The 144,179-nt window shown below is 40.9% G+C and overlaps 3 protein-coding genes across 4 annotated transcripts; 2 read left to right on the forward strand and 1 right to left on the reverse strand.

Moving 5' to 3' along the window:
* Nucleotides 1-32,974: 32,974 nt before the first annotated feature.
* LOC120565762 lies at nt 32,975-42,305 on the forward strand. Its single transcript, XM_039811775.1, has 3 exons — nt 32,975-33,928; nt 36,950-37,003; nt 41,310-42,305. Exons 1-3 carry the CDS (start codon nt 33,529-33,531, stop codon nt 41,540-41,542), a joined length of 687 nt encoding a protein of 228 aa, XP_039667709.1. The 5' UTR covers nt 32,975-33,528; the 3' UTR covers nt 41,543-42,305.
* A 9,810-nt stretch (nt 42,306-52,115) lies between these two features.
* On the forward strand, nt 52,116-78,822 carry rhpn1 (rhophilin, Rho GTPase binding protein 1). The gene is given in 16 exon segments (XM_039812355.1): nt 52,116-52,315; nt 52,508-52,601; nt 56,004-56,119; nt 63,839-63,967; nt 64,887-64,962; nt 65,424-65,523; nt 65,753-65,858; nt 70,921-71,087; nt 71,521-71,708; nt 71,789-71,945; nt 72,924-73,049; nt 74,901-75,095; nt 75,180-75,256; nt 75,368-75,514; nt 76,600-76,752; nt 77,964-78,822. Coding segments are annotated over 16 exon segments (2,061 nt in total). The 5' UTR covers nt 52,116-52,295; the 3' UTR covers nt 78,174-78,822.
* Nucleotides 78,823-83,612: 4,790 nt separating this feature from the next.
* atpaf1 (ATP synthase mitochondrial F1 complex assembly factor 1) lies at nt 83,613-96,257 on the reverse strand. 2 transcript variants are annotated; one of them, XM_039812260.1, is made up of 10 exons: nt 96,016-96,257; nt 93,289-93,397; nt 91,961-92,023; nt 91,097-91,174; nt 90,925-90,987; nt 90,753-90,803; nt 88,112-88,159; nt 87,302-87,397; nt 85,548-85,655; nt 83,613-84,185 (listed from the first exon to the last, which is right to left on the reverse strand). In XM_039812260.1, exons 1-10 carry the CDS (start codon nt 96,228-96,230, stop codon nt 84,003-84,005), a joined length of 1,014 nt encoding a protein of 337 aa, XP_039668194.1. In that variant the 5' UTR covers nt 96,231-96,257; the 3' UTR covers nt 83,613-84,002. The 2 variants fall into 2 exon arrangements, with proteins under 2 accessions (XP_039668194.1, XP_039668195.1); XM_039812261.1 differs by lacking the exon at nt 91,097-91,174.
* Nucleotides 96,258-144,179: the final 47,922 nt, after the last annotated feature.

Here is a 144,179-nt window from a genome sequence, read left to right on the forward strand (position 1 = left end):
TTCTGAGAGCCACTGACCAAGGGGCGGTATTGGGAGAGAAAATTTGGATCATGCAACAAGGCAGACTTGCTTGGTTCTTTCATGGAATGGTTGTAAATATGTACAAAGAATATGTTTACGGCATTTCCTCTCTAACTGGGACGTTTTGGGACATGCTGGTGGGATTTGCTGTGAACGAAGTACACACGGCGATACACTAGTAAGAGCAAATGAGGTTTAACCATGTATCAGCTACTTTAAATAGCTCACGTTACTGTATTGTGTGAACAGTTAACTTCATTTAATATTGTTTGTGGCGTTTTCTTTTGCGGGGTGCAAATGTTCCACCAAAACAAGTTCCTTCTCGAGACTATTCTGTAGAGCCACCGTCGCTGCGTCTGGAGCTTAGCACCGCCCAAGACTATTGTGATTGGTTTAAAGAAATGTAAACAACCCAGTGTTTTTTTTTTCCATACCATAATTTATCTGTGGTGTAGCCAGATCTTACACTTTGGAGATATGTCTGGCAATGTGAGACTAGTCTTTAAAATTTAAGCTGCTATGAAGAGCATGAATGGCTGTCTGTGTGTCAGCCCTGTGATTGACTGGTGACCTGTCAGACGGGATTGGCTCCAGCCCCCCCCCCCTAGACCCTCAAAGATAAGTGGGTATAGTTAATGGATGGATGTTCAAAAGTTACTTTGTTTTAATTATTATCTTTGAACATGTTATATCTCGTTTACTCAATCCATATAAAAACTGCAAGTTCCAAGTTGCAGTTTGTACAAAGGTTATGTGCCAAACTATTTCCCATGAAAACTGTTCAGAGCCAAGAAATAATTCGTAAAAAACAAAAAATTGTCATCTTTGCCCCACGTTTTTTTTTTTACAGATTAAACAAATAAGATTTAATATGTTAATTTGTGAACTTTAGAGATGCTGATAGGTGGATTTATTCATCTTTAAAGAAAGCCAAGTAAGCTGTTCCCCTTGTTCTTTATGCTAAGCTAAATTAACCCGCTGCTGGCTTATTAAGCTTCTTATTTATTGCACTTAGAGTGGTATCAATCTCCTAATCTAACAATCAAACTGTCTAACTTTTACTTTAAATATATGAATGTAATGCTTGGACTCTCCCTTAACTTGCGAGACTGGGCTACAGGCACTTTAAATAAACCTTAAATTAAGCTGTTAAAACTTGCACATGCACAACAAGCACATTCCACAATTTTGTATGGTATAATTATTGATGCTATGTTCCCATTTTAACATAAAGTAAAATTGCAAAAACGGCCCCAGATTCCACATTGTTAAGAGCTTACCAGGGATTATGTAATGCGGTACAGGATCCGACTGTAGATCTGATTTCTCCACCAGTAGCTGCACTAATAAAGCCACCTTCTTTAAATGGATACAGAGCAGCTTGCACACTGAAATATTAAACTAACACAACATTTTAGTGGGGTGAGCCCAGAGGAAGGCTGCTGTCTGACGTAAATCTGCTCTGAATTTCTGGAGCTGACGATCATCTACAGCAGAGGGCTTTCTGGGCTTCTTCTGCTGCCTCTTAGCTGTCTTCAGGAGACAGACACATTGTGTGTGTGTGTGTGTCTGATAGAGTGCGGATCGGGCTACATATTTCTGTCCGAGCCCGGCCCGTGTCCGACAGAGCAGTAACCGAACCCGGCCCGAGCCCAACAGGCATTAAGATATTTCTGTCCGAGCCCGACACAGTTAAAATCTCATTTTTTTTCTCATACTAATGACACATGTACGTCTGTTTGTGTGGAAAGCCCGCTTTTATTAAGCAACTGTAGGAAGGCATTCGGAAATGTCAACAGATGAGCGCATCAGCGCACACGGGGCAACAAGCGCACGTTAACACAGGCGCGCGCCTACATAATAAGCTTTTTTAAATTTAAAATGTTCAATGACTTATCGCGCTGATCCGTGACCAAGCCCGACCCGAACATCATTTCTAAATATCTGTTCGAACCCGACCCGGCCCGACGGGCTCGGTTCGGGTATCCATCCTCCAGTGTTCGAACTATACCGTGGCCTTCGGGGGAGCCCACTTTTTTTCCATGTGGGGGTCATGCGCTTGCGACTTACAATGACTTACAAAGATACATAACAGCTACAAGTGTATGCACTACAGGATTTACCCTATTATACTTTATCGACAGGAATAGATAGGTCAAACAGCAAACAGCCAGCCACAAATAGTCTATAAACAAAGCATCAGGCTGTCTTTAAGATTTCACACGAACAACGGTTAAAGTTACTCAGGCTACCGAAGAATGCCATCATTCCTCCGTTCAATTAGGCCTAAGCGATGCACCCCAGGCTTCCATCCTTTACAAACAGCCATGTATATATCGGCTCTTCCAGTCTCTCCACTGCTGGCTGTTCCAATTTAACGGGAGAGAGGAGCAAGAGGGGTAAGGATCGTGCCCAGCCTCTGACGAGCTGTTACAACCTCCATCTTCAGCCAGAGAGGACATTATTTCTTCAGCTTCTTCTTGCGTTGTCACCCCGGGGGGAGGTGTGCTAACTAACAGGGCGTGCAACAGATGAATTAGTCGTGCTATTAACGTCATTGCTACACAATTTCTTAGTAAAACCAAAATGTCTTAAACTGCCTTGTTTTCTTTTTGCCATGGCTATATGATGCTAACAGCAGAATGGATTTCAAGGACTTTGCGCACCGATTAATGGCCTCCAACGTTTATACTTTTTCTTTGAATCTTTGAGTTAACATGCATATGCAACATGAGTTGAATTTGCACCGCCGCGCCACCACGCCTTGATGCTCATAACAAGAATAGCATGTATAGTATAGTATACAGTATGTATTCTATAGTATAGTTATCTTTAGTGAAGTGAATTAGGTTCAAATTGACGATATGCATGAATGATATTTTTGCAGTTTTACACATAATAATCCACAATGATCACATTACACAAAACTGAAATTGCACGTCAACATGACACATTGTCAATATTTTTAGAGACCCCCCAAAATTTCACAAATCACGTTTTCAGGGGAGCCCATGTCTTATTAAGGGGAGCCCGTAGTTCGCACCCTGCCATCCTCTAGTGTGTGTGTGTGTGTGTGTGTGTGTGTGTGTGTGTGTGTCCGTCCAGAGTCGATTTCTATATTCTATCCTCAGATGTTGCAGAAAAGAGTTTTGAAAGAGGAATGACTACAGGAAAACCAGAATACAGTGAAATTCAAAAACACGTGCCCACAGTCCTCATTGTGCTCTTCCAACTCAGTCTCATGGCAGTACGTCAAATGGTCACGTTATTTTAATCTATAGATACGTGTTCACGGGGACGTTAGTTTACATTTTCGTCCCGGCCACCACGAAACAAACGACAAAAATGTCCCCGTGAACACGTATCAATAGATTAAAAATAACGCGACCATTACACGAACTGCCGTGAGACCGTGTTGGCTCTTCTGCTCATGCGTTGCTAATCCTTCAGTCCCTGATGCTCTGCTAGCGTTTGTCTCTATAAAATATTTTTAAAGACCAAAATGTTCACCTTTAATTCCCTTTGCAAATACTTTGTTTCGAACCAAATGTTAAAGAGCGAACCTGGTTGCACTATGTCCTGTTCATTCTGCTGCTACGTTTACACGTGGCCAGCTATTTTCATAAACAGACATTTCAACCTCTCAGTTTTCAGAAAAGTGTTCGTTTATATGTACCTGTGTAAATATGCCGTCAATGCCGTCAAGAGCACGCCAGACCTGTAGGTGGCGGTGTAACGAGAAGCTCAAGCCCACGTTAGCCAATCAGAATCCAGACAATAGCAACAACAGCAACCAATCACGTCCTCTTTCTCTCTCTCGGCTGCCTAAACCTCTGTTTGTCTCAGTTTATATGCAAACGTGCAAATTAAGTTTTCCAAAATCTCCACTTTGGCCGGAGTTTTTAGAAATAATCGTTTTCTGTGATAAAAACGGGGTTTTCGTGTAAATGAGAGGCCAAGCCGGAGGAAAATATCTGCGTCTTCCCTTTCTGTAAACGGGGCCTGCGTCTCGATCTTGGCAGTAAAGTTGGTGCAACATGAAGTGAAACTGCTTTTTTCATTGTTTTTTTTTAACGGTTTTAATCACTGGGTCCGTTTGTTTTGGAGAGGAGGGGACCACCGCTGACAATTCAACAGAAAAGCCAACTTCCATGATCCCACGCTAATTCACCACCTCCCCAAACTGGGTCTTTTGTTATTGTTTTGATTTAGAGATTCTTAGTGGCAGGAAATTCCATTCCATGTTGAGTTAAGTTTAGGCAGCTACTGTTGAACAACTAGCCTGGTTGACACCAGACCCTTCTCAGCTGTAACTGAGAGTGGGTCTGGGGGAAGCTTCATTCACAGCTCATTTCCAAAGGGGCGTCACCAACGGACGCCGCTCAAATGCCTCTGGGCGCGATTGGGTAGTCCTTCAACCAATCAGACCAATGATCTGGGTGACGTAGCAGCGACAGCGGCATCAACGGGTCGCTACGCTTCGGTGGCCGCCATGTTGAATGTAAACAAAAAAGCTGCTCGCCGTCGCTGTGCTATCGTCATGGTGTAAAGCGCCTCAACGGTTGTGATCGGTGCCTCGATTTGGAAACATCGGAAATGGGCTTGAATGGGCTCTTGGCCAGACTGACTTGAAGAGCAAATCTCAAGTTTGCCGGAACTTCGTCAGGGTTTTCCCAGGCTAGTAAACAACGTGTTTCAGGAAGGATCGACATGTGGAGACAAGATCCCGCTGCTTCCATGTTTTTGGCCAGCTTGTCACTCCACCGTCACGAACGCCGCTCGGAAAAAAAAGTGTATCAAACTTGGCTTCTTCATTATACCTACTCGTGGTCTGACCTTGATCTGAAAGAACACATCTTCACCTTCTTCGCCCAGGCTGTAACAAAAAAATAAGAGGGAATCTTTGTTTAGCTGTGGAACGACACTTCACCACTCTCTGATTCATCTCCAAATCCATCGATTGGCTCCTTCTGGCCGTTCAGCTCAGAGGAGAAAAAGGCTCCAGAAGAGATTATTTATCTGCTGTCAGGACGGTTATCAGGCGACGGGACAACAAACGGCCGCCTGCGTGTACTCGGAGCGTCCCGCCGAGCCTGCTGGGTACTGTCGGAGGCACAGCTCAGGAAAAACAGGTTAATAAGGTCAGCGCCTCTGTACCGGAGAGACAGCGCCGTCACGTTGCCCGCGAGAAGCCTCGAACGGGTCTCTGCCACATGCAGTGCAGGAATATTTTAGAATATTAATTGCACACTTAGTATGCTGTTGTCATATGGCTTTTATTAGTATTCCATCAACTCAATGAGGCGTGAAAGGGCCAGATGCTGTGTCCTCATCTATCCCACATATACTCTTGTCTTTTGTCAGTTATCAGTGCAGCGGGTGTCAGTCAGCTCATCACTTCAGCGATCTGATGCCATGTATTTTTTAATTGGAGCAGTGAGTTTGAAAATGGATTAATAACACTCAGGTCTGATCTACATTATCAAATTGGGGGCTGCATCATGTGTAGATTGAGGACAGTGTGTACCCTACATCATTAGTACACATGGGAGGACACTGTTGACCCATATTAATTATCTGGAGGCTACACCCTTACATTGTCTATTCCACGCCTTACCGCAAATCTTACCCTAATGTTTTCTTAGTTAAAATTTGTATTGACTATCTTTTATAACAATTCTTGAAGGAAAAAAAAAAAGAGAACCATTGAGGAAAATTTTCACCCTCCTTTTATTTAAAACAAGACTGAACCCATGAATGAAAACGAAAAAGATAATGGTGCAACCAGAGTTAAAGAAAACACTCGGGAGCAAAAAAAAACATTTATCCAAAGCAACAGTTGCTATATACAGTATACAGTATGTCAGAGGTAACACACCTCTGGAGCAGCTAGGGGTTAAGTGTCTTGCTCAGGGACACATTGGTTGATGTATTGCAGTGGAAATTGATCTCGCCATTGACCAACAAAAACCTGGTCTAAAGACAATAACGCAGCATTTCATTGTTATTTTAACAGCAAATTAGTAAAATGCGCCTAGGCTTGTTACACGCACAGGGGCGCGCGGCAGCACACAAACGTTGCAAATCTGTCATCATAATAGCAAGGTACAAATGCGCCTGGCTTTTAAAGGGAATGGGATCTGACACTCTGATTGGTTTATTGCATGTAACGCCCAAAACACACTTATGATTAATGAAGACTCTAATGGTGCGTTCTTTTTGTCCAACAAAGTAGTTTTACGAGTTGTTTTCCGGAGTTACGACCCGGAAGTTGCAAAAAGAACGCCCCCGAGGTCGTATTTACGACTCGTCAAGTCGTCTGAACTCAGAGGACCCCGAGCTCACTTTCAAAGATGGCTACGTCGTGCATCACACGTAGTAAACATTGTGGTTTTCTACAATTTTTAGCACTTTTGTCTTTGTTGTAACCAAATGAAGAAGTCGTACACATAGCGCTGTATACTGCTACCTATAGGCATACAGTCTTATTAGGAGTTAAATACTGCCTAATTAGTTATTTTGTAGCTTGTGCAGCTGAAATTGGCTAGAGACGCTCGGTTGCTATATGACAACAATGGCTTTAAGCCGAGCCTTGAGCAGAAAGCAGAGCAGTAGCCTAACGTTAACGTTAATCAAAACGTAATTTTCATGTATCAAACTGTGAAATATATGTGTGTAATATGTCAATAACTGGGTGAATAGAAACCTAAATGTTACTAAAAATGTTACAAAAATCCATCTTTTCTCCGACTCGTAGTATTGTGTGACAAAAAGAATGCAACAACCCGCGGTTATTCGTTTTTCGACACGGATGTGACGTCACGCTCGAGCTACTAGTCGCGACTACAAGACAAAAAGAACGCACCATAAGTACAACCCTTTTGAACCATGCATCTGGCGCACCGACCCTTTTTTCCGCCGTTAAACTAGCAAAAGTGGATTCGTACACGCCCTAAACGCACCTGCGCCAGGTGCTTTACGCCGTGCGCTTAGATCGTTAAAACAGGGCCCTACATGTCTGTAATCAAACCTGATCCAAACTTTAGTAATTCTAACCTAAAAACAGATTTATATCCTCAAAAGGAGGTTCAACCCTGCAGTGACGTTGTGGGGACATACGTACAGCACTGTGTGAACAGTGTCCCCATAATGTCATAAATACAAGACACAAACACAGACAATTTCAAATATCAATGGATTTAAAGGTGATTCATGCAATGATGAGCTTATGATTAAGGTTTTAAACATCAAGCGGTACACGATGCTCTTTATTTGAATATGTGTGTTAATTGAGGAATATCAATGTATTTATACTTGAAAATATCAGGTTATGCAGAAAAGGGATCATCTCACAGTCATTTACTTTCAGCATGTCATTAAAAAAAAAAATCATCTGATCTTTAATCATCTACTCCATAAAACGTCCTCCTCCACATCACGTCCGAGTCACAGCGTTCACTTTTTAATTGAGTTTCTCTGTTTTATTCCATTTTTTGCTCTTTTTTTTTTTTTATGGGGGCACTGATGTCCAGAAGGTCCAAAGTTTTTTTTTTTATCTTTAATGAAGATAAAAAACAAGTTGTGGGAACAAGTTATCATGTTAGAACAAGATCTGTTTTTTCAACTTGTATATAAACGGATTTTGTTCTCATAAGTTCACATTTTATTCTAATGGGTTAACAAATCTTTTTGGGACTTTGGGGGTTCCCGTTCCTGTTTATTGATATTTATGTTGGGTTACAGGTTATTGTTTATGCTTTGTGTAGATGCTTGTTTGTGCTTTGACATCTTGTTTAATGACTTTTTCCAAACCAATTTCCTGAAGTCGACGCACTGATGTTCTGTGGCTGTGTAATCACGTCAAAGAGGCATTAATTTACAGCCCTTTGTTCACTTCTGCACCTCAGCACTTAGTGATTTACCTCAGCGGAAGTGACTTTTACGACTGCGTTGGAGGTGAGAGTCAATGAAGCACATGAGTGGAGGTCCTCAATAACATCGTAACTCTCTTTTACTGCTCTCCAGAGCTGTGAGCCTCCATTTCTCCTTCACCACTGTCAGAATCACAACAACTGATAACTATCAGGAGCACTTTTTATCTGGTGCTCCCCCTCTGATATCTGCACCCTCAACATTTCCACATATAAAAGAAAAAGGTTTTTTTGGCCGACCTTAGTGGGTTTGATTGTGACCACTTTCCTTTCGTGAAATTTTTTTTAAGGGCATATATCTTGCTGGATTCATTTTGGGGGTTGTTGTTGTCTCTATGGATTAACTGGATGGATTGGCATGAACTGTGGTTCAGAAATTCAAGTTCTCCTCAAAATGAATCGTGGTAATTCCCTCACTTTTCATCTTGGCGTCATATTTAAACGTGCTTGGTCGGGACTCTTGGCATCACTTTTTGACGCTCTGGGTCGGGATGTACGTTTAACTTACATGTGGCACAAGAACGGCACAGTTAGGTCTAGGAATAGATTGTGGGTGGGGTTACAAAATGTACGTTTCAGTGACACCTGGGACAAGAACGGGACATGAACCCTCCTTGGTGAAAGTGCTGTGTTTTTTGACCCATCCACCACCCCAACCAACCGTCTTACACAGATTTTCGGTCTTTCATAGTGCTCACTACCATTGTCGCTCTTAATACTACGTCATGTAACGGTTCCGCGGTCAAGCCGCTGTCGGTGTCCGACGCTGAGAGCCACTGAACAAGCGTCAGTATTCCACGAGTTGGGAGTGCGAACAGGTTGTCTTGTTGGTCAAATTTCTCCAACACTTGGGTTCATGACCAACGACCAGCAAAACTAATGTAGCTCAGCGCAAATTCTTTCAGGAAGACCTAACAAGTACTCAGTCCCTCCTAAGCGAATCAGGGCTGGAGGCGTTCACCTTCTGATAATCCAATCAGGATCGGCCAAGGATCCCATAGGCCAATCACAGCGTTACATCACTGTTTTAAAAGCTGCTTCTCTCCCTGTGCTATCAGCTGTCATTTCAGGAAGACGTCGTCCCTCCTCCTCCCCTTCCGCCTCCCGTCCTAGGGGTTTCTCCGGCTGTCGCTCCGATGCCTTCTCGGTCTAATTTCCGGCTTTCTCCGCCACCACCGGTGTCTGGATTCCATCGGTGGGTTACATCTTGGTTCCCTACCCCTACATTAAATGTATTAATATATTAAATGTATTAATAACGATGGAGTTCAATCTCCAAAACATTGTACACTACATGCTGTTGTACATTAAACCTTTTGCATATCTGCAAACAAGTCTCTCCTCATTGAAATGCCATGCTTATTAGCTAACGTTAACATGCTAGTGTATCATGCATAGCTTCGATGGTAGCCAGGGTAAACTTTAAAGCTGCTAATCATCAGCATGTTAGTACGCCAACGTTAGCATTTAGCTCGAAGCACCGCTGTGCTTAAGTAGAGCCTTGCATGGCTGCAAGCATTCACAGCTTTCTGCCTTTTTGTGACCTGACTTTTTGGAGATTATTATTTGCTTGTCCTGCCCTTTTGCTTTTGTCGGCCACAGTGTGCCCAAACTGCATTAACTCCTGCGCCTCACTTTAAAAAAAGTTTGAAAGTCTGCCTCAAAAACTGCTGTACAATTATATATTAATTCTATTTTCCAAGTAAGTTCTTTTAACCAACTTCAGTCATGATCGTAACTACCAAATGTTCATTCATTTTCAGTATTTTTAACACTTGAAATGGCAATTTGTTTACATAACGCCACTGTTGAAACAACAAAAAAATTATATTTTCTGTATACTAAATGCTAACGTGTTTTTTTTGGTTGTTTTTTTCACGGTCGGGGATATGTCATTGATATCAACATTGATTTTGATGCATTGCATCAAACACTGCAATGCTCCACAATACAGCAGCAATGCACCGACTGGAAACTAGTAACATATAATTTATTATAAGAACATAGCAGCAACCCCGTCTCACACCAGGTCGTGAAATAGTCACGTTATTTTGATTGATTGATATGTTTACAGGTCACGATTTTGACGTTTATTTCGTGTACACGTCACAAATTTTGAACGTGTACAGGTCATGATTTTCGAACCTGCTCTGGGGGACGCAACAACAGGGGAAAGGAGGCGCCACACGCCGGCCACAACAACAGGAAAGACCGCCACATGTGGGACGCGATCCCCGGGCACAGGGGCGCACAACAACGGGGAAATGAAACACCACAACAACGGGACAGTTGTGGTTAGGAAAAGAAGAACGGGGAAAGGAACCGTCACACGCGGGACACACCGACAACAGCAGGATGGTTGTGGTTAGGAAGAGAATAACACGGAAAGGAACTGGAACACGCGGGACGCGATCCCGATCCCCGGTCTCCGGTCTCCGGTCTCCGGTCTCCGGTCTCCGGTCTCCGGTCTCCGGGGTGAAAGTCTTGTGTTGTTTGACCCATCCACCCCCCCCGACAAACCTCCCTGCGCGGACTTTCGCCTTATCAATACTACTCGCTACCATCATCGTTCTGTGATCACGAAATATGCTTCGCATTGAAATACACAGCTTTAAAATTTGTAATCACCACACGAAAAAAAGACATTGTGTCCTATCTACGAATCAATAGATTCAATAACGTGACCATATCACGAACTGCCATGAGACCGGGCTGATAGCAGACATGAGAACATGGCTCAATTCGGTTGAAAATAGTAAAACCTAAAATATTTAAAGCCAGGGCTTGAGATTGAAAGCCTGATATAAAAGAATGAATGATTTTATGCTGTACTGGCGGTGGAGTAAAGAAAATTTTACTCCAGGGTCTGCGTGTTTATAGAAATATTATAGGAGCTAACATTCAACTTCAGGAATTCAGAAAAAAAACACACAGTAAACATAATCTTTACTCAACTGAACTTTTTCCAGCGGTAAAGTATAGCCCTTTCCAGTTCCATACCACACACACACACACACACACACACACACACACACACACACACACACACACACACACACACACACACACACACACACACACACACACACACACACACACACACAGCGAGAGTCCCTCAGTTCATTAGCGTTTAGATTGGAATCTGTGGTGGTGTTGGTTATGGCAGCTGTACTTTGTCCCCTGTAGGATTGGAGAGGAGGAAAATTGAAACCACAACCTCTAGACAAGCAGACATTTAAGGCCTTGTCAGAGTGAGATAGGGCTCCCCGGCCCTGCCAAACACTGACGGCTGACTCCATCACTCTCAATATCCTCCCCCTCACTCCCCGCAGCCTCCCCTTTAAAACAAAAGGAGATGTGGGGAACAGATTGCAGGGCAACTTCTGGTCAGAGATATATACGGACTCCGCTCTCCTTTTTCTCCAACTGAACGTAAAGTAAATTGTTTAGGAAAGATTCAAGTAGACATGTGTTCACTCAGGAGGGCATGAAATGAGGCCAAATTTGAAAATGTTTCAACTTGAGAGAAAAAATGTGCACTGATCAAAAAATCTGGAGACTTGGGCCGACCTCTAGCTCACCCAGTAAGAGCATGCACCCCATGTAGGCTGAGGCCTTTGCAGCGGCCTGGGTTCAAATCCAGCCTGCGGCCCTTTGCTACGTGTCATCCCCCATCTCTCTCCCACCTTTCCTATCTATCCACTGGCACTCTGAAATAAAGGGAAACCCCCCCCCCAAAAAAAATCTTTAAATAAATCTGGAGATTCATGCAAATATGTTGAGGCAAAAAAAATACCTTTGAAATTGAGTCTGAACATTGGATGACATTCATGTATAACGTTCTGCACTTAACATCTGTGTGTTTAAAAATAGTTATAGACATTTGCAGTTTTTAAGGCCAATTATCTTTGTCACAACCTGATCTGAACTTTGTGTATTATCTCACAACAAGCAGCGATACTCGGTGTTTTAGGCCCTTTGTTCACAGGTGACGATGTAATTTAAATTACAGCTTTAAGGTATCAAATGATTTTGTTCTTCACGGTCTGTCCAAGTCTTCATCATGAAGTCATCCCTCTCTGTCTTCACAGAAAGTAAAAGTAGATCTACACATAATGTTATGACCACCATTTGCATTTGAACATTATGTTGTCATGGAGGGAATAACGCACAAACAACAAGAGTGGCATTTCCTCCTGCACTTGCAGAGCACTATTTTCTTTCACCCTGCTTAACAAAAGTCAGTTGGAAAAAAAGAAGATTTCCTCAAGATAAGAAAATGGTGTGTGTAATAAAATTATAAGCCACCGCTGCCACTCTCAGCTTTTTATATTTTTACAAAGTCTCATTGCATGGCATCATTTCTTTCAGCTAACATAATTAACTCTGCTCATTTTGGTGCATAGCTCACAGCAATACTGATGTACACAATAACGCACACACTGCAGCGACTCAACACTATGTGCATCAAATTAAGATGTTGATTAGTGTTGGGTAGACCGTTGCCGTTTATGGCTCTGGCTCCAACACAGAGCGAGTGATCCAATTTTAGTTATACTCCTGTTTGCGAGGTCAGTGACATTTTCATGCAGGCTGCTGGCTATTTCCATCAATTTCACTTTAATAACATTAAACCAATGTGATTGCTGAGAGTAAATCCACATTACTGAACATAATTTTCAACCGTCCTGACATCCTGTTCCGTGTGCACTCGATGTTTCAGTCCCTCCCGTCACTGTCCCGCGCCACTCTGCAGAGATGGGACTGTTAATGGCAGGAGACGAAGACGAGCTCGGCAGTTCACCTCGAGGGAACCCGCACCGAATGACACGCGGTGGCTATGACGACCGTGGGAAGGTTAGATCATCCAAATAAATCTCAACTACTTTGAGATTAAACTGCCACGGTTACGTAACAGCTACACAACCAACAAAAACAGACCTCATCCTGCAGATGCTGACCCCCCCCCGACGCGCTGCCTGTCAATGACTCACAGAGTCAATGACTGCGTTTGTACATTTATTTGTAGGAGAAACAAAGTTGTGTATCCAAGACGTTCCATAAGTGCTTTAATTGCTTACAACAGGTGTCCAAAAGTCATACGATAAACGGAAGGCCGTTTTCACATCTATAGTTAGTTTGCTTTGGCCCGAATCAGTTAATGAGTTTGTAAACTTGGAGAGATTTCCCCTTGATTTGGTTTGGTTTCATACCTTGAAAAATCCAAGTGTACCAAAAATGCGTCATTACAAATCTCGCTAAAAATGTTCACCCCGCTTATTGGTCGGATGTGTCTGGGGGCAGGAGCAAGACAGTATACTGGAAGAAGGTCCTGTGTTCTGGTCTAGTGCATATTTGTTTGCATCTTCATGACCAAACCAGCTCATTTCATTAAAATGATCAGACATTGTTTTGCGAGCGACGTTACTACGTTTGCTCTGGTCACCGAGACTTGGCTCTGCTCTGCCGGCGTCTTGTCTCCAGCTTTAGCGGCGGCTGCTTTGACCACGGAGATGCGAGTGACGGACGGCGAGCTTGACCGCAGTCTATTTCTGTGAGAGAAACACTGCAAGCTGCTACAGTTTGCTGCTCTGCCACATCGCAGATTGCAAAGCACACCTGACTACAGGAGACATTAGCTCAGACTTGCGGAGTACGCACACAGCAGTTGGGGCGATTTGATTTTGGATCACGTTCTCCCCACATTCGAACCACACCAGAGTTGGACTGAAAGCGTACTGAGACGACCTCTTCAAGGAAGTCTCGGTACGCTTGTTTGGTCCACTTCTGGTGCGCACAGGAGTGCGATTTCCACGTTCTCACCTGCCCAAACGAACCGCACCAATTGGGCAAACAAACTCTAGTGCAATTTAACCGAAATAAAGGAGGCAGGTGTGAAAACACCCTAATACTTCCACCATCACACCCTCTCTCTCCATTAACAAAAACTAAACAGGTGAGCAGATGATATCCCTCTTGCTTTCTCTGCCAACACCAATTACCATAAGTGACCAAAAAGGTGTTCCATAATGATAAACTGTACCTGGCTGTTACAGTAAGGTTAAAAACAAATGGTGGTCATCATTCAAGTTTTAATCAAACACCATTTTATACAATTTAGGGCTGGCATTTTTTTCAGTAATAGCATTCTGTAAATGCCCTTCATGTGGTAGTTGTAGTTTTCATTATTACTGGTAGAATCGGCCAGTCCTGCACAGAATTCATTTTGTACCAATGCAGGAAGCATAGTTGTTGTTGCTAGCGTCTCAGTGAGGCTGCACTTAGACACAGTGGTGCTTGAGCTACATGTTAGCGTCAGCATGCTAACATACTCACCGTGACTATGCTAGTCATTCCCAGACCTTCCTCCACAGCGAGGCTAGTCCACCCAGCATCCCGGGATGGGAGAGAAACGTGTTCTGGTTTATTGGCATTTCTTTAAACAAACCACAATCGTCTTGGGCGCCGCTACGCGCTGTACGGAGCAACAGTGCCGCTGCAAAATAGCCTCAGAAAGGAACTTGTTTTGAAGGAACATTGAACAGAACATTGGACAGATAGTCTAGCTAGCTGTCTGGATTTACCCTGCAGAGATCTGAGGAGCAGTTAACCATAGTCCTCAGAAATCCACCGGAGGTTAGAACGCCAACACAAAGGCCGGACCACCGGGCCTAAATGAGGGACATTCGGCGACTTTCCGTCGGCACCTGAGCAATCCCGGCAGTGGAACGTCGTGTGCATAGACTATGACAATGCTAGCATGTTCACCATCTTAGTTTAGCATGTTAGCATGCTAACATTTAATATTAAACACATAGTACAGCTGAGGCTGATGGGAATGGCAGTTTTGCAGGAATTTTGTAAAAATTGTGACTTCATGGTGTGGAATACATGATGTACACTATGAATGTCTGTGCCAAATTGTATGGCAAACCATCTGGTACATGCTAAGATATTATCAGGATAAGTGAAAACTTTGACACGCTGGTGGCGCTCGAGGAAAGGTCAGGGGATAACCCGTCGTTAATCCTCTGGGAACCATGAATGTCTGTCAAGTAAACTTCATGGCAATCCATCCAGCAGTTGTTGAACTATTTCGGTCTTCATGGCTGTAGTATCGTATTTTGAAACAAGAAACAAAAGCAAACTGAGTGACAAGAAAGCCGAATCTAAATCTAGAATCTAGAATCAATTTTGAAACAAATTGATTTGTTGAGAACCAAGTTTTTTTTTTTTACAGTACTGCTGCTGGTTGTTGTGTTTGCACATTAAATTGCACTTTTTTGTTTGTGTTCTTATAGAGGTACATTATCTGACCCCTCGATATAATGACAAAGCTACTTTGAACTAATCTTTAAAAAAGTAGGCAGATTTCTTTTATTTGATTTTTTTTTCTTTTAACATTTTAGGAGAAAATGACTTTCTAAGATGCAAATTTTCTTTCAGTGTGAGATTCTGGGTCAGTAAAAGAGGGCTCTTTTTTCACCCTCATACCAGATTAAATGATTTGCACCAATCCGAGCATGTGATCATTTACAACACTGAGTGCTATAGGACATAGTCTGTAGATGTGCTCTTCTGTGGGATTCACTCACTCTGCTGGTTAGAAAACCTTAGTCTAAAGTACTAAAGGGGGTTCAATATGAAGATCATGGAATCTCCCTCTGTAAGTAAACAGGGGGGCCCTGTCTGTGCAAGCCCCGGCTCCTCCGGCTCACCATTTGTGATAATTAAATTTTCCGCAGAGCAGATTTTATCTTTCTGACACATCGAGGGGAAGCTGTGAAAAGACCCATTTTCTCCGTGAGTCTGAGGAGGGAAAGCAGCAGAAACAAATGTGTTTCATCAGGGGAAAGACAGCCTGGAAAAGCTATTTAAAACAATTCCATTTGCCAGAGGTTTCCATTATCAAGTCTGTGATGGAGGACACTGGGAGGGGAGGGACGATAACAAAATAAATGCAATCTTCTGAAGCAAAATTGCACGAAGCAATACATATATTCTGCTATAAATGTATATAGGACAGTCTTTCCCCTTGGTCACCAATGTTTAGTTTCATAAAATGTACTGTTATTAATTAGAGTTTACGTGCTCTTTTTTTCTTATGTAGCCTGCTTTTTCTCAGTTGACATTTTTCTTATTCTCAGATAGTAACCTCTAAAGTCTAAATTGGATTTGATACCTGTTGACATTAAGCAGAAAACTGCAAAGTATCTATTAACACTTTAAAGAAATGAAGTTATGTCAAATTGATAAAAAAAAAATCTCTAACACATAATCAGTTTTAGACTGAATCGACCCGATCTCTGACGATGACAGGGAAACCCCCCCGACATGTTTCGGATGCAGCAGCAGATGACAGATCGACTTTTAATGCTGTTTAATGATTCGTGACGGAGGTGACTAAAGAACCAGAGTGACTTTGCTCAACGGGCTGAGATGGGCACCCTTGGAGTCCACTGGAAGGAGAGAGGACAAGGGGAATGCATTAATGCGGTATTGATCAGTATGACATTCCTATCAGTGAGACGGACAGAAAGGTCGCAGTCACTCACTCGGACTTTACCTTGTGTGTCCACCTGTCCAACAGAGAGAGAGAGAGAGAGAGAGAGAGAGAATGGCAAAATGAAAAGAAAATACAACACAAACTCCTCTGTTATCAGTCCCTGAACAGAGATATCCAATTGGCTGGATATCTCAAAACACAAAATCCGAAAGAAAAAAACAAATGGGAGTGGGTGACCATGAGTTGGAAATTGAAAGAGGTCGCCATTTCAAATTGTGGACCTCCAAACAGAATTACATTTCTTATGTCCATGTCCCAAATATGAAAACTTAAGAACCAAATATTTCCAAAAACTTTGAAGAACTCATACCAGGCTTCACTGCCTACACTGAGGACAAAAAGCTTCCTCTTTTATTAGGGGAAGATAAAAGTACAGCACGGCTAGCAGCTAAATATTGAATATATTATCATTATTATTCTTTCTTTGTGTTTTTTTTATAATCCCTGATTGTATATGCATATGGAGCCAGAGTGTGCGACTCTTTTTTCATATTTTCAGGTGTACCTCCAATGATCAGCACTTCACTATAATGTTTTTTGTTTCTATATTATTCATCATTTATTTAACCAGAAAGTCCCGTTGAGATACTATATCTCCTCTGCCAGGGAGTCCTGGTTTACCTTGCATAGGCAGCCAGATTCTCGCGATATCACGAGATCAGGCGTTACTCATTGAGGGGCTCGCCAAGCTTTAATTTGTGGCTCGCACGGCATAATACGGTGTTATGATCATTCAGTCAATACAGATATTTCATAAAAACATTACAAACAAGTAAGGTTATAACAGAAACCTAAGTCTGCTCTTTTACAAATTTATGCAACTATTTATATTTAAAGTGCTCATATTATGCTCATTTTCAGGTTCATAATTATATTTAGAGGCTATATCAGAATAGCTTTACATGGTTTAATTTTCAAAAAGCACTGTATTTTTGTTGTACTGCACATTGCTGCATCTCCTCTTGTCACCCTGTGTGTTGAGCTCTCTGTTTTAGCTACAGAGTGAGGCATCTCACTTCTGTTCCATATCTGTTGGGAGTCGCACATGCTCAGTAGCTAGGTAAGGACTACTAGCCAGTCAGAAGCAGAGTATGAGGGCATCCCATGCTAGCGGCTAGGCGAGCATTATAACGTGTTACAAAGTTCCGTTTGTCACGGAAGTAAAGGCTGGACTACAAGATGGAAATATACACTAGAAAAAATATTTAAACTTGCTCAGCCCTTCTGTCCATAACACCAGTTGCCAGTTTGGGCGGTCTTTCCAGCTAACGCGGAATGTGGTCTTGGATGGTTGGATACATGATGGGCTAATGAAGAACATATTGTATGTTTAGGGACAGATTGATAAGTAGACATGCTATTTGTGACTAGATGTAACTTTTGATACTTTGTGGTAAAAGTCGCTCTCCTATTGACTTTGTCCTATCAGTGTGGCTCTCATGCAAAAAATAGCGAAGACCACTGTATCAAATGAAAATCCATCTTGTCGGGCTTCAAGTAATGTGTTTGTGTCTGAACTACCAGCGGTCGAACCAGTCAGCATCTGGTGAGGAGCTACTGGCATCTACAGGCGTGGTTTAGGTTAGGGCTTTGACTTTTGCCCAAAAATCATATTCAAAGTTAATTTGTTTATTAATATTAATATTTGAATATATTTGAATATTTATTAATAATATTTTGACCATTGAATGCCTTCAGTAAGACCTCTATTTTTCAAACTTAAGTTGTATATGCTCTGTCCACCAGAGGGCAGTGTATCAGTCAATGTCAATAGGCAGACAATGATGTTTTCAGAAGAAAAACCCTATTATTAAAATTGTTAATATTATTAAAAGTCAGACCCTGGATTAAACACAAACAGTTTGCTTTCGACAGGAAGTTCGGAGCTTTCACCGTAGCCTACGTAAGTGGTCTGATGTTTATACTTGTGCTCTGGTGTGTGCATCGATCCGGCGTGTGTGTGTGTGTGGGGAGTGTGTGTTGAGAGAGTGACGGTGATTACCGGTAGCTTCAGAGTGAGCAGTGACTCTAGAGTCACAGTGAGAGGAACAAAGTGTCTCCCCTGTTCTTTCTGACCACGGTGGGACATCTGTAGCAGGAGAAGTTAACCCTCTCCTTGATTTCATGTTGTTGATGGAGAAGGAGAACCAGGAAATGAGTTGGGGGGGAAATGCAACGCCTCGGAATCTGAATTGAAAACGTTTACAAGCAAACACATTTACAAAAAATAATGCCCATAACCGGTTCGAATATCAAGAGCTGCCTAATATTTGTTCGAATATCATTATTTTTTTTACTATTCGAATTATATTCGAAGAACAAAGTTCAGCGTCAAAGCCCTGGTTTAGGTGTGTGTGAGACAGCCGCGACTGTTCGATCAAAACAACAATGGCGGTTGTGATAGACAGATGGTTCAGCCAATCACCAGGAGTCAGGAGTTTCTTGAAAGTGCCTGCCCTTAACCAACATTGACAGATAACATCACAACAAAACAATGGTTCGTATGATACAAAAAGTTGTGTATACTTTTTTGTGCCTTATTCTACGAATGTCAAGCAACACGAGCGATCAGTGTGCCTGTGCAAGCCCCGGCAGCGCAGAACCTCTTAGGCCACACAACTACTCGGTTAGGTTTAGGGAAGTCCGAATCGAGTCTGAAGTCTTTTGAGGACGAGCTTCGAGTCAAGTCTCAAGTCCTGTGTGCGACTTGAGTGCAACTTGAGTCCGAGTCTCAAACTCGAGTCCCCATCTCTGCCACACAGTAGCTGCAATGCACAGCTTGATCTGAGCTTACTATTGGGTTTTGCAGAATCTTTCGATACGAAACGGTTGGATATAGACAGAATGCTCCTCTTATCCTCTTGGCTTTGTCTTGTCTGAAAGATGATATCCTGACCGTGTGTTGTATTTTTTTGAGAAAGCATAGTTTTTATTGGCGTCTATAGAGTCTCGTGCTTCTTTTGATTCCCGCTGTCAGGCTGGAAAGACATAAAGGCTCGTCATGTGCGCTTCTGTGAGCCTCGTGCAACTACAATCACTCATCCACCGCAGGAATCACAAACTGTTGGTGCTACAGATCAGTTATTAAACAGAAGGGGTTTGGATCATTAGGCGTGCTGACGGGGACTCCCTGTGCCAGATGTGCTGGGCCTCTGGTTCAGCTGTGGGACAGACACATTCCGACATTAACTCACACACTGACACCATCTCTTTATTGCACATCACTGAGAGTAATTAGCTCTGCCGTTCCTGGAAAACCCTCTGGGAGCTCATTTAGGAAAAAAACAGGGTGAATCCCCATTAACGTTCAGGTATAAAGCTGTTTCTGCCCGGTGTCACGTCCGAGCTGAAGACAGCACCAGAATACAACAGTAGCTCCTGGACTATCTGCAGTCAATGGCAAAAAAAACCTTTGACTATGTAAGGATTTAATACTAAGATACTAAGGGACAGTAACAAATACTACCAAGTTTTTGCAGTTGCAGTTTTAAACACGAGGTTGGCATTGTGAAACATTCGCAAGTTGGGTATAGGTTGGGTTTCAGGTTAATTAAATGAATTGTTCATGTACCATCTGTAGTATCTGAAGGGCCTATAAGTTAAAGTCTGTATAAAGCTCAAATGTGCTGAGAAATCATGAGCACTGTATTAGTGATGTAAGTTCAATGAGTTTCCTCTCAGCAGAGTGATGTGTTGAAGAGGATGTCCTATTTGATTCTGTGATTAGGTGGCTGAGTGAGATCAATGATTGTATGTGTAGTGTTGGAGCCCACCCCCCCAAAGAGACTCAGACCTTTACTTGCCAACTCACAACTGTTTACTTTATCTAACATGTTACCTAAACGTACCCCTCATAAACCATGTTCTTGCTGCAGCAAGTCAGAGCGCATACTGGCTTTGTCTCTCCGGGTTTTGCAAGACCCGTCATTGATGCTGGAAACTTGACGTAATAAAACCTTTATGATCAAGTACAGTGTAAAGCGGATTTCCTCTTCAAACAGCATCACAGCATCGCTACTCAAAACACAACACATCCTTAAGCTGCTGTCCATCCAGTATATTTATCAGCACAATTAAGTTCTAAATGGATCAGAACAAAACTGAAACAAGCTCATACAAAATGATACTCGACCCGTCAATAATTTGAAAATATTGTTTTTGTTAACACAACATGAAATAACATGTATTGTTGATAAAAAATTGAAAACCTTTTTTAAGGGTGCCTGTGTAACTTACCTGGTAGAGTGCAAGCCCATATACAGAGGTTTACTTCTCGATGCAGCGGCCGCAGGTTCGACTCCAACCTGCGGCCCTTTGCTGCATGTCATTCCCCCTCTCTCTCCCCTTTAATGTTTTCAGCTGTCCTATAAAAACAAATGCCTAAAATGCCCAAAAAATAATCTTAAAAAAAAAACTGTGATTATTATATCACAGATATGAACCAATCAGATTGCTTGATTAACTGTTTTATAAACTGTGTTAATTTACAGTCCTATTAGTGACTGACCGGCACCACCTAGTTCTTAAAGACACGTGAAAAATCTACTTTGCCACTTAGCCTTTCAGCTTTTTTTTTTGGTTACAGATCTCCGGTGAAAGAACCAAGAAACCAGAAAGAACAGATTTTTCATGCTGATTTTTCTCCCTTCTTTTTAAGAGGAGCTAACTACCGCTGTTCACAATAATTGTCTCAGTGCAGTTAGGACAGCTCTGAAAATTTAATGAAAGGTTAATATAAAAAAGAACATGCAAATAAGCAGCTCTGTGCTAGAGTCAATAAAAAGTCATTTTTTTGTTATTGATCAGATTTTTGCCCAAAAGTAAATTTGAAATAAATTCTCACATTTTATATTGCGTTAACCCTCATGTTGTGCTCGGGTCAAATTCGACCCGTTTTCAATTGTTATTTTTTATATCAGAAAATATGGGATGTCAAAATAAGCACCAAAAATGTTAAAAACAAATAAATGACAAAACGTTGGGAAAAGCGACAAAAACAATGAAAATGAATGTCAAAAACACTAGAAGAAATCATCAAAAACTATGAAAAAGCACCAAAAATGTCAAAAAAAGCGCCCGAAATTTTTTAAAAGTGACACGTCAGAGAAACGCGAGCAAAAAAAAAAGTGAAAAACGTTATAAAACGTAATAAAAAAAATTAAAAAAACTGAAAAAAGCTAGTGTTTTTTTCATGGTTGACGGGAAGACAACTCAAGGGTTATCCACATCCTAGCTCAGAAGATTTAAGCATGCTCAGTGAATTATCTTGATTATTTAGACGTGTATTAAATTTAATCATTTTTAATGTATCACATATCACATCACAGACAGAAAAAGTTTAATAACTGGAATATGAAATGATTGTCAGGCTCAGTTATGCTTTTTCGGTTTGGTCATTTTATCTGTTCCCTCAGTGTGCAGCCGCTCAGCTGGCACGAGGTCGAAGGTGTTCGCAGCGATACAAAAGGTGAACAGGGAGTTAGCCTTCTCCACATAAAAAGACCACCTGGCAGTAAAGAAGCAGGACACTGAAATACCTCGACTAAAAAACACTGCTGCAAACTAAATGAAAACACAGAAAGGCAGCGTGACGTCGCTCCGACAGATCGAAAACAATGCACTAAAGAGTTTTCATCCCAAAAAAAAATAAAAACTCACTTCCTAAATTCATGCTTACCTTTCTTTTTCCATTTGAAATATTGAGACCGTAATAAAAACAATAATATCCATTTTTTAGATTAATCTCTCATTTTTCAAAGGGGATCTCTTCCATGTGATGTAATGCCATGGAAACGGTCGCTGCTCATCATGTCAGAGGATTAAGATCATGGAAGCTAAATCCAGATTTTGGGTCACCTGTAACTATTCAAACCCGACATGTGCTGTCGCACGTCTCCAAGATGAACACAACATTTTAAAAAAGCCACTATTGAAGGAACTATTCTACATCAAGGCCTACTCAGGTTTTTTTTTTCATACCGTGTCAAGGTGTAAATTAAACGCATTACCTGTTTTTCATAAAACCAGTGCAACTAGTGAGAAAAATGTACAAAACAGCAGAGGCACTGGGATCTAAGACGTTAATTTAATTTCAAATGTCATGGAAAAGGCCACAGGGTTGAGGATAGGGATCATGGAGAGTGTGTACTGAAAAGTGAATCCACTTCCTGAAACTCTGCTAAAGGGTGTCTGAGGATCAGGATCTGACATGAGAGAGGGAGAGTGTCACCTTGATGGTTTTAAAGAGAGGAAATGACTTTTCATCCATGCTGGCTGCGAGGATGAGGGCCTCCGACTGACACAAGAGAGCTTAATTCTGCCTGCAGGATGGAGGGAGGGAGGGAGAAGCTCGGAGGATACAAAGAATGGATGAGCGAAGGGGTGAAATTGAGCATTTGTCTGGCTCGGGTCATATCTGATTAAAGTATGAGTCCAGTGTGAGGGGTAATTTTCATCAGGCAGCCAGATAAGCCGGAGCTGCACGGACACAGATTCTTTGTTATTCAGCAGGACTCGATCACAGGCATGTGTCCTCTGCTGCCGTTACAATCCTTGCTGATTAACACAGGAATAGAGAGGATGCTCTGCTCCAGTTTCTCTTTCTACCCCCCCCACTATGCCTTTCAGTCTCCCTTGTGTCTCTCTTTATTACACAGAGCCTGGTAGGAGTCAGGTGGGGGACATTTTTTTATAAATCGTTCCCTCAAACTAAGATGAATTCCCTTAAATTGATTTGTACGCTCAATGTAGCTATTTATTCTCTCAATTTAGTCATTTGTAGTCTCGCTTTGCCGGACCTTCCTCCACAGCGCTGCGGAGGAGGGTCTGGCTAGTGCACACAGCATTACGGGATGGGAGAAAGACGTGCTCTGGTTTATTGGCATTTCTTTAAATAAATCACAATCGCCACGGGCGATGCTAAGTGCCGGGCAGAGTCACGGTGCCTCTGCAAAATAGCCTCTGGAAGGAAGTTGTTTTGGTGGAACGTGTGTACGTTCCAAGGTTGTTTTAGTCGTGGAACAGAAAACTCAGATTGGACAGATAGTCTAGCTAGCTGTCTGGATTTACCCTGCAGAGATCTGAGGAGCAGTTAACCGTAGTCCTCACAAATCCACCGGAGTTTAAAATTTCAACACAAAGAAAGCGGAAGGAATTTCCAGCGGCACTGGAGCAATCCCGGAAGTGGAACAGCGTGGATTAAGACTAAGTCATTTGTAGCCTTGAATTACTCAATTCTCTAGCTCAAATTAATATTCTGTATGTGAGGCAAGTCCCAAAACTCTGGATCCCTTTCACCTTGTTTTTTGGGTGAGGCATGTCCAATGTTTTGCTTGGCTGGTTTTAGAAACAATTAACCAATCCCCGCTTTGTAGGTGGTATAAGAATGAAAGCATTGCTGTGCCAGAGCCAATAATATAGTGATAGAAAAATTGCATTTAAAATAAAGGAGAAGCATAGATGAGATGGACACACATGAACAGGTTGTTGTATAAAAACTGTATTGTACAGAAAGTTTTCTGTGGCGTTTTTGACCACTATTAAGGCTATAGATGATGTTTTTTCTGTGTGGGTACCTCTGTCGTATGTATTTTGTACATGTTCATGCGTAGAAGTACTTGGATGACAGGGAAGGCATCCCTGCTGATTCCACTGATCGACAATTAGTGGTGGTCACGGGCAAAAACAGCAAGCAGACTGCAAGCTACAAAAGACATAAATGTAAACAATTGAAGTTAGCAAATAATCAGCAATAAATCAGCTTTGCAAAAAAAAATTATGAGGAAGGAAATTCAACACATTTAAGCTTCGGGCATACACACAATGCATTTCGGTGAGTAAAGCTGAATCTAAACAAAACGCCGCAGAGTAACTTAGAATCAACGTCTTAATTTGATTGACATCAGAAATGTTAAGTTAACTGCTTCTTCTAGGTCAGTTGAAAATGACATCAGCCAGACAGATATGTCAGCCTCTAGGCTACTAAAATATATCAGAGGTAGGCTACTGTATATAACAGCTAGCACATTGTCAGATTGAATAATGAAGTATAATGAAATGGCAGTTCAACCTGATTATCAGACTACCAAATAACTTCTTTCCTACAATTTAAAAGTAAAGGAAAGGTCACAAATGATTGTTTGAGTCTGGTTTCGAGATGGGTTTTTTTGTGACTCGGACTTGTCTCGTTGTCAGTCAATGGTCTCTCCTGTTACAGTCTTTGGATTTGAATGTTTGTTGTTGTTTTTTGCTTTCCTGCCCAGTGAATGCTCATGGAGCAGAATGGAGAGGCTGCTGCTCTGCTGGCAGTTTCCCAAATAGACAAATAGACCCCTTAGCTTTAACATTGCTGCACTGTTTTGTATTAAGCAATATTACACGAGAGGGTTTGATTTAACGTCATTATTGGCACGACAGTGATGCAGCTAGGACCGAGGCGCTTGCGCCAAGGTTCGTAAGCATAACTTATACAACAATGGTTACCAACAAAATAAAAGTTATAATTAAACTGTATTCATATTGTGGGGCAATTCACTCTCAAAATAAATAAAAAAGCAACAGAGACGATTTCTAGTCCCTCCCTGTTTAGTCAGCCAGTCAACTTAAGCTAACGTTAGCTTTGTAGAGATTGTGGGATTTCCCAAACTGAATAATTACCGCAAATATAAACACCAAACTGCTTTGCTAGCTCTATCCTGTTATAACTAAGATATCTGCTGAAAAAAATATTTTTCCATAGATAGATTTAGAAACTAAACGCTTGCAAACTTCAAACAACAGAGACAATTTCCTGTCCCTATAAAATGTTAGTCAGCAGCTAACTTAAGCTAACGTTAGCTTTGTAGAGATCGTGGGACTTCCCAAACTGAATAACTAGCGCACATATAAACACAAAACTGCTTTGCTAGCTCAGTCTTGTTATAACTAAGATATCTGCTGAAAAAATCAATGTTTCCATCGACAGATATAGCTCCTGTCTGCGAAAATCACATTTAACAGCTATTTTCTAGATAGCGCCGTCAACGGCACAGCTGATCCAAATATATCCAGTGAAAGTTAACTTCAGAGTGTTGTAACAAATTAGTCGTTTTATCTGATGAATCACTTTATATACTAGTTGGAGAGCTTTTGTATGTTCCATTGTGGATCCTACATTACTTACATGAATACAATTGTTTTTAAACAGTTTTTTAATTCAACTCCGTAATGTTGACAGAGAAATGGCGGAGTGATATTTGAAGTGATTGCGCCAGGTGTGCTCAAATGGATCTGGGTGTGCTGTCATGCTGATTTGAGCACGTTCTAAATGTCTAGTTGACCAATCAGATTGTCTGGTCGGATCTACTTGTTGTATAACTGACATTAATATGTGGAGGTGTCTCTTCTATGTTACAACACAGTAGGGCTGGGAATGACCAGAGGCCTCACAATACTTTATCATCACGATATTTATTTCACGATATGATATTATTGCAATTTTAAACATATAGCAATATTCTGTGATATATTGCAATGTATTACCTTTTTTTCAACTTTAAATCTTTCCCAATTTTAAATTATGTCCCCAAAAGTTTTCTTTTTTGTTTATTCATCTCACTTCAATTTTATTGCTGCAAAATGGGATTGTCAAGACGACAAACTGACCAACAGATGTATAAAAATTAGGGATGCACCGAATATTCGGCCACCGAAATACTTTTATCACCGAAACAATACGGCCGAAAATGTTGTGATGACGCAAACAGAAACCGCGACCTGCACGTGTGTCAGTACCCGATCCGTTCCACCTGCAAAGCGTCTCCTAAGCAAAGAGGTTGAGACGGACCACGGAGTGAAAACAATGAAAAGTGCTCTTAGAGTCTGTCAGCACACGTTTCACTGAGATCTATTCGGATCCTCTGCACTTCATCGCAACTGTACTTGATCCGCGTTATAAAGACCATTATTGGATGCGGAAATAAAGCAGGGCGCACGAGAAATGATCCAGGCCGCGATGGATGCGGAGAACCCGCGTGGAGACGGAGACGGAGCGCGCACGGAGCAGCGCCCAGCGCAGGAGGAGATCAGAGCGCAGAAAAAAAGACTTGTCTCTCTGCACCAGATGAGGGGCATGCACCCTCGTTGTCTGATATGTTCAGTGAAATCCTGCAAGAAAGTGCCTCAAATAATAATAATAATAATAATAACAATAGGTAAGCTATTCTGTTCTTAGGCTACTGTATACTGTATGTGACTATCAGATTGTAGCCATATTTCTGATAGATATGTTTTTAATTAAACTTTAATATTAATTTATACAATTGCAATGCCTTGATTTTAGTAAAGTTAGTACACAGTCATAGCCATAAATGCAATGGTACTAATAATTGGCTTAATTTCTTTCGGTGTTTCGGTTTCGGTTTTTGGTCTTGGTTTCCTCTTTTTTCGGTTTTCGGTTTCGGCCAAGAATTTTCATTTCGGTGCATCACTAATAAAAATAGATCGATACTTGGCGTCTGTGTATCAATACAGTATTGCCACGGAAAATATCGCGATACTATGCTGTATCGATTTTTTTCCAGTACAGTATTTCAGAAATGTAGTTTTATGCACAGATTTGTGGAAATGTATTCTTTCATAGTCAGCTTGTAACATTGTGCAGGAATGTTTCGTCTTTTAAATCCAAAAAGTCTTGACTTCATCTTGAACCTACTTGGGCTTTGGTTTGTCTCGGAGTCTGCGTCCTGGCGACAGCCCTGGTTTGAGTGAATGATGGCATTAGTGCGATAATCCACTACAACCTTGTCATGGATTGTCCCTCAAATATACAGTGTGCACCTTTGTACATACCTAATACAGATCTGTTAGACACAGGCTCCTCTTTCTTCTATAAAAATATCTGCAGTGTCTTTCCTGAGACATACACACACAAATTAACAAACTTTTCAGGGGACTTACATTCATGTCATATTCCCAGTGGATTTTCACACTAAAATACCTTCTGCAGCAAAGATCTTGTAAGTAAATGTTCTGATAAGAAAGCAGAGTCCATTTTACGATTTCAAGGACAAAGGAGTTAACGTATGAGCAATTGCTTCTGCTTATTATGTTGTTGACAGAACAATGTGTCAAATGAAGCTCTGAAACATAAAACATGCATATGATTGGGACCCGTTCTTTTGTATTTTTCATTGATATTTGTACAAGAGCACTGCAGTAAGAAACATCCTATCAGAGATCTTCTAATTCTGTCACTGGGATAAAATACTTCCCACTTTGCTACACTATTAAGACAGGGGACAGACCCCACAGTATCAGCACCTACATAGCACCTCATTTTAACGCATGTGCAGTAGTGTTTTATAGTGAAAGACAAATGAAAGACAAGCGTATCAGATTATTTTCAACTCTCTTGCCTAAAGTTTTACCACATCTATGAAGTGCTGTGTGACATTTTGGACGCCATGGTTGGTTGGTCTCTGCCCACTCCTCCCTGATTACTTTAGGTTATGAAAGATCATTAGCTATGATTAGTCAGGGTTTAACATGAAGAAGTCTATCATGCCTCCGTGGCCCTTAACATTAGATTCCAACGCTTTAGGGTTCGTATGGGACACAACGGGCATAGCAGTGACCGCGGTGCTGTAAGATGACAGCAGTAATGGTACGTGTCCATTGTCAGCGTCATTTCCATGCGTCCTATTCATTTCTATGGGAGCAGCCGTGCAATGCATTCTGGTAGCGTTGAGAAGACGAGTGCCCGCTCCTCATTTGCATAAAGTTGTTTTCGAAAGGGAGCAACCTGCCTCGCCTCAAAATCTAAACGCCTGGTTGGCGCTGTTTCCGACACCCACAAAGACCCCACACTAAAAACACTCACTGCTCTGTAATAAACAACTGCTCTTCTTTATCCAAACTTGGCGTCTTTGAACACTACTCCCACCAAACCTCTACAATACTCTGCTGCCTTGAAGTGACACCGTCCCTTTCCTCATGGTCTTCTTTTCACTCGACCGGTTGGGTCATCTTGGCGTTTCTGTACACAATTCGGTCGTTTCACTCCAGCACAGTGACCCACACAGGCGAGCCGCACCTAAATGCACCTCGGATAAAAACATTTAAATAAAAAAAAAAAAAACTCTTTCAGAAACATGTTCCGGTTAACTATTTTCGTAAAATAAGAGATTGTATTTCAAACGAGCCGCCATTATGGTCTGTTTTGAAATCCGGGAGTAGCCAGATCTACACGACATGTTTTCCAATCGGGTGCTGCCATCGGGGGTTGTAGAAGGGTGTAGACTTTTTTTTTGCTTGTCAGTGGTCAGTGAAAGTCAGTGGTGGCAAGCCCACTAGCGTGCAATTCTAGGAAGCGGGGCAATCTCTTCTGTCAAAACAATGCGTAAATGGACATGTACCATAAGTGCGACAGCAGTTGCAAGTAGAATTAAAGACAGAAAATCCACACGAGGAGGCAGGTTGGGGCAAACAACACAGGCCCGACCGCGTCACTGTAAGGTGACGTAGTATAAAGAGAGACAACGGTAGCAAGTAGTATGAAATAATGAAAATCTGCATAAGGTTGGTTGGGATGGTGGATGGGTCAAACAACACAGGACTTTCACCCAGGAGACTGGTTTTTGTGGTTGACTTAAACTTACATTGTTTAACCCCACCCACGTTCTTTCCCTAACCCTAACTAAGTGGTTTTACTCTACACGTTGAAAAACGACCCCAAGGGGTCCCAACCCAGAGCGTTAAAAAGTGACGCCAAGAGTTCCTGACTAAGCATCAGTATTTGACGAGTTGTGAGTGAGAATGTGTTGTCCAATCACAGCAGGAATTTATGGCACCGTAATCACCTGATCTCACAGTGAAAGATAATTTCATGTATTCTGATCCTGGTTCATGATGAATATGAAGATAATTTAGAGTTGTTGTAATTGATTCTACATATATTGCACCTTTATCATATTTTATGATTTCAGCGTTGAACAAGCAAAGCTACAAGAAGATGGCCTCCATTTTGAGACTATTGATGGACAAGGTTGAAAATGTTAAAAAAAATGTCCTCTTCGGTTGTGACGACTGAACCTCTGAATGCCATGATGGCATCCGCAGTGACTCACCGCTGGATGCCATGATTGATTTAAGGGTCAGTGAGTCCAATCCATTTCCTCTGAGCCGATCTTTGAACGGCTGATGTGATCTTAATTGAGTCTAGTTTGTCTTCCAGGGAAAAAGAGAAGGAAGAGAGAAACACAGTGTTCTGAATCTGAATCTGAACACACCTCTGTGAATCTGAACTTCAGATTCACAGAAGTGCGGGGAATATCGTGAAGATAACTGACAGCACTCAGTGTGTTCACATAGTTTTCCAGTAGTTCTCTGTCCAAAATACCTTTTTCCTTTTCCTTTTTTGCTGGCTAACAGCAACTTCTGTTGTGAGACGACAACAGAAGCATCAAATGCCTATTTTAGTCTTGTGTAGTCGCCTGACAACAAAATAATGACACCTGTACTGTGTGATCACTGTCCTTACACACAACATATCACTTCTTAACATTGCAGCTAAACAGACGTTACCAACTATGTCTGTAACAGATAATTACCTACAAACACGTATCCAGTCAACGCATTCTCGTGAATGGATTTGTATGATATCGTACTCAAACTTCTGCACAACAATTCGTATGATATCCTACAAAATTACGGCGACCGCCGGCTGGTCACATGACGACCGGTCACATGACATGACAGTTAAGGTTAGCGGCCTTAAAGTTAAAATTAGCTAAGAAAAGTAAGAACATAAAATGTATTCATATAGTGCTTTTCACAGATAACAATCACAAAGTGCTTCACATAAAACATACAATATGATGCATATTAAAACACAGTGCACAATTAAAATCACATAGTAATACATAAAAAATAAAATGATGGAAGGTTACAGGTCAGTTTAAAAAAGTAGGAAGGTAAGGGTGACTGTGAGCCGGGTACAGAGCACCATAATGTGACAGTCTTTACATCGGACAACGCAGAGTTTAGCTGACAAAATGTGACTGTCCTGCGGGGATCACAGTTAAGTTTAGGCAAAACGACTAGTTAAGATTAGAAAAAAAGATTGTTGTTTGGATTCAGTTCAGTTCAATTTTATTCACAAAAGAAGTACAATCATAAGACATAGCGCAGATATGTGAAATAGGACACCTATGCACAGCTATTTGAAGCTTGTGCATAGGGGCCCAGACACTAGCAAATTATACACATTATAAATACTATCATATTGTTTTGGATTAATACACTGGTCCCCTTAAGTAGTACTCCTGGGACACAACCCCCCCCCCCCCCCCCCACCGTTTCCTAGGTGAAAGTCTTTTTTTTCCCCTTAACTACTTCAGGGACACAAACTCTGCCCCCCCCACACACACACACTCTTGAAAGCCCTGTGTTTACCCTGTGTTTTAGGACCCACCCACCCATCTGACAGACTCTCTATGCTGATCTTCACGCTCTTTTACAGCAGCAGTCAATGTGGTTCATACAGTAATAAATATGTGGAATACGTACAAATTACAGTGCATTACGTTTCAAAGCTATATGTATGAATGTGTATTGATAAATCCATGGCGCTGTCCGTGGTGCTCAAGCAGCAGATAGATTTGTACAGTAATGCAATGTAGGTTGGTCTACCACTTTGATTCAGACTGAAATATCTCAACAACTTTTAGATGGATTGGAATGGCATTTTGTACAGATATTCCTTGTGTCCAGAGGATGAATCATGATAACGTTGGTGATGCCCTGACCTTTTCTCTAGCAACACCTGAATATTAAACTTTTCACTCATCGGGTGAAGTATCTCCAGATCTACAAGATGAATTGGTACAGACATTTATGACTCCCTGACAATGAATTCTAGTGATCCTCTCACTTTTCTTCTGGAGTCACCCTGACGTTGACATTTATGGATTTTAGTGAAATATCTAAACAGCTACTGGTTGGGTTGTGATGAAATTCGGTCGGATATCCATGTTCCCCTCAAGATTAATTTTAATAACTTTTCATCTAGCGCCATCAGCAGGACAATTATTCAGCGTGTTTCATGTTTCGTAACAAACTATTTTTTATTGAATTTTTGAAGACTTTTCCATAAATCTCAGTGACTCTTTTATACTACATAGAGCATTCCTTCCAGTGAGATCAGTTAACACAACTTCAACTCATTTTACAAAGTTCATCCTGACCCAAACAAAGATGACAGAAAATAAGCGGTGTTGCTTCCGGTTGCCAACTTTGCTTGGGTCAAGGATTGGAGACCTACCTTAAAGTGTTCATATTATCCTTTTGGCTTTTCCCCTTTCCTTTATTGTGTTATATATATTGTTGTGCACGTTATAGGTTTAAAAAGTGAAAAAGCCCAAAGTCCACCCCAAAGGGACTTACTATCTTCCAGAGAAAACACTGTTAAAACAAACTGCTCCAAACAGCTCTATTGTAGTCCAGCCTTTACTTCAGAGACAAACGTGGGTCACTTTGTAACACACGTTATAATGCTCGCCTAGCTGCTAGCATGGCACGCCCTCATACTCTGCTTCTGACTGGCTAGTAGTCCTTACCTAGGTACTGTCAGGGCACGCCCTCATACTCTGCAGCTGACAGTTAGCTGTCCTTACCTAGCTACTGCGCATGTGCGACTCCCAACAAAGATGGAACAGTAGTTAGATGCCTCACTCTGTAGCTAAAACAGAGAGCTCAACACACGGGGTGAAGAGAGGAGCTGCAACAACATGCAGTACAACAAAAATATGGTGTTTTTTTTTTTTTTTTATTAAACCACATAAACCAAATCTGGTATAACCTCTAAATACAATTATGAACTTGAAAATGAGCATAATATGAGCACTTTAAGAAATGCGTTAAACACCTTATATTAGTTGCAACAGATGAAGTGATTACTACTTTTTTCCCCGGCCAATCAGTGTCTGTTTTTGAGCTGCTCTTCTGCTTTATTGATTTGGCTCAAATACTTTTCCATCAAAGTTGAATTTAAATTTCATTTTCAATTTGTGTTTTCTTTTTTAATGATATGGCTTCATTGGGAGGTTAACTTTTTTAAATAGTATTTTACTTTTCCATATCCATGAATTTTCTTTCTCTCCTTACTACTTACTTAATAATTTTAATTTCCACTAAGTCTAGTTTGAGACTGTGTCTGATTTTAAATTGAGCTGTACTGAAAGTAAAGATGCATTTAACCACAGAGCGCCATCTCTGACGTCTTTCGTACCTCAGCACACAAACAACCCACCGAGGTCTGAACCACCATCCTGTAGCAGAAAGGTGAACTCACCCCTGGCTGCAGAGTGGGAGGAACGTCGTCCCACATGAGGTTGAAGGTAAGGGCGACAATTGGGTCCCGGTTCCCCCGCTCTCCCACCACCAGTCGCACATTTCAGCCCCGGACACCTCTGAGAGGAGCGGAGGAGGCGTCGTGACTCCTGCAGTTTGTTCATGTGTAATTGTCATCATCACTGGATGTGACAGCCGCGGGGACGCCGGGTCTATACAGTCACAGATTCTTGGCTCCTTCATCCAACATTTACGCGTTTTTAAAAACGGAAGGAAATTCCTGACACGTTTTCCGGAACGTTTCTTTCCTTGGATGACATTGCAGGCGGTTGTACTCTGCCGCTGTATTGTTTTTATTTCACTTTTGGAGAAAAAAAAGTCAAAGAGTGGTCGCACAAAATGCTTTCTTTATTCGCGCGTAAATGCCGCGCCGCCCGTCAAATGAATAGCGCGTTGTGCGTGTTTCGTCAGTGAAAGCTGCATGGGTAAGTTTTCAGAGGCACTGATGTGCTCCTGTCAGACGGAGACTTTTGGCATATGAGGGAAACTGTTGGATTATAAAAAAAAACAACAACACAATCTGTTGCTTTCAAGCACGACAAGTCTGGAGAGTCTGCTGTTTTTCATTCTGGATTGTTTGCGCCTTGGTGACCGTGCAAATTCAAACCTCCCTGAGGTATTCACATGGTAGAAACAATGTTTTTATGCAACACGAGTGCCATAAAGGACTGGAGCTATTTTCTGTCTCAGATTTTGCCTCTGATGAATAAAACTACAGGCTTGGTAAACATCGACAAAGCAGAGGATGTGACGACCACCATGGTGACAGCTCTGCAGCCGGACGGCGCCATGAGCGCAAGTAACCCGCCGCTCAACTCCAACCATACCTCGGGCATGGAGCACGTCTTTCAGTACTCTTATTCAGAGAGTGACCTGCTGTACACGGACTACCGCACACCTGCACGAGACTCCATCCCGCTGCCCAAAGCGGTTCTCTACCTGGTCATGGCTGCGCTGGTGGTGGTGGCGGTGGCGTATGCGATAGTTGGGCACCTGGTCAAAGATGTGGTAAATGAGTTTGTCGGTATGTTACCCCTTTTACGCGCGCGCGTGTGTGTGTGTGGGTGGGTGTTGTGTGTGTGTGTGTGTGTGTGTGTGTGTGTGTATACAATACCCATTGGGATTACTAAAAGGACTATGAAACGAAGGTAAAGGTACAGACAATGAATATACATGTTTACATGGGAGCAACTTAGTAAAACGTTAGTAAAATATAAGTGAACTGGAGATTTTCCTATTTTTGCATTTGTACCCCTGGAACCCATCCAAGGACCCCCCTCAGCCCCCACTCTAGAGCCCACTTTGAGAGTCACTGTTTCAGAGAAATATGCTTGAGTTAAAGACCTGAAACTGCAAACATCTTAGATAAATTATTAGGTTTTGGGACAGCCATGCTTTTCCTTAATTTACTTTAAGGTTAAGGTAAGGTTAAATACATTTTAATAAATGTATATATATATATATTGTCATCCCTATAGCTCTGCTCTCAGACAGTGACCTTGTGAGGAAAACGTCCTACACTATCAGCAAGTGTCTGCGTGAGAAATGGAGACGAGGTCTGCTGTTTCTCTATTTCTGAAGAGCGTCCTGTGAGCGATACATAATGAATGAAACAATGAGGCTATTTTAAGGTCTCATAGTGCTGACTTGACCTGATAGTTAGGTCATTATATCAGGTGATTTAGAGCAAAATAGAAGATTTCACTCAGTAATGTTTCAACCCGAGGCAGCTCAGGACAGGGACATATTTATTCTAAGCTTTTTGGGCACATATTGTTATCATAATTGAATTTGTTTTTCCTTGAATTTGGTCTCAGACCCTATAGTGTCTCAAAATTATCAAATATTTTGTGATAGAAATATAAAAGGTTTTGAGAATGTGACAACCTAAAAATGCTAATTTGGGGATTTAGGAGCAGTATAACACATCTTTGTTTGTTACAACAAATTTGCACATTTTGGGATTTGGGGGTGACACAACAAATGTAATACTGACAACAATTTATGGTTGGAATTATGTCATATTTTAGGATTCTCTATCATTAATATTCATGGTTAATGACCGCAACATTGGACATGGGGGTACTACACCAATGTTTTAAAATTGGGTGCAATACTTGAAATTTTGTGATTGTGGGGCGTACAAGACATTCTGTGGTTGTTTTGAGGTTGTAACCACCAATTTTGGAAGCACTGATATTTCAACTTTGGGGTGCAACAAAAGCAGTTTTGGGGGAAGGGGGTCATTATTCCATTCTAGGCATTACAATAGATTTTAGGAATGCTATACAGTTTAGCATGTTGGGGTGCTTAAGAATTATGACACCAAATATATCACTTTTGGGGATTTGGTGACACAACTTAATACATTAAGGGATAGTGTTAACAAAACAAACAACAAATAACGAGCTTATGAGAACCCATTTTTAGATCTGTGTTTGCTACAAGAATTTTTGAAGTTGCAACCACACATTTGGGGGATAATACATTTGTTTGCTTCTGTAGAGTGAGTGCCTGTCAGGCGATGTCCGCGTTCTTTTTGGTCAGGTGTTCATTTAGGTAAACGCCGGTTCCAGACAGTTTTTTAGCCTGTCTTAATAACTCAATCTTACTTTTCCGAGTCACAAAGCGAACTAGTATAGTTTGCTTATCTCCTCAGTCATAAAACTCAGAGAATTTTTGATCTCCTCCATTTCCTCTTCTAACGCTCCTTCCTTGTTTGGAAGGATCTCCTTCCTTCCTAGAGTGGTTAGGACTCTTTGTTCCAGATTTAGAAGAAGCACCAGCAGATATCTCTCGATAAATAGCAAAATGTTGAACTTTGGGGCATTAAAACACATTTTCGGATCATGACAACACATTTCGGAGACGTTAGAAAACATTTTAAAATTTGGGACTTTTATTTCAGGGAGCAACAATACTACAATTTGTGATTATAGCAACTATTTGGGGTTTAAAACATGGCCAAAACTGGCAGGTGTTAACATTTTTGTATTTTGGGGTGCTATAATGAATTTTTGTACTAACAATTTGGGAGGATTATACAAAATTTGAAGATTTGATGCACCACAATAAAGTTTGCATTTATTGAGAAATAACACATTTTGGGGTTGCTATGACACTTTTGAGGTACTGGAACAAATGTATTCTGATATATCAAATTTGAGGCAATGTAACAAACTCAGGGGTTGTCTTTTGAAGTTAAACTACCCCTTAACCATGAAAATACTCTCTAATAGGCTGGCAGGTTTCTGTTAACGGTCTGGTCAACAGTGTATTATATTAGCTTTATTAATGTGCACATACATGGGATGAGAGATCAAATCTCGCACCTGAGAGAGGCTTGAGCCGACTCATTATTACACCTTTTTATGTTATTTTGACAAGAATAAAACAGACAAAACAAGAGAGAACAGACAGGTCCAACATACATGTAGGTAAGGTAAAATGCATGCCATCATGTAAGACAGAATATGAAAATAAACCAGGTTACATTGCAGTATCATGGTCCTTTGTGTCCATGATTGTCCTTTAAAAACATGAAGGTCCTTATGATCCATGACTTTGATTAATGCAAAGCCAAGGTGTTTTAAGGGTGGAGTCTTCCACTCATTCATAGGCTAAAGTCTGTTCTGTTAACCTTGGTACAGTAGCGGATAAAACAAAGTTCTCCGAACAAAATAAATATCCAGTTAAATAAATCACTTCAGACTCAATTACGATTTCCAGTTTTTCCAGAATTGTTTACATTTTTTAGTGGCATGTCTCTGAGAAAGAAAAAAAAAAATGTTCCATAAAATAAATTTCCTAAACTATTTCTACGCACAAAGGGATTGTTGGAGACTCTTTTTTTAATTTCCTGGATATTGCTTTTTTTTTACCAGCTAGAAATATTTGTAATAAATATCTGTCCTTCTTTTTTAGCCGAGTTGCTACGTTTCATTATCACACCTTCTTTGCCTTGTCTTTATCATTTCATAAGACACAGATGGAGCGGTGCGTTCAGAGTCCCTAACATGTCTGTTCTCTTGCTCACTGCATGTAGGTGGAGGCAGGTCGATGGTTGCTGAAGGGGACGGTGGTGAAAGCAGTGAACCAGGTAAAAACCAACGCTCACATGGGTCACAGTCTGCAGCACTTAGCTTTGCCACAGAGACATGCTGACCCCCCTTCAACTGGCCGGCAGTAAGAGCTCATCTGTCTGTCTACCCGCACCTCGTATGAAAACTCACACGTACACATTCACACAAAAAACCACACAGGAGTGTTTGGGCTCCTGGGCATTTTGCTGAGGTGTAAATGTGGAGAATGGGTGTTTTACGGCTGCTTTCCTTCTCACCGGAGGCAGGTGGAAAAGACAGCGTCAAGCCTCGTGCTCACAGCGAGACGCTTCCCTCTTCTGACGTGGTGCGACATCAGAAAAGCAAAACAGCCTGTTGTAGACATGTTACAGTCCACATATAAAGGAAACATAGGTGTAAATCGAAGCAGGGGTCAGGGGGGGTCAGAACCTCACATCTGAGTGTTGTCCCCCTTCTAAATATATCATTAAAACCACACTATGTATTGTGTATAATATATACTATAATAATTGTGTAAATAGTAAAACAATACAAACGCAAAACGTGGCAAAAAATGCATTTTAAGTTTAGAAAAAATGTGAGTCCCCCCCCCCCCCCTTTGTCTTACAGTGGTTTGGTCCACCGCTTGGTTTGCGTCCTTTACAAGAGACGGTGTCACAAATGTGTGTCGAGTGCAGATGTGAGTTGCGCATGCATCACTTTGCGACAAGTAGCCTACAAGAACAAGACTTCTGTAATGTCAATACAGTAAAAATGGACCTACGTAACGAAGTTGGTTCACTGCTGGCTACAAGTTAGCAATCAAACACAACAAAGGCTGTCACTTGAATGGCGTTTTGAGCTAACGTTAGCAATCAAAACAATCATAGAATGCTAAAACGTTTTTGAAATGATTTCCATCTTCTGTTATTGTTTGTAATGAGAAAAGTTTATTATTTTATGGATTTCACAAATTTAAGTAAGACACGTTATGCCGTATACTGTTTAAATCTGAGCATAAGCGACTCACATCAGGCAGTGATAACGGTTTACAATCCGAGACGCCCCAACTCGAGCTAGTTTCCTGTATCTGTGTCACGTTTAGTATAAAGGATCTTTGGCGGTACGCAGAAGTCCGGTGGGACTCCGTGGGAAAGATTGAATTGCATCAGTAAGTAGGCTGGCAAGGCCGTTTTATTCACTTTAAACATTAGATGAAGTGATTATTTTATAAATCCACCGGAGTTTAAAATTAGAACACAAAGGAAGCGGAAGGTAACGCACATCCGGCTGAAAAAAAAGGGACATCCGGCGGAATTTACAGCGGCACCTGAACAATCATGGAAGTGGAACAGTGTGTATATAGACTAGTGTAAAAGTACTCAATGCAAAAAAAAAAATCCTATTTGAGAAGCTGAAAACATGAAAATGTTACATGAAAAGTGACTGAAACGATCAAACTGGTTCTGTTAATCAACTAATTGATTAACCGCCTAATCCTTTTAGCTGTATGTATACTAACGGATAGTTAAACCATCATATTTTATAATGTGTTTTGTGTGCCAAAAATCTTAATTTGTAAAGTATCTAAAGCTGTCAGATAAACTTAGTGGAGTAGAAGTACAAAGTTGCATGAAAGGAAAAAAAGACTCAGGCAAAGTACAAGTACCTCAAATTTGTACTTAAGTTAAGAACCATATGATTAAATGTAACATTAGCAACATTCCACCACTGAGTCACATACCATCGTTGCGGTAGGAGTCATGGAAGCATTCAGCAATGAAAAAGAAGATTAATAAATCAGACTTTAACCTGAAACAGTAACCGATGGGGACAAATAAAAGGGTTGTGGAAAGTGCGGTGGTCCCTTGTGGTCATGTATCACTTTTTTTGGGGGTCTGAGGAATCCCGTTCTGCCTTCTGTCTGTTCTTCACGCTCACGACTATCAGCCTTAATCTCAGCTCCTCATCTGACAGAACAATGATTGATGTGTCCCAATTCAAACAGGCTCCATCGCTCATGATGGGGCTGCTGTGCGGCAGACATCTCCGCCTGAAACAATTTTATGGTGCTTTGCCTCTAATGGAATTACAGAGGCTGAACCCATCATAACTTTCGGTCAGATGAAGTTCGCAGCCGTGTTCTGCGCACGTTCTAAATACTCAAGCTTGCTTGTTTTTGCCCCGTGCATGAATGTTTCGGCTTAATATCTTTGAAGGCTTGTCATAAACTTGGTGGAAACACTTCTCAATTTTTAATTTTTTTTTTGAATGATGCCTATATGTTTTTAGCTTTTTGTCTCTAGGTTGTTGTGTTGTAATTGTTGGAGCTTGTATTGCAAGACAAATTTCCGTGTCTACGGACAATATATATATATATCTATGCAACAAAAACAAAAAAAGTAGCTGTGATACCACATTTCTGTCTGTGAAATTCATTAAGGTTTGAACAAAAAATGTTTTCTGCTTTGTTTAATTTTTGTGGGTTGAATAACGGGTTTTGAACTGTTGGTCAGACAAAACAAGCAGCTTAGAGACATCACTTGGACCTTGCAAAAAAATTGCGATGGACATTCACAATTTATCTGACTTTATTTGAATATATCTGTCTACAGTCTCAAAGGCATTTCATAACCTGAACATTAATCAATAATGAAAATTTTTTTTTTGGTTGCAGGTCTAGCTAAATCTGTCACAAAGCATCCCTTCTCTTTGCTTGAGAATGTTTTTGTGCACACGAGTCCTGACAAATATTTAAAAAAAAAGGATGCACAGGTACCATAAGGAAGGGAAAATGAAAGGGCAGAAGGAAGACAGAAACAAAGTTAAGAAAGATAAAGAGCAAGGAGAGAAAGAGAAATGACTTAAACAAAAGTAAGAAAGGAAACAGAAAGAAGCAAAGAAAGACAGGTTGACTTTTTATGAGATTATGTCCCCCACTTCTGAAACCTTAGACCTTGACAGCACATTTACTTAGTTACTTCACATGTCAAAAATCTGAAATCTTAATTTCTTTTATATGATCTAAATCTACACTCAGGGGCGGAGCCAGAAGTTGTAAACATTAAGGGCTCATACCAAACTTATGGTGGGGTGGGGGCGGGGCGAGTTGTGTTCTTATTTCCAGCAGCTATTGGAACTATTTTTCAAGCCATTTGAGATAATTGAATGCCTAAAAATCTGTACATCATTTGGGAAAATCCTGATGGTTACCAAGGGGAAAAAATCATCCTGTAGAGCCGACATCCTGTTTTGTATCTAATTGTTCTCCAACTGTCCTCATCATGCTGAAAGCAGAACACAGCAAATGTCGAGGATAAGTTATTTTCACTCCTGCCACCTAAAAAGAGACAAAAAAGGTCTGATGTTACTTTTCAATTTAAGATTACTTTTGGGCATTTTTAGGACAGCTTAAGACAGGAAAGGGGGAATGACATGCAGCAACAGGCCACAGGTCAGAATTGAATTTGCAGCCACTGTGGTAAGGACTAAGCCTTTGTACATGGGGCGCACGCTCTACCAGGTGAGCTACCCAGGGGCCCCGATGTTACTATTTTTAAGTTAGGCTACAGAGCCCGACCGATAAAGGATTTTTAAGGCCTATATCGATACAAATATTTGGTGATTTAAAAATCCGATCCAAAATCCAGAAATGCGTAACAAAACATAAACAGATTTCCCTAACATCAGTTATTTGTAGTTATTTATGAGTCCTCGCTAAAATAATATGATAATGCAGTTTAAAAATAAACTTGTTTGTTTTATTGTCACAACAGAACAGAGGAACATACAAAATATATTAAAGTTCTGATAAATACAATGTATAAAAAATACAAACTTAAGATATGAAACTTAAAGGGTTAAACACGAGTGTTTCCAACAGGGACGTTGTAAAGCGCCCTCTGGTGGACAACGCCAACACTCATAACATAGTTGAAGGGTGTTTCCTCCGTTGTTATTTTAATTTTTTAAATATTAATTTTAAATGCCGATACCAATAGTTGCCTAATATCGGCCGATAATATCGGTCGGGCTCTACTACATAGCACAGGTAGGGTGGGTAATTGGCGTAAACAGCATTACTATTCTAGAAAACCTTCAACTATTCTGGAGTAGAGTTCATAGAATGAACGGCAATATTTCCCCAATAATACAACTTTTGCTCCATTGATTTGCCCGTCCGTCAGTCAGACTGACTAAGGGGGAAATGACACAAAGTTGAAGTTATCTTTAACCCTAAGATGTTTTGAGGAAAACATTTGGGGCTGACGCCCCCCCCGCTTCTGCCCCTTTCTGCACTGATATCCAGAGTGACACCACTCCTATCCCTTTGTCTCGTTTCAGAATGGGTGTTTGGCTCTCGTCGAGTTAGCAGCCGCAACAAGACAGAGATCAACTGCATCAGCAGCAACATGAACGAGATGAGCGAGTTGGGCGAGAGGCCCCGTCTGGTGGAGATGGGCTACATATCCCTGAACCACACTAACTGCCTGAGCTCCGTCAGACCGGAGGAGACAGTGGTCACCATAGACGAGACGTTACAGCAGCGACCTCCGGACACTCCCTCTGGGACTTAACCTGGGACCTTCTCACCTTTACCGGAGGGAAAATAAAGCAGCGCGTCAGCCTGCTTTTGTTGTGCAAGTGGATTTACAAGTCTGTCATGAATCGAAGCTCTATCCACTCTTTTCTCACCTGTAGGTGGGCTGTAATACCTGCAACTTGGGAGCCAGAAGGGACTTTGAATTGTCGGCCATTGCTGGAACATTAGAAGCATCGGATGCTGATGTTTGTATCTGATTGGACTGCTTTCTGCGGAGGTGACGAGAGTGGACAGCCGCAGCTGTTTTTGGACAAGCAGGCAGAAAACAACAAGTGTTTTTTTGTTGTCATTTTTGTTCTCATCGTGCTGTCCCTTTTTTCAAGTGACCCCCTTGTGAAAATACCACCCTGTGGTACATGCACTTCACTTTAACCACTAACAGTATGTAATCACTCTAAATATAGGATACACGCCGGTCAATGCTTATTGTAATGTTGCCGCTATAGCACGGTTAAAAACTTCGCCTTCATAAAAACAATCACATCAGCAACTTTTTTTATTTCCCTGGTTGCTGTGAGACACTCAAAGATTTTTTCGTAATTATTGTAAAGTTTATATCAAGCACCTCTAATGACACCGGGAAGGCTACAAATGTTCTTTTTTTTGTTCTCACAACCCGTTGATAAAATGAAATGTATTTTGTAGTTTCATGGTATTAGCTTGACGTGAACGAGCGCTAAATCACCTTTAAGAGCTATGATTGCAAAAAACAAAACTTAAAAGTATCAAAGCCATTGTTGTTAAAAAAAAAAAGTGATCAATATAGAATATTTTTATATAAATATAGCGTCCCTGCCCCAAAGCAAAAGTGTTCATTGTTTGTTGATCCTTGTAATATTTAATATTTCTTGTGTAATGGCTTAATGTCAAAGCCTTTGTTTACCTTTCTTACAGCACTGTTAAGGGCTATGGACCACTGCTGATGATTCTAAAAGCTACAACTAATGGGGCTTATTGTGTGTGCATGCTGGGATCGCTATACTCTGCACACGGGCAGCTTCTGTAAACTGTGTGTTTGGGAAGATTTTCTGAACTGCAGCTGAGATACAATGAAGGGTGGAGAGGATGATTACATTCTTTACGGCATCTGAAAACTGACTGAAATATCTGATATCTGTCAACTTCACACTGACATACATTTGCTGATTGATCTTTTTAGTTTCAAAGTAAATAGACATTTTGGTAACACTTTATTATAACCACTCTTAATAAACGGTAAATTGATATTTCATTAAACTTTAGTTTAATGAACTATCAATTTATCATTATTAATAATGAATGTTACTGTTAACAAACAATGAAATGATGATTTATAATATTTACTAATGTCATAATTTCCTATTTCATTATTAGTTTAGTGTGATATACAGTAATTATTATATACATTGTTCATAAATGTATATAGGGTTAATACTTTGTCAATGATTAATAATTGTTTTGTAAACCATCTATAAACATTTTGATGCCTATTATAAAGTTGTAACTAAAGCTTATAATTATATGTTAATGATTAATTAGTGGTTTATAAAGCATGAAGTAACTTTTTTTGTGATCTATAAAAGAGATTATTGATTATTAGTGCACTGAAAATATCTAAATTACGACAGAGCATTAGGGTCACCAAGGGGGAAAAAAATTAAGGAGGAAGATTTGTTATTTACTTTGCATTTCGAGAATAAAGTCGAAATGTCGAGAATAAACTCAACATGACGAAAATAAAGTTGAAAACACCATTTCGAGAATAAAGTCGACATGTCGAGAAAAAAACTTGATATTTCAAGAATCAAGTCAGACTTTTGAGAATAAACCAAACTACTAGCTTTACCTATAGTCTTCTACAACATGCATTGTGAAGGCCTATATGAACTCGTGAAATTATACTTCAGAATCGGTTTTAATAACAAGGAAATTCTTTCTCTTTCAGCGCATAAACACAGTATGGTGATAAGTATTAGGACTTTGAAGAGATTGTGCCGAAAAGTGCGTCATTCAGAAGGAGAAACCACACAAACTTGGAAGAGGTGGCTGTATTCCTGCAAACTGAAATAGCTTGTAATAGACAGATGCAAGGGTATCCATGGTTACACCTACGCATATGTTGTATCACAAGACACAATAAGACAATTGATCAAATAGTTTGATCCTGAAGGAGTGGGGCTCCAAGGACGTAACCCATCTCTGATGTTGCCTACAAGGCAGCTGGCATGGCAGACAGTCGCTCTAATGTGATTAAGTGATAAAGGAGTTGAATTTATTCTCGTCATTTCAACTTTAATCTCGACATTTCACAATATTCTCGAAATGGTAGTTCAACTTTATTCTCATCATGTTGACTTTGTTGACATGTTGACATGACATTGTTGATGTGGCCCTAATGCTCCGTCGTACTAAATGTGTATAGATGCTTTACAAATATGTATTAACCATTGACAATTATAACCATCGGTTGCCACTTTATAAAAAGCCTTTCAAATAATGTTCATTGATGGTTTACAAACGGTTTCTTAAAGGTTTACAAATTATTAGGTAATCATTAACAAATACTTAAAAGCAGGATTGGTAACTATTTCCAATATACTCCTTTGTTATTTATATATGTTTGAAATGGTCTTTACACCCGACAGCAATAAATAAGTTATGGGAGCCGGAGGGTAGGGGGAGGGGTTAGACGGAGCCCCGAGGAGATCTTGCTAGCTTTTCAACATTTCCAACCCTGCCTTTAATATGACATATACAATGTTATGATGTGCGCAACAATAAACTGTTAGAATAATATAAATTATAGCTTTTACTAAACAGATTGTTAATTGTCATTTCATTGTTTGTTAACAGTAAAATAACTATGAACTTAAAGTGCCCATATTATGAAAAAATCACTTTTTCTGGGATTTGGGGTGTTATTTTGTGTCTCTGGTGCTTCCAAACTTGGAAAAAAAAACATCCATGCTGTTTTGAGTGAGATACGGTTTCTGAATGTATCCTGCCTTCAGTCTAGAGATGGAACAGAAGTGCGATGCCTCACTCTGTAGCTGAAACGGAGAGCTCAACACACAGGGTGAAAAGAGGAGCTGCAGCAATGTGCAGTACAACAAAAATATGGTGTTTTTTGAAAATAAAACCACGTAAACCTATTCTGGTACAACCTCTAAATACAATTATGAATCTGAAAATGAGCATAATATGGGCACTTTAAGTTTAATTAACTATCAATTCACCATGATGACCAGTGATGGTTATTGTGTGTTACCGGCATTTTAAATTGAAATCTGTAAAACTGACAAACTAAAAAAAAAAAACAGTATTGATCAATTAAAATGTGTATAAGAAATCATCCTCAGTCCAGGATCAAATGTTTTGCTTTGCTTTTTGCTTTTCTTCACTTGAATTAGAATATACAGTGTCAGTGAAAGGCTGTCTAAGAAGGTCACAGGGACAACAGAATAAAGATATTATATCAGTAGTGTCTTCCTGAAGCACTAAAGCATTAAAATAACTTTTCCTTATATCACAGAACTGACTGCGGAGAAATCACTGATGCACTGTTTGGATGTTTTATTCTAAAACCACAAAATAGGTCGATGGAACATGCCCTTGAAGATGCATGCTGCAGTATGTTTTTCCTACACATCCCTTCCTTTAACACCTCATGGTCTCAGAGGTTCTTTAATGCAGCGACCAACTGCTGTGAGGAGGCAGTGGAAATACTAATGAGCACGGCACACTGCGCACACGTGCAATACGATATCAATGGAGAAAGGACTTCTGTGTCATTAAATCCTACTAAGAAGTCCAAAACATCTTGGGCAAACCCTGGTGGGATTCCACCAATGTTTCATATTTTCAGCCATAGTTGCGTAATGTCTCTCGATTCAGACTTAAATATCTCAACAATTTTTGGATGGATGAGGCTGTCCTTCCTAGTAAAAAGCTCCCAGAAGTCATTTGATCAAGCAGCAATTACGATTATATTAATGTTTGTAGTGGCTGTGCCCTCTAGTGGCCGCGGTAATTATGACGGGAGCAAAGCAGGAAGTAAGGTGATGAAATTTAAGAGCGCCAGATTCCCCCATAAGGAGGTAGGTATGGGAGCTAGATGAGTCAAACAAACAGGAAGTGTAACATCTAATTTTAACCCAATCCGTGTTTTTTTTTACTTAACTAAGTAGTTTTGGTGCCACAGGAACGTATCATGACATAGCACCCCTAATGCTGGCGGAAATACAACCTCATATCTAAACTAAAGAAGTCGCAATTCTAAACACGTCTTTAACGTTGTGAAATGTTCACAGTTTGGTTATGTTTAGGCACCAAAACTACTTGGTGAAGTTTCGAAAAAGGTTGTGGTTTGGGTTAAAATCAGACGTTACTTCACTTACTGAAGGTTACGCATGTGGCGCGGAAACTGACGTTCGTTAAGTTAAAAAAACTCGCCATTTACTTATTTCTTTTAAACTGGACTCAAACCCTGCACTTCAGTGGAAAGTCCTGTGTTTGTCTGAAATTTGCTGCTCTTTGTTTTCGTCATTATACTTCTTGCTTTTGCTCCCATCATAACTGCTACAGCCACTAGGGGGCGCGGCCACTATAAACATAAATACATTTTTCCATCACCTTAGTAGCCCGGATGCCAGCCAAACTTAGCCCTGCCCACAACATTTCAGGTCGGAAGGTTCGGTCTGGACTTGATCCGTTGTGGAGCAACTATGCTCCAACCAGAGCTGTTTGGACCAATCAAATTGTCAGGGCGGGCTTTATACGATGATGGACAGATGATCAACAGTAACGTAATCAACCACGTCACCAAAGAGCGCTTGGTTACAACAAAGATGGCTGCCGCTGGAGAATTGAGATGTGTAGATTCCACCATCTTGTCTGTTATAGAAGATATCGACAGCGCATTCATTTTAAAAGAGGAACAGATAACCACGATCACATATGTATACACATTGCCACACCTGTCTGCACGACATGGAAACTGCCGCCTCTGTCGAAGCCTGTCTTTGACTTGCAGCTTCTGTGACATCTACCTCCGTTGCTCTGATTGGTTGTAGGTCTATCCGTTGCTCTGATTGGTTGTAGGTCTATCCAATTGAGTGCAGAGGCATTTTCTTTCCTGGTTGGGTTGAAACACGCCCCATAATCACAGCCCTAATGGAGCAGCATCAGACTCATATTCTAACTAGAATCTGAATATGTCAACGTCAGGCTATAACCTTAGAGCAGTGGTTCTCAAACTTTTTCATATCAAGGACCCCTGAACTGACACAAATTAGACGACGGACCCCCATCTGATAAGACTTTGTCCCACGGTCCCCTACCTGTTAGAATTTTAGCTTTTAGATGTTTTATTACAGAAAGTGAATAAAATCCATGAGCAAAATAGTCATATAATCTCTCATTGTGTTACTTATGGATGAAATTATAGTGAAAATAAATGATTCCCCCATATTTGTCGGGGACCCCCAGGAAACCCTTCAAGGACCCCCGGGGTTCCCCGCACCCCACTTTGAGAACCACTGCCTTAAAGCACCTTCTGAGTCTGAAGTACCCTACTTCTGCCTTCCTATATGCTGAGGACAAACTCCAGCGTGTTACGCACACTTCTGTTGCTACCTGCCAGCTGCCCTTTCCATTAAAGAGGTGCATGACACCGGAGCTAAGGAAAGAGCAGCAAGGATTGCCAGTGACCCTACCCAGGCCAGGGAACCATCTGTTTCAAAACGCTTCCCCTCGCCCGCTCAGTGAGACCTCGTGTGACCTCAGCAGCTTCGTCCCAAGAGCTGTCACCTTGCTTGACTCACTGAGAGCCTGCAACTCATCAGACACAACCTCGGCATCCAGCAGGCTCATTCGGTTACTGGGAGCAAACATAATATCATCCATTTAGTTCTATATACCCAAGCAGCATTTGGACGTTGTACTTTTTAGGGAAAGACATAATTGGTTTGAACACTTCTCCTTTACAGTATCATATTTTGTTATTAACACCAAAATCATCAAAGTCTTAGTTTTAAGTTTTAATAGATGTCTACTTTAATTACGCGACTCTTTTGATCACAAGCTTATGAGTAGAGTTGGGCGATAAGGAGAAAATCAAATATGATATTTTTGACCAAATACAACCATGTCAATATTGCGGCGATATTGTAGGTTGGACTTTTGGTGCTTCCACAAAATATTAACACAATGACAGTTTTGATAAATAATCACCAATAATGTTGATACAATGACTAAGTGGGTAAAGGCAAGTAATGTCCTGGATCTTCACAATCCTACCTACAGCACCTTTGAAGATACATTGAGTTGATTCTTAGCAAAAAAACTTTTGTTCTTTCAAAAATGTGTGCTCAGTCATGTGTAATTACTTCCACCAACTAATCAAAGTATTCTCGTAAGCGTAGAATCTGCCATTCAGAATACATGCGAGCGAGTCACTCGAATGGCGGTAGCCATGTTGCACCTCCATCTTTAAAATACATTCGCCAAAGAGGGACATACCTGGAAATTCAAGCTCCGACTTTTGCGCTTTTACACTCAGTGGCACTGTGATGAATGCTAGGGAGAGATTACTCGCGACTGCCGGCAGATTTGAAAGCCTGTTGAAGATGGAGGATCACACCTATTCTCGAGGACATGTAACGGAGTCGCCAAGGAAGCGAAAAAGAGAATTAAAAAAGTTAATATTGGAGTGGCTTTTCCAAGATGGAAAGAGCTCATGAGGAGCAAGGATTTTAAAAGGGACGCCAAAGTTGCCTGCTTTCTTCTTGACAGGTAATTCTACCTATTTGTGTAAATTCAAAGTTTTATAGTTGCTTGGCTAACTATAGCATGGTTGTGCATAACGCTGGAACGACGTCTAAGATACTTTTCCTCGCATCAATCGCATCAATCGCATCAATCGCATCAATCGCATCAATCGCATTTATGTTACCTTGTAACATCTATGTCCTGCGACGGATCACAGGCGATGAATAGTTTTAGCCACCGTAGGAGTTAAAACGCACTCAGAATGGGAGGGGCTAGAAAGTAATATTCAGTTGGTTGTCATATACAATTTCACCACTAGATGGGAGAAATTCTTACACAATGTAGCTTTAAGTAAAAGTACTAATTCTATAAACCAAGTTTGCATTTTACAATTCGCCATCCTTTGATAAAAAATTGTTTTTATAAGAAACTGCGTATGACACTACATTTGCACAAGACATGACTATTTGCTCAACATTTTTGGGAAGTCCTTTTATAATAATAATAAAAATAATAATAATAATAATAATAATACATTTTATTTAAAGGCGCCTTTCTCGGCACTCAAGGACACCGTAGAGGGATACATAAGAAATTTAAAAGCAGAAAAATAAATATATTTATATCAATATCAATCTCATGTCTCTGTGTTAAATACTGTAGCTCTAATCAAGATGTGATTAGCCTAGGTTAGCATGACGAATGCCGGGGGAAACAGCTCGCCTGGCTCTGTCCAGTGTTCAACACCTCTAAATTAACATGTTGTATCCTATTTGTTTAATCCGTACACAAACAGAAATGTCATTTGAAATGTCAAAGTCAAAAGCCATATTTAATGTACTTTGTGATAAAAATGATCCAGAAGATCTATTCTATTCCCTTCTATTTCTTTATAGCCTCATCCAATGCTCATTGTTCTCACTTGACTTTGAGGAGAGCTAACAGAGACATTTCTCACCGTGACAGCAGGTCCTCCTCATTGTTTGTGCTGAAACAGAGAAAAGCACACTAAATTATTGATCGTCTGAAAATGTCACACAGGATCGTGCGGGGCAATGTGTTAGTGTGAGCAGCAAAAAGTTTGATTCTTTACCAACTCTCTAGATTCCAATGAAGTAAATGTCACAACTTTGTTTTTAATTGATTTTCACTACAGGATAAAGGTTTACATGAGTGCGCTTCGTCGCAGAAGTTGGTGTGAACGTGAAGCTCTTTCACATCCATTAAATGTGGCTTTGACTCTGCTGTAGCTTTAGTCTGCTGTGACCTCCAGAGCAGACATGTTTTAAACTGAGTACAATCATTCTGCTGACAGCAATTTGTTGTGCAGTTTAAAGGACAAATCCGGCGCAAAATGGACCTAGGGGTTAATAACACGTGTACAGAGTCGACCGTTCTCTGGGTTTTCATGCTAATCGAATGTGACCAGTTTTAGCGCAAAACGCTAATTAGTTTATAACGCTAGTCGTCGGGGCACGGCTAAAGGAAAAAGAAATTGCTATTTCTACACCACTAACAAGACGAACGCCGTGCAACCAGTAACCAGTAACATAGCTCAAGCACGGCGTTCATCGTTCGAGTGGTCGTGACTGTTTCCCCAAGATGGCGCCCTTCTATATACGTGAACGGTACTGTCTTTCTAAACTATCTTTTTAATAAACTGTCTGTACACTTACAAAGTTCTCAATGCTTCAGTTTACATGTAGGGACCCTCATTATGCTACCGTGGAAGTGTGGTGCTACTTTGAGCCTTGTTAGTGGTATAGAAATAGCCATTTCTTTTACTTTAGCTGTGTTCCGATGACTAGCGTTATAAGCTAATTAGCGGTTTGCGATAAAACTGGTCACATTCAATTAGTATGAAAACATATCCCAGAGAACGGTCGACTCGGTACACGTGTGTTATTAACCCCTAGGTTCATTTTGCGCCGGAGTAGGAGGCAAAGTCATGAGTGAAGTTATTTTTATTGATGTTGCAGTTTAATGTCTGATCATTTGTCAACCAGCCCTCATTATTAGTATTTAAATTAATAGCTTATACCTTATAACTCTCCAAACATTTTCCCATCTTTCATAGGAATTGTGAAATTCCAAATATGTTCAAAGTGTGGTTAAAATGATACCAGTGTTTAAACACAGAAATACAATGTGATATTGAAAGGGTAAAAGTGCCCTCAAGTGGCCAAACAACAGAATACCTGCAGAGAGCAACTTGGTATTCAAAAGCCAAATGTGTAAGGACAGGAGAACCTGCCATTTGTGGCCAGACAAATTGGGAAGCACTGAGAATGAGCAGCAACCTCTGTCAGACAGCAACAATGTACCGAGACTGAATGAGGTCAGGCCATTTCATTATGTCCATACCACTCTGAAACAATCTAAATATTGTCCATACGGATGGAAGTAAAATAAATTGGATCAGGATGAATTAGTAGACAAGAATGCCGTGCAAGTTTGGTAAAACTTGCTGAGAAAATGGTGCTATTGTGAGGAAGGAAACAGGCAAGAATGATGATAATCATCCATCTGGACACTGAGGATTGACTTGAAAAAGATGTGTGAGATTTTGGGCTGTCCAGGAGTCAGACACACAATTTATGGAGGCTTTTATTGATGGCCTTAAAGAGAAGCCATAAGGTCATTTGTCCATCCAAGCACAAAACAAATTCAAGCAGCCATTGTCCAGCAAATGATCTGACAGTGTGTGCTGTGTACAGACAGATTTACAGGCAGATACAACTTAAATTTTTTTTTTATCACAAACATGTGTCAGTAATTAAATGGCAGTTGTGTCTGTAGACAACTGAGAAAGTGATACTAGGCCTACTTAGGAAGCAGGGCCTAGGTTGCGAGCAATACTGGCTTGGACTGGATGTAATTGTGCAAATATATGCACCATTTGAGATCATTAATTTAAGAAACAGATCACTGCAACCTTATTTTGGAAATAAATGGAGCTGCTTTTCATATTGAACCTAACCACAGTTTTTAGATAAGAATCCGTTTAATTGGCCATAAAGTATGCGTACGTTTACACAAGGAATTTGACCCTGTTTTTTTTACTTCGCTCTCAGTGTAGCCCACAGAAATAGAAATACAGCTAAAAATGATGACAACAAAGCTAAACATAAATATTTAGCTTTTATAAATATAAAAATAAAAAACAAAAAATTACATTTGCAAACAAAACAATAGCGCAATGCCTTGTGCAAAGACTGTTGGAATAAATATCAAATGATTAACGTAACAGGTTACTTCATACAGCCTAATGTTACATGAGATATATGAGGAAAGTCTTTTAAAGGGGGTAGGCCTACTGAGCAATAAATGCATAATGTAAAGTGTCACAACATCTTTTCTTGTCTGAAGAGCGTTTACCTAAACTGGCAATGTGGACTGGACCAACGCACTAACTTCCTATAGATTTGGGGGAACGAAAGACGTGTATGCGAGGGAACTCAAAAGTAATTCAGAACAAAAAAAAGCCACCACCAAAATAAAGTAAAAATGATGTTATAATCATTTAAATTCATGTGGAGGAGGTGGAGCTTCTACAATCTTTTTTGGAGCCCACACACAAGCCACAGCCCTGACGTTGCCGTAGCAACGGCCCGCGGAGTAGCGAGGGACGCTTGGAGTGACTTGTGATTGGTCAGATCAGGCCGTCGTTCGGTCCTTATCCCCACTCTGATTTGCTTCATCTACTGTCGTTCTTACAGGCTGCACCGTGATTGGCTAGCTTCTACATTCGCGGCCCGCCTAGGAGAATAAGCTCTTGCAGCTGCAGACAAGTAAGAAAAAAGCAAGCGGAGGAGGTGCTAGCATAATGTAATGAGTTGAAGCAGGGTTGTTTTGAGGAGTAAAAAGTTGTTTATTTCACTCTACGGTTGACTGAACATTGGACCTTTGTGTTTACTTGGAGTTATACAACGCTGGGAGAAATGTAGGGGCTTTTCGGCCGCATTTGTCTTTGCCTCACGATGGAGGAACCTGCGACAAGGCAAGTGGTAAAACCACGACTCGTTAACGTTAGCTCAAACCTAACCGTTTTTTTAGTTCAATATTATTGGCGTTAAACCTGTGTATTCAACTGTATTTAAATAGTTGTGTTTAAAATGCAGGGCGATGTACGGCAAGTGTGTTTAAAAAGTTACACTTTTGAATAAAATAATGTTGACATTACTCTTCACAGAGAGTTGGAGATGTCCCTGTCAGACGGTACCTCGGACGACGAAATGCCCTCAACGTTACCCGCAGAGGGCAGCCACAGTGGGAGCATCCGAAAGGTGAGACACACACACACACACACACACACACACACACACACACACACACACACATATAAATATATACATTTACACACACTTGGCGTATGTGTAAACATGAGGAAAGTGTCTGATAAGGGTCTGGATATCCCCCATAGGTAGCCTAGTAGGTGGATCCATTAAATAAAAGAGTAAAGTAACTGCAGACTCTGGACTTTATGTACAATATAACTCCCGTTACCATACTGTAGTCTGTAGGTCCTCCTTCTTTTGTTATCCTCATAGACAGATCATTATGTTACATTAAATAAACACGAAAACAACCTTTCATATGAGGCTCCTTAGCCAAAGCATCATTAAAAGGGCAATGTGGGTTTCCCTCTGGATACTTGGGGTCAGTAACATAAACAAACATGACCCCTAACCCTCAAATATGAGCTTTACGTATTATGTATTTGGTTACCTTCAGAATGTATTGTATTGGTCTTAAAAACTACTTCACCCACATTTTTACAACAAACATGTTCTCACTTACCTCTATTATCTCATTATGGTGATAATATCAGCTGTGTGTTTGCCTGAGTTTTGAGATACCAGCCTCTGAAACCTTTGCCATCAGCTCAATCTAATTTCGACTGTGGAGTTCAAAGAAATGGAAAGTAAAATTTGAGAAACACCACAGCAAAGTGTCTTTCAAGAACAAGCCTGGTTCCTCTTAGGGCTGGGGGAAATAATCGATACAGCATAGTATCGCGATATTTTCCGTGGCAATACTGTATTGATACACTGACGCCCAGTATCGATCTTTTAATATATATATATATAAAACTATTATTATGTTTGTCAGAGTTTTTTTGTGATTGTTGCAGGCAAAAATCCTTGATTATGCGGCACGTTTTCTTAAAAAATGCGATGGAATATGCGGGATATTTATGCAATTTTATGCGATGAAATTGCGTCAACTTGCAAAAATTGCGGCAACTTGCAAAAATTGCGGCAACTTGCAAAAACTGCGGTTTGATGAAAAAGAGAAAAAAAGTGATTCCCCCAACACCCTGCTTTTGTCACTTCATAACGTTCCCATGGCAACAGGGGGAAATGGCTGCTCTTGTGTGAAGTAAACAGTGTGAAGCAACATTTTTCAACTTTCTGCTAAAATATGTGACTTTTTTGCAACGAAAATGCGTGGATTATGATTATCATGCAAGCCCTGCATATTGTGCGCGGAAATGTGCAATCTATGTGGCGAAAGTACGGCATATTTGAAAAAAATGCAGCTCCCGCATAAATATGCGGACTTTGGCTGATTATGCATTATTGCATTGCGTTTTTCTGGAGGGACTGTATAATATAGTATACAGTAGGGCTGGTTTAAAATAATTAGATTCTCTTTTGTTTGAGTGATCTCATATCATTAATAAAATCTAGAAATCAATCTTTTCACATATGCCTTTTCACCACGGATAAAGTACTTCATGGGGTTGTCCATTCCTAATGTAAACATTAACCTGGTGCATTACAAAAATATTTGAGAGCTGCCTCTTTCTTGTACAACAGCACAAGTTCTCTGAGAATCTCTTTTATCCAAACAAAATTGGTATTGGAACTGAAATTTCCCTAACCTAATTTATATGGAATCGAAACGGAAACGTAATCGAATCGGGACCTTGTGAAGTCAAATCGATTCGGGGGAATCATTGGCGATGCCCCAGCGCCAGTATACAGTATATCAGGCAGTAAGAGTGTTTCTGGTTTGAATCCCTGGTTTGAATGGGAAAACATGGACAGAGATAAGGAAGGATTACAGACATGGTGCCCTTAAGCAAGGCACCTCACCTTCTGCTGCTTGAGTGTGTAAAAGACTGTGATTGTAGCAGCAACGTACGTGTTTGTATCGGTGTTGCTGAAAAACGCGTGTGCTTGATGAAAATCACCTGGAAATGGAAAGTTTTTGACACAGGCTTTTTAGACTTTATCTGCACCGATGTTGGGCAACCTCCATCCTCCTGCCCTCCCGATGGTTGAACAGAGGTGGGAGCTCGGCCAGAATCCTAATCCACACAGGCACTCCGAGGATTACTTGTTGTGCGCATGCTAAACAAACACTTTAACTGGGTGAGAGGGAACAAGAGAGATAAAGGGGGAAAGAGTGTAAGAGAGTAAGGAACGTCTGTATACCTACTGTACAAGTTGGTGGTGACCGGGATAGAGAAGGGGATGCAAGGAGCCACAAGGATGAGGAAAGGGGGTATTTTAATGTACAGCTGCTCCATCTGTCATGTTACTGTACATCTGTTTACAGTTTAACTGTGAAACAGTGGTGCATTGTGTGATTGTTAATTTACTCAGCAGACATTTAACAATCAGCTGTTCTGGTGTTGTTGGCAAAGGTTTTAAGAGGCCTTTAAATCTTTAGACAGATACATAGCTTTGACACATCACCAGATCCTTTTAAAAATATTATCCTTCTGGGGAGAAGGTTCTAAGCAACTGCGGTTTTAGACCCTTTTTAGGGGGGCTCAAGCCCTAAATTTTATCTCATTTTTAAATCAATTTTCAAGTTAGAGTTTGCGAACTTGTCTGTTAGTGACAGAGGACAAACAATTACAGGTTCAAAGGGCTTGAAACAGGTTTAATATCCTGTGTGGCTGTCGCCGATGCTATGCACCTGTAACCCAGTCAAGGAAAGGGTTAACAGAAACGTAGTGTTGGCCAATCGGAGGAGGTTGTGCCAGACTCAGAGTCTCTATCTGATGTGTCAGAGGGAGAGCAGGAGACGGTTGTGAAGTTTAATGTTACTGTGACTTATAAAGTGTCAGGTTTAGTTCAATCATAGTGTTAATAGTGTCAAAAAACTGACGTTGTTGTTCAGTAGCTAGCTCAGAGATTATTGGCTAATACAATTACTGATTTAGCAGGGGAGGGGGGGGGTTTAACACTTTTGCAAGGCAGTGTATCTGTGTCACATTCTCATTAGGGGCTGAGTCCCCCTAAAGGTCTGATCCTAGAATCGCCCCTGGTTCTAAGCCTGCTGTACCACGCTGGGTTATTATAATGTTTAGCATCCACAACGCTGTCCTCTCCTGAGCTCCCTCATTTCTGACACGCCCTTGGACACACTCATCATCTCTAGCATGCTGGACTTTTGCTCTGACGTAGAGAGGCTTACTTCAGAGCAAAAAGTCCATTTGTAGTTTAGCTTTCTGTCCAGGCTGTTTTTTTTTTTTTTTTTTTTAAACTTTGAATTTGTGGTGGATGTAGTCCATCCACCGTGAGCGATTTTGTCTTTTTGATTTCTTACCTAGAAACAGACTCCTCTTTTTCAACGCTTAAAATAGCCAAACTTTCTGGTGTAAGGAATAATTCATGAATTCATCAGTTCATAACTTATTTGGCTCGTCTTTTGCTTAATTCTCTCCACAGGGATGTGATCCTTTCGCCCAGACTCAGCGCAGTAAGCTGCAGCACCGGCGAGCTCGCATCAACCAGCAGATCAACAAGGAGATGCGCATGAGAGCCGGAGCAGAGAACCTGTTCAGGTGAGGTCAAAGTTAGGCGGGAACATTTTAACATTGCCCAGCCACAGTTTCATCTGTTGAGGGACTTTTCCTGCATTGGACATGTTGAAAATAATGTGGATCACTGAGCCAGTTAGGACAATGAAACCTAATTAATGAAATTAAGTGAATTTATGTTGGAGTTAAGTCAAAATTTGCGATGGTGTTGGCATTTTACCTGTTGATAAAAAAGGATTTCTAGACAGGGTTAAACATTGTTACGGTATGTGTTATGTGTTCATCAGTCGTTTCAAAGTATCTCATGTAGTCGGGTGGATTCATCGTTCATGGCATTTATTTTGACTTGAAAGGGCAAACTTTCTCCGACATTAGCTTTCCCTCTCTAAGACAGGATGAAAAAATGCTACACATGTCTCCTCTGTGTTGGTGGTTCTTTGTTAGCTTGTTGGCTCTGTCACATTTGTGGTGGTGTCCTGTGATGGGAAAAGGTCAGAGATCACTCCCCTCCAAAACACACACACACACACACACACACACACACACACACACACACACACACACACACACACACACACACACACACACACACCACCACCAGCACCACCCGGTTTATGGCTCTGTTTGTGTTCACTGTGTCTGTCTACTTGTGTGTCTTCTCTACTTCTTTAACCCTGTTTGTGTCTCCTCTCACATTTTCCTACTAAGAGTTTTTTTGTGCTCTTACGAAACGATAATTGAATATGAATTAGGGCTGAAATGAACTATCATTTTCATTGTAAGTTAATCTGTTGATTATTTTCTCCAGTTATCTATTAGGTGTTTGGTCTATTAAATGTCCGAAAATGGTGAAAAGTGTAGATCAGTTTTTCCCCAAAGCCCAAGACGACGTCGTCCTCAAATGTCTTGTTTTGTCCACAACTCAAAGATATTCAGTTAACTGTCACAGAGGAGAGAAGAAACTAGAAAATTATAATTTTATCATTTTTAATAGTTGAAAACGTATTGATTAATCTTTGCAGCTCTACACGGTTTCCTTTTTCAACTAAACTGTGCTGGCTTTGTGTTGTGAAGCAGTTTGCTGTCATTCACACAGCACACTAGAGTTTTATCGGTGGAGAAATGAGGGAAATGAAAAAAAGAAACGGTGGCAGAACATCAAAGTATTCTCTCTGAGAACATTAGCGTCATCTTTATCCCCTCCTGCTTCTCTCCATGTCTCGGGGCCTTTGCTTTCTCCCTCTGACTGTTTCTCAGGCTCTGCACACTGGAGGTAGATCACTAAGGAGCTTGAAAGTATACATTTAACATATGTACATATATTCAGGCTACACTTTTGTTGTGGGAGTTTTGAAGAACCTTCACAGCATAATTAGTCCACTGTGCAAAACTCTCTGCAAACACTCCTTTACTCATAAAGATTCAACTTGGGAGTAGAGGGAGTAGAAGGAGGGAGGAGCCACTTAATTAAAGCAAGGAGCAACTTTCTTCTGCTTTAGTGGTGCCGTGTCAGAATCTAATAAGATCAACACACAAAACAACAGTGTCTTTAATTAAAAGACAACCAAGGGCACCTCTCATTATTACCTCCGGACTTGTTTGGCTGCAACCAATTAAGTTTGACAAAGATCTTTTTTTCAGGGATCTATGGATGATAGATAGCAGGGCTACCACTTATAATAATTTCCATTAGTGTTTAGTCTACATACAGGAGACCAAGGAGACATCTTCAAATGAGTTCTTTTGCCTGACACATGGTCCAAAATGTTAAGATATTTAGTCAACAAGTACAGGGTTTTCCCTGCCATTATAAGGTTTAGGTGCAGCAGCCGAGCCATTTTGGGCAGCACCCAAGTCAAATGAATGTCACTAAAAGACTTTTTTCAGATCTAATAACTGTAGTTGGACTTCTTTAGTAAATTTTGTCTTTAAGCTTTTTGCGTGCTATTTATTTATTAGCTGCTCTGGCTTTTTCCAACATCTTAGACACAGATATGGGAATTATAACAGTCCAAAATTATGTGTAAAGGGACAGAAACTCACTACAAAGAGACACCAAATGCCCACAGAGAGCTAAAACAATCCCAGAGAAAAGAAAAAAAGCCCAAAAAGAGACACAACATGACTACAAAGAGACTCAAAAACCCACAAAGACACACAAAATGTATCTTTTTTTTAAATTGAAAAACGTAACATTTTCTTGAGGAAGGATGCCTAAACCCCCCGCCAAATATTCGCATCTAAGTCTTCTATTAAGCTAGGGAAAACACTGGAGTATATATAATTAGAGCTGAAATGAGTAGTCGATTCGTTGATTAGTCAATCGACAGAAAATCAACTTTTTTGATAACCCATTCATTGTAATTTTTCAAAGCAAAACACCCAAACATGACTTTGTTTTAGCTGTTTAAATGTGAAGATTTACCACTTTTTTTTGGTCTAATGTTAAAGTAAGCTGAATATAGTGTTGGTTAGACGAGTAACGTGAAGACATTATCTTTGATCATTTCACGATCAAGCAATTAATCAAGAATATAATTAAATGGAAAATAGTCGTTAGTTGCAACCCTGCTGTATGTAAAACGGAGAAAAGTAGTACATCCTCACATCCTCATAACATGAATAGGTGTCTTTTTTTATTATTATTGATAAATGACTTAAAAATGTAATTTAGTTAATAAATGAATTCATTTTCTGTTGATTGATTAATCAACTAATTATATCAGCGCTAACAGGCAGATTGGAGTATTTCTTTAACAGGTAGTCGTTCTTTCTCCCCAACTCCGTTTTTGACTGGATTCAGGCTGTTATTCTAAAAGGTGATGACTCAGTTTAGTGGAAATAAAACAAGCGCTCCTGCCCTTTCTATTGGCACGATGGGTCACAGAGACAAAGAGGACCCCCCCCCCCCCACACACACACACACACACACACACACACACAGCCTGCTGGCCTGTAATCAGCCGGCTTTTTGTCCTGTTCTCATGCAGAGATTCCCAACGGAGCCCCGGCAAGCTCATCCCCCACTTATTTGTCTGCCACTGTCAGACCTTTTCTTTTTTCTGTCCTCCCCCTTTCCGGTCAACTGGAATAGTCCACACACACAAAACGTCTCGCTTTCACTTCCCTCACTCTGACACTGATGTGGAACTGGGTCGTGGTATAAGTGCTGGTGGGATGTGATTGTGAGGGTGTGTGTGTGTGTGTGTGTGTGTGTGGAGGGGGGGGTGCTAATTACAGATGAAAGAGGGGTTATAAATCATCACGTGATTGGCTGATGTAGATGTCATGTTGTCCGTTAGAGCTGAGGGACAGTTACTTATTAAGAAGGCTCACAGTGGAATGTTTTTCTCAGGATATAGATATAGCTCTGTTGATCTATTCCTGTAGAGCCACTTGAAGCCTGTCAACTCCATTTCTTGTGGGGCGGGGCGGGGGGGGGAGGGGGGCAGGGGAGGTTGGAGGGGGGGGGGGGGGGGGAGGGGAGGCGTAGGGGCAGGAAAGGGGAGGGGGGGGGGGGGGGGGGGGGTTTGTTTTTCTTTTAATTTTTTTTTTTTCTTGGGGGGGGGGAAAGGGGGGAGGGGGGGGGGGACCCCCATTTTTTTTTTTTTTTTTTTTTTTTTTTTTTTTTTTGTTTTTTTTTTTTTTTTTTTTCTTTCCCCCCTTTTTTTTTTTTTTTTTTTTTTTTTTTTTTTTTTTTTTTTTTTTTTTGTTTCCTGCTGCTGTTGTTTGTTTGGTTTGTTTGGTTTTGTGTTTTTTTTTGCTTTTTCTTCCCTTTTTTTTTTTTTTTTTTTTGGCTGTAAGTGTTTTTTTTTTTTTTTTTTTGTTTGTGTTACTGAAAAAACTTTTCAGCTTCTCTGATACCTCATATCTTTCAGTCAGTTCATACGCCCCGAGTAAGAGAGTTCTTTTCTCCCCTTAAAAGCTGCAGTGTGGTGTGCGTGCAAGTGGGTGTGTGTGAAGGGGATATTTGGCAGCCCATTTAAAGCTGACTAATCAGATTGCCCTTGGCTTGATCCTAGATATAGGTGTGTGTGTGTGTGTGTGTGTGTGTGTGTGTGTGTGTGTGTGTGTGTGTGTGTGTGTGTGTGTGTGTGTGTGTGTGTGTGTGTGTGTGTGTGTGTGTGTGTGTGTGTGTGTGTGTGTGTGTGTGTGTGTGTGTGTGTGTGTGTGTGTGTGATGAAGAGAGAGGTGAAGGCAAAAGTGGTCTAACTGGAGAGATTAACATTATTCACAGAAGCTCAAAGGTGAGCTTCAGCTGTGTGTTTGAGCCGAGTTTGGTCATGTGTTAAAGAATCACAACTTTCAGATTCTCCACAGGTCAGTGATTGTCATTAAAACGCATATATGTATGTATGTATGTATGTATGTATGTATGTATGTGTGTGTATATATATGTGTGTGTGTGTGTGTGTGTATATAATAGCATACAATAACATTTGTATCCAAAACACAGTTTTAGGAATATCTGCCTCATAAAATAAAAGCACTTTATCAATCCCTGTGCACCAGTTGCAGTACAAATTAGGAAAGAGTGCAAATATAAAATATGCACATTGCCAAATATATACAGTAAGGATTATAAGTTGCTGTGCGGTCTGTACAATTTATCATGTCCAATTATATTTACTGTACATACACGTTTAGCATTTTAAAGTCAATTAAATAAAAAAAAATCTATTTGATAATATTAACAAGTTTTGGCTCAGTTTTAGAAGGACCTTTTTCCTACAAGAAACTAGTCATGTCCAAAAATGCACCACCCCTCCCTTTGGTTCTTTTTCAAGTCTTGCAAGTGTTTTTCGTAAATTGATGTAAGCGTCTGTGTTGCCGTTGATCAGCAGAGTCAAACCCCCCTAAATAAATGGAAAAATAGAGAAAAAACTGTTCTCAAGGTGTGAATTTGCGTGCGTGCGTGCGTGCTTGCGTGCGTGCGCTAATCAGAGGTTAGAAAGGGAATCACAGGTGAGAAGGGGAAGGAGGAATTAGGATCTGGGAAGCCACGCAGTTTTTCAACCTCAGCTGTGTGCGAGTGATGTTTTTAGATCTCGTCTGCTCGTTTTTAATCTTTCTCAGTCAGTCTTTTGGTAGGTGTTTTTAAATGCATTTATAAAATAAAGGATTGACCTTAAGACGATGGCGGACCTCATTATTTGCACGAGCAAGCGTTGGAAATGGTTTCTAATTCCTATCCCTCCAGTGGCATTTTTTTGTGTTCAGATTGCCACTACACACTGGATACATTAAAAAGAACAGGTTTGACTTAAATTTACAATCAAAAAGGGTCTTACTTTAATTAGACAGTCCCTCCAGAAAAACGTGATTATGCGATCGCATAATTCAATGCATAATCAGCCAAAGTCTGCATATTTATGCGGGGGCGGCATTTTTTCAAATACGCCGCACTTTCGCCGCATAAATTGCTGATTTCCGCGCAAAATATGCAGGGTTTGCATGATTTCATAATCCACGCATTTTTGTTTCAAAAAAGTCACATATTTTAGCAGAAAGTTGAAAAATGTTGCGTTTACTTCACACCAGAGCAGCCATTTTCCCCTGTTGCCATGGGAACGTTATGAAGTGACGTAATTACGCGACGTGAACATCATCGAAAAGCAGGCTGTTGGGGGAATCACTTTTTTTTCTCTTTTTCAGCAAACCGCAGTTTTTGCAAGTTCCCGCAATTTCATCGCATAAATATCCCGCATATTCCATCGCATATTTAAGAAAACGTGCCACATAATCAAGGATTTTTGCCTGCAACAATCACAAAAAAACTCTGCATTTTACTGGAAGGACTGATTAGAGGGAATTGAGCTTACTAAGTGTGTGTTCTGCCATCAATGAAGAAATAGTTTGTCCCCAGGTTATATTGTCTACTCACCTTCTTCATGTCAGTTGAGAAGGTCAAACGATGCAAACATGTGATCAAAAATGGAGAGGAAGAAAAAGAGTTGACAGTAAGCTTGACAGGTCTGGCATTTTGGTGAAAAGACTTTGTGAGATGTTGGATAAGTATACATTTTCATCTTCAGCTCTTGCAACGTTTTTGCCCAAAACATAACCACACCTTCTGATGATTCATCTGATGACTCATTCAGCACAGAGACCTTTCATATCTCTTTTACCTGGAACACTGTCTATCAGTGTTTCCAATATGTAGATTGCATTTAAGCTGCCCGACTAAAAACCTTGTGTCTCTTTATCGGTGTTTGTTATTTCTTCCCCTCTGTGTAAGTGTAGATTTATTGAAAAGTCTGCCAGAATGATGCATTCATGTGCAAAATATCAGTTATCTTGTTAATTCAGTGCTGTTTTGCAAGCCTGTTACTCACTAATGGTATTGTAATCTGGTCCTCTTTGTGCTTTCAACACAAACAACTCCGTCTTGTCATATAATTGTGCAAGTAGATTTTAATGATTGCATAATTAGGGGGGTTTCCTGGACAAGTGTGTATTATTAGCTACCAGTAATACCTCAGACTTCCAGGAACATTGTGTGTTGTTGACCTCAGACCCCCCAGCAGTGTGAGCTGGTTTTACTCAGCACTAAGACCCCTCCCCCCCCTGTGAAAAAGGAGTGGAGAGGCTTGAAGTGAATGAACAGAGGGTGATGGACGAGAGGGTGGAGAGTTGAGATGGTTGCATAAATTAAACTCCATTGCTCAGTGTGTTTACGGTCAGTTATGTTACGATGAATGCAGATTTATGCCTGCACAGCAGTTTTTCAAGGTAAATTATGTTATTTCTGATGCTAAGCTAAGTGGGATAAAGCAACCACGGAGTAATGGCTAATGTGTCTTTGCATGAGTAAGTTAAGCCGTTCTCTAAAAATGTCAGATTTGTTTTGTAAATTTCAGACCTCCAGTGTTTTTCATTCTGAAATGGCAGGGATCTGTAAAATGATCAACGGGTGGCAAACAGAGTACTGTAGGTACATGCAGGGAATATGCTTTGGTATTTTTGTGCATAACAATAGACATGATAAAAGGAAAAAAAGAAAAAGTCAAGTAATGTATATAGAAAATAAAAAAATTCACAATACAATACCGAATAAATACAATACTATACAGTACAATATATCTGTTTTTAAAGTGAAAGAGCTGGATAGTTTTGTGCAAGAATGTTCAATGTTATATATACAATAAAAGTATACTTTATAAAGCACCCAAACTGAAATGTTTATTGATACATACATGATAATGTCCCGAATTCTAGAAAAATATGCATCATTACTATATAATTTGTTAAGCTCTAGGGCTGCAACTACTGGTTATTTTATTATGCAGGGGTCTGTAAATTCTCTTTTTTAATTAATTGATTAATCAATTTGTCTAAAAAAAAATTTAAATTAGTAACAAAATGACCAAGTTCCCAGAGCAGAAGTTGACATCCTCAAATGTTTTGTTTTGTCTGACCAACAGTCCAAACCCCAAAGATATTACATTCCATGATAGAGAAGAAAGCAGCAAATCTCTCAAAGCTCAGTTTGTCTGTCAGATGTCTGGCCTAATGTAAGAAAATGTAATTAAGGAATGAATGAAGTTTAGCTGGAGTGTCTGTGATGTTGGTGACTTAACTTTCTTCTGCTCAATGGCAACAAAGTACAGTCAAATTAACTCTCCTTTTCTCCGGTCACATTGGAAATGCAAGTCTGTTATAGTCTGTAATTTGTTGGTGTAAATGAAGCATGAGATCTGATGTGTGTGTGACATGTGACATGTGACGTGTTAATTTCTGCAGAGCAACAACCAACAACAAGGTGAAGGAGACGGTGGCTCTGGAGCTCAGCTTCGTTAACTCCAACCTGCAGCTACTCAAAGAGGAGCTGGAGGAGCTCAACAGCAACATGGAGGTCTACCAGACAGACAGGTAGACACACACACACACACACACACACACACACACACACACACACACACACACACACACACACACACACACACACACACACACACACTCACTTCTATACTTGTAAGAATTGACATAATTCATAACCTAAACTAAATTGTATCCCGCAAAAACTGCTCTTTAAGAATTGAAAGCCAGAAAAAAATATCCTCACTTTATAAAAATGTCCTTAGACTCCAGGTCTGCAACATAAATTGGTCCCCACAAAGATTGAAGTACACATAGAGTAGATACACACAGTGCACAGTGTGAGTACAAACATGTGATGGATGCTTGTTTTCTCCAATTATAATTCTCATTAGACTAATGAGAATGACCTGGAATGCATGGGACATATAATAATAGGGCCATGGTTTTTAAATGGACCATAATTGTGTGTGTGTGTGTGTGTGTGTGTGTGTGTGTGTGTGTGTGTGTGTGTGTGTGTGTGTGTGTGTGTGTGTGTGTGTGTGTGTGTGTGTGTGTGTGTGTGTGTGTGTGTGTGTGTGTGTGTGTGTGTGCGCGCGCACACTCAGTCCTTCACAGCCAGGAGGTTTTTCCCTCTGTAGCCCGGGGTCATGGGAAGGATAAATCCCCTGATTAGAGTGTCATTAATGGCCCTGGGGCGTGTGTGTGTGTTTCGGTTCATGGTGAATCGGAGGGGGTGACTGTGGGGGGTGTCAGGGCCATACGGGTTAATACTTGGCTTTAGCTTTGCTTATTAGCCGGATGAAGCACCAATCAGGGAGCCTGCTGGGTTTGAAGCCTAGCAGATGGCGTGCTGACTTGACTGTAGCTATAACCTGCACTGTGTTTACATGTTACTGTTACTGTTACATATTGTAACCTGTGAAAGATTACACGCACCACACATACATGCTGTAAGTATTTCTTTTTACAGTGAGGCTATCAACGTTCCCATGATCCCACTCGGATTAAAAGAAACCAAAGAGGTGGACTTCACAGTTTCTATCCAGGTGAAGATAACCTCTCATATTTCACTCCCTTGATTTATTTGTTATCAAATTTCCGTTTCCATGAGAGAAAAAAACATTGATGAACAGTAGCAAATAAAAGTCACATTAAAGATAATGGAACAGTGACTTCGAAGGTCATCTGCTTTATTTATTGTGACATATACTTTCAAAATGTCTTTCTTATGTGGAAAACTGTGAGAAGAAGTTGCATTTCATCACACATTTGGCATATAAACATTACTTTATTATGTAAATATGTTGCAAAGCTTAATGTTTTGACTTAAAAACTTGCTAGAGTTTAAACTAAAAGTGAAAACTCTTTAATAAAGACTCTAGTTTAACCTTTTTGTCTTACATATTTGTTGAAGAGGAACCAAAAAGCTCAGTCAAGTCCTCAAGCAATTTTTTCAAATATTAAGAAACTGATTTGTGATTATGTGACCGTCTGTCTTCCCTTACAGGACTTCATCTGTGAGCACTACGGAGAGGACAGCTCTCTGTACGACAAGGAGATTAAAGAGCTTATGGAGCTCAGACAGGTTAATAAATGCACTCCTACAACTTCATACAAAACTAACTATAATCGTGTTTGGTATAACATCTGTTTTTCATTATGGGGGGGTTGTAGAAAAGAATTTTTTTTTTAGGATTTACTTTAAAATATCTTGAAAGGTCTGAAACGTACAGTACATGTTTGAAACTTGCGGTCTCCTTGAAGTTATGTGTCATTGACATTTTTTTTTTTTTTTTTTTTTTTTTTTTTTTTGGGGGGGGGGCGGGGGCGCGGGGGGGGGCCCGGGGGGGCCGGGACTTCTGATGGAGTAACTACAACCATGGCTTACCATGGACCAGCGCTTCTTCCCTCAACACAGGAACCTGGGTGTGCACTTTCACTGGTAAGGGACAAGAGCGCTTTTTTTTTGTGAAAGCCTGAAGGTTATTAAATCCAGACATACTATATTATTACTTTTTACGACTTTTTTATGACATACTGTACTATTACTTTTATAGATTTTTTTCGACACACTATACTATAACCTTTTATGACATACTATGCTATGACTTTTTATAACTTTTTTTATACCATAGTATAGTATGCCTTTTTCCGACATACTATACTGTGACTTTTTACTATACTATGACATGTTATGACCTACTATGACGTTTTCATGACATTTATATGACATACTACAGTAAGACTTTTTTCAACATAATATACAATTTTATCACTTTTTTCGACATACTATACTATGACTTTTTATGACTATTACCGACATACTATACTATGACTATTTATCACTTTTTTCAACATACTATACTATGACTTTTTATTACTATTATCGTCATACTATACTATGACTTTTTAGTACATACTATACTATGACTTTTTATCACTTTTTTTGACATAATATACTATTATTTTTTTTGGACATACTGTACTAAGACTTTTTTCAACATACTATTAGGGCTGTGACAGTATAGTATTTTTCTTATCGCGGTGACGAAGCAACATCACTGCGGTATGGCGGTTAACGGCAACCCCCTTACAAGAGTAGCGTAAATTAGAGCGAGAATGGCAGGGGGCCTTAAGTGATTGACATCAGTGCCCGTGTGGAGAGCAAGCGGTAACGGAGAGCAGCGTATGAGTGCTGCTGTGAGGAAAAGCGAGAGGAAAAAGAGATAGCAAAGATGATGTAAAGTAAACAATAAAACAACAAGCTTGAGCTTCTCAAGACACAGTGGCTTTATCTGTTGTCAATACCGCCGGTAAAGTGAATGGCCGTTACCCCCCCGATAAACATCGGCTTAACCCATAGCACAGTGTTTCCATTTCAGCTCAATGTGAGAGTCTTTACTGTGTTTTGCTGTCATTTATGGCCACTCTGCTTTCTCTCATCTCCGTTGATCTATTCCACAGACAGTTCAGAAAGCTCTATTGTCAATAAAGTAAAAAGAAAAAGAAAAGGTTTGCCGACAATGCCAATGGCAGACGCTCCGCAGCACAGCGGTCTTAGCAGCTGAGCAGACAGTGCTCTGTGTAAAATAACCAATATAAGCTGCTCTGTTTAGGCTACAAAACGTGCATGCAGGCTGAGATTCAACCGTTCGGTTTTGTCAGGATTAAGCTATAAGCAGAAAGAAACTCCGCTAGCTGCTAGGCTAATGTGCAATGGTAAACACTGCAGCGTTAACGTTAATGTGTCCACGTCCACCTCAGCTCAATGGACTGTCCATCCTCATGTGCAAAGCTGAAGTGACGGGCAACTTGCGTTTTTTTATATTATAAACTCTTGAATGTAGGATAGAAGACAGTCGATGAGGGTAACTACACAATGATTATTCCTTTCATCATATGTCATATCACACAATATCTGTTCTCCTGTAAGTTACGCGAGCTAAAGGTAAAAAAAATAAATATGCGGTGATCGCGGTGATGACGTCATGACCGCGGTAGTGGTAGTTATCGTCACAGCCCTACATACTATACTATGACTTTTTAATAACTTTTTTTGACATACTATACTATGACTATTTTGACATAATATACTATGACCTTTTTTTATCACTTTTTTGGACATACTATGACTTTTTATGACTATTTTCGACACACTATACTATAACCTTTTATGACATACTATGCTATGACTTTTTATAACTTTTTTTATACCATAGTATACTATGCCTTTTTCCGACATACTATACTGTGACTTTTTACTATACTATGACATGTTATGACCTACTATGACGTTTTCATGACATTTATATGACATACTACACTAAGACTTTTTTCGACATAATATACAATTTTTTTTTTGGACATACTATACTATGACTTTTTTATCACTTTTTTCAACAAAAAATCTGTTGGTTATAAAGCATTCTCCTACCGTCGACATACTATACTATTTCTTTTTATCACTTTTTTCGAAAATACTATGCTATGACTTTTTATCACTTTTTTCGACATACTATACTATGACTTTTTATGACTATTACCGACATACTATACTATGACTTTTAGTACATACTATATTATGACTTTTTAATAACTTTTTTGATATACTATACTATGACATTTTTCGCACATACTATACTATGACTTTTTATCACTTTTTTCAACATACTAATGACTTTTTATCACTTTTTTCGACATACTATACTATGACTTTTTATGACTATTACCGACATACTATACTATGACTTTTAGTACATACTATATTATGACTTTTTAATAACTTTTTTTGATATACTATACTATGACATTTTTCGACATACTATACTATGATTTTTTTATCACTTTTTTCAACATACTATACTATGACGTTTTTGCGACATACTATACTATGACTTTTTTGACATAATATACTATGACCTTTTTTATCACTTTTTTGGACATACTATGACTTTTTATGACTATTTTCGACACACTATATTATTACCTTTTATGACATACTATGCTATGACTTTTTATGACTTTTTTTATACCATAGTATACTATGCCTTTTTCCGACATACTATACTGTGACTTTTTACTATACTATGACATGTTATGACCTACTATGACGTTTTCATGACATTTATATGACATACTACACTATGACTTTTTTCGACATAATGTACTATTTTTTTTTTTGGACATACTATACTATGACTTTTTTATCACTTTTTTCAACAAAAAAAATCTGTTGGTTATAGAGCATTCTCCTACCGTCGACATACTATACTATTTCTTTTTATCACTTTTTTCAACATACTATGCTATGACTTTTTATAACTTTTTTTATACCATAGTATACTATGCCTTTTTCCGACATACTATACTGTGACTTTTTACTATACTATGACATGTTATGACCTACTATGACGTTTTCATGACATTTATATGACATACTACACTATGACTTTTTTCGACATAATATACTATTTTTTTTTGGACATACTATACTATGACTTTTTATCACTTTTTTGACATACTATACTATGACTTTTTATCACTTTTTTTGATACACTACAGTATGACTTTTTATCACTTTTTTCAACATACTATACTATGACTTTTTATCACTTTTTTCCACATACTATACTATGACTTTTTATGACTATTACCGACATACTATACTATGACTTTTAGTACATACTATACTATGACTTTTTAATAACTTTTTTGTTATACTATACTATGACCAGTGTTGGGAAGGATACTTTCAAAACGTTATTTCGTTACAGAATACAGAATACATGCCCAAAAATGTAATTTGTAACGTATTCCGTTACGTTACTCAATCTGAGTAACGTATTCTGAATACTCGGATTACTTCAGGATTACTTCCACATTGAATTGCGTTTTATAAGTGTAGGAATGCAGCTATCACATCCAGCTTACTAAACAGGCCTATGGTGTGTTCTTTTTATTCCAACTAGCTGAATGTGTACCTGAACAAGCAGATAGATTATTGTATTGGTAGTCCCGAACTGCATACTACAAAAATCTAACCGCAGTCTTGCTACCACGAGCTAATTTTAGCTAACGCTAGCTAGCATGTCAAACGGGGCTAGTCAGTCTTTAAACGGCTCTGGAGCTAGTAAATCAGCAGGTAGGAGAATGTAAAGTCGCGCGTCAATGTTAAAATAGCAAGGTGACCAGTAAAACTACAGCAGACGACTACACCTGGCTAATTAAAAAATAGCTTACTTTAAGATGCTTCTTCAGGTTGGAGGTGGAGTAATTTGGACGCTGAAAGGAGGTTGGTTGCTGGCAATATTTCATTCTCCTGTTCGTTCTTTAATGTGAAATGCTGTTTGAATTTCCAAGATAGAAGCTTATTCCTGCCCTGGCTCTGTCGTGCGGTTCCGACTCCATTGTGACTGATCACGAAATAGCTATTTTTTCGATTTCATATCGGGGCTTCCGGAAAATGCATAGAGTTCCCTTAATTTAGTCAGAGTGAATAAACTCGTGAAACAGAGAAGTATCGTCATGTAATCCATTGATTTCAACAATATAACTGTATTCTAAATACCAACGATTTAAATTGTAACTGTAACGGAATACAGTTACTCATAATTTGTATTCTGAATACGTAACGCTGCATGTATTCCGTTACTCCCCAACACTGACTATGACGTTTTTCGACATACTATACTATGACTTTTATCACTTTTTGACATACTATACTATGACTTTTTGACATAATATACTATGACCTTTTTTATCACTTTTTGGACATACTATGACTTTTTATGACTATTACCGACATACTATACTATGACTTTTTAGTACATACTATACTATGACTTTTTAATAACTTTTTTGATATAATACTACTATGACATTTTTATCACTTTTTTCAACATACTATGCTATGACTTTTTATAACTTTTTTATACCATAGTATACTATGCCTTTTTCCGACATACTATACTGTGACTTTTTACTATACTATGACATGTTATGACCTACTATGACGTTTTCATGACATTTATATGACATACTACACTATGACTTTTTTCGACATAATATACTATTTTTTTTTGGACATACTATACTATGACTTTTTATCACTTTTTTGACATACTACACTATGACTTTTTTGGACATACTATGCTATGACTTTCATTACTATTTTTGACATAATATACTATGACTTTTTAATCACTTTTTCAACATACTATACTATAACTTTTTTCTGTGCTATCTGAATTTCTATCACTTTTTTTCCAACACATAGTATGCTATGACTTTCATTACTGTTTTTGGACATACTATACTATGACTTTTTCATCACTTTTTTCAATGTACTATACTATGACTTTCTTTGGACTTTTTTTGTGACATACTATACTATGATACCTATCTATGAACATATACTTTATATATAGTATATGATTAATGAGACACTTAATGACACACAAACAGAATGCATGAAGTGATTTTATTCCTCCTTCTCCGTCACTCAGGTACGACTCTCTGACAGGCGTCCCATCGTGTCAGCGTACGCTGGCCTTTGAAAAAGGAAGTGTGTTGTTCAACATCGGTGCCCTGTACACACAGATCGGAGCACGGCAGGACCGCTCTGTAACAGCTGGCATAGACCGAGCTGTAGATGCCTTTCAGAGAGCTGCCGGTATTGCACCAGTACATACTTACCTGAAGCATTGTTTTGCACAAAAGTCTGTTCACCTTACCTGCTAAAATATATACTGTATATATATTTTTTAATTCACCTAGGGCAACGGCAACAACTAATGGTTTTCCTCATCATTTAATCTATGTAATATTTTCTTTAATTAATACATGCTTTATTCTATTCAATGGCAACAAAAATAAGACGTGGCCATTATAAGAGCCCAGGGTGACATCTTCAAAGCTTGTTTTGTCTGACTAAAACCTAAAGCTTTTCAATTCCTAATGATATAACACTATAAGAAGCTGAGACCGGCCAATGTTCAGCATTTTTGCTTAATACATACATTGAGTAATTGATTAATTAACAAACAAAAATTATGTTTTTGGATATTTGTATGTTTATGTCCTTTCCTTGCGCAACCTTTTTTCAGGTGCATTTAATTACCTTAAAGAGAATTTCTCCAACGCTCCCAGTCTGGACATGAGTGGTCCGTCGCTCTGCATGCTGGTACGGCTAATGATTGCCCAGGTGCAGGAGTGTGTGTTTGAGCGTGTCACACTCACCACACAGGACACGCACTTCACTTCCCAACTCCGCCTGGCACAAGAGGCTGCACGGGTGAGATAACACGTGTCTGGTTGTGTTCTGTTGTCACTGTTCCTATCTTGTGATTCTCACTCCGGACGTGTGTCCTGTAGGTGTCAGACGTCTACATTTTAGTGCAGCAGACCATGACGCAGCCTCTGATGAAGGACTACGTGCCGTTTTCTTGGGCCTCCATGGTTCAGGTCAAATCTGAACACTTCCGCGCTCTCTCGCACTACTACGCTGCTGTTGCACTCTGTGATCACACATGTAAGTCACACCAAACCACACAGGATATTTCATTTAATATTTTTGTAGTGGGTGTCTTACAAGATTTTAACCTCTGCAAACACATTAAATTGTTTTAATATTAATGGCCTTTTTTTTTGCCCATAAGAGCTGATAAGTACAGTATACAATACATACTGTAAACAAAAACACATTTACACATACTGTACATATACAGCTTAAAAACACTATGCCGAAGAGGTGGCAAGTGGAGGGCTTGTACAGCCATCCTTAAAACTAAAAGCAAGATAAACAAAAGATTTGAATTAAAAATAATGAGGGACGGATGGATACACTTTGTACATAAATAGATAGCTTTTGTAGTGCAGACTTTGCCCGGTTCAGTGGGTGATATTTTGCAAAGACTTATGTTTGTTATGGCTGGATGGCAATCAAACTATTCGCTGTCTAGGCAATGTGAATACGATCAAACATGTAACACGTAAGTTAAAAAAAACATAAAATTAACAAACATAAAGCATACTCTCATATACAAACTCTGATAAAAACATAAATAAACATGAATAAATATCCAAAAAGGAGTAGGAAGAACACTTATTTATATATACACACACACACACACACACACACACACACACACACACACACACACACACACACACACACACACACACACACACACACACACACACACACACACACACACACACACACACACACACACACACACACACACACACACACACACACACACTTGTATGGTCCTACCCTTTCTCATTAACTCAATATTTTTCATATATACAACTCACAAACAACTATTCCAGTACTATTCAGAAGGGTAATAGTAGGGTAGGTTTTAAATGAATTTTACAGAGTTTTAAAGGTTGCTTCTTTCTATACACACTTTGGATTCAGCCACTTAATTCAATGCTCACCGTTTGATTATCCTGAACCAAAACAACTATCTCACACGTTAACTTGGAATGTCTTGTTCTGTAGTGTCTGCTGAGGAGGACGAGGGTGATGAGGAAGCAGAGAAGGCTTTCCTCCAGTTCTATGTCAACGTTCCTGCAGGGCCACCACTCAGCCAGGTGTTACGAGACCCTGAACAAAGAAGAAAGCTTGGTGAGTTCAAGGAATGTGTTTATATTTAGTAGTATGCAGATGAAGCCATCTAAATGTTCCCCTCCAAGCCAAAAGGCTGTCAGCCGGTTACCTCCCGATCTCCAGCTCACTTCCAGTCACCCCCCTTCTCCTGCATCCTGACAGGGTGTGTCTATATTCCACTGTAACCACACCCATTCATTCACTTGCAGGGTTTCACCATAAGGTGGCGCTTCCTTCACAAGGTGTAGTGAGTTAAGCTACCATTTATTGTACATTAAATGCTTTACTACACTGAAGCTATCCCCTAGAGACATGTAGCAAATCAAGTTCATTCCAAGTCAATGATTTCTAATATACAGTAGTTCTAGCCTACGGTTATAATTTTATAGTTCTCTAGTCTCACAATTTTTTTGTTTAGTTATTATTTAGTTACTGTAATTTAGCCTTTAAGGCCTACATTTGTTTATTTTTACCCGTGCACGGTTAAAATGTCGCTCATTTCAAAGGTTAGGCTATATAACCGTGTTCCTATGGGGGCAATTTTACATACATTATAGCCAAATTAAATTAGAAAATAAAAGGATGTTTTGTCGTCTTTACTAGTTAATATGTTGGCTTGTTGCCTTGTGTGTGTATATGTGTTCATGTCTTTGTCTAATGTTTGTCTGATTGTGGTCTGTTGTGCTCCTATTGTACATTTTTGGCTTAATAGTACCTTTTACCAAATGTATTTTAAATGTTATATTGTTATGTAAATGTGTAATTTTACATTCTTTTAGGGTGAGTTTTTTTACCATCTGTCTAGAGACTGCAGATGAAAAATAGCCTTCTGGCTAACTCTGGCATATTGACAGAAATGTTTATTAAAATGCACTGTCTCTGTAATGTAATAAAATAAATAAAGAAAATCTGTATTTAGTTTAGATATAAAGCAGTATCAAGTGTGTGAGACAGACAGACAGATGCAGTGGAGGCCTTCTGTCATAAAGAAAACAAGCACCAGGTATCTGCTTCAAATAGCAATTATATTTCTGTGAAGGTCAACTTTGTGCAAACATAAGGGAAGTAATTTGCCAAGCATGCCCCTTTGGGTTAAAATTGAATTTAAGGTGACCTATTATGCTTTTCCGTATTTTCAGAATTACGTATTTATGGCATATCTATAATGTTACAATGTCAGATTTCATGTTAAACATGCCCAAGCATTGAGCTAAATTTAAAAAACTAGATTTCCTACTGTTCTTAATGCTCTGGTTTCAGCGGTTTTTCTGCTAGAATTGCTCATCTGCTCCAGACAAACTACTGAAGTGTTTTTTTGTTGTTTTTTTTAAGCTACTGCCATGTTTACATTGTCACATGTAGCTACATGCTAATTCAGGGGAAAGCTTTAATCTTGGCTGCTTAATTTCTCGCCAATTTCCGGTCACATTCCTGCTGAAACATATCCGTTTGTGTAGTATTTGGTTTAGAAGCCTTTATTGGTGTTTTTTCACGGTACAAAGTCCTGCTATATACTCCATTTTTGTCAGTTGTGTCCAACTGGATACCGACTGTACAGAGACAGCATCAGCAGAGATGCGGAAACGCACTGACCAATCAGAGCAGACTGGGCTTTTTTGGGAGGGGGGCTTAAAGAGACGGGGGCTCCTACAGAGCATCTCATACAGAGGGTGAATACAGGTGCAGCAGCCAGGGGCAGTATAAGAGAAATAATTTTTTTTTTTTTTTTTTTTTCCCTTTCTTTAAAGCATGTAAACATCTTCTAGTACAAACACAAAATACAAGTATGAACCTAAACATGCTATATGATAGGTCCTCCTTTTAACAATTATTAATTTTTTTTAAATATGTCTGCTTACACTTGTGCAGGTAAAGCTCACCTGCGGCGTGCAGTAATGAGACATGAGGAGGCCATGCGTGTCCACAGTCTGTGTAAGATCCTGAGGAAGATGGACATCCTGCAGGACGTGCTGTCTCTCACACACAAACGCTCTTTGGACAAGTACTCTGAGCTGGACAGAGAGGACGACTTTGATGAAACTGCAGAGGCTCCAGAGATACAGTGTAAGTATCTGTGTTTAAGTCGTATCAATGATAGGACTCTATGGTTAAATAACAGTACGTGATTGCGCTTTCTTCTGTTGACAGCTCAAACCCATCAGAAACCCGAAATCACTCCAATCAACTTCTCTACAGTCCAAGTTACTGATATCTTCCAAAGACTGGTAAGACATATTCATCATTAAGAACAGTCTGATATTAAGATGGCCGTAAAAAAACCCGGCAGCACCACCTACTGGTACCTGAGTTGAAGATGAGTCTTTCCTGTGCTGCAGGGGCCTCTGTCAGTGTTTTGTGCACGTGCTCGCTGGGGTCCGGTACGTGTGATCTGCCTGCAGAGGAGAGAGGGCGGACTGGGTCTCACGCTCAGAGGAGACTCCCCTGTCCTGGTGGCTGGAGTGGTGCCTGGAGGCTGTGCAGCGGTAAGACAGACACCACTGACCTTTCATGTGCATTAGTTACAGCAGAACCGCTTGTCTTCCACATGCTGGAAAACTATGAGTTGGTTAGAAGCAGTACAACAACACTTGCTTAGCCTCCTTTGTGGTACAGGGAATTAAATCCCTCGAAAATCCATTCCAAAGAGAAGAGAAAATTTACATTTCTCTTCTGCATTTGATTCATGTGTCGACGTTTCAGTCCCAGGGAGCTTCTTCAAGACACCTCAACTTGAGAAACGTGTCCTGAGAAAGGTCCCTGGGTCTGAAACGTCGTCAAATGAATCAAATGCAGAGGTATTTTTTTTTTAAATGGTTAGAAGCAGTTACAAAAGTTAGATTCTCAAGAATCGCAACTACTTCACTAGTATACTGTACATCGGATTTTTAAGGAAGAAAAGCAATGCTTCGATGCTGTTTTATGAATTAGTCCATAACTCGCAGCTCATTTAAGTTTTCACTCCATTTTTTCTTCTATTGCTGGGAACATTTCTGAGCTGTACTGTGTTTTTGGTAAACTGCAGTGAACGGTGTCTTGTGCCAGCAGCAAACTCAATAATCTTTTGTTTCGTGCAGACATAAAATCCAGCTGAAATCCTGTTTAAACGAAATTAAATTAAATCTGCTCCTGGGTATTTCTAATAATATTTTCTTTCTGTAAAATTTGAACAAAGATTCTTTTTTTTCTTTTTTTGGGGATGTCCCAAAGTATCTGATCAGAGCTGATATGGGACTTTTTTTTTTTTAACTGATCGGGGATCGGCAGTCACCCCGATCACCTTACTCCGATCATTAACGTCAGTGGAGCACAATTTGCGGTAGAACTTAAACTCGCCAGTAACTTGGCATTACTCATTAACATGGCAAAAATGTCAGCTAGAAAGTGAAAGCGGTCCAACATCTACTTGGAATATCTACAATATGATCGTTTCGCGAGGCGGTACAAGTATCGGATTGGTACTCGGTATCGGCAGATATTCAATATTTAAAAAATCGGATCGGGATTGGGCGCAAACAAAAGCTGATTGGGACATCCCTACTTTTTCCCCTAATGTTTGTGTGTCGCACAGGAGGCCGGCTTAAGAGAAGGAGACTACATAGTAGCGGTGGACGGACAGGACTGTAAATGGGCCAAACATGGCGAGGTGGTCCACATGCTAAAGAGCTGCAGCGACAGAGGGGCGGAGCTCAGCGTGGTCACATTACACTCCCATGACACACAGGTAAGTACGTGTGTTTGAGATGTTAGTGGCTGCTGTTTCATTAGGCACGTTGGAGATGAGCTAGCCTGGAAATCCAGACCCAAATCCGAAAGATTAAGGGTCTGGCACTGAGTAATGAAGTTGTTTGAAACGGCCAAAGCCGTTTCAAACAACTGGTGATCATCCATCTTGCAATGTTTAGAAATGACTTTGACGTCGCAGCGCTGTCCTCATCTGTTTAGCTCGCCTCTGGCCCGCCTATATCCGATACACCGATGTGATTGGTGCAGCTCGGCTACCAGGGCATAGTTAATGAGCATCGTTACTGAATGCCAGAGTCACTCACTGAGCAAATTTAAAATTGTGCTCTCGCAAGAACTCTGGATTTCCAGTGTAAAGATGAGCCAGGCCTGCGCAGAATCGATCGCCGTCAATCGCCGCCCAATGCATGCCGATTAGATTTATTTCTGACTTGATCCCGACTTGCTCTGACGTCATGGACGACGATAACCTCACGAGATCAGGGCGGCCGCAGTTTTGTGAGCCAAGCGCTGCGGTTGCTTTCAACTGACTGCAAGACCCAGGGCATGATGGGAAATGCCTGGCTCTCAGCTGATTGGTTAATCATTGACTCAAAATGATGAAGTTTTATATAAACTTTTATATTGCTTTTGAATTGGAGGGGTTTTAATTGCCATTTGTCTGATTTCAAGGCTTATTCTGTACAGAACACCTGTTGTGTGACTGATAGTTACGTTTAGAAGTCAGAGAGACTAAATCCGTTCAGATTACGGATCATCTACAGTCTGTTGTTTATGAACATCAGCTGTCATAATAAAAACAACTGGAGACTGTGTACAAGCTGATATATGGGTCTGATAACGTTTTATTAAATCGGAATCAGACCTAACAGGATGTGAGGGTTTCTGTGACTTCCTGTTCAGACTGAAGGCTGCTGGAAACGGTTTGACTTGACCGCGGCTCTTTGTCACCGCCCACTGCTGCCGCCGCCTGCTCTCGTCCACTTTACAGGCGAGGCGCAGTTCATCTCAAACGAGCCTAATGTGCGTCTACTCACCTGTGCAGTGACCGAGCCTGTGTGTGTGTGTGTGTGTGTGTGTGTGTGTGTGTGTGTGTGTGTGTGTGTGTGTGTGTGTGGGGGGTGTGTGTGTGTGTGTGTGTGTGTGTGTGTGTGTGTGTGTGTGTGTGTGTGTGTGTGTGTGTTTGTTTAGGTGGAGAGGAGGGCCGTCATGCTGTCTCTAGGCAGCGATAAGGAAAACACTCGCCAGCGTCTGCTGGGTGGAGCTAAGGGCCAGAGCTCCGCCTCCTTGTTGAACTGGAACAGGAAGAAGAAGAGGGAGGGAGGGGGGGTCACTAAGAGACTAGGAAGCACTTTCAGTCTGTCGTTCGGGAACATCCGAGACACGGAGGCCATGTACTGAGACACGAGGGCAGAGGAACCACTCAGGGAATCACGGCAGCGGCGCACGAGGTACGATCAGGACCGCGTTCAGACTGACAGTAGTGCTGCACCAGGAAGCATCAGCAGGGGATGCTGCCGCAGAGAGCCCCGACACAAAAGCACAAGGTTAGTCCAGTAAGTTGTTCCTGGCTCCAGCACAGTCCAATCCAATATGTGGAAGCACACATACAGGTAGAAAACCTTCTAACATGTAGCTTTTTGCAAATTTTTACCTTGCAAGAGTGACGAGCTAACTATTTTTGCCATGATAATTTTCCAGAGTTGGACAATCTGCCTCTGAGGAGTAGCAGTACTCTGTGTAGTGATGTGTACTTCACAGGAGTCTAAATGTGCGTTGAGACAGAACTCAAGGAAAGGTTTAGATGCAGGACTAGGATTGGGCATCGAGAACCGATTCTTACTTGGAATCTGTTCAAAAATTACGATTCCAGTGGAATAGTTTCTTTATTGGAATTGTTTGGAGTCCTTTAGAGGATTTGGTTTCAAATTCGATCATCGCTTCCCAATTTAATATGAGCAAATTTTGGTTTCCGTAGCAGCCAGGCGCTTGTGTTGCAGCCTTGGAGCACAGTAAGCGGCGCTCTAGTGTGGCTTTATTATACGTTGAAAAAAGCCGGTAAAACTGCAACCCACCATTGAATAAAAATAAAACGTTCCTCTTATTTGTGAAAATAGGTATGTGACCCGTTTCAACCCCACCCACTCAAAGAATCGGAAATCAATGAGAACCGGAATCGAAAGGAAGAATCGGAATTGGAATCAGAATTGTTAAAATCCAAACGATGCCCAATCCTATGCAGGTTTAAAAAATCATTTTGAGACAGGACTCGATTTGTAAAGTTTTACAGACGGCCATGCTGGTACTCCTGCTTTGCTCTGCTTCCTGTTAGACTGGAAGCCACGGACTTCAACGTCAATGAACTTTTTTGAGCCAACAACTGAGACTAACATTTAAAAAAATAAATAAATAAATAAAAAAAAAAGTTATTCCAAACAGCTAGTGACTACTGACTAATGGATGGGTCAATTAACCAATGGCTAACAGCCTCGCATTTTAGTCTTAACGATGCTCCCAGCTTGTGAATGTTGAGGTCTGACAGGAATACAAAGATCGTTTCCTGCGAGTTTAACCCAGATTCAGACTGGCAATCTTAATAGTGTTTTTGGAGATTACTCTAAACTGGAATTGGGTGTATCAAAAAAATGAGTCTGACTTTATTGACTGAGGTAAACACATAACGCCTATCCGCATGTATTCTTTGAAGACCTCCACCCCTGTGACATTGGATACACCTCCGTTATATTTCCTGGTGTCGATGCTTTAGAAAAGCAGAGATTTGATCACATTCGCTCCCTGATTTTTTGCAGCTGGCAAAATCTTTAGTGAAAATTATAAAATATTTTCTGAAAGCTCCTTTATGGCCCTGACACACCAAGCCGATAATCGGTCGTGGGACAGTCTGGCGAGGTCGGTGACTCGAGTCTGTTGGGTATGTTCTGTGCCGTTGGCAGTCGGCCTTCATTGTGGCTGACCTGCTCTGCTGGGTCGGAGGACGGGCAGTCGGACTCAATGACCAATCTGATTCGTGGAGTGCTAACCCGGAAATGGCGAGCGGGATGAGTGACGCCTCTCAAAATCAGAAGAAAATCTTTTAAACTGACCTTTGTCGATCTGAAATGAAGACAGATTCAGCAACTGCACGGCCTATTTCTCGCTTAAAATGTTTTCAGGAACACGTTTCAGTGAACTATTTTCGTAAAATAAGAGATTGTTTTTCGAACAAGCCGCCATTATCGGTCAGCTGGAGAAGCCAGACCCACGTGACGCGTTCGTCATTTCCGGTTTTCATTTTTTTTATTGCGGCTCGCGCACGAGCCGAACGTACGCTCCAGTCGCCGTTGCTTCGGTGTGTTCCGAGGCACTTTTTGGACCTCGGGGAGCCGACTGATCAGTCGTCAGATTGGTGTGTCAGCGCCTTTACTTAACTTTACACAAAACCTACGTATTGTAACATGAATGTCTTCCATCATCCTCAAGTGTTCTGAGGTTACAGAAAACTGTAACCGTCCCCTTTTTAAACTCTCCAGATTTGGATCAGTTCATTCACGGATACTTTGCATTGTCCTTAATGTAAGATAATACGTTTGTGTTCAGTTTTGTCATTTTCAGATGATTAAAAGCACTTCAGAGGTTTTGATCCAATGTTTTGTAGTTTGGGTATTTTTAAATGCACTGTGAATATGGAAAAGGACAAATCTCTTGTTTATAATGTAGTTCTGACCTGATGGTTTAATAATGAACACGAAACACTCGCACAGAGCGGTTGTGTGTATTTGAAATGAAATGTGATACTGAGAGATGTGGTGTCCACTGTGTTTTCTATTGACTGATATTAGGGATGCACCGAATCCAGATTTTTTGGGTTCGGCCGAATACCGAATCCACTGGTTAAGATTCTGCCAAATCCTCCTCCCGTCCTCAGTCCATGAACACAGTAAACACATGAATGAAGTAAACAAATGGTTAACAACACCTGTTTTTAGCGGTGACTGTCCTTCCTTTGCCGTACCTGAAGTTGCTGCATTTGGTCTGTAGATTCCTTCATGCACAGCTCGTATTCTTTCGGATGTTTCAGACCAAATGTTGTAACAACGGCGATGTTGTGTATTGTTTAGGGTCCTCGCCACCACGAGACAAATCGGCATTGCAAATTGAACATGTAGCTGGACTTGAACGGCCGCCTTTTGACTGAAAGTATTACCAGTTCCATTTCCACTTTCTCACAGCCTACCGCGTTGAACGCTCCACCTACGTAAACACCTTCCCAGACAGCGGTGTCATTATGTCGACCAGCGTAACGCGCGTAGTGCAAGCGTAGGGTTCGGTTCGGTGAAAAAGAAATTCGGCAGAAACCGAACCCCGTCAAAAAGCCCAATATTCGGCCGAATCCTGGATTCGGTGCATCCCTATCTGATATCTATTGTGTCCTTAATGGTTTCTGAGAACGGTCCAGACGTTGTACTGTATGTTACAGCCAGCCAATATTAGGAACAATAGATGAGATGTTAGTGGAAAAAAATGTTTCTTTAAATTAACATTGTTTGAACTTTTTGTAAGATTTTGATATAACTAGAAATGTGAGAAATGTAGCACATTACTGTTTTGGTCCAGCAAAAAATTAATGCGGTTTTCTTTTTTTTCTTTTTTTTTTTTGTGCCATGGCTTGTGTGTGTTTTTTCCTCTTCTTCTTTCTGTACAATGTTAAATATTACAGAAAGCCAGAGAGGACAAACAGTGATTTCTCATGTCATGTTTCCACGTGATCACAACAACTGGTCTGTGATGTTTTGTTTTCTGTATTCATGAAAGTTTAGCGATCACAATAAAAAGAAAACTGTTGACAATTCAAGCCAGGATTGCAATATTCATGCTCATAATCATGGAATTCATTTCTGATTTCCAGGAAACAAGTTAGTCATGTTGTGATCACAAAGAAACTTCCTGGTACAATCATTCCTCTTCAGCCTCCTGTACTCAGTGTGTGAGTGAGTGAGTGAGTAAATGTTTGAGGAGTGTTGTGAAGAGGAATGTTTTCCTTCAGTTTGTGTTTTTGACTGAATATCTGACCATCCCCTTAATGACTGAAAGTGGGGATTTGCACAGTATTTTTTCATGTAGCTTATAAATACAATAAAAGTGAATAATGAACCACTGTCAGCTGCGTCTGCTTGAATGTTCACTCGGCCCTCTCACCAAAACATACCTTAAAATAAATGTTATATAGTCTATGCAGTAAATGCAACAGCAGACATTTCTCTATTACACAGGGGAATGACAGACATTTTTTTTTTTTTCATTCTATCAAAACGACATTGTGTATTAAATCACAATTTGAAGACACATTTTTTAGGCGTTTAGTTTTTGGTAGTTAGCTGACGTTTACGTTTTGAGGCTGCACATTACTGTTTGCACATGACGAACATTTGTATCTTAGGTTTTCATCGTAGTTCTGATATATACTTCACACTGCTTTTACCACATGTATACAGTCATCACTACTTCAGGATCCACCAGGAAGCCATTTTGTACCTTCTTTTGTACCAAGTTAACTCACTGCTGCCAAATTGCATTTACTGAAAGCTTATATTCAGAGAACTGCTAAAAATGTAACACTGAAATTAAGAAAATCTTGCTATGTGAGCTGTTTAATTTATAACCATAAAATAATAAACTATGAAGAAAAACACTAAGTTGTAACAAACCGAAACTATCCAGATGGCTACCTCGCTCTAGAAAATTCTGTAACAAATGACAAACCGGGAGCGTGCCCATCTTCCCACATTTCTAAGATTGTTTTCAAAATTAGGCCCCATGTTCCCACATTTCCTTTTTCATAAATTTGTATCAGATTTTATCCCCCTAACCATAAAACATGTGGGAGGATAGGGCCTAAATTGAAGGGAAATGTAGGAACACAAGCCCTAATTTTGAAAATGTCCTAGAAATGTGGGACCATAGGGCCTAATTTTAAGAATAATCTTAGAAATGTGGGACCATAGGGCCTAATTTTAAGAATAATCTTAGAAATGTGGGACCATAGGGCCTAATTTTAAGAAAAATCTTAGAAATGTGGGACCATAGGGCCTAATTTTAAGAAAAATCTTAGAAATGTGGGAACATAGGGCCTAATTTTAAGAAAGATCTTAGAAATGTGGGAACATAGGGCCTAATTTTAAGAAAAATCTTAGAAATCTGGGAACATAGGGCTTTGGGAACATAGGGCTGACCCCAACAAACCTCTATCACCCCTCCCCCACTAATCCTGGTCTGCTGTAGATTATAGTATAAACCCACTTGCACCACCTGCACAATGATCTACTGTGACAGTTTTACAGTATATAGATAACAGGGTCCATTCACACAGTTTAAAGACAAATCAACACCTGTCCTATTTTCCAAAAAGCAAGTGGCTTTAACAGTAAAAGTTGTCCCGGCATAACCACAACCCTGGGGAAAAGCTGATATCATGGCTACGTGGAAACAGGGTTTGGCTGTTATTATTTGAAATCACAGGAGCTACACGCTAATCCGCCAGACTCAAGCTAAGGCCTACCGTAGTCCTAGACTCCAGGCGCCGCTCCTTGGACCAGCTCCTTGGACCAGCTGCCGTTACAAACAGCGCCGACACTCAGATGTTAGTTTCATTTGTAGACAAATCAAGACGCGGACATAACATTAACAACTTGGTGGGGGAAATGTCACGACAAACCTCTCACTGACTCTCCGGCCGTGTTCAAAATTGCCTCCTACATACTACAGACGAACGCACTATGCAGTACCTACTGAATTACAGCATTATGTGGAATATCTCAGCATAAAAGCAGTCAGATTCAAAGATTTGGGGTTTTGCAGCGGATTTATTAAACGTCATTTTGGTTTTCAGGGATAGCTACTTGGCTAACAAAGTCCTTCTAGCCCGGTCTAAGATGGAGGAAAGGATACAGAGGGATTTATTTATCATAGAACTGATCGATACCACATTATTCTTCTGTGGTTATAAATGTATGCACAATGAAAAGATGTGTAGCAGCGGTCATATGATCAAGTCCCAAACAGAGTTCATGAGAAGCTTCGGATGCTCCTTTAAATTATTTCGCAGTTCTGAATGAGGAATAGGTGTATCCACTGCCGCGCATATCTCTCTGTGACTTTAAATAAACACCGGCAGTTCCTGGGAATCCAACCGTAGGCCAGCTGGTTGGTGACCTGGCTCCGTCTCCGGTCTCCCTACGATCCCCCGGTGTGGACCGCCGACCCCAGGCCGCTCTGTTCCAGCTCCGCTATCACCGACATGTGTTTGAAGTCCGCAGGGTGGTGGTTGAATGTCTCGACCAATCGGTACGTCTCCTGCCTCTGCGTGCCGTAGAACATCTGCACCTGATTGGCCAAGCACTGAGCCTGGTGCACGGTCTGCGGAGACGAGGGACAGACGGTTTAACATCCGAGCCAACGTTTGGAGTCTTTGAATGCATCGGTCCGTCCAAGTCTGATACACTAAACGGTCGATAGTATGAGGACACCTGAACATTACACCTGTGTGCAATTGTTAAGGGCCGTCCACACCAAGAACTATAAATAAATAGTTTTAAAAATTGTTCAGTTACACTTTACTTGAAGGTACACTACCGGTCAAAAGTTTGGGGTCACTTAGAAATTTCCATTCCACTCCATTATAAACAGAATACCAGCTGATCTGAGTGGGTGGCTGATCTGTAATGCAATATCTACATTGCTCATTATCAGCAACCATTCATCCAATGTTCCAAAGGCCCATTCTGTTTACTATTCTGATATCATCTTAAAAGGCTAACTGAGAAAACATTGGAGAACCCTTTTGCAATTATGTAAGCACATTATGTAATCTGAAAACTGCCGCCCTGATTAAAAAAAAAAAAAACAATGCAACTGATCTCAGCTGGTATTCTGTGTATAATTGAGTGGAATGGAAATTTCTAAGTGACCCCAAACTTTTGACCGGTAGTGTATCTACATAAGAGTGACATGACACTGTCATGAACGTGTCATAAACATTATACCTTTAAGTAAAGTGTTACCAAATGTTCTAACTGAAGTGGACGGAAGAGTCCACGCCACAACTATAACGACAACTGCAGTGGCGAACAATATCGTTGGGATCCCTTTCAGGGAGATTTGATGAACGACAGAAACACTTGACAGCCAATCAGAATCCATCTGAACTTACAACATGACACGGCCGAGAGACACACTGCGGAAAGATTGGTTTCAGACAGGAGGTCGGTGGCGTGGCGTGATTTTTGTATTTTTAAACATCAGTACTTTGAAAGCATTTCTCATGTCACAGAAACCGCTGAGGGTAAATCTGGTGTTTTGGATGCGATTATCATACTGTCGGCGTTTTTGCTGCGGTGCTCTGCATAAAATGTATCCGAATACGTAGGACATTCTGACAGAAATTCCTGTAATCGTATGCTGCAACGTCTGCTGTAATCAGCGTATTTTGTATTATTATCAGCTGGAGCGTGCAGCGCGTGCTTGACGCCGCTGTTTACAGAACGTTGGCGTTCAGCAGCGTGGATGCTCACATCGTTATAGTCATAGTTATGGTTATAGTTATCGTTGTTGGTGTGGACGGGCCTTAAATGTCATTCCAAAACCATGAGCATCAATGTGCTGCTGACCTACGTGACGGCCAAAAGCCCGTTGGCCGTACAGTGCACGTTATCTGAAAGTAATGGGGCAAACACACCAGGCGGCTCCATTAATAAGAATGACTGCAGGTGAAGGGCTTACTATGAACTTGGGGTCCAGCTCGGCCGTCATGAGGACCACGCCCTTCTCGTCCTTCAGGTCTGGGTAGTGGTAGAGGATCAGCTGACTGGGAGCGTTCTCGCCCTGCATCTGGACACCAACAGGGAGAGAAAAACTGGAATTAAGGCTGCGTTTAGCGTCGGCCGTCCTGAGGTTCCAGCAAAAAAAACACAGGTCTTTCTATTCATATTCAGTCCCTCCAGAAAAACGTGATTATGCGATTGCATAATTCAATGCGTAATCAGCTAAAGTCCACATATTTATGCGGGGGGGGGGCATTTTTTTTTAAATACGCCGCACTTTTGCCGCATAAATTGCCGATTTCCGCACAAAATATGCGGGGCTTGCATGATTTCATAATCCCCGCATTTTCGTTGCAAAAAAAGTCACATATATCTTAGCAGAAAGTTGAAAAATGTTGCGTTTACTTCACACAAGAGCAGCCATTTTCCCCTGTTGCCATGGGAACGTTATGAAGTGACGTAATTATGCGACGCGAACATCATGGAAAAGCAGGGTGTTGGGGGAATCACTTTATTTTCTCTTTTTCATCAAACCACAGTTTTTGCAAGTTCCCGCAATTTCATCGCATAAAATTGCATAAATATCATATAGCATATTCCATCGCATTTTTTAAGAAAACGTGCCGCTTATCAAGGATTTTTGCCCGCAACAATCAAAAAAATACTATTACTATATATACTATTTTTCTGGAAGGACTGCATTTTGAATGGGGGTAGTGTGTTTAGGCTGTGGCGGGGGTTTGCCGCAGGGGGCCCAAAAAACGCAGCGGGCCTGTGGCGAAAAGTTGAGACCGACTCAGACAGACGGACTTGTCGGTGTGTTTTGAGTCCCGTACAGGAACCAGGACACATCACTGCCTCTATTGCTGCCACAAGAAAGTTTAAAAAACACCATGAGGGTAAAAAAAAACGAAACGCAAGCACTGAACTAGGGTACCGAAACCCGGTTGCACAATGGAACCGGTTCCTACGCAACCGTTAGGAATCGGACCGGATCAGAATGAAAATTTCGGTTCCTCATTTCGGTTCCACTTAATGTGCCGACGGAAATATTTTCCCTCTGTCGCTCCGAACTGGACGTAAAAATATCACACTTTCTCTTCTTATTATATATTTAAGTACTTTAAAACGTTAATATATTGTTACATATAAATCATTTTCAATTAAAAAAAATAAAAACTATAAAAAGAGCCTTTCTTTGATGCCATTTTTCTGTATTTTAAGAATCGGTTTAGGAATCGGAATCGTTTTAAAAGTACCGGTTCGGCATCGGATTCCTAAAAATCCAAACGGTACCCAACCCTACACTGAACCGCCCGGGACTTTGTGTAACAGCTGAATGTTTCCTGCTCGTCTCTTTTCTTTCACTCCTTTGAAATTAAGCTGCCTTCAAGTGCGGTCGGAAACGTCGAGACGGAAAACAGTAATTGTGAAATAAAAAGTCTACTTGTGCTACGACAGGACGTCTCATTGGAGCTCCCACTTAACCGCTGAACTGTCCTGACGGGACTCGTGTTGGGCTTAAAGCTGCGATTCATAACGTCGCCTCATCGATGGCGCTGTGCAGTGAAAACGGGTTATCAACGATCTCCGCAGCGTGGACTTCAAAGTGATTTAGGGATGAAGGGAGCCCATGGAAGCTGTGCTGCTAGAAGCCCAGAGAGCGCCAGGCTTGCCCAGCAGCATGTGAAGGCACCGTGGGATTTGGCTTACCTGGACATTGATGAGGGAGGTGAAGTGGAGCTCGTGTCCGGACCACTGACCCAAGAAGAACTCGTAGCCCTCCCTCTGAGGCAGAGCGTAGAGGAACTGAGGAGCAGGAAACCACACACACGGACGCTGATTAAAAACATCGCTTTTTGTGATTAACAAATTATTATTAGTATTTTTTTTAAACATACAACTCGAAACATGACTGTGATGACAGTTAAAGTTAAGATTTTAATGAAGTTGTTTTTGATGCCCCCACCCCTCCTCCTCACCACCACCCACCCATACAGATGTATAAATGACATCACCATAAGCCCATCACACACGTCTCCCCCTAGGACAGAGCTTCTTAGGAGCCCTCCAGAACGTTCAGGTACTTTACCCATTTTATAGTCTAGACATCCAATCTGGCAAACCGTTTATATGAAATGTTTTTCAAATGCCGCCAGCCCGAGCCGTCTCACAAGCCCCCTCCTGGACTGACGGCACCCCTTCATTCTTCAATCCTCTTAAAATAAAATCTGTCTGGCTATCATTAAACTAGTCTGGACCCAGATTCGTATGTGCTCAGCCATCCCGCTTAGGGTGGACTCCTCACCCAGAACAAATAGCCTCGGGCTGGATGAAACCTGGGTCCCTGCGACCCGACATAGAGTTGTCATGTGATTTAAAACCATTAAACTAAATATAGCAGAATAAGTGAATGCTCACAAAACAACCCTTGTTTTTGGTTCTAATGACAGACTGATAATACAGTTGAGTGTCTGCAGCTCTTCATCACCGATGTTTCAGTGTGAGCGGCAGTGAGCTCACCATCGGGCACGACTTGGATCTGCTCAGTATCACCTCGTACATCTGTGTCTGCAATATAAGGGAGACAGGTTATTAGATCAATATTAGACATGTTCTCGAGTGTGTTCTTTGTTGGATCTATAAACCTTTTTTTTTTTTTTTTTAAAAAGTATTTTTTATCAAAACATCTTCTACAGTGCCTTGCGAAAGTATTCGGCCCCCTTGAACTTTTTGACCTTTTGCCACATTTCAGGCCTCAAACATAAAGATATAAAACTGTAATTTTTTGTGAAGAATCAACAACAAGTGGGACACAATCATGAAGTGGAACGAAATTTATTGGATATTTCAAACCTTTTAAACAAATAAAAACTGAAATATTGGGCGGCAAAATTATTCAGCACCCTTAAGTTAATACTTTTGAGCGCCACCTTTGCTGCGCATTACAGCTGTAAGTCGCTAGGTATATCTCTATCAGTTTTGCACATCGAGAGACTGACATTTTTGCCCATTCCTCCTTGCAAAACAGCTCGAGCTCAGTGAGGTTGGATGGAGCGTTGGTGAACAGCAGTTTTCAGTTCTTTCCACAGATTCTCGATTGATTCAGGTCTGGACTTTGACTTGGCCATTCTAACACCTGGATATGTTTATTTGTGAACCATTCCATTGTAGATTTTGCTTTATGTTTTGGATCATTGTCTTGTTGGAAGACAAATCTCCGTCCCAGTCTCAGGTCTTTTGCAGACTCCATCAGGTTTTCTTCCAGAATGGTCCTGTATTTGGCTCCATCCATCTTCCCATCAATTTTAACCATCTTCCCTGTCCCTGCTGAAGAAAAGCAGGCCCAAACCATGATGCTGCCACCACCATGTTTGACAGTGGGGATGGTGTGTTCAGGGTGATGAGCTGTGTTGCTTTTCGCCAAACATAACGTTTTGCATTGTTGCCAAAAGTTCGATTTTGGTTTCATCTGACCACAGCACCTTCTTCCACGCGTTTTGGTGTGTCTCCCAGGTGGCCTTTCGGCAAACTTTTAAACAACACTTTTTATGGATATCTTTAAGAAATGGCTTTCTTCTTGCCACTCTTCCATAAAGGCCAGATTTGTGCAGTATACGACTGATTGTTGTCCTATGGACAGAGTCTCCCACCTCAGCTGTAGATCTCTGCAGTTCATCCAGAGTGATCATGGGCCTCTTGGCTGCATCTCTGATCAGTCTTCTCATTGTATGAGCTGAAAGTTTAGAGGGACGGGCCGGGTCTTCGTAGATTTGTAGTGGTCTGATACTCCTTCCATTTCAATATTATCGCTTGCACAGTGCTCCTTGGGATGTTTAAAGCTTGGGAAATCTTTTTGTATCCAAATCCGGCTTTAAACTTCTCCACAACAGTATCTCGGACCTGCCTGGTGTGTTCCTTGTTCTTCATGATGCTCTCTGCGCTTTACACGGACCTCTAAGACTATCACAGAGCAGGTGCATTTATACCGGAGACTTGATTACACACAGCTGGATTCTATTTATCATCATTAGTCATTTAGGTCAACATTGGATCATTCAGAGATCCTCACTGAACTTCTGGAGAGAGTTTGCTGCACTGAAAGTAAAAGGGCTGAATAATTTTGCACGCCACTTTTTCAGTTTTTATTTGTATAAAAGTTTGAAATAGCCAATGAATTTCGTTCCACTTCATAATTGGGACCCACTTGTTGTTGATTCTTCACAAAAAATTACAGTTTTATATCTTTATGTTGAGGCCTGAAATGTGGCAAAAGGTCGAAACGTTCAAGGGGGCCGAATACTTTCGCAAGGCACTGTATTTACAATGGGGTACTTTCCATAAAATCATCTCTCAATGCAAATCAAACCAGCTATTAGGCTAACTGAAATAAAACCATGCCAATCTCTAGGTATGGTGAAGGGTATGTGATGATGTGGGGGGGGCTATTTTAATTCCAAAGGCCAAGGGAACTTTATCAGGATGCATAGTATCCTGGATCCATGAAATAACTGGCCTTTAAAAATAAACATCTGCCTGCCTCTATGGGAATTTAACATAGGGGTGTAGTGACTTATGCCCTAGTAATGTTAGAAAAACTACAACACCACTCCGGATCTAGCTAGACCGGAAACACAACAACAGGCACGCCGCACACACTTGTTTGGGCTCGCGAGCCGGCCAAAGAGTAGTAGGCTAACGTTATGTTTTGAGTGGATGGCGAGCGCCGAAATGAATGCCAATAAGATTCTGAATGGAAAGTTTACTTTTAAAAAGTTGCCAAATGGTCCCATTGACAAGACCAAAGTGATCTGTGTGTTTGGTCGTTGTGAACTGAGCTATCATCGCAGCACATCCAGTCTGAAATAACACTTGATGGCCCAGCACACAGCTGATGTGAATTCTCCGCCCCCTCGTCAAAGCCAGGCGACAAAAGCACAAAGCAAGCCGATCCACTTTTCCATGTTGATAAGAGCATTAAAATGAGAAAAAAATAATGGGACAAAAAGAAATCAAGGGACATTTAGAATAGAGAGTAGATAAAAAATGCGATTAATTGCGAGTTAACTATGACATTAATGCGATTAATCGCGATTAAATATTTTAATCGTTTGACGGCACTACTGTATTAAATGTTGGGAGATTCTGTCGTGTTAAAACTCACCGGGATCACGGCGCTGATTGTGTCCTTGGTCGAATAATATTTCATCCAAAGCTGAGAGACGAACACAAAAGGTCAAAACGTAAAGAACAGTTTCAACAGTTTGAGATGGTTTCAGGTAGCACAGAAAACCACGGGACCATCGGTGGTTAAACTGCAGCTGACCAAGACTCACCTCTGCAATCTCCTCGCCAGTCTTGTCCGCGATCATCTCCAGGTTCAGGATGGAGTCCAGCGTCTGAAGAACACATCACACAGTCTGGTACCAGAACACACTTCATCATAATCTAAGGCTGTACTGAATGTCCTGATCTTTTATTGATTTATTTATTTTATTTTTTTTTTACATTCGAACGATCGCTTTTATTGGAGGTTTTCCAATGACGCTTCCAATGTCTGTCGTCATATTTTAGGACGTCATCGCCCTGAAAAAACAACAATAAAATCCACAGGCAAAATCCTCACTTTGGTTACATAAAAGTCATTTACGGTGCTGTACGGCTGTGCAATTAATGTAAATGTAAATCATGATTATGATTTTGGCTCCTAACGATCACAAAAGCAGAATAATCGAGAAAACTTTTACATTTCGCAAGTAAACTCTTATTTTGTCTTGTGTTCTTTGAGAAATGCCACAGTTCTAGGCGTCTTCCCTGTTGATTTGTTTAATGATTTCACAGTTTTTTTATGTTCAATAATTGCAACATCTTTCCAAAAGAGAGTGAGTCATCATAGTTAAAATAATCGTGATTTCAATAGTGACCAAAATAATAGTGATGATGATATTTTTCCATAATGGAGCAGCCAAGATTGTGATCAAATATGCACAAACACATCAGAATGACTTTATTATTAATATTATGATAAAAAGCTGCACAAAAATCGTACCAAAACAATTAATTGATTAGTCAAAAATAATAATAATAATAATTCTCATATCTGGTAGTAAGTGAGTAAAAATGCAAAATGTTTAGCTTTTCAAATGTGCTGCTTATCTCAGTTTCACATCATTGTGAATTAAACAGCTCAGTGGTAGTTTGTTGACCATTAGTCCGAAAAGATTTGCAACTTTAGGACATTATTTTTTGTTCAATAAAAAAGTAATCATGAGCAACCCTTAAAAAAAAAAAAAAACATTAAAAAAGCAAACAATAAGTTTAAAGAGAACTAAAAGCAATATGATGTAAGACCAAGTTGATTAAACATCTCACCTTGTTCTTTGTGAAACCTCCGGACGCTCCCTCGCCGGCAGCCATCTTGTCCCTTTTCTCCAACTGCAAAGAACGTGAAGAAATGAAACCAGAGAAACATATTCTTTAATCCTTCTCCATTATGTCGATTAGTGATCCTCAACAGGGGGTCCTCAGAGATACTGCAGGGAGGGGACCAAATGATTGAAAGTTTTTTTGTTTTTTTTACTAAAATATCTTATACATAAATATTATTATAAATCAGCCTAATTGTGAGAAAACCCCCATTAATGATAGGATTATCTGTATCTGTGGATGGCTATCATCGTGATACCTTACCTACAGGCCAGTCATCCTTAGGATTCACTGAGCCACATCTTTGTTTAACATTAAAACATGATAAAATCATGCCAACAATTACTATTTTAATAGCTTTGTTACGGCTGCCGCCGGCACCCTCGTGTGTGTATTTAGCTGATTGTGCTATATCTAAGATGCAGTTCCTGGAGGAGGATGCTGATTGGTGCGGCAGGCCACCACTGACCGACCAATCGAGGAGTGCCAGTGAAGTCCGCCTCCGGTTTAAATAGCCTGATAGATTGCAGCCCAGGGCAGCTGCCAGACCAGATTTGTGTGACTTGATGTATGAGTGTGAGGAAGTGGGCCAGGGTTGAGCTTTAAAAGTGGATATCCTTCTTGCATCTACCAGGTTTGTTTTGTATAGAGACATTAGGGGAAGGGGTGCTGTGAGTATTACCCAAGTATGTTAGAGAGGATTTGTGTTTATCCTTTTGTTTCTTATAGTTGTAGTAGTCTTCCTTTTGAGGATCACTTTTTGTTATATTCCGTTTTTGATTTCCACAGCACCCCTCTGCCCATTTTCCCTGTTGTTAAGTTCTTTTTGCCTTTTCCTGAATAAATATCCTTTCTAATACCAATTACATTTGGTTTATGTTTGCGTCCTGATACCCCTAGACACTACAGGACGTGACATAAATGGGGGCTTGTCCGGGATATCTAAATTGATGCCTGGTGAAAGGATATTTATTGAAAGAGGGTAAGTGTACACATAATGTCTAAGTGGGTAAAGGCAAATAATAGAACAGTTACAACAGTCTGGTAAGTTCAGAAAAGTACATCACTTTACTGTAATGCAGCCTTTAAAACCAATAAAAGACAACACTTCTGCCATATCCCGATATTATATCCAAAATCTAAGATGATATTGAGTCTCATATCACGATATCGATAGAATTTCGAAACATTGCCCAGCTCTAATGTATCCTGTTGACTCTTTTAAAAAGCAATTAAAGACTTCTGCTGTGTGTTGAGCCCAGTGGATACTCCACCTCCTGCTCCATGAGCCTGACGAACTCCGCCTGTTTTGAGTGTCCCAGCACTTCCTTCTTGGCCTCATGACTTTTCTCCACTCGGGCCTTGAACTCCTGGGGTTTGGCGCTGAAAACAAGTCAGACATCAAATCAGTGAAACACCAGCAACTTACAAAACGTCAAAGCCCCTCTCATTCTGTGGTGAGGGGAAATGCAACAATGATTTACAGTTTTAGAAAACCTGCCTAATACGCTTTTTTAAGTTAGTGACTCCCAAGATTTCCCAGAATACCTTGTAGCTAACTCAGAGAAGAGGCCTCGGCTTTTTAGAGCCCCGTCATACTACTAGTTGCCTCTGCCAAGGATATCATGTTTCCGGTTTGTCTTTTTAGCAGAATTAAGGAAAAACTACTGGCCCGATCTTAACAAAAACACATTATTTTTCACTTTCGTTAATAGGGCATTTGTGCTGCATTCATGGTGTGTCCATTTAATCGGAAAAATTAGTTCACGACCGGGAATATTCACCTGAACGCCCCCTCAAGTCAGAACATTAACATTGCTAGATAGGGCATGTCTTGGTGGAGGTCTGCCCTCCTAGTTTGTTATGTTTAATCTCATTAAATGGTAACTTCCGTTTTTTTTAACCCTGATTTTCCTGTTTTTGTGACAATCTTTGACATTGGTCCAGCAAGATCGCTGCAGTAGACAGCGGCGAAACAAGCTACAATGTAAGTTAATGGGGCAACTGTGCAACTTGTATTTACCTTCACAAAAGTGCTCGTTTGGCTACTGACAGGCTCAGATTAATATTCTAATTGTCTGACAACATTATGGAAAGGATTTCCAAGGAGGTCGACCTTTCTGTTAAAGAGTAAGATCCTTTTTTTAAACATAAAAACATCCGCGAAATTGCTTTCGCTAAACTTCATTTAAAGTCGACAGAAACTAAATAAAACTACATTTACATGTGTAAATATGTTGGCTCTATACACGCTACACGGACTTCAGAGCTGTTTCTGGTTAAACAGAAAGGTCTTAAAGAAGTTTTTAAAAGGTCTATCTCTGAAGGGATCCTTTCTATAATGTTGTTAGACACTTAGAATATTAATCTAAACCTTTCAGTGGCAAAATACAGCACTTTTAGTGGACCAAACTTACGCTGCACATTTGCTCCATAGGGTTACATTGCAGCCCGGTCTGTGGCTGCCGGTTCACACTTATCATTGGCCCAATTTCAAAGACTGTTAGTCCTATCAGTCACTTATACACGAAAACATAGGAAAATAGGGTCCAGGTTGAGAAAAAAAAAAAGCCTTTAAGTAAGAGATTTCTTCTTCTTCCATTTTTAGAAAAAAAGTATTTTCAAGCTTAAAGTCCGTTATTTATTTAAATTGTCAGTACACTTTGAAAGTCAACTTGTGATATTATTCATTCATTTCGTGTATTCCCGATCTGTGCACAAAGGTAAAGTGTTTCCTCACAATCAGGGAAAAGATGGGGGCGGCACTGAAGTGCCCGCTGTTTATATTTAGAAATGCAAAAACAGCCTGTTATTTTTGTGAACAGGAGCCATTATGAAAATGCTAATTCTCAGCTGCTTGACTCTAAAATCTCCAGTGTCCTTTCAACACAAAACCAGGAGAGTTCTTAAAAGCATCCTGCTTTTAAATGCTTCTGACAAAGAGTGGATTATTCGAGCAAAAATCTAAACATTTTCTGTTCCCATCTTCTCAGATGTGAAGATTTTGGCATTTCCAAAATGGCATGTTTTGAATCTTTGGATATTTAAGATCTTGTAGGGTTTGGAACTTTTTTTTAAGTCAGACATAAGAAACTTTGTGACGTATATTTTTACTGTTTTCTGACATTGTATAGCAGAAAATGTTTCAAAGATGTAGGTATTATGAAAAGCGAAAGGCCCATTTTGCAAAGTAAGATTAACCATCAGTTGTGTACATCACTGATTAGGTGGGGATGTCAAGGGGAGGGTCCAATGAGAGTTAACCAATCCCCATCCTCTCATAGGTCCGTGAATCAAAACAGTCTAGTCTTAAATTTAGCATAACGTTACTTCTGGTGAAACACAGGTCATGAGTAGGCTTGGGCCGGTTATCTGTTCCAAGGTATGCCGCGGTTTGAAAAAGTTTCAAAACCAACACGTTTTTTTTTATGAGTCTTCAAGGGGAGAAAGTCAGAAATCCTTCTCCCTGACAGTGTGCAGTGAAATGCATTACATTGTCTTCAACCAAGACATTTCAAAACACAGGGTGAAAAGAGGAGCCGCAGCAATGTGCAGTACAACAAATATATGGTGTTTTTTGAAAATTAAACCATGTAAACCTATTCTGGTACAACCTCTAAACACAATTATGAACCTGAAAATGAGCATAATATGAGCAATTTAATATGAAACAAATATATACACACAAAATAACTGTTTGCATAAGAAAATAGAGCCTGAAGGGGTTGAGTGAAGAATATCTGCAATGGGCAGATGTAGTCTAGTCCAGGATGAAGGTTATGCCAAGTGTAGTGACTAGAGATGGAAACCGAATAACTACTATTTAGACTTGGTAAAAAAGTAAATAACTGTTAAAATAACAGTATTTTTTTAAATGAGATTCGGATACGTAAGTGTAACTGTACTGTGGCAATAAACGCTTTTCTGATTGTGATACTGCGTTGTGTGACTGTTAGCTCTGTTAGCTATGTTAGCTATGTTAGCTATGTTAGCCCGCTAACCTGCGCAGCTTCTGGATCTTGTCCTGGTACTTGTTGTAGTACGGGTTCTGCTCCAGCTCCGGCTCCTTCCGCAATGAGAAGGCTCGGAAGTGCGCCGGGACCAGCCCGGGGATCAGCGTCCTGATGCCGGTGGCCCTGACCGCTAACATCCCCCGGTACAAACAAGACATCTGTACGATGGCCGCCGCCATCTTTCCATCGCTCCCGTCCAACATCTAAAGTGCTCCGGCGGGGAACGGCTTTCAAACATTGGTTCCGAAAAAAGTAATAAATTATTGTAATTATTTCTAGGCCTATTCCCCCCCAATGAAAACAAAACATTCATGACATGAAGAGTAGTGAAACAAAATATATATGAGTAGTGATACAAAATATATATAATAATAATAGTACACAATATGAAATATTACCAAAATAATGTACTCAAATATAATATTTTTTTCTATAATCTTTATTATTTTGGGATGTTTTGTAAATACTGCTACCCACTGCTACCAATAATCACACGGAGATCACAAAATAATCATTATTTGTCTCTCATGAAAATTAAGTTATTATTTTATGATTTTAATGAAGCAAGCTTGTTTTGTTAGGTGTTTTCATTCATGTTGCTGCTCTAACAGCCTCCACTCGGACTCAGTCTTTCCACCAGATGTTGAACCTGCTGCAGGGCTTCGGGGGATCTGGTCCGGCTGGGGTTGATGTCAGAGCTCTGCGCAGACCAGTCAACTTCTTCTGGGGAAGAACTTGTCATGTTGAAAGGGTCAAAAACAAAAGTTAATTCATCACTGAAGCATTAGGGGCTCAGTGGGTAGAGCAGGCGCACATATACTGAGAGGTATATGCCTTGACGCAGAGGTCCAGTGTTCAAATCTGACCTGGGACGATTTACTGCATGTCTTTCCCCTTTCTCACTTAGCTGTCCTGTCAAAAATTAAAGGCAGAAAAGGACAAAAAATAATCTTAAAAAAGTAGGTTGACCAAACCAGAAAAGCACACTAAACACACATGTCCACTTCCTTACATAAGCCTTTCTCTGCCACCGCTAATCACACTTTCAGGTGGTTTTCAGAGGATTTTTCAATGTATTCATACGTAAAATAAAAGTGAATAATGTGAATGACTTCAAAAATCTGTGCCAACTGTTTGAATGCTGTCCTGACATGCTCAGCCCACTGGAGGTCTCTATGTCTCTTCGTGGAGAACTGCCTGAATAGCTTGCGTAAATCCATAGAAGGCGTTCCTCACTGATATCTGAACATGTCCGTGAATCACTGCAGCTCTCTACCTCCACTAACACGGCTCAGATCAGATCAGACAAATAAATAAATAAATGAGCAGATAAGTAAACAATCTGCTCCAACTCTCCAGAGTCACTTACTGATGCGCTCATCTTTTCCTCTGCGTGTGTGTGTGGGTGCCCTAACAGACACCATGCTGTCTGTAAATTTAATGACATGTGTGTGTGTGTGTGTGTGTGTGTGTGTGTGTGTGTGTGTGGTTTCCCCTGATGACCGTCTGAGTGCTTCTGTGTTTACTTCCACAGCAAATCATTTTTCTATCACTAATCAATAAACGAAGCAGCTGGGAGCTGTTCACTGTACACCTGGGTCCCAGCAGATGACGGTGGGGGCTGTGTGTGTGTGTGTGTGTGTGTGTGTGTGTGTGTGTGTGTGTGTGTGTGTGTGTGTGTGTGCGGTTGTGTGTGTGTGTGTGTGTGTGTGTATACACGGCAGCTGTTCACCTGATCACAGATATTGTTTTTTAGTGATGTAAGCTTAATTGAAGTTTCTAATGACAATGATGTAACTGCGTGTTCTATATATATATTTTTTGGTTATTGCTGAATCCTAATTTTTCTAAAAGTAATTCAATATGAATTGAAATTGAATTGAACATTGAATTGAATTGAATTGAAAAAAGGGGTTGGCTCAGGACAAAGATATCTAAATGTAGATTGTAATCGGAATGCCGTTCATGACAAATATGTCACAAAATAGTAGCAGCAATGTTTTTGTCCAGCTGATGGGTTTTCCTCCTGTGTGATCCGTCTTCAGGTTCATTTCAGGCTGTTTCTTGTCTTTATGTGGGTGTTTGTCTCCATCACTCAGACCTGATGTAAACTACCGGTATTGTGTGAAGCTCCATATTTCATTTTAGGATCGAGCGGTGCACAAAAGAGCGCTTGAGTACATCCTATCGTGAAACCCTGTACGTGTCTCTGATTTCATGGTTACCGTTGGTGTTCACTGTTCCCCGATCGTTGAGCAGATTGTCGTTTGGTGTTGACTGTAACACTGGAGTTGTCTTCCCGTCGACCATATCGGCAGCCTGTCCCAATGTGTGTGCAAGTGTGTGTGTGTGCGAGAGTGTGTGAGAATGTGTGTGTGTGTGTGTGTGTGTGTGTGTGTGTGTGCGAGAGTGTGTGTGAGTGTGTGTGTGTGTGAGAATGTGTGTGAGAGTGTGTGTGCGAGAGTGTGTGAGAATTTGTGTGTGTGTGTGCGAGAATGTGTGTGTGAGAATGTGTGTGAGAGTGTGTGAGTGTGTGTGAGTGTGCGTGCGTGTGTGAGTGTGTGAGAATGTGTTTGTGTGTGTGTGTGTGAGTGAGTGTGTGTGCGAGAGTGTGTGTGTGTGTGAGAATTTGTGTGAGAGTGTGTTTGTGTGTGTGTGTGAGAGTGTGTATGTGTGTGTGAGAGAGTGTGCGCTTGTGAGAGAATGTGTGTGTGTGTGTGCGTGAGAGTGTGTGTGTGTATTTTTCTGGGTCAAAATAAAAATAAAAAATTTGCTCGTCTTTTTAGACAATTTTGTTATGTTATGTTCCAAGTTCTTTTGTTACTTATTTTATTTTGCAGCATTTTCTTGAACATTTTGGACACATTTTTCAACGTTTGTCATTTTCCTTGCCATTTTTGCCATTTTTGTAACATTCTCCAAGTTTTTTATCACTTTTTTCAACGTTCTTTTATAAAAAAAAATTCAAACGCTTTAAAATTGAATAAAACATCCCAATTCAATGAAAGTAGTGAACTGATCCTTTATTTGAGCATTGTAGGGAACCATCCAGGTTTTTTTGTTTGTTGATAATTTGTTGAGCCCCAAATTTCTGATATAGAACCTTTTTCAAAAATGGGTCAAATTAGACCCGAGGACAACAGAAGGGTTAAAGTGGTGGAAAAACACTTGTACCATGTATTACAAGACTGAAGGAGCCTAAATACAGTTATGTTTATGCTAATATTGGCATGCAACAATTTAAGTCCAATAATCACAGAAGTAAAAAACTAAAGAAGATTGTTTCTACTCGCCCCAAAAGACCCGAGATCTGAGAAAACAAAGTCTTAGTGTTGTCCTTTTGTCATCATTTCAGCTTAACTTCTAACACAGTGTGTGAGAGTCCCGGAGTCACTTTAACGTTGGTGACAGACACACACACACACACACACACACACACACACACACACACACACACACACACACACACACACACACACACACAGGACTCTCTGCTGTTACTGGTGACTCCAGTCGTCCGTCGGTCTGATCGACAAACGTTTAAAAGGATTTCAAATCAGATGAGCCTGGAATAAGAACGATAAAATAAAATGAGACTATGCACCATTTCTACCCAGAAACAACAGCTGCAGTAACAGATGAAATCAAGACAGGTGACTATCAAATGAACAGCTGTTATTTGGGAATTTCTGGAATGAATTCACGTTGTTATTTTGCGTTCTGCAGATTTAAACACACATCTCCAGACACTGAACGCTTAATATAATCTACTCTGTGATTCTGTGTTTTATTCCTCTCCTCTCACTGACCTCCCCCTCCACTTCTCTCTCTCTGTCTCTCTCTCTCTCTCTCTCCCCCTGCATTCTCTCGCTCTCTTTGTTATGGGGGTCCTGCACGGAGGATGTATATTTTATGTGCGGCTCTGGAGGCTTTTACCATCAATTATAGAGAAACACTAAGCTCTCCATTTGCCGGACAGATGTTATTTTTTACTTAAGGAGAGAAAGGGGACTGTTCCATTATTCAGAGGTAATGCCGCTCACCAGAGAACAAATAAATAAATGAATAAATAAATAAAGCAACAGCAAAAAAAAAAACACAAACATTTGGTACACTGCTCCTGCGTGCTCAGACATGTAACGCAACAGCCAACACACACACACACACACACACACACACACACACACACACACATACACACATGCACGCACAGATTTCCTCTGTGTTCAGCCTCTAAGTGCCTTCCATGTAATAAATATGGAACAGCTGCTTTATTATTTCATTTTTTATTTAATCTGCTTCTCCCCAAAGTATATCACAAAATCACACACACAGCTTCGTGTGTGTTTTTAGCTTCGTAACAATAGAAGTGTAAAAATCAAAGTTTTTCAAAGCTGAAATATATGGTACAAATTTCGGTAATATAAAAAAAGGAAATGTCGACCAAATACGGAGCAGAATTAAACATATTTCAATTTTTTTTTAAAGTCAGAGCAAATCATCACACACTCATGCAGTGCAGCTACGTAGAGCTGAAACTGACTCGTCAAATGAAAGAAAATTAATTAGGAAGTGCTTTTAGGGCCGTTTCAAGTAGTTTTAAACTGAAATCACTAATAAGTTCAAATTGGGGAGTCACACTCACATAGGGGAGTGCGTGATTGTAATCGAATCGGGCCAAGGGTGTAACTTTGGGTTCAACAATGGGGGGGTGGGGGGGGGGTTGAGATCTCCACCTATCTAGCGAAAACGTTAGTTTCAACATTAAGGGGGGACAAACTAAAACCGGGGTGTCTGCTGGTTGTCCCCAAGGACATTTTGAGCATCAAACGCTTCATTCCCTGCATTCTGGGGAATTGTTCTGCAACAATTTGTGCCTTTTCTGCATGCAAATGTCTTTACACATGTAAATATTATTATTAGCAATGAATTCATGCAGATTCAAAACAACAACCCCACCGATTAATCAAAACCGTCCGGGGTGATGAAGTGAAAGAGTTTAAATGCTATGGCAAGCAAATATTTTTTGTTAAAGGACAATTCCGGCGCAAAATGAACCTAGGGGTTATTAACAGATGTGTACCCACTCGGTCGTTCTCGGACATGTTTTCATGCTAATCGGATGTGTTTGTAGCTTGAAAGAAGCTAACGCGAGCCGCTGATTAGCTTACAACGCTAGTATTCGTGGCACAGGGAAAGTAAAAAGAAATCGCTATTTATACCACTAAAAAGGCTCGAAATGTCACCACACTTCAACGGTAGCTTAATGAGGGTCCCGAAATGTTAACCGAAGCATCGAGAACTTTGTAAGTGACTTTTATGCACATCATGTCTTTTTTTAAATATCAGTTTTTCTAATATTATACTTAAAAAAAAATCCCAATAAATCGCCTTTTGCACAGTATTGAAATATATTGCAATATATTGAATTGTGACCCATGTATCGTGATACGTATCGTATCGCCAGATTCTTGCCATTACACAGCCCTAACCATTGTAAATAAAAAAGGATTATCCTGGATTCTGCACTATAATTACATACCTGAAGAGAAGGCTTTGAAAGGAAATATAGCTTAACTGAATAGTTAAATGAATAAATAAAAATGGGAAAATATGATGGTTCGTTAAACAGCCCAAAAGCTTTGGTGGTTAGTCAAAAGTGTACTCGGGGTGTGTGTAGTTGCTGGGCAAAGTTGGATTCATGACCTCCGTATTTAAGATCCTGTCTAGAGCCCTGACACTCTCATTACATTTAGCATTTTATTAAAGCTACATGAAAAGATTTTTGTAAACGATAAAGTATTTGATAAAGAAAGTGTCTTTAGTTACAGCTCATGTTTGTTTAAATCTACAGAAAAAGTCTTCAACCAGTCAGTCATTACAAAATAACTGACTCATGCTGAGCAGTTAAACTTTGTGCAAGGCTTTTTTTTTATAATTATGGCAGAGATTACACAGTTACCAAAGACACCAAATAGGTCGGACTTGATTTTAGTAAAATGTGTGTAAAATGACACAAGACCTCCAGTCTGTTGGATCAGGGGCAGAACCGGTGTGGTGTTTGAAGAAACCTAGAAGGGAGGATTTTAGGAGGTCAAATATGTCAGAATATCTGGGATTAAATACATGTATTCCGCAGTCCTGGAACCAGCTATTAATATCTGAATTCAATACCTGCCTTCTGCCATATTTTACATATAATTAAGCTCCTAAAATCTTGATATTCACCTTAAAATCTGTCAACGTTCTGCAAACCCTACATGTCTTGCTCATCATTTTATACTAATACCACAAATATTCCCAAATATTTCTAAACTTACCTTTGGAAAGTTTGAAGTAATGCATCCTCTAAAAAACCTCGATATTTTCCATAAACTAACTAAGGTTGGGAAATGTATTTTATTCAATCTCTCTGAAAGTATCACATTGTGTATTCTGTTTAAGCATGTTCCTCTGCAGTTTATACTGGGGGAAAAAATTTAAAATTAAACCTCTACATCAACATGACAGCTAGACAAACATCTGCTGATGAAGATCATGTGTTATGATGGAAAGCGCTAAAACAGCTGCTAAATGGACGTTGTCGTGAGACTGTTTTCTTCACTAAGAATGTTTTTTTTTTTTTCATGGCTGCATCATTTCACCAAAGACTAAATATCCCAGACGTCTTTCGTGCGTCATTTCATACCCATTTCCCAAACATTGTGCCTGAGGTGTTTGATATTTTTGGACACTTTGGGATCTTTAAATAAAGTTCTGTGGGTTTGAACAAATGTTTTGGCTACAGCATGCATTTGTAATGACTGAAACCGCCAGCAGATCAGGGGGTTTAATCTCTTCTTTGGTGGGGGGGAAATAAAAATAAAAAGATGGCCAGGACATCTACAATATTTCTATTTGATGGAATGATGCAGCCATGAAAAAAAAACATGGTGGTTGAATATTTCACATGGTATAATCATTAGTCAGCGTTGGGACAAGTAGACCCAGAGTATACTGAATATGTGATGTTGGTATTCAGTGTCGAAAACAAGATGCTTCCATTAATTAAAGGAACCAGAAGTTGAGGGGGAGACAAGAGTCTAGGAGGTGAAAAAAAAAGAAAAAAAAAAAAAGTGAAACGCCTCAAAATGCATGATTTTTCCTCCAGATATTCCAAAAAAAAAAAAATTGTGCTTCATGTAACAGTGTCACGGTGATATCTCCATGTGCGGTCTCAGTCTGCCACGTTGCCGTCGGTGTGAGTGTGGAACGAGTGCGATGCGGTTTGATTTCAAGCCTTGGGGTTTTTCGGGGTCTTGGGACCACTCACTTACTCTCCCTCATGCAGGCTGAAATCGCACCCCTGGGCCGGTGGATGACCCTTATCCACACACACACACACACACACACACACACACACACACACACACACACACACACACACACACACACACACACACACACTCATACACACACTCAGTGAAAAAGGGTCAAGCTTGGCAGAGGAATCCCACCGTTTTAGAGAGGGATCCCATTAAATGTGCATGAGTGTGTCTGTCTAGGAATCAAGACAACCGCTCTGCTGCTCAGCTGATAGCTCTGTATGTAAGTGTGTGTGTGTGTGTGTGTTTATTCATACACAGAGTTACTAGGGCATCCTGTGGCGTGCATCACTCACTTTCTGCTGGAAAAAGGTGAATAGAAATCGGAACGTTTGCAGCTTTGTTCCAGGGGTTCAAGTCTTCTGCGTTCCTCTTTAACCCGACCTTTGACCGATACGAATTGCATTTAAATCACGTTCAGATCCAGAAAAATGAACGACACACCCAGGGTACGGGCAGAGATGGAGGTGAGGGGTTTATGCACTTGATTTGTATGGCACGGATCCATCTTCTTCCTCTTTGGCTACAGGAGCTTTCTTCTGGCTCAGAACTCCAATTACAACATTTTGCATTTACAATAAAAGAGGATCCAAACACTGACCCCGCAGTACGGAACCAGAGAAATGAGTAAAGATGTTGGAGGATGCAGAGAAAAAAAAGACATGGGATTAAGGGAAATGAGAAGTAGTCCGCACACTGAATACTGCAAGAGCAAATATCTTTTTGGACAAGGACATTATCCCCCGACTTTATTTTAAAAGTCAGATTAAGCATCACTATTTATATCAGCATCCCCAAAAAAGTCTGAAATAGCAAAACGATGAAACTGAAGTTGTAAATTAAAGTCTCACTTAATGAAAACATTTCAGAATTGAAGTTAAAAATTAAAAAATATCTTCAGAAACACGCAACTGTTATTATTAATCTAATCTAAAAAAACAACCTAGACTGGGGTCATTAATTAAAGAATAAAAATAGCCTACTAATGGACCATATTCTAATAAAATTTCTAATAAAATGTTTTTAATTTAGACAGATTTCTAAATGAAATCATCAGTAAAAATAAAATCAAAAGAATTAAGTTAGCCTAATATTATCAAAAGATAAAAAACCGACTGATTATGTAGCCCACACACACGTTGAATATGTTACTGTGCAAATCAAGTCAGAGACGGACAGAATAATAAAACTTAATTTGACATGCAAATATTAAAATGTGGTGCATGAGAATGTAATTTCAATTTAGTGTATCGACTCTGTAAACAGTAGGCTAGTAGCCTTCTTATTCACTCGTGTTCATATTAGCAAAAAAAAAGAAGCAACAACAACAAAAAAAGAGCAAACACTGACCAAGTTTAGTAGCCTATGTGTTCGCTCCGATTCATTTTCGATCCATTCACGTCTTTTTAAACCCACGAAGATACAAAATAGACACATGAAAAGGTTTAAACTCACTCTCACAGCAAACAAACTGTCTCACCTAAACATTTGGTTTGGTCCTCCGCGGTCGGTGCTGAACGCAGCGGTGTGATGTTGAGATCTGCGCCGAGCAGAGAGAGAGCTCTGCGGCACACTGATGCTGCTGCTGCCGCCGCCGGGCTGCGGTTCCTCCTCCGGCCGGCAGGCGGCGCTGCTCGCAAACAAACCCGGCGGGGGCCCGGAGGCCACGGAGGGGCAAAAGGCTGACCAGCAGGTCCACATCATCACAACAGACTCACGGCACAGAGAGCTCCTGAAACAAAAAAAAAACACATCTCTTCGCAGTGGTGTAGTCTAATGTATTGTGGGTATACTGTAGCCTATATAAATATATTGGCCTATACATATGGGCCAGTATCTGCCTTTGGCATATCATAGTGGGGGGTCTGGCTGTCCTCCCCCAGGGTTATTTTGAGCGTCAAAGATTTCATTTCCTGCATTCAGATAACTTTTATTCACCAATGTACGGTGGAAATACCTTTATTTAGCCTATGCGAAGAAGAAAAACACAGATGAACATTCAAAATTTATCAAAGATATAATGGAAAGTATGTTGTTGCGTGTCATTGGTCATTTTTAAGTGGGTATATGGACATCCTGGAGCTTTCTTAGTGGGTGTACCTGCGTATACCTGCGTATCACGTAGACTACACCACTGCTAAAGAAAAAAGTGTCAGGAGTGCTTCTGGTATCCTTCTAACCACTGGTGCTCATAGAAGGGAATGAAGTACATGGAAAGGAGGAAAAATGTTGACTAAAAAAGTCATAAAAAACACATGAATATGATACATATATATGTATAGGCCTACAAATATCTGGGAGTCATGACAGATCACAATCTATCATGGACTCCTCACATAGAGCACATGTGTAAAAAGATACAGCAGCGCCTTTATTTTCTCCGTACAGGCTTAGATCCTTTGGAACCAGCGGCCAGATTAATTCTCTATTTTATAACTCAGTGATTCAGAGTGACATGCTGTACCGCGGCACAGCCTGGCTCAGCAGCCTATCTGCTAAACTTAAAACTAAATAATACAATCAACTCCAAATTTGCGCTATAAGATCATTGGTCAACCTGTTGCACACTCCTTTCAAACAATCCACAAGAAGAGCGTGCTCAGGCTTGCTAACAGCATCTCTTCTGACTCCATGCATGTTTTAAATTATGAATACCAACGTCTGCCTTCTAACAGGCGAGTTACAGTCCCTTCGTTTAGAGACAACATATGTGTGATTGTTGTCTAGCTCTGGGTGTATTTTTCTTTTTATTTCTTCGTTTGAGCAAAGCTGCTCGGGAACGCAAAATGAATTTTGGTGTGGACTTACAATGAAGTTATATATATATATAAAATATATATATATATATATATATATATATGAAGTATCGTATGTCGAAGGTTGCTTACAAAAAGTGAGTACGATCTCCACTTTTGAGCAAAATTGAAATTTTGAGCATATCAAACACACTGCATTCTAATGAATTTTTCTGCAACAATTAGTTAAACCTTTTCTGCATTAAGTTATGGTGCAAATGTCTTTAATTATTTAAAGGGAATTATTATTAGATATTTAGGAGGGGTTGCAGTGGCCAGTTGTGATTATTATTATTATTATTATTAACCTTTTATAACTTTTTATTTCCCTCCTGTTTCAGCACTTAAGTCTTATTCCCTCTTCTTACTCCTCTTCCTCTCCTTGTTTCCTGTACATCCCTTACCTCCTCTACTTTCTCTCCTCTCTTGGTTTCTCTCCTCTTCTCCTTTCTCCTGTTTTGCCTTATTTTATCCTCTTTCATCTCCTTGCAGCTTTTCCTCGTTTCCTTCACTCTCATATCTGTCCATGTGGTTTCCTCCTTTCTCCTCTCCTCTCTTGCTTCTTACTTTTTCCCTTCTCACCTTCTTCTTCTCCCCCTTGTTTTCATCTGCTCTTCTCATTTCCTCACATTGTTCCCCTCTCCTGTCATTCTTCATCTCTTCTTCTTTCATCCTCTCCGTTTCCTTTCCTCACATCATTTTGTTCTCCTCGCTTTCCTTCTCCGTTCCTCTCCTCTCTTCCTTCTTTACTTTCCTCTTGTTTCATTACATCTCGTTGTTTTCTCTCCTGTCTTCTCTTGTCTTTCTTCCTAGTTTCCTCTCCTTCTTCCTCACATTTTCTTCTCTCCTCTCCATGCTTTTCTTTACTTTCGTTACATCTTTGTCTTACTTGTGTCCTCTTTTTCCTTGTCTTCTTCCTCTTCTTTTTTGCTCTCTTCTCAGGATCTTGTTTCCTTACATCTCTTTGTTTCTCTCCTCTCCTTCCATTCTCATCTCCTCTCCTCTCCTTCTCTCTTCTCTTTATCGTGATTCCTATCATCTCTTTGTACTCATCTTTCCTCTCCTCTCATTCTTCCATTTCTGTTTTCCTATCTTCTCTTCATCTTGTTTCTTAACATCTCCTAGTTTCTCTCCTCTCCTTTCCTCTTTTCCTTCTTTACTTTTCTCTCATTTCATTACGTCTCATTGTTTTATCTCCGGTCTTCTCTTGTCTTTTTTTTTTTTTTTTTTTTTTTTTTTTTTTTTTTTTTTTTTTTTTTTTTTTTTTTTTTTTTTTTTTTTTTTTTTTTTTTTTTTTTTTTTTTTTTTTTTTTTTTTTTTTTTTTTTTTGTCCACGCTCCAAGGACGGATGGAGGGGGAGCATCTGGAGCGCACTCAGTGGCGCTGACAGCTGTCACTTTGGCCGGTGCTAATGCAGACGGGCTAACCTGAAATGAGCAGGGACAGACAGGCCTGGAGCCCAGCGCGTCACTGACCGCCTCCCCCTTCACTCCCCCCACCCCCCACGGGGAGAGGTACTTGGTGAGAGCTGAGGTGCAGGGTGCTGTGGTGGGTTGGAAAGATAAGGCAGCGGATATAAGAGGGGTCAGCTGGGTCACAGTGTGGTTAGCACTGACAGCAGGGCTCTGAAAGCGATCCAGCAGCAGCAGCGCTAACAGAGACGGGGGGCAAGAAGGAGGAAGGAGAGAGGATGAGGAGCAGCGATGGAGGAGGAGTGTTTGTATGGAGGATGGGCTCCCAACCTTAAGGCTTACGAGCACTTATTTTATCGTTTTTTAGATCCTGAAGAAGTTCAAACCGTCTAGTTTTTATAACAAGAAAAAAACAAAAAAATGATTTCACTTTCTAAAAAAATTAGCTTTATTAAAGTTAACGTAAAGGTTAACTTCACTACACACCAATATCTAAAAACAATAATAAAAAATAATTATTTATTTTTTATTTTAAATAAATAATTAATTTTTTTTTTTTTTTTTTAAAAAAAAAAAAAAAATTAAAAATAAAAAAAATAAAATATTTTTAAAAAAAATATTTTTTTTTTTTTTTATTATAAAAAAAAATTTATAGAAAAGTTATATAATTTTTTTTTTTTTTATTTTTATGTTTTTATATATTTTTTATAAAAAAAAAAAAATTTTTTTTTTTTTATTTTTTTATATTTTTTTTTAAAGAGGAGAAAATAAAACACACAAATAGGATTTTAAATTGGTGTAAGGCTGATCTTCAGTATATTTATTGTCACAATAACCAATAAACTGGACACAGCGCCTACGCCGTAGCCTACATTAGTGGCCTACGCCGTTGTGAGGATTTATACTTGTGTGCTGGTGTGTCTGCGTCGCTGTAGCGTATCTCCTCAAGAGAATAGCAGAGGAGTGTGTGGTAGAGCGAGTGAGAGAGTGACAGCGATCAGCTTTTGGAGCGAGTGCCAACGGCATAGACCACATATGTCAAACTCAAGGCCCCTGGCAGGTTTTGATCCAGCCCGCATATCAATTTAGTTTCACAATAAATGTTGGCCTGCCTAGTTGTGCACTAAAAGAAAAAGACAGGAAACTACACGACACTTAGAGCAGAATTTGGTAGATTTGCCGACATTGAGACTGCCAGAAATTCCCACAAAAGCAGAGAGTTTTTGTAAATTAAGCTGGGAAACAGGTTGGCTGTGAGTCGACTTTTAAAATGTAATCTTTGTTTTGCTTGATTTGCTAAATTCTAAGATTTCTAAGGAACTACTTGCTGCATTGTTTAGGGCTTTATGTGGAACAAACTGTAAGTGAGAAGACTATATGAGTGATGGAATACAGTCAAAGATATTTGACTTTTTCTAAATAAAAGCATGAAAATAAATGATGTCTGGCCCTTGATGCAATTCTCCTTTTCCAGTGTGGCCCCTTAGTGAATATGAGTTTGACACCCCTGGCATAGATGGAGGAACTAAGTGTCTCCTATGTTCTTTCTGACCACGGTCGGAAAGCTGTAGCAGGAAAAGTGAATCCTCTCCTTGATTTCATGTTGTTCACAGAGAAGGAGAACCCGGGAAATGAGTACGGGGAAATGCAACGCTACCAAGCCACAACCAAGCGGACCAATCACAGTTGTTTGCGGCCTGCGTCACCAACCCGTTCTCACTCCCAACTCGTAAAATACGGACGCTTGGGCAGTGGCTCGCAGCATCAGATACGACGCAAAGCCCTTCAGCGTACGCACCGGTCAGAGCAGCAACTCGACCGCGGCGCTGCACGATGACGTCGTATTAAGAGCGACAACAGTAGCGAGTAGTATGAAAGACCGAAATGCCGCGTATGGAGGTTGGTCGGGGTGGTGGATGGGTCAAACAACACAGGACTTTCACCCAAGAGACCGGGGTTCATGTTCCGTTCTTGTCCCACGTGTCACTGAATCGTATATTTTATAACCCCACCCACGATCTAGACTTTTAGCGTGAATAACAAACGCCAAAGGCACGTGACCAAGTGTCCGTATTTTACACGATGGGAGAGTGAGAATGTGTAGTTACATTTCTGAAGAGGTGCAGGCAGGTATCTTCACGTACCTACGCACGTAGATTCAACGCAGAACCATAAATCAGGCTTTTAATTAAAGCTCGGTGTGTTTGTGCATGTTGCTTTAATGTGACTTGCACATACGATACCAAGACACATCCCTTGTGTGTGTAAACATACTTGGCAATAAAGCTTTTCTGATTCTGATTCTGATTCTGATTCTGATTCTGATTCTGATTCTAATTACACCTGAACACCATCAGCTGAAATGGACAATGTGTAAAAAGGAAATGCAGATGTTTATTGGTCCTTATGGATACACAAAGCGTTTAGCTGAGAAATGCAAACATAACTTTGTTTGGTTTTGAAGAAAAAATCCACAGAGCACATATTATCATCTTGTGACCCACTCACACTATCCTGTGACCTCATGATGGGGTCCACATCCCCATGTTGGGAACCCCTGCATTAGAGAGGAAATACAGGATGAGCCAGAGACAGAGGAAAGTGTAGAAAAAAAAAAATGAAGGGATGAGGATGTAGTGACAATTGTGTCTCTAAAAGGACTCATGCTCATTATAATGCCTGGTGTCAGTCTTTGTCTTCCCTCCTGTATCTACAAATGTCAGATGCATGCTCACTTTAACTCTGTGCGTGCGTGTGTGTGTGCGTGTGTGTGTGTGTATGTGTGTGTGAGAGAGCATCCCACTCTGTGCATATCCACAGTGCGTGCTGATTCAGCTCATTATCTGATGGAGCCGTAGACAGAATGAGTTTAAATCTCAGCATCGCCGCAAGCTCTCACACTGCTTCATCTACTGTTTGCACTCTCTCTCTCTCTCTCACACACACACACACACACACACACACACAACACACACACACACACTACACTGCACATATTGGGCTTCACATGTACACACACCCTATAAGTGAGAGAGGTACAATAGACAACACAAAAAGTAAGACAGAAAAACAAGCTATTTCACGGAAGGTTTTTATGGCTTTAAAGTACTTTTCCTCCAGAGAAAAGGGAAGAATCCAGATACCAATTACAGCCATGAACACGTAAACTCAACATGGGCATTAATGTGCTGCTCTAACAGCCTCTTCTGGTTTCGGACTCAACGCCGGATTTGAGAACCTGCTGCAGGGATTTGCTCCCATTCAGCAGCGAGAGCAGTTGGATGGGGTTGAGGTCAGATCTCTGTGCACATCAGTCAACTTCTTCCACCAAATTGGAGAAACCATTCGTTATAACGCTGGCTCTGTGCAGGCGGAATTTCTTACGTAGAAAAAGGAACACACACAAACTGTTGACACAAAGTTGGACGCGCACTGTAGCTTTAAGATGCCTCTTCATTGGAACAAAAAGGCTGAGACCAACCCAGTAAAAACAGACCCAGGCCGAAAGTACACCAGGCTGTCCTCATGAGCTATGTACACATAGCTACAAAAAGTGAAGCGCTGTAATTCGTATGTATCCCGCTTTTTGTTGTTGTTGCTGTATGTACCACTTTGACTGCTGCTGTATGAGAACACTGTGGACCATATAGGGGAGGAGGTCGGGGTGGATGGGGTGTTTCCAAGACGTCGGCAGGACAGCTTCAGAATAAGCACAGCGAACTGCGGCTGTGAAAAGAGTCTAATGTGACGTCTTGAAACGATTTTCAACCACTCGTCTCAGGACGAAATTCAAACGACTGAAAATAAAACTGTGGCACGGCAGACAGTTAACACATCCAGTGCAGGTTTTACAGGGTAATGACTCTCATTTAGGGATTATCCCAAAGTAAAAACTGACAGATTTTTCATCCAACCCCTCTTGGTAATTTGAGCCCGGGGCCTAGCCTGTACTGATGTAATAATCAGGATAATCTGCCTGTAATAGCTGGATTACAGCAGGTTAGGGACACTGTACTCTTTGGCAGAGACCTCCTCTGGATCTAATTCATTAATCAACTAATGCCCATTCAAGGCCTGCTTAGAGACGCAGAGGGACTCAGCAGAGCTCTGAGAGAGGGAGCTTCAACCCACCGCTGGGTCCGTCATTACCCACACAAGCCAACAGATTCTCACTCCCATCTCGTAAAATACGGACGCTTGGTCAGGTGCCTTTGTCGTTGTTATTGAAAGTCTCCTTTAACCCCAATATCCACCAACAGCAGAACAGCTGCAGATCCGCTCCGGAACGGCGGCGGAGTCATTAGGTTTCCATTAAAGTCAATGTGTGTATTTCCACTGACTGCGGAATTGCAATTCAGCACACGGCAGATAGTGCGGGACAGGAAGTCGAGCACAGAAGCAAAATAAAACATCCGGTTCATTTTCAAAATAAAATACACCATGCTAATGGCGGATCATATTTCCCTGCACTAACACCTTGAAAACGTCATAATGGGCGGAGACAGGCCCGAAGTCGGAATGGAAACAAACTGTTGTTGGTTTTGTGGTTCTGTTTATAGAAACTACATCCTGTTATATCGCGCGATCATCACGTGAATTCGCAAGATCTCGTGGGTAGTCGTGACTTCAGCTGTCAGTCATGGCCGCAGCCGTTCCGCAACAAATATGGACCTGGTGGGTATTGACGGACGGCGGAGCCGACACGCAGCGGAGCCGTTCCGCAGTTGGTGGAAATCCGTTGTTAGCGTCATATAACACGCTTTATCTAAACGTGCTTGGTCGCGACTATTGGCGTCACTTTTGACGCAGTTATGTTAAGTAAAAGGTCGTGGGTGGGCTTACGTTTCCCAGACACACGGGAAGAACGGGACGGTTGGGTTCAGGAAAAGAAAAAAGCTACCGGTTGGGTTTAGGAAACGTGACACGCGGGACACGATCCCCGGTCTCCTGGGTGAAAGTCCTGTGTTGTTTGACCCATCCACCACCCCGACCAACCTCCCTACGCGGAATTTCGGGCTTTCATACTACTCGCTACCGTAGTCGCTCTTAGTGTTACGTCATCTTCAAAGCCCGTGTAGCTGCTGCTCTCCCCGGTGCGTTCTACGAACACGCTGAAGGGCGCTTTTTCCGTTGCTTCAGACGCTGACAGCCACTGTCCAAATGCCCGTATTTTACCAGTTTGGAGTGAGAACGGGCTGCACAAGCATTGTTCAAACCCACAGAACAGTATTTTAAAGGGTAAAGCTGTAGTTATTCTATATTTTTCTTATTGTTAATAATCCCCTTGAAAAGACCAAAATCCTACGTCGCAGAGCCTCTAGCACCACCTATATTTAGGTAGGGAAATTGCGGAAGAATTTCACTGCACTTGCTAGTGTGACCGTTACACTTATCCTCTAATGAAGACCCAAACATTTCTAAAAGTGCCAAACAAGAAAAGCCTACTTTTTATTATGATGAAATTATTCTGATTGTGACAGTATACACTATGGTACCCTAATCTGGATCAACGGAAGTACATTTCCAGGAGAACTGCCTGACATCCTTCCGCTTTCTGTGTGTTGCCGTTCTCAAACTCCGACTGCTTTGGGAAACAACAACAAACTTCGAGCTAGCAAGCTACACGCTCAAAATGCCAACTTTTGAAGAAAATGTGGATCCTGCAACAAGGCAGACCTGCTTGGTTCTTTTAAGGAATGATTGCAAAGATTTACAAGGAATATGTTTACGGCATTTACTCTCTAACTGGGACGTTTTGGCACCGATATGAGAGGATTGCTGTGGACACACGGTACGCCGTGTGTACACAAGTACTCACGGCGATACACTGGTAAGAGCAAATGAGGTTTAACCATGTATCCAGCTAATTCAAACAGCTCACCTTACTGTATTGTGTGAAAGGTTAACTTCATTTAATATGGTATGTTGCGTTTTCTTTTGAGGTGTGCAAATGTTCCACCAAAACTAGTTCCTTCCTGAGACTATTTTGCAGAGCCACCACCGCTGCATCTGGAGCTTAGCACCGCCAGAGACGATTGTGATTGGTTTAAAAAAATGCAAACAACCCACAGCAGTTTTTTTCTCCTATCCCAGAATGTATGTGTGGTGTAGCCAGAATTTACTCCACAGTGCTATGGAGGTCTGGCAATGCGAGACTAATGGTACCCCAACTGCAAGCCTTGCAGTCACACTAGATAAATATCCTGAATTAGATTTTTTGCTGTGCATATTTGTGTATATTCAATAACAAGTGTAACCAACAGTGTATGGCTCCTTTTACATTTGCTAAATTGATTCTATTAAAGTAAATATTGGATTTTATGTAACTGCCAGTGATAGCAGACATGTTGCTCGATGTTTGTTGATGCTTCTGTAGGTCTTCTAGCCAAGAGGGAGAAATATCAGAATTACAAGTCAGAGGCTGACAAAAATGTAGTTTTTTTCCACCACTAAGCTGCTTTACGGTGTGAACAATATGACATGAACATAAACATCACATAGTCTCACTGAGGAGCTGAAACAAGCTGATACAGTAGACGAACATATCACAAAACAATGTGGACAACTAACTTCGAAACTTTGAAATCACACAAAGAGAAAGTGAAAACCATGGCTGCTTCCCAAGTCTCTTATTTGATTTCTCCTCGCTCCTCGCTTGAACCGAAAGTCGTTCTGGCCCTCCTTCGTTCTGGCCATCTCAAAGCTCTTATTCTTGCCCAGAGGATGGAGGAGGGATCTTTAAGGAGCTAGGAGCGAGGATACACGAGAGCAGCCTTCCCGGAAGCCGTGCAGCTGATAGCCGTCGCTAACTCCGCCCATACAGCTGACGAATTCATGTGACGCTTCAGAGGAAAGGAGGTCTCATTCCTTTTAAAAAGCCTATTCCTCGTTTCCTCTCTCCTCCCATGATTTCCTCGCGTCTCTCCCATGCTTCCTCGGTGGGATGGACTAAGACGCAAAGAAGGGAAGCAAGTGGCGGAAACGTGGATGCAATTTCAGGACCTGGGACGTACCCTATGATTTGACAAGTTCAAGTAACAACATGATCTGTGTCTGTATGTATCAGGATGAGTGCTGGTGGTCCTAGTCTCGCATTTCCAGACCTTCCTCCACAGCGCTGCGGAGGAGGGTCTGGCTAGTCCACCCAGCATTCCGCGATGGGAGAAAAACGTGCTCTGGTTTATTGGCATTTCTTAAAACCAATCACAATCGTCATGGGCGGCGCTAAGCTCCGCGCGGAGCCGCTGCAAAATAATGCGTATATAAGTTCAAAGGTTGTTTTAGTCGTGCAACAGAAAACTCAGATTGGACAGATAGTCTAGCTAGCTGTCTGGATTTACCCTGCAGAGATCTGAGGAACAGTTAAAAATTTAGACAGTTAAAAAAAGTCTTCATAAAACCGGAGTTTAGAACGCCAAAACAAAGAAAGAGGAAGGTCCCCCGAAAATGAGGGACATTCGTTGGATCTTCCGGGGGCCCCGGAGCAATCCCCTAAATGAATCATCGTTGATATAGACTATGGTCCGGACCATGAATGTCTCACAGTACCAAACATACTGAATCTGTGACTCTCCTCCCCCTCCTCCCCCTCATGTAGCCACCGGCCCCTCTGTGGGGCCACAGGTCCGGTGTGAAACGCACGCAAACATTTAAATATTTCAGACAGTACTCTTGCTCACCGACGAGCCAACACACACACACACACACACACACACACACACACACACACACACACACACACACACACACACACACACACACACACACACACACACACACACACACAGTGAGAGAGAGAGAAAGCGAGACGGCGGCGACAGCTTCATAAATAGTCCATGAGGAACGAGCGGCCCCTCCTCACCACAACCTGTCAAAGGCCCACAATGATTTATTGATTTCTTGACTTATTTGTCACATAAAAAGGGAAACTCGCTCCTCATGTCTCTCTCTTTTTTCTCTCTTTCTCACCCGACTTGTTCTTCCCCGTCATCTCTGGAAAAAAACAAAAACAAGGGAGGACAAATCGCCACTTGACAGGTTGAACGAGAGGGAATTCCCTGAGAGAAAGAGTGTGTGTGTGTGTGTGTGTGGCTATTTTTTTTTTTTTTTTTTTTTTTTTTTTTTTTTTTTCCTTCTTTTCCTTTTCCTTCTCTATTCCTATTTCTTTTCCTTTCATTTAGCCTCTCCCCAGTTCCTCTCCTCTTCATTCTTCCCACTTCCCTGCCATTTCTTTCCTTTCTCCTTGTTTCCTTTTCTTCATTTAAGTCTTTCTTACTTCCCTGTCTTTTCTTCATGTCCCTGCCAGTTCATTTCCTCCCCCTTTCTCCTTTCTTCATTCTTCCTTTCCTTCCTCCATTCCTTTCCTCTCATTTCTACATTTCCTCCCTTGCTTGATCCCTTTCCTTTGTCCTTTGCTTTTCTTCCTTTTAGCCTCTGTCATTTTGAATAGTATGAAAACCAAATTTGCTCAAACACGAATCTCTTCCTGGCTGTTACAAACTCTGCTGTCACATTTTCTCTGGGGTTCCCTGTCCTTCCTTGAAGGTGTCCCCGCTCTACCATCCTGCACCCAAAAAGCAAAACACAAACATTCATTCAGATGTTACATGAGGCTCTACGGGGCGTCATTCAGTCCCAAAGCAGTAGAGGTTGACAGGGACAGTCCTGTGCTGCTGAGGACACGAGGATGACAGAACAATGAGACATCTTCAGGTTGGTTTATTCCCTCCAGACTCTCTCTCTCTCTCTCTCTCTCTCTCTCTCTCTCTCTCTCTCTCTTCTCTTTTACTCCCCCTCAGTCCGTCCTCTCCCCCTCAAAGTAAACCTCACTCTCATTTGAAACATATAAACTGCCTTCTTTTTACTCACCACTCACTCTTCATCTGTGTGTTCCCTTCTCTCTGTCCCTGTCCATCCATCCCTCTCTGTCCCACCCCCACCCCCCCTCTGTCTATCTGTCCCCTGCTTTCAGAGCCTCTCGGAGCGCTGGCAGCCTGTCGATGGGAAGCATTGGTTGGCGGCCGGCGCAGTCGATGACCCTGACAGTGTGCAGTTATCGTTCTAATTAAGATGCCACACTTGAGTTAAACCGCAGCATTAGGATTTGATGGGGAATTGATCAGGGTGTCAGAGGAGGAGTGAGACAGAGAGGGAGAGATGGGGAGGGGGAGATATGGTAGGAGAGGAAGAAAGGGTGGGAGGGGTTGACATAATGTAAGGGTATTTGGAACCAGGGAGGAGTAATAAACAGAGTAGAGAAAGACAAAGAAAGAATCAAATGGACCGACTGCTGCCATGTTGTTTAGCTTTGTAGTTTTGAAAGTAGAAGGGGAGACAACACATCCTACCTAAACGACATTCTAGGTCGATTTAAAAGGACTCCCAAAACGACACATACGACCGTTCTATTTACTGCCTCATGGTGCCGATTGATTCATGCCAACGTAATCATGTGACCGCTCTATTTAACGTAACAGGCTGTTTTAAACACATAGTGAAATGGAACAACAATGCATTGTTGGGCTAGTAAAACATCAGGGATTGTTTGAAAAAGAGTCACCTAAAACTACAAAAAAATGAGGACGTAACGTGAGTCACGGACGTCATTGCTTCACGGACTAATTTACGGACACGTAAATTTCAAAATGACAGTTGACTTTTGGTTTCACACGGGACACAAACCCCAGTTTCCTGAGTGAAAATCCTGTGTTTGTTTGTCCCATCAACCTCATTACGCAGAATTCGGCGCTTTTACACTTTGTCATCTTACTTCCTCGCTGCCCCCCCCCCCCTTTCCAGTCTTTAGCTGTCCTATCGAATATAGGCCAAAAAAAACCCCCAAAAAATCTTCAACTTACTTTTTATTAATCCTTCTCGCATAATCGACCCATACGGTTGTTTTTTGGGTGAGTATGGGCTAGGGAGAGGTAAGAGTACGGTGGCCCTGAGATGCCAAAAAAAACATTTTGGAAAACAAAATCAGTTTGACCGATTAAAAAATCGTAATAAAGATAAAAAGTGCAGATACGCTATTTCTTTGCATCCAATAAAAACATTATTTATTTATTTTTTTAAATCTGAAGGTCACTCTTTATAAAGGACTGTTATGGATTTCTCCTGACCTCTCCATACATTCCCACTTAAGATGTAGTTATACAGACATGCAGCACAATGTGTACAAACTCTGTGCAGCAAAACCGACGTTTTGCACAGCTGCACATGGTTTTCCTTTAAAGGGCCCCAACTTTGATTACTTGAACTTATATTTCATCTATAATTGTGTAATTCCTAACTGTGTAAATAGTTTACTCACTCATATTTCCCCCAAATTTGTCATTGAAGGTCAACAAGTGCTGTTTTTAGAAAAAATAATCAAGTAGTGCACAAAGATGGGAAGTTATAAAACAAGTAGACTTAGATATTGTAAATGTTTTTTCTTTTTTGCTGTCATCTAATTATTTGGATATTTCAGAAGTAGTCTTTTATATAAAAATGAATTCTTCTTTTGATTATCGTAAAAAACAAAATTGGATGTGGACTTCATTTATTACACATTTGTATATTTAAATTTTCTGATTTCTTTGAGCATCATGTTAATTTGTTTGTTAATGTTGACACTATTGAGTCAGGTTTGATCCTCCATAATTGTTACTGTGATGGAGCTTCCTGTATGTTTGTGGAGTCTGAGGAGCAGCAGGGCGAAGGTTAAGATGATCCTCGATTCCACTTGATCGCCACGTCAATATCCTCAATGACAGGAGCTGAGTGTGTGTGTGTCTGTGTGTGTGTGTGTGTGTGTGTGTGTGTGGATGTGTTTGCATCCTCTGCACATTAGCCTGATACTGAAAGCTTTGACGGTTTCTTATTGCTTCGGTCTCTTGTGGTTTCACTTTAACCGCGCACACCTCAATGACGGCGCTGCTGCTTCGTACAGAACATCAACAATAAGTACGTTCACTCAAACTGTTTTGCAAACACTTGCAACGACAGAACACACTGCTGCACATTAGAAAACTGTGAGAACAGCTGTGTGTCCATGTGCTGCAAATAAATATGAATGAGCCGCAGACAGGCTCCATGCATTAAAGTGGGTGCGGCGATGCATATTCACTCAGCTCACTGAACACATTCACATGCATTTCAGACACATTCTCACATAGGACTTTACCAACAACTCTGCACGCACAACTCAGTGAGCTCTCCGGCCGGTCGAGGGTGGAATTAGATCTCACCTGAGAAGTTTTGTTCATGTGTGTGAGAAGCGAGTCTGTGTGTCATCAACATTAGTGGTTGAAAAACTGTTTAGGTCTTTTACAAAAGAATAAATATTACAATTTAAAGAATTGTTAATGAAAAGGCCAGAATAATAAAGTTTCTCAAATTTTCTGAACTAAACCGGTTTTCGTTATCTAGCTAACCAGCCCACGTTTCCACCCGTTTTGTGCAAAACCATTGTAATAGACGATGTGTCATCAATGGCGGACGTTGCACAATGCACAATGGAAATAACCATTAATATGGCGGATGACATTGATTACCTGCAAGCTTTTGTCCTGTTATTACAATTTCTCACTTGAATTTTCCATTAGGCCTATTCCCTTATATTCGGTATCAGCAGCTCGACCGTGACGCTGTAAGATGACGTAGTAAGATAGGGTGGATGGATCAAACAACGCAGGACTTTCACCCGGGAGACTGGGGTTTGTGTCCCATTCTCGTCCCGCGTGTCACTAAAACGTACAGTTTTTTAACCACACCCCATGTTATTTTCCTAACCCCTAACTATCACGTTCTTGTGCCGCATGTTCATCATACCCCCAACTAGCACTGGCAGATGCCCGCCAACCAAGAGCCTGGGTCTGTCCGAGGTTTCTGCCTAAAAGGAAGTTTTTTTGTTGCTCTTCGGGGGAATTATTGGAATTGCTGGGTCTTTGTAAGTTATGTTATGAGTGTGGTCTAGACCTACTCTATCTGTAAAGTGTCTTGAAATAACTATTGATATGATTTGATACTATGAATAAAATAAAATTTAACTGATGTAAGTTAAACTTACATCCCGACCCAGAGCGTCAGATAGTGACGCCAACAGTCCTGACCAAGTGGGTCTAAAATAGACACTAAAGGGCTAGACATTAAACTTTTTTCGTCAGTAACAAACGCCAAAGGCACCTGACCAAGCGTCGCTTTTTGACCCAGTGGTAGTGAGAATCTGTTGTGCTTGTATGCCAACCTGTATAATATGACATGCCCAGTGATGTCGTAATGGTTTCCACTTCAGGTCAAGGAAAACATTCTTTTTTTTGGTCCCAAATGGGGACCAACTTTTCAGGTTCCAAACCAATTTATTTTTGGTTGAAACGCTCCGGTTCAACGGTTCAAAATTAGGTGCACAAACTGGAACAAAACCCGTGCAATGTCGGCGGAAAGTGGTAATAACGTCCCACATCCAATTTATTCAGCAGAGCAAATAGGTCTGGTGTTGAGAAACCATCAACCAATTAGAGCTTTCTTTTTCCCCCCTAGCTAGCTAGCTAGCTATGTAACGATAAAAAATGAGCAACAAAAATGGCACTCGTGGATTACATTGAGCTGTGCAATCGTGTTATTGAGCCACACGTACCCTTCGCCCTTGGCTGTGTTATCATGCCACCGTGTGTCATGTCTATTCAATCAGAGTCCTTTCAGGCAGCTGTTAGGAGGCAGAGTTCAGCCGTGTGTCAGGTGTCATTCATGCTTCCTGTCAGTGTTGGTGACGAGCGCCTCCCTCAGGTGTTTTATGTCACTATGTCCTTCTTCCACTCAGACGGCAGCCTTATAAGGACAGACATAAGGTAAACCTCACAACATGACAGCACAGTCCAGATGTGGACTCACAGCTCACAAGAATCTTTCATCTCTCCGGCTGCAGCTTTTGAAATAAATTCACTAACTTCTACAGACATGGGATAGCCAGTTCAGAGGTTTACTTAGTTTCTAACTCCTAGACGCTGTGGAGTAAGGTCTGGCTACACCACAGATACATTCTGGGATAGAAGAAAAAAAATGCTCTGGGTTGTCGATGGTGGATCTGCTAAATAGTCTCGGGAAGGAACTTGTTTTGGTGGAACATTTAGACCAAGAAAAAAAACCCGCCACATACAATATTAAATGAAGTTAACTGTTCGCACAATACAGTATTGTGAGATATTTAAATTAGCTGGATACATGGGTAAACCTCATTTGCTCTTACCAGTGTATCGCAGTGTGTACTTCGTCCACAGCAATCTCACCAATCGTTCCCAAAACATCCCAGTAAGAGAGGAAATGCTGTAAACATATTCTTTGTAAATCTTTACAATCTTTCCCCGAAAGAACCAAGCAGGCCTGCCTTATTGCACGATTCAAATCTTCTTCAAAACTTTCCATTTTCAAAGTGTAGCTTTGTTGTTGTTTTCCGAAGCCAAGCCATTTTGAGAACGGCAACACACAGAGAGTGGACGGTGAGGGGCATAGCCTGACATACTGCTTTATCCTGGAAATGTACCTCTGTTGATCCAGACTACTGAACATGTAGTGAGGCTAAAGACCTTCAGTATCAAAATGTTTTCAACCACAGAAACGTTTGTTCATCAGGCTTTTTTTGTCAATTATTGTTTTGGTTTTGTCACTATCTGGAGAGATTTTCTCATGTTTATTAGTTGCCTCCAACAGTGATGCTCAGGCACATTATTGCTTCTTGTACAACTTTATCCCATGATCAAGTTGGTCATGTCAACGCTTCTAATGGTGATTTTGACTCTAAAAACATTCATGTTGCACCTGGCATTTTGCCTGCTAGTGTAAAATATTTTAACAAAGCTGCTACACAAAGTATGTACTGTTGTTGTAATGCAGAGTTTCCAGGTGCTAAAACCCAAATAGTCATACAAAGGCTGCAGAATTATTTGTATTTCAGAGGAAACTATTATAAACCCAGACTGCAGCACACCAAGACCTGGGTTGGCAACGTTCAAAGGTCTTTGCCAAGGTTCACACGAAATCCATGGCTTCAAGTTGATGGCAGTCTCTGGTTTTTCCGTCCACACTAGAGTTAGATTGACAGCTTTGACATCAGCCTATACCACTCTGAGTATCTACAGCAAAGGGACAAAGAGCCTCTTACTCTCCAGGATCAAACCGATCGACTGCAAGAAGAACGAGTAACAGGCTCAAGTACTCAATTACATGAATGAGACATATTTAATTGAACAAACCCCTTTTTGAATGATCATTTTGATCATTTTTTCTTTCATGAAAGAAAGAAAAAAGGTTTGGAAGCAATGTGACCCCTCGTCTTGTCTTACAAGGCCGTTAAAAGCAACCTGACAACGAAATGTCGTTTAAATCGAAAAGCGTTCTCAGTAACATTTAAGACCCTCAAGGCTTTTCCATACATTGATTACCACTGATGGAGATCATTTACATAAGTATGGGAATGCTCAAGGTTAGTTCATGCTAAAATGATTTTCCGAGACCGTTTCAGGTGATCTTAAAAAATAATGCATTTCCTATATAATATCAAGGTCCATGCATGCCCATCTCCATGTGCTCCTCCTCTCTCTGAGGAAAGGGGAAGAGCTATCGACTAACCATCAAATCTTCTATCTGCACAGCGGGCCATTTCTCCTTGTCTCAGCACTCCACACCTCCTCCATTATAGCTTACAATCTCATCGGAACGGCCAAATGACCCTATGAGACATACTGAGCAGGAGAGAGACAAAGAACGGAATGAAGGAGAGAGAGAGAGAGAGAGAGAGAGATGGTTTTAATAGCATCCACCTGCCTGGCACGAGACATGTCTGCAGGAACAATGAGATGGCGAACTACGAGAGGTGTGTATTTGTCCCTCGGAATGAAGATATCAATGTCTGACAAAAAACAACCATTGATGACACACTGTAAATCGAAGATTCGGTATTGTTCAGCATGCCACGCGACCACGAAGGAATGCACGCTCGCATGTATTTGTTTGTTGCCGGATGGCTCTGCATTGTGTGGTGGAAAAGTTGAGCCAGGTTCAACATTTTAGCCGGACGATCCCCTGTTTCCCTCGGCATCACAATCTCCACTCTACCACCACTCATTGAAATGAATGAGGGGGTTAATGGCTATCTGATCACGGACAAAATCTTGACCCATCTAAAAACTAAGCACTCCAAATTGGCCCAATTCCTCTTTTCCCCATATACTTCATTTTGTGCTCGCCATCATCACATCCTCAGTAAAAAAAAAGAATCCACCTGTCACTCTCGCTGTCTCTCTGGGTGGGTGGCTAACCACTGCTCCCCCCCCTTCCTCTCTCTCTGCTGACCATTGATCATCACTGACAGTGATGTCTCTACTGCGTTCAGACAGCAATGTGTTGTCCACTCAGGATCACTCCTGACCCCGCCTGCATCAGTACCTGAGGGTTACCGTGACAACTACATCCCGAGCAGTTATTGGTCCAGCCTGCCTGCCTGCCTGCCTGCCTGCCTGCCTGCTCCGACTCGCCTTCTGTTGGCAGCCATAACTCCTGGCAAATGAGGCTTATGATCCCTTGCCACCCCTCTATTTTTTTTGCCTTACCCCCTGTATCTGTAACTGTATTTCTCTTCACCCCCCCTCCGTCACACACAAAAACAAAAAAAAAAAAAAACACACACACACACACACACACACACACACACACACACACACACACACATATAAATATGGCTAAAAGTGGTCCCTCACCCCCTTCACCGCCCACTCTCAGCTGCTCAGTGATGGATGGAGAGGCTGAGGTATTAACCTTGGCTTTATGGGGACTCCTCTGCCACTCTCCACTGCTGTCTGAGATCCCTGTTTGCCTGTGTGTGTGTGTGTGTGTGTGTGTGTGTGTTCCTCTTAGCGAATGCCCCATGAATAGGGCAAATGACGCATATTGAGAATTGCTTCCAAACGAGGAGCGATTTGTCTCTCCTCAACTGGAGGCAGTTAGTCAAACACAGAGGGCCGTAGCCATGGCGACAAGTCTCAAATATATGTTTGACATGAGATGACAGCGAACAAATATGATAGATATCATAAACTCTGAACATTATCCTCAAGAGTAATAAGGCCACGTCCAAAATCACTGCCTTGTTCACTCATTTCATGTCCTGTACATTTACTAAAGGCAACACATTAACAGGACAAACCTGAATAAATTGTTGGAGGATTTCTACACATTCATATCTATTATTGACAATAGGTCCAATTGCAGTCTTGGCTTAAACTAACGCGTCAAATGGTTTGTTACACAGACTCATTTGAGTGCAACAGCCTTTCCTTCGAGAAAAGCCTTCAGTGCCTTCTCGTTCTTTGCTCTTCTTTCAATGAAGAAATACTCTCCAGTTCTGATATAACTGCTGCTGTTGAAGCATCCACGCTAACCTCTTTAGGCACTGCCATTGTTGTTTTTGTGTCATCACAAACACACCTAAACCACACCCTGACAAGATGGACTTCCATGAGATATTGTGATCCCGCAATTCTCGCGTGAACTCGTGATATCGCGAAAACAACAGCAGGTGTGAAAGGTAAGTCTTGACTATTAAACCTTGTAATGAACATCTTTTTTTTTTAAGATTATTTTTTGGGCATTTTAGGCCTTTAATATATAGGACAGCTGAAGATGTGAAAGGGGAGAGAGAGGGGGAATTACATGCAACAAAGGGCCGCAGCTTAAACTCTGACCTGCGACGACGCAGCGACAAGGACTGAGGCGTTGTACATGGGGCGCACGCTCTACCAGGTGAGCTATCCAAGCGCCGCTGTACTAAACATCTTTAAGCTTTTTGTAACATCAGAGAAGATAAATAAATAAAATAATTAGTAAAATGCACGATGACCTGCTGTCAGTAACCAGAGTGAGAGTTTCTCCTGCAGGTCTTTGTAGGTTTGATGATGCAGGATTACAGTCACCACAGGCAACCTCAGTTTGCTTCATTGTATTATAGGTTGCAGGGGCTTGCAGAGGAGCTGACATTATATGAAGGAATAAATAAGGACTTTCGTGCAGCCATTGCTTGTATTCATCCCCAAATTATAAAAGAAAAGTATTGTGAATGTATGAACCCTGTATTGAGTATCGCACCAAACACCATTTCACACACACACACACACACACACACACACACACACACACACACACACACACACACACACACACACACACACACACACACACACACACACACACACACACACACACACACTAAAACATCCAAACACTATATTGTGAGCTTGTGGTTTTCATCACTGAAGGCGCCGCCTGTCACCAGCTACAACATGATTGCACTCCTGTATCAGCGGCTGTATCAATCCAATAACTGAGTACTTTGAAGCAGAGCGATCATCACTGCTGTACATGCCTATAAAACCACCAGGGTGACATGTCACATAAAGCCACCGACCCTGCTCTTAACCCCTCTCTCTGGCCTCCAGCGGACCCTCTTGCCACCCCCTCAGCCGTGGCTAATTCCAGGTAGTGATGGCGGAGTGGAAGGGGGGGACAAAGGGGAGAGTGACAGAGGAGAGAGGGTGAGGGACGAGGGGGTGATGGAGGTTAATAGTCCGTCTCTCTTTACTGGCCGTAAAGGGCCCAGACAGTCTGTTAGTGCTTTAGTGCCAGGTCAATCGTATATGTCCCTTTGTGTTAAAGCTCAGAGGTGACAGACAGCAGGAAGAGCAGGACCAGGAGGAGCTGGTGGGGGGGAGATGGGGCAGGAGGTACGGTAGGCGTTGTAGTTTTCAGACGCAGGCAGGTAGGACAGAGACTGTCTTCCCCCTGAAAATATTCCCAGACCTCATTGGTTCAAGCAGCAAAATACAACGTTAATTCTGCCAGATGCACCTCTTTTAGGCCAGATGTCCGTTTCCTTAGTGGTGGGTCGGATTCGAACACGGGCCGCCTGCTGACATTCATGCGCTAGTAAGAGGCTCCAAAATCGGAGAGTCGACTGCATAACATTGTTCCATTCACGAGTTCTGTTGTGGGTCAAACACACAATGAGTAACGTTGTGGATGTTGAAAAAAGTTAATTGTAACCTTCTCTCCTCCCTGAATTAAAAATATTACTGATCAGCAGCCAGTTGTTATATTATACTTAATCATTATACTTGCTAATTGTACCAAAAGCACTTCAGTGCAGTAATATCCCAACATTTAGAGTGCCAAAGACAGCCATCTCCATTATATCAATTGCATACAACTACAAATATAAATATTTCATCTGACTCAACAACTACAAATAGACATGTCTGTGAAGTCTACACTCTCTGGTTACGGTTATGACTTAATGCAGTTTTTATCATACGCGGATGCATTAAATGACATACTGTATCTGGATGCAAAAAATTGGATTTTGCTCACATTGCTCTCAGATCATAAAAAACAGGTATGTCAGCGTTCAGGCTTGCCCGGTGATGGGAACTGTGCATAACCTGGACGCACTCCAGACAGAGAGGGAGAGCAGGGAGAGCAGGGAAAACTACTGCACAAACAAAATTAGATAAATGCATAACAGCCACTTTCAGGCTGCGATATAACACCAAACCTCAGTAAACATGTTAATACGAACAAAGAGTCAGGGAGCTCTCACTCCTCTGATCACTGAACAATTATTACCTTTGTATGTATCTTTGGTCATGCACGGGACACGTTTGCAAAAAATTTGATACTAGAATAGAAGATGTTTTGGCTCTATGTCTTAAATAAATGTATTAAATAGGTATTGTGTACAGACACTCATGAATTCCAATCCTTTTTATCTTCAGACTTGCACTGAATTGGGACTTTATCTAACAACAAAGGGTGTCACGATTCTCTAAATCCATGATTCGATAGGACTTTTGATTTTAAGATCACAATTCCATTCAATTTTTGATTTTAACATTGTTTTTCAACGAAGACAGCAATGTCACAATAAGGGCCACTAGATCACAGAAAGGTACTTTGCAACAAGTTTGTGAAGAGTTTACGAGGCGCAACTGAATGCACCATTAGTTTAAAGAGGTGTACCTGAAGGCACCATGGAGTCCGCATGCTTTACCTATGTTCTTTGTTTACATGACTCACTCACAGTGTTAACTCAAAATGTGACCAGTGACTTCAGGGAAGCAGGAGGATTTTCCAGTTCTGTTGTTTCTCTGTCATCTCTCCGTCATCTCTGACTGTAAATACCAACTCCTGCTTGGACCACAGTAGAGACAAACGAACAAACGTTAGAGCTGTGTGATTGTTTCGTGACCTTTTTGCAACTGAATCTCTTTCAGTTATCTTTATTTAAATTAGTTGTATGGGTTTAGTTTAGTTCTACTTAGTATCCTGATTTTGGAGATCATGAACATTTGGGACCCAAAAAAACAGACACAGGGCCAAAAACAGAAAGGAAAAAACAGAAAACCTGATGTACTGTGTCCCTGTTAAAGGATGTTTTGATTGAGTTAAGAGTTCTTTACCTACTGTACAACCTGCTTCCCTGCCTGCATTTATGTACTGTATTTGTGCACTTTTTAGTATGCCAGACTTCCTGACTACTTGCGACATTTTATCCAACCTTAGAAATGGCTGAATATGGCCGTCGTATGTCACTGCAAACACACACACACACACACACACACACACACACACAAAGACACATGTCCATGTTGGCCCGTCACACTGACTGTATGCTTGTCAGTATGTATGTATGACAGTGAGGGAAAGTGAATGCTCGGTGCGCGGCTCCTGATTGTTTCAGAGAAACTCCCGTCCTGCTGCATGATCAGGTGTGGCGGCTGGAGCTTGTCTGTCTCCCCATCAGCCTGTTACCGTGACGATAGGAGCTGAACTCTGTCCCCTTTTAGTGTCAGCCCTGGCGACGTCCATGTCATGTCAGTCCAAACGCATGGCATGCGTGTGTGTGTTTGTGTTTTGGGGGAGCAGCTGAGTGGCCCTGGCAGTCTGTCCCTTAGGATCAGTCTTTCCTGCATGACCTGCTGACCCCCCCCCTCTCTCTCTCTCTTTCTTTCTTTCTCTCTCACTCACTCACTCACTCACTCACACACACACACACACACACACACACACACACACACACACACACACACACACACACACACACACACACACACACACACACACACACTTTACTCAACTGTACAGTAGATGCACAGAAAGATTTTTCCTGACGACAATAAATCTTTTATGTCTTAGTTCATAATTACGATTCATCCATGTGGTTGCGTTTGTTTAATGATATTTGTTAGATAGATAGCTTAACTCTTAGTTATGTGATTGAACTACTAAAGTGCATTAGATATTTTCTGTCGGTGTTTTGGCAGTAACCAAACAGCTTCAGCTGCATCTCCACCTGGACTGGAGTAGATCCAAGCCTAATTTGCATTGAGCCCAGGAAAACCCAAACGGACTGCAATTCAATTTAGGGTATAGCCAGCGAGGATAAATATATGTGGCTTAGTGTAAATGAAAAGTTCAGATTTGATCTGAATAGAAGACACTTAAAAGAGAACTCCATCGATTTAGCATTGTACTGCTCTGACATTGTTGGGACTGATGATCAAAATCGATGCAGCAGTATCACTGACATTGGCTTTTTCATTCCATTTCATCTTCTTCCTTGTTAAAAACTGGTGCATATACCCACAATGCAACTCCACCAACAGTTCAATCAGAGATTCAGGTGTGTGCTAGTGCATATAATGTAGCCTTGAGCCTGCAGCAGTGATGAGGAGTGTGCTACAGAGGTCTGGTAAGCACACTTCATTATAACTCCACACCCACAGATTTCTTTCATTTTTCAAACTTGTAGTCTTCAGCCCCAACCAAGGCTGATTTAAGGAATGTCACTTGAGGCAATTAATCAGACTTCCTGCAACACCCTCTGGAGCCACAACAGGATTTATACAACTTTGTTCACATAGACAGTAGCACTTGCGAAGACCAGACTTGTAAGTGTAAAATTGGTGGAATTTCCCTTTAATAAAGACTAGTTTAAGTAGGGTGAAATTTGTTAAAGTTTGCTTCTTGTATCCATGATTTCTTTTCAGAAAGGCAACTGATCATGGTGCAGTAACTCGCAGGGAAGATGGATTTTTTTTTGTATGTGTAGAGCTGGACATCATCAGCGTAGAAGTGGAGCTAATTACAATGGATGATATTTCCAAGGTAGAGAGTGTCAGAGGATGAAAAGGAGTGAACCATTTTTAACCCTGTGTGTGAGATGTTGTGAGACAAAACCTCGCTCTATGACACCGGCAAAGGAAGGACTGTCACAGAGACACACACACAAACACACACGTAGCAGACAAGCGGTGTGGCAGACAGGAAGAAGAGACAGTTTCCAAGACGTGGGGGGAGGGAGGAGCTGCTCTGCTATTTCCTGCGTCTGAGGAGGAGCATTAGACCCAAGACAATGTCACAGCCAATCACCTTCAACACCGTGGCATGAGTCCTCGCAGTTGGCCGTCTTGTCATCCTTCCTCCGTCCTAAGCCTTTCTGACAAGCCCCCATCTGAAGGACTCCACTTGTCCAAACACACCTTCCCTCCCTCTCTCCTTCTTTTATTATTATTTCTTCTCTTCCTAACTCGCCTCCTCCATCCTCTCTTCATCTCTCCTCTTCGTGTCCACGCCAGCTCATTGATCTCTGTCAGTATTGAATGTCAGAGACACGTTCAAAGATGCTTTTCGTTCCCCATTAATAATTCACACTGCCTGAATCATCAATAATAATTCTCACAGAGCAATCATTCAGCTTTACCACCTCTCTCTCTCTCTCTGTCCCTCATCCCTCTCTTTATCCACTTCCTGCCCTGGGCCATTCTTCCCTTTCCACACCTTATTCCCTACTTAAACTCCTCTCGCTCTGTGATATCTCTTTTTGCCTATTCGGCCCACTTTCCCAGCCCTTTTATGTGTATCATATCTTCTCCCTTTTTCCCTTGGTAAGGCACTTTTTCAAGAGGTCGACTGGTGCTTTTACAATGATGGATTATCTAAACATGACTGATTCCCACCTTGTTCTAAAGGAACAACCAGTTGTGTTGTTTTTCCACGATTTCCCTCATGTAAAAACATTAACATTATTATTAGACTGGCAGGAAACTCCTATTCTGCGGTCTTCTTCTTTAACTGGAGCGATAACTCAAGACCTGTCAATCACCTGCTCAAAAATGAATGAGGATGGACTATGTGTCACCGCCCAGCCAGTGTATATTTACTTAATAGATATAGTGGAGAGGAGGAAGAGGTGGAGGAGGACAAATAGAGGCAGAAAGCCTCTCTTAATGTACATGTAAAACTCTCAAGTGGGTCCATGCCAAGTGTAAGTGGTTGAGTGATATTGGCAAAGGGAGAGAGGAGGGGATGGAGGGAGAGAAAGTGTCAGATTTAGGCATTTTCCTTAATGCTATAAGAGCTTATTGATATTTTGATTTTCACTGGGGGCCGGCAGGTGCTGAGGCAGCTGCTTTTCGCTCTGTCTCTTTACGGGTGAGAGATGTGGAGTTCATCCCATCCTGCTCACGGAAAACCGTCCGGAAAACTGTCTCCTGGGAATGCGGCCATGATCAGAGAGAGAGCGCGGCGAGAGAGAGAGAGAGAGAGAGAGAGAGAGCGATATGGACAAGACGGTTGCATGCTGGGTCAGCAGAGAATGGGTCATCTAAGGTCTGTGAGTTTGAAGACTTGTTTCAGTATTATTTTTAAGACTAGTGGCCCCCGACAGATTAAGAGATACAAATCAGCCAGGGTGTTCTCGTGAACCATTCGTACACATAGCTATGAAAAGTAATGCACTGTAATTGGTATGTATTCCACATATTTTTTGCTGTATTGACTGCTGGTATAGGAACGCTGTGGACCGCGAACGGAGGAGTGGATCGGTGGGTTATAAAACACAGCGGGGGAGTGGAGTTCGCTTCCCAGGGAAATTTGACTTTGACACAGGAAACGCGCGTCCAAACCACAATCTTTATCCTAAACTTAACTAGTTGTTTTGGTGCATAAACTAAACCATCTTCGCCGCATGACGCTCACTTTTCGTCGGCTGAACTCAACTGCCACAGCCCCTGAAAGGACCGTCATCTCGTGGTGCCCTGCATTTAGCCGGCTCCCAGTTATTTTTTGACGGCTAAACTCAACTACCTAATTTCATAGGATATCATACAAATTGGTGTGCATAACCTTTCGTACGATATCGTACAAACCCGTTCATGACAATGCGTTGAATCTGTACTTCATACTCAAATTACTTTTTCATTTTACATTCAGGAGAGCACAGTCTGAGAGTCTTTGCTGTGCTGAGATATGCAAGACTTGCTGGATGCACTCCTGAGAATGGTGACAGCGATGTCAGTCAGTTCGTCAAACACTTTGATTTGAAGTGAGACATCTCAACAAATACTAGTCTTGCATTGCCAGACCTTCTTCCACAGCGCTGCGGAGGATGGTCTGGCTGGTCCGCACAACATTCCGGGATACAAGAAAAACGTGCTCTGGTTTATTGGCATTTCTTTCTTCTCTTGGGTGGCGCTGAGCACCGGACGGAGCCACAGTGCCTCTGCAAAATAGCCTCGGGAAGGAACTTGTTTTGGGGGAATGCGTATGTTCAAAAGTTGTTTTAGTCGTGCAACAGAAAACTCAGATTGGACAGATAGTCTAAGTAGCTGTCTGGATTTACCCTGCAGAGATCTGAGGAGCAGTTAACCATAGTCCTCAGAAATCCACCCGAGTTTAGAATTACAACAGAAAGAAGGTGGAAGGTGACGTACATCCGGCTGAAATGAGGGACACCTGGAAGATTTTCCGGCAGCACCGGAAATGAAATGGCGTCGATATAGACTAAACTAATACTGACCAGATTGCTACAAAATTTATATGAATCTCCACGGTTCCCAGAGGATGATAATATTTTTTTGTGACCTTAACTATGATTCTACTGTGATTCACATAGCTCCGGTGTCATGCTCAGCTCTCGTTCAAGTCATAAAGCTGTGGTTCTAAATGTTTTGTGCTTGTGACCCCCCAATACGAAGCATTTCCTTGGCTTTTGTCAATGAGTTTTGTGCAGTTCAATCAGTGATTACCCTGGGTGTTTCATTTGAATATTTTCTAGAGGCTGAATAATTTCCACAATGGAAAGAAAAAAATATCCATGGCATTTACACTACTTTCTGTTAAGAACCAGACGATACAATGCATTGCAACACTTGTGTACTTCCCTCTCAGTAATGATGCAAAATGATGATGACAAATACGTTTCTAGACATATCTCAAGTTGTAAGATAAGATAAACTTCATTGATCCCACACTGGGGAAATATATTACCAATAATAATAATAATTGCTGCATTTCATTCGGTTGTATCACTGATATTTTGGATGTAAACTTCCTTAAGCGGACACCAACATATATCATTAATGCTAGTAATACCTTTTCAGGCTCCCCAGAGGATAAATCCTTTGTATTCTAACGATTGCATGACCTTTTTTTAGCGCCACCTCAAAGACAAACTTCACATCTTTAGTCATAGAACCGAAATTATTCTAAGAATATAAAAATCTGCGGTATGCTTATTTAATCCAACACTTTAATAATATAGGGGTGTAATGAACATTGGAGTTTCTAGGAGACTCCAGCAGGCCTTTAACTTGAAGCTTGCTGACCTATTTCTCCAAGGAACCAGGACTAAACTTGTGCTTTTGCTGTAAATAAAAATGACACTGATCCTTTAGATTTAGTGATACAGTATGTTTGGGCACATCACGATACAATTATCTGATAACAGAGGAACAGACTGATAAACACAGCCTTCAGAGTACATATTGGATAATGAGTTTTTCAATTTAATGGACATATAAAATATGAACTACAAAATCAAATAAGATCTGGCACAAAATGACACGAGCAATACAATTAAGCTGCAGGTATTCCATCCAGTATACGTTCTCCTCTGTCCGATATTAATCATTTCACACCGTCCTCCTGCCTCACTGGCATCTACTGTAAATGAATACGAGGACTTCTGTGTCTCGTTAAGAAGAGGAAGCTCGTAATCACTTAGACTCTTCACCCACTTTTGTCTTTAACTGAAACTGCTGACTAACTAGCTAACAACCCTCTCAGGGATCTGGCCCTGTTTTCACAGTCTCCTCTCCCTCAGGAGGAGCTGCAGCCGCAGAGGAATATCACACAACACAAAAATCCATCTTGTCTGATTTAAACATAACATGGATCGACTGCCACACACACATGCACGCATGCATGCATGCACGCACACGCACACGCACACACACACACACACACACACACGCACACACACACACACACACACACACACACACACACACACACACACACACACACTTTCCCTGCCAGAGTGTTGAGGAGGTCAAGGAGAAACAGGGAGTCGGTGTCCAATCGACTGTTGAGAATGAAACCATCCCGCTCTGAGTGCTGCAGGGCGACAGTCAAAGTCAAGACACTGTGTCTGAGCTCAGTGTTACTGTCAAGGAGCTGTGACTGCTGCAGACTACAAACCATCTCTCCATCTTGCAGTGACGCTCCACACACAATATCAACAATTTCAGTGTGAAACACTCACCTTGTCCAGACTCGAAAAGTGGCTGTGAAAAGTTTGTATTAGCGCTTTCACAGTGGGGGAAAAAATAGCATATGCCACTTCAAATAGATGCAGCATGTGGAACACTGCTGCAGATTGATGCAGGAAGGATTTAAGACGTTTAGATGAATGTATTTGTACTTTTTCGTTATTTGAAAAATCTATATTCGCTGTTTGGATCCGTTATTACAGCTTTTTTGTGTTATTAACAATAAAAATAAAAAATGAAACTGCAAACTTTGTAGAACCACCTTGACACGTTAAGGTGTACTTAAAGGGGGAAAGATATCTGGGCAGAGTATCATTTTAAACAAGTTATTTAAACATTAGTCTCGCATTGCCAGACCTATCTCCACATCTATATATATATATGTATTGCCGTGTGTACTTCGTCCACAGCAATCACACTAATCTGTCCCAAAACGTAACAGTTAGAGAGGAAATGCCGTAAACATATTCTTTATCTTTACAATCATTCCCTGAAAGAACCAAGCAGGCCTGCCTTGTTTTTTAACATTAATATGTGTTCCCCCAGCCTGCCTATGGTCCCCCAGTGGCTAGAAATGGTGATAGGTGTAAACCGAGCCCTGGGTATCCTGCTCTGCCTTTGAGAAAATGAAAGCTCAGATGGGCCGATCTGGAATCTTCTCCTTATGAGGTCATAAGGAGCAAGGTTACCTCCCCTTTCTCTGCTTTGCCCGCCCAGAGAATTTGGCCCACCCATGAGAGAGAGAGAGACATCATGGCTTTCAAACGAGCAAAGTGGCAGTTGGTCAAGTATGTGTAAAAGACATATATATAGGTCTGAGTTCTTTTGAAGGGCTGAAAGGTGTGACAGTGCCCTTAGCTACTGAATATCGAAACCCTGCCTGACTCATTGTTTAGTGTTATTAAAATAAGCATCAAAGAAAACCAGAAGTATTAATGCGAACAGCGACAGAGTGAAAGGAGCGCTGCGTTTCTCTGTGGTCACTGAGTGCTGCTGTCTGAAGCAGAGCTGAATTGCACATTTACAAATCAGTTATATGATACCACCAAAAGGAGGCAAATGGAACAGGGCTGACTTGTTTAATTACAGTGCCACTGTGTAAACTGAAAAATGATAAATGACATCCTTTTTTTAATATCTGTGAGCCTTCTTTCCTTTCTATTCTTATTCAACACATTCAGTCACCAAACATGGGATGTGTATGTCTTCACAGCAGATGTAAACACTAATATTCATTTAACATACATCTATGCAGGTCCCTGATGAAATCATATATGATTCAATATTAAAGATAACTGAAAACAAATATGTTCCACCCACCGTCAAATGAAGATATCAATAGAATTGATTTCTGCTCAGCGATTATAGCAGCATTGCTCTGGCTGTTACCCACACGAAGATGTAGTCTGCAATAGTTCATTCTTATCAATATGCAGAAAAGCATAAGCTATTTTCCCCATTCTTTTAAAACAAAATTATGAATTAATTGAAAATTCAACAATCCTCTTCTTTTAAAATATTCCAAAAAATGTTCAGGAGCAAAAGAGTTCAGCTTCTTTTTGTGAAAGTGGTTTGGTGTTGGTGTTTAGAGTTGGCTTGCTAGATTTCGTTGTATTTTAACGTTTACATTTAATTTTTCAAAGGCAGACTGAGGCTGCCTTACAAAGGGATCAACAGTTCTGTACGTAATATGTATTTAGCAACAAGTCCTCCGAACCATACGACCATATGGATACGACCCACTGGAGCGCCCTTGTGGAAATACAAACTCGTATCTAAACCAGAGAACGTCGGTCACGGTTCTGAACGTAAAGGTTGTGATTTTAAACACGTCTTTAACGTTGTGAAATGGTCGCAGTTTAGTTATGTTTAGGTACAAAAACTACTTGGTTATGTTTCGAAAAAGATTGTGGTTTGGTTAAAATCAGATGTTACCGAAACTTTTATTTTCAAACAGGACTTTAACCCTTGTGTTTTTCCCATAGACCATGCAACGCTTAGTTTTTCTGGGTCAAAATTTAAAGTTAAAACCTCTTTTGTCACTTTTCCCGAAAGTCCTTTGTCGATTTTTTTGGACATTTTTGTTGTTGTTTTGACCACGTTTTTGGAGCTTTCTCCGACATTTTTTGCCACTTTTTGACATTTTCTCACTTTTCCCAAAGTTCTTTGTCCCTTTTTCCAATGTCTTTGTCGATTTGTTCTGTTTTTTTTTTTTTTGACGTTTTTGTTGTTGTTTTTTCCCTAAATTTTTTCCCTACTGCTCTCCCGGATGAGAGTCCTGTGTTAGTTTGACCCATCCATCACCCCAACCTGCCTCGCTGAGTGGAAATTTGGCGCTCTTATATTAAGTCACCCTATTTCTAGTCTCGCCACCAGACCTTCCTCCACAGCGCTGCAGAGGAGGGGCTGGCAAGTCCACACAGAATTCCGGGATGGGAGAAAAACACACTCCGGTTTATTGGCATTTCTTTAAATCAATCACATTCGTCTTGGGAGGTGCAAAGCACCAGACAGAGCCACGGTGCCTCTGCAGAAGCCTCGGGAAGTAACTTGTTTTGGTGAAACGTGTACGTTTAAGGGTTGTTTTAGTCGTCCAACAGAAAACTCAGATTGGACAGATAGTCTAGCTAGCTGTCTGGATTTACCCTGCAGAGATCTGAGGAGCAGGTAACCATAGTCCTCAGAAATCCACCAGAGTTTAGAACGCCAACACAAAGAAAGAGAAAGGAGAAAACTGCCAGCGGCACCTGAACAATCCCAGAAATGAAACATTGTTTATATAGACTACCCTATTTCCTGCTTATCTCCCAGCATAATTACTACGGCCACTAGAGGGCGCTGCCACTCGAAACGTAAAAATTGGTCGTAATTGGTCAGTGTAACGCTTATCAGTTCAATTTTCTAAGCACAAACGGACATTTGGAAAAACAGAAAAATGGGTTCAAATATCCAATTTTTCATTTTTTTCCACCTTGACAAATAAAAAAATTGGATCTTTAACCTGTTTTTCCAATTTTCTGTTTTATTCAGAGGATCAGAAATTTAGAAAATTACAAAATTGTGTCTGAACTCCAATTATTCAATACTGCAATGGTATTCTCTTCCTCTACTTTGCGGAATATGCAGGTCATTAACTGTATGGACCAAAAAAACCTAAAAACTGATAGACTTTGGGGTCAGAGGTGCTTGCAACTGATGGTTTCGAGTGGTGGGCGTAGCTAGGCGGAACGAGGGAGAGAAATTTTTTAATTTGTCAAGGCGGAAAAAACTGAAAAATTGGATATTGGAACCCATTTTTCTGTTTTTCCAAATGTCCGTTTGTGCTTAGAAAATTGAACTGATAAGCGTTACACTGAACAAACGATATCTGGAGCATTTCTTCGGGGGAGGACAGTGTCGTATTTTGTGGAGAAAAATATACCCGAAATATGTCCTACCTGCTCTTCAGTCTCCTTCCTTCACAGTTTGCCGTGACACTCGGGGTTCACAGAGACCTCTTCCATCTGTTCAAAAGAAACAATTGATTTGTGTCCTGCAGCCCCGGTGAAGCCCACAGGTAAGGGATATTTAACACCGCCGAGGACACTCTCACCTGCGTGGCACTGCAGGCCTCTCTGCTGCCTGACTGACTTGTGTCTCCGGGAATACATCCAGCGTGCCGTTAGCTTTTTGTACACATATTGAATTCTTTTAGTACTCTTTGTTGCATTTTAAATCTGCCATAATCTGTCATGTTAATTGAACTTTTCCAATTTTAATGCACAAAATGATTTACAGAGATGCAGTTAGTATTAGTTAACAATACAATAAGTTGAACAAACGTTTTGATCAAATATGTGAAATATAAAACATTGCTACTATTCAGGAAGTCTAACTGAGATTACGATCTTTTTTCACAACTGCACACCAATGATACAAAAATGATCAAGATTTCATTATAATGAAAGAAAAAAAAAGTCCTCGTTACAACAAGATAGGTTTTCATGCACATTATTTCTCTTTATTATGACACACCAACTTAATTCTTGTTATGTCTGACAAAAAAAATTATGTCAGTATTACATTAAAGATCTGTGTTATAACAAGAAAAAGAAGTCCATATTACAAGAAGATTTTTTTCTTGTAACCATAAATTCAGCAATTTTTTTTTTATTCTTGAGAGAAATATAAAAACATCTACGTTGGTGCTCTGACTGGAACAAAAAAGTAAAAGAACTTTAGATGTAATTCTAAAAGAAGTAAAAAATATGTACCGCTCGGGTGTAATACTATCCATCCCTGAGCAGAGTTACATATGTGTGTGTGTGTGTGTGTGTGTGTGTGTGTGTGTGTGTGTGTGTTAGAGGGTGGTAAGGGATATCTAACACCTAAGAGGACAGACTCACCTGAGGCCGGTGCCAGTTTTCACTTCCTGTACTTATCGACACCTGCTTCCTGTTGCAGGAGGAAGTGGCCACACAGCACGCAGGCCGAGTGAAACTGGAGAGAGTGTTTGCACTGCCACGCTGGGATTGTGTCTGCAAAAAAATCTGCCTCCGGATAAATTATGAATGAGAGCGATGGAGGGGATAAGAGGAGGAGGAGAAGGAGGAGAGAGAGAGGGAGAGAGACGGAAGGGAGAGGTATGACGTTAGAGTGTTATCTTCTGTTGTCCTGGAACAGCTGGAGAGCTGAGAGGGAGATAAGTGACACACACACACACACACACACACACACACGCACACAGAAACACACACACACACACATACACACACACAGCGCAGAGTCCCGTTTATCCACCTTCTCGTTATTGTAGTAAAGAAATATTTTTACCATGGATGAAAAGTACTCCATCACAATTTAAAGTTCTGTGTTACATTTAAATATTAAACAATTAAATACAATTAAACTTTAATCAACTGTAAAATGTTCTTGCATGTCAACCGTAAAACCAAATAACCAAATCAGATACCAATCAAAACTAATTTGGATGGTTTCATGCTTTCACGTCAGTGAAAGAAGGAAAGGAAGGACAGAGGGAAGGAAGGAAGAAAGGGAGAGGAATTAAGAAAATGTCTTAGGACAAGAGGATGGATGTCTAAGGGCAGGACAAAAAAGAAAGTAAGGACAGAGGAAATGAAAGCTGGAAGAAGGAAAGTAGGTAGGAAATAAGGAAACAAGGATGGAAAGAAAGAACGAGCGAAAAGAACAAATGAATAAAGGAAGTAAATAAGGAATATGTGTAGCAACTTGGACAGAAGGACAGAAGAAAAGTAGAAAGAAAATAGGGAGAGAAGGATGAAAGGAAGGAAGGAAGGAAGGAGGAAGGAAGGAAGGAAGGAAGGAAGGAACAAATGAAAAAATAAGTAAGTAAAATTTGTAAGGACAGAGGGAAAAAAGAAGGAAGAAAAGTGGGAAGAAAATGAGAAAAATATTGATGAAAAAGATTTAGGAAGCAATTGCGGAAATAATTTAACAAATAAATAAGAACAATGCGCAAAGATAGAAAGATAAGAATAAACAGGGAGAAAAGAAGGAGAGAAAGAAAGAAGAAAAGAATACATTGATAAAGGAGACAAGCAAAAGTGTGTAAGGCAGAAGAAATGATTGATGTAAAAAAATGAAAGAAACTAAAATAGAAATGGAAAAGGAAAGAAGAAAAAAGGATGGCTAGAAAGAGGAGAAGACATATTAAACCATATTTTTCTCATTCTAAATATCTAGTTGAAAGTGTCACAGAATGGAAATACTCAAGTTAATTAATGATACTATAGAAGCTGCAGCAATTGAGTAAATGCGCATAGTTACTTGTCACCAGTGTTGTAGTGCGTCTCGCATTGCTAGACCTTCCTCCACAGCGCTGCGGAGGAGGGTCTGGCTAGTCCACACAGCATTCTGGGATGGGAGACAAACGTTCTTTGGTTTATTGGCATTTCTTTAAACCAATCACAATTGTCATGGGCGGTGCTAAGCGCCGGACGGAACTACGTTGCCTCTGCAAAATAGCCTCGGGAAGGAACTTGTTTTGGTGGAATTTGTACATTTAAACGTTGTTTTAGTCGTGCAACAGAAAACTCAGATTGGACAGATAGTCTAGCTAGCTGTCTGGATGTCTGGACAATCGGAGCGATCCCGAAAAATGAAACGTCGTCGACATAGACTAGTGCGTCACTGACCCTGATCACCCGAGGCTGACGCTTCCTGCGACCCGGCGGATGCCCTGGTGTTCTCACCCTCTGAAGTGCAGAAGGGGGAGGACGGACTGCATGAAGGGGAAACTGCAATGAATTAAAAAGAAGCCCCTCATTTGATCCATAATTGATCGTCTTTATACGAGATGGCTGTTGAGTAGAAGACAGAGGCAGTCTGATCTAGATAACAAGCGCCGCCCGCGGCGCCGTGACGGCTGTACGTGACCGCAGGTTGGAGAGTGCCTCGCTTCCATCTCTTGATGTTTTTCCCTCTTTTCTCTTTTAATGAGTGTCAGAATGCAGGTTTTTTTTTTTTTTTTTAAAGAAAGGGGAGGAGATGGGGGGAAACAAAACAACAACAAAGCAGAAACAGACCAAAAGAACAAGCGTTTTCTGATAAAGTGCTTACAGAGTGTTTATAGCAAGTTCTGCAGACATGCGGTTGAGCGCTGATGTAGGGCACGAGCCCACAAGTCGTGTGGGGGTTTCTCTCATTGATTAGAGGCACACAGCAGGAACCGAGAGAAAGAAACACAGGTGAGCCGGGACATAATACACGCACACTACGATGTACAGTACATATCATTATATTTAGTCTCTTTTCGTCTGCGTTCTCCTAATGGCTACTCCTACAAAGAAAGCCTTTTTCCAAATAGTTTTTATCTCATTTGTGTGGGTTTGTTTTGCCAGGCCAGACTCCATTTACATTTAAGACAGGTTTTTTTCACCATTCACTCTAAATGGTGGCCTGTCAACACATTCTCACTCCCAACTCGGGACATACTATGGCAGCCTGGTCAGTGGCCCTACGCTTCTATGGCGCTCTCCGTACCCCTCTAGTGTCAGTGTTGCACCTGGAGGGCTGAACAACTTATCCCATTGGAGAGTCCCCATGACATGCACTGCAGGTTTAGCTAAATATATTAGTTTAATATATGTTTGTTATGTAACTTAAGTTACATGCATCAGTTAAGTTTGTTATGTGAGTTAAGTAGGCTACATTACGTTAATTTACGTACGTAAGCTAAAATAAGTCAACGATAACTTTTAGTTTTGACACAGGACATGAACAGCAATCTCCTGGGTGAAAGTCCTGTGTTTGTTTGACTAGAGGCCACTGCTTGCGTTAACCCTAACCCTAACCCTAACCACTGACCTATTCGTCTGTTTTTCTTTTGGGAGGTTTGCTATTGATCAGCCCTGCATGTGCATGTGTGTCATAGAGGAGTATGTGGAGTGTTAGTTGGAAACATGGTTAAGTATTCTATATTTTTCTTATCATCAACAACTTCCAAGACCAAAACCAACAAATTATTTGATCCTAGTTTTGTAAGTGGATCCAAACCATGCAATTGTTGTCCCAAAGCTATTAAAGCACTGTTCCTTTATAAAGGCTCATATATGCTCAACATTAGATTTTCATGTATGTACAAATGGAGCCTTCTGCATTGATTTCATCCGTTTTCTGAAAGCTAAAGAGATACTGACAAAATGGAGCAGTTCTACTGGAAATCAAGGGGGATAGTTAGTTCAAGTGAGACTTGACCATAGGACACAAAATAGAAATAAATAAAAAAATCAGAGCTAGACGAGTTGGTCAGAATTTTGTTTACATCTATACTTAATGTTACTTCACACAGGCACAGGGACAAACAGTTACTACAGAACAGCTGGGAGGAGATTGGACTGGAAGTCAACAAAGTCCATGCAAAACAAATTTTTATGAGCCCCCTCTAGTGGATGTATTGCTTCACATCCATTCTAGTCTACAGTGGCGATGATTCATTTAGGGGATTGCTCCGGTGCCACCGGGAGGATCCGCCAGATGTCCCTTATTTTCGGCCGGATGTCCCTCACCTTCCGTTTCTCTGTGTTGCCATTCTTAACTCTGGTGGATTTATAAGGACTATAGTTAACTGCTCCTCAGATCTCTGCAGGGTTCCACCAAAACAAGTTCCTTCCCGAGGCTATTTTGTAGCGGCCCCCTGGCTCTGTTGGGCGCTTAGCGCCGCCCATGACGATTGTCTTTGGTTTAAAGAAATGCCAATAAACCAGAGCACGTTTTTCTCCCATCCTGGAATGCTGTGTGGACTAGCCAGACCTTCCTCCGCAGCGCTGTGGAGGAAGGTCTAGCAATGCAAGACTACATTCATGCCAATGTAAAGGACGCATGAAAGTATGGGGCAGTGACGGTTACGTTGTTTGAATTTCAAGCGACACAGCGCTTTGGAGATCAAAATAATTCCCAATAAATTCTCAATATTTACTTCTGTTTGGGCAAGATTTGTTAAAAAACTACAGCTGTTTAGGAAATTACTGAGCCTTTTCTTATAAATGAAATATGTAATGTATTTAAAGATAATGTTGTTCAGTAAAGGAAGTAATGGCATATAGGGCTGAGAACCACAGACAGGAAAGTCAGAAAGTATTGTAGTATAACCTAATGTTGGATTTGGTCTCTTCACGGTATTTGTTGACGATAAGAAAAATATACAGTATTGTCACTCTTATCCGTTAAACACGGAGCGACTGAGGAGTTCTCCTTGGTCCAAACAGCTGTCATCATGACAAACTCTTCCTCTCTCTCCGCAGGCTCCAGTCAGAAGAATTTGTTTACCTCTCGTCTCCCAAAGACGGAGTAAAGAAGAAAGAGGTACGAAACAAAAGGGTAATGGCCCATCCTATTGTCTGCTTTAAAGCCACGAGTTGTTATTAATAAAACAGCAGAAGCTGTCACGGCGCTCGCTTCCTTCCAGACAGGACAGCAGCGAGAAGGCTAATGTGATCGCAGCATCGGGCCCCGCGACGCACAGCAGCTACTCTCCCTTTTCTACTAACAAAATGCCAATAAAGAGACAAAGAGAAAATATTTTAATGACTCCTTTCAGCTAACATGAGGCCCTCCGTCTCCTTCATCACCGCTCCCTCCCCCCCCTGTCCTCTCCTCTTTCCTCTCATCTCTCTCTTCTTCTCCTCCACCTGTCTGTTCTCGCAGACTGCCGCTGACTGCCGGAGACGCTGCCATGCGATGAGCTCTGACTGCGACTCTAACCCTCGGATGCTTTCGGGACGCTGGGCCTTTGTGACAAGTGCTGTCCTGGCCCCTGCCTCGCCCCGTCTCCGCGGTGACGCCGAGTTGGCCATCTCCATGGTGACAGGACTGTCAGAGGCTGTTGGGCTAGTATAAGAGAGGAAACACCTGCCTGTTATATAACTGGTGCTGGGAAGGGTGGAGGACAAAACGCTGCGTTACAGGCGACTCGGAAAGTCACATTCACCAAACTCCTGACGAAACAAACCCGTTCTCACTCCCAACTGGTAAAATACCAACGCAAAAATCACCCTTTAGCGTCTGTATGGAACGCATCGGGCACCGCGGCGCTGTAAGATGCTGTAGTATTAAGAGCGACAATGGTAGCGAGTAGTACGAAAGACCGAAAATCCGCGCAAAGAGGCAGGTTGGGATGGTGGATGGGTCAAACAATACATAGTCTAACAATACAGACCCTCCTCCGCAGCGCTGTGGAGGAAGGTCTGGCTAGTCCACACAGCCTTCTGGGATGGGAAGAAAAACGTGCTCTCGTTTATTGGCATTTCTTTAAACCAATCACAATCGTTTTGGGCTGCGTAAAGCACCGCATGGAGCAACGGCGCATCTGCAAAATAGCCTCGGGAAAGGAACTTGTTTTGGTGGAACGTGTATGTTTAAAAGTTGTTTTAGTCGTGCGACAGAAAACTCAGAGTGGACAGATAGTCCAGCTAGCTGTCTGGATTTATCCTGCAGAGATCTGAGGAGCAGTTAACCATAGTCCTCACAAATCCACCAGTTTTGAACAACACAAGAAAGCGGAAGTTAACGGACATACGGCCAAAATGAATTTCTGGCGGCACCTGAACAATCCTGGAAGGGGAAAGTCGTGAATATAGACTAAACAACAAAGGACTTTGACCCAGGAGACGGAGTTCGTGTCACATTCTTGGCCCATGTGTTACGGAAACGTTCCTTTTTGTAACCCCACCGACAAGCTTTTCCTAAACCTAACTGTAACCCTTCTTGTCGGTTAAACCTACGTCCCGACCCAGAGCTTAAAAAGTGACGCCAAGAGTCCCGACCGAGAGCGTCTAAATATGACGCTAAAGGAGACTTTTTGCGTCAATAACAAACGCCAAAGGCACCTGACCAGGCGTCGTTTTTTGACGCCTGGGAGTGAGAATGCGTTGCTGATGAAAATGTGCAGAATAATTTCACATGGCAGTGACAAGAGGCAGAAGTACTCCAATCCTTTGCTCAAGGAAAACTACATGTGTTGTAGAAGCACAGTGTAAAAATACTTAAGTATTAGTTGTAAAATGCTCAAAAACATACAAATATTACAAAAAGTACAAATATTCATAAGTAGAAAATACTTTTGGTCAGGTAAATCCTCAAAAAGAAAGTGAGGAGGACAAGAAAGAAAGGAAGAATGAAGGAAACGAGACACAGATTAAATTAAGGATATTGAAGGATATTAAATTAAAAATGAAACAAAAAAACTGAGGGAAGGATTTAGGAAGAACAATGAAGAAAACATAGAAGAGACTAGTCAAGAAAAGAAAGGAAGGATAAACGTTAAGAAAGACAGACAGCAGAATGGAAGGAAGGAAAAAAGGAAAGCAATGAGGAAATAAATAAAACCAAAGCAGAGAAGGAAGTAAATAAGTTAAGATGGATGGAGACAAGAAAACAAAGAAAGAACAGATATTCACCCCAAGTCAAAGCCATATTGACGTCTTT

The sequence above is a fragment of the Perca fluviatilis genome, chromosome 9 (genome assembly GCF_010015445.1).
Source record: "Perca fluviatilis chromosome 9, GENO_Pfluv_1.0, whole genome shotgun sequence".
Lineage (NCBI taxonomy): Eukaryota > Metazoa > Chordata > Actinopteri > Perciformes > Percidae > Perca > Perca fluviatilis.

Excerpts from the sequence above, each read along its gene's own strand:
- LOC120565762 (XM_039811775.1), top strand. The coding sequence starts at position 33,529 with ATGGTAGAAACAATGTTTTTATGCAACACGAGTGCCATAAAGGACTGG. Across the intron at positions 33,929-36,949 it reads TGTGGTAAATGAGTTTGTCG|GTGGAGGCAGGTCGATGGTT; the intron begins GTATGTTACCCC and ends CACTGCATGTAG. Across the intron at positions 37,004-41,309 it reads TGGTGAAAGCAGTGAACCAG|AATGGGTGTTTGGCTCTCGT; the intron begins GTAAAAACCAAC and ends GTCTCGTTTCAG.
- atpaf1 (XM_039812260.1), bottom strand. The coding sequence starts at position 96,230 with ATGTTGGACGGGAGCGATGGAAAGATGGCGGCGGCCATCGTACAGATG. Across the intron at positions 93,398-96,015 it reads AAGATCCAGAAGCTGCGCAG|CGCCAAACCCCAGGAGTTCA; the intron begins GTTAGCGGGCTA and ends ACTTGTTTTCAG. Across the intron at positions 84,186-85,547 it reads AGCTGGACCCCAAGTTCATA|ACCGTGCACCAGGCTCAGTG; the intron begins GTAAGCCCTTCA and ends TCGTCTCCGCAG.